Source organism: Ziziphus jujuba, chromosome 5, assembly GCF_031755915.1.
Source record: "Ziziphus jujuba cultivar Dongzao chromosome 5, ASM3175591v1".
Lineage (NCBI taxonomy): Eukaryota > Viridiplantae > Streptophyta > Magnoliopsida > Rosales > Rhamnaceae > Ziziphus > Ziziphus jujuba.
This window is the reverse complement of record NC_083383.1, coordinates 3,249,538-3,393,716: the sequence shown is the minus strand read 5'-3', so window position 1 is coordinate 3,393,716 and position 144,179 is coordinate 3,249,538. Positions and strand designations below refer to the sequence as shown.

General features: G+C 35.0%; 14 protein-coding genes, 1 non-coding gene and 6 pseudogenes across 16 annotated transcripts in view; 16 read left to right on the top strand and 5 right to left on the bottom strand.

Moving 5' to 3' along the window:
- LOC125422901 (uncharacterized) overlaps nt 1-2,788 on the top strand; it is a 4,704-nt gene extending 1,916 nt beyond the window's left edge. Inside the window, exon 3 of the mRNA XM_048475396.2 lies at nt 1-2,788. This exon is cut by the window's left edge and continues 346 nt beyond it. Within this exon, the coding sequence (XP_048331353.2) occupies nt 331-2,037 (1,707 nt within the window). The 5' untranslated portion in view covers nt 1-330 and the 3' untranslated portion in view covers nt 2,038-2,788.
- On the top strand, nt 2,743-3,408 carry LOC107433668 (cytochrome P450 81Q32-like). Its single transcript, XM_048475230.2, has one exon. The coding sequence runs from the start codon at nt 2,743-2,745 to the stop codon at nt 3,406-3,408; it is 666 nt and encodes a 221-aa protein (XP_048331187.2).
- Nucleotides 3,409-12,328: 8,920 nt separating this feature from the next.
- On the top strand, nt 12,329-13,401 carry LOC107420541 (MFP1 attachment factor 1). Its single transcript, XM_016029529.4, has one exon. It carries the CDS (start codon nt 12,494-12,496, stop codon nt 12,989-12,991), a length of 498 nt encoding a protein of 165 aa, XP_015885015.1. The 5' UTR covers nt 12,329-12,493; the 3' UTR covers nt 12,992-13,401.
- Nucleotides 13,402-17,234: 3,833 nt separating this feature from the next.
- On the bottom strand, nt 17,235-18,105 carry LOC132803728 (uncharacterized). The gene has a single exon (XM_060817167.1). It carries the CDS (start codon nt 17,767-17,769, stop codon nt 17,479-17,481), a length of 291 nt encoding a protein of 96 aa, XP_060673150.1. The 5' UTR covers nt 17,770-18,105; the 3' UTR covers nt 17,235-17,478.
- Nucleotides 18,106-23,223: 5,118 nt separating this feature from the next.
- TRNAI-AAU (transfer RNA isoleucine (anticodon AAU)) lies at nt 23,224-23,297 on the bottom strand. Its single transcript has one exon. It is a non-coding gene; the product is annotated as a tRNA-Ile (tRNA).
- A 2,073-nt stretch (nt 23,298-25,370) lies between these two features.
- LOC107420540 (F-box protein GID2) lies at nt 25,371-26,532 on the top strand. Its single transcript, XM_016029528.4, has one exon. The coding sequence runs from the start codon at nt 25,706-25,708 to the stop codon at nt 26,258-26,260; it is 555 nt and encodes a 184-aa protein (XP_015885014.1). The 5' UTR covers nt 25,371-25,705; the 3' UTR covers nt 26,261-26,532.
- A 4,202-nt stretch (nt 26,533-30,734) lies between these two features.
- On the top strand, nt 30,735-34,735 carry LOC107420537 (protein MRG1). Of its 2 annotated transcripts, XM_025074674.3 has the most exons (11): nt 30,735-30,883; nt 30,962-31,165; nt 31,318-31,371; nt 31,563-31,576; nt 31,857-31,993; nt 32,684-32,724; nt 32,899-33,003; nt 33,118-33,197; nt 33,289-33,458; nt 33,808-33,892; nt 34,433-34,735. In XM_025074674.3, exons 2-11 carry the CDS (start codon nt 30,980-30,982, stop codon nt 34,512-34,514), a joined length of 954 nt encoding a protein of 317 aa, XP_024930442.3. In that variant the 5' UTR covers nt 30,735-30,883; nt 30,962-30,979; the 3' UTR covers nt 34,515-34,735. The 2 variants fall into 2 exon arrangements, with proteins under 2 accessions (XP_024930442.3, XP_048330926.2); XM_048474969.2 differs by lacking the exon at nt 30,735-30,883 and having other exon boundaries at nt 30,890-31,165.
- A 462-nt stretch (nt 34,736-35,197) lies between these two features.
- Nucleotides 35,198-38,222, top strand: LOC112491990 (putative receptor protein kinase ZmPK1). Its single transcript, XM_025074672.3, has one exon. It carries the CDS (start codon nt 35,523-35,525, stop codon nt 37,938-37,940), a length of 2,418 nt encoding a protein of 805 aa, XP_024930440.3. The 5' UTR covers nt 35,198-35,522; the 3' UTR covers nt 37,941-38,222.
- A 1,241-nt stretch (nt 38,223-39,463) lies between these two features.
- On the top strand, nt 39,464-42,300 carry LOC107420512 (putative receptor protein kinase ZmPK1). Its single transcript, XM_048476283.2, has one exon. It carries the CDS (start codon nt 39,628-39,630, stop codon nt 42,019-42,021), a length of 2,394 nt encoding a protein of 797 aa, XP_048332240.1. The 5' UTR covers nt 39,464-39,627; the 3' UTR covers nt 42,022-42,300.
- Nucleotides 42,301-44,670: 2,370 nt separating this feature from the next.
- LOC132803716 (putative receptor protein kinase ZmPK1) lies at nt 44,671-47,269 on the top strand. The gene has a single exon (XM_060817094.1). The coding sequence runs from the start codon at nt 44,693-44,695 to the stop codon at nt 47,096-47,098; it is 2,406 nt and encodes an 801-aa protein (XP_060673077.1). The 5' UTR covers nt 44,671-44,692; the 3' UTR covers nt 47,099-47,269.
- Nucleotides 47,270-52,032: 4,763 nt separating this feature from the next.
- LOC132799339 (putative receptor protein kinase ZmPK1) lies at nt 52,033-55,063 on the top strand (annotated as a pseudogene).
- Nucleotides 55,064-76,784: 21,721 nt separating this feature from the next.
- On the top strand, nt 76,785-79,103 carry LOC132803676 (putative receptor protein kinase ZmPK1; annotated as a pseudogene).
- Nucleotides 79,104-84,124: 5,021 nt separating this feature from the next.
- Nucleotides 84,125-85,139, top strand: LOC132803860 (putative receptor protein kinase ZmPK1; annotated as a pseudogene).
- A 5,410-nt stretch (nt 85,140-90,549) lies between these two features.
- Nucleotides 90,550-94,831, top strand: LOC132803675 (putative receptor protein kinase ZmPK1; annotated as a pseudogene).
- Nucleotides 94,832-99,887: 5,056 nt separating this feature from the next.
- On the bottom strand, nt 99,888-102,721 carry LOC125422870 (putative receptor protein kinase ZmPK1; annotated as a pseudogene).
- Nucleotides 102,722-107,867: 5,146 nt separating this feature from the next.
- On the bottom strand, nt 107,868-110,643 carry LOC132803674 (putative receptor protein kinase ZmPK1). The gene is made up of 2 exons (XM_060817031.1): nt 110,638-110,643; nt 107,868-110,439 (listed from the first exon to the last, which is right to left on the bottom strand). Exons 1-2 carry the CDS (start codon nt 110,641-110,643, stop codon nt 108,046-108,048), a joined length of 2,400 nt encoding a protein of 799 aa, XP_060673014.1. The 3' UTR covers nt 107,868-108,045.
- A 5,990-nt stretch (nt 110,644-116,633) lies between these two features.
- On the top strand, nt 116,634-119,846 carry LOC125422873 (putative receptor protein kinase ZmPK1). Its single transcript, XM_060817041.1, is given in 3 exon segments — nt 116,634-117,632; nt 117,635-119,611; nt 119,614-119,846. Coding segments are annotated over 3 exon segments (2,397 nt in total). The 5' UTR covers nt 116,634-117,277; the 3' UTR covers nt 119,679-119,846.
- A 4,043-nt stretch (nt 119,847-123,889) lies between these two features.
- Nucleotides 123,890-124,373, top strand: LOC125422869 (receptor-like serine/threonine-protein kinase ALE2). Its single transcript, XM_048475217.2, has 2 exons — nt 123,890-124,000; nt 124,191-124,373. The coding sequence occupies exons 1-2, from the start codon at nt 123,890-123,892 to the stop codon at nt 124,371-124,373; spliced, it is 294 nt and encodes a 97-aa protein (XP_048331174.2).
- Nucleotides 124,374-129,482: 5,109 nt separating this feature from the next.
- On the top strand, nt 129,483-132,350 carry LOC107419953 (putative receptor protein kinase ZmPK1). The gene is given in 2 exon segments (XM_060817446.1): nt 129,483-130,584; nt 130,586-132,350. Coding segments are annotated over 2 exon segments (2,397 nt in total). The 5' UTR covers nt 129,483-129,718; the 3' UTR covers nt 132,117-132,350.
- Nucleotides 132,351-132,490: 140 nt separating this feature from the next.
- Nucleotides 132,491-133,869, top strand: LOC107419987 (putative receptor protein kinase ZmPK1; annotated as a pseudogene).
- A 5,355-nt stretch (nt 133,870-139,224) lies between these two features.
- LOC107419973 (putative receptor protein kinase ZmPK1) lies at nt 139,225-142,039 on the bottom strand. Its single transcript, XM_016028818.4, has one exon. The coding sequence runs from the start codon at nt 142,008-142,010 to the stop codon at nt 139,575-139,577; it is 2,436 nt and encodes an 811-aa protein (XP_015884304.3). The 5' UTR covers nt 142,011-142,039; the 3' UTR covers nt 139,225-139,574.
- Between the last annotated feature and the right edge of the window lie 2,140 nt (nt 142,040-144,179).

The following is a 144,179-nucleotide window of genomic DNA, read 5'->3' as shown; positions in this document are numbered from 1 at the left end:
GAGGACATTGCCATCAACCAAGCCGTGAGAGGATTACTCAACGGACTAGACGATGCCTTAAGGAGGGAGCTCCGTGCGACACACGACCAATGCATGGGGGAGGTAGCAGACCTTCGTGCCATGTTGGAGAGAGAATTGGATGCCATCCGCACCCAAATGGAGGATATGCGGGGTGATTGGGCTCTTTGCAAGAGGGCGGTGGCGTCGGGGACAACCACCATCCGCGAGGGGCCATGAATCGATGTACCAAAGCCCAAGTCCTACTCCGGGGCAAGGAATGCGAGGGAGCTCGAGAATTTCCTTTGGGGCTTGGAGCAATACTTTGAAGCAATGGGCATTACGGATGATGCTTCAAAGATAAGGACTGCCACTCTCTACCTTAGCGACACGGCAATGTTATGGTGGAGAAGGAGGCATAGCGACATCGAGAGAGGTACGTGCACTTTTCATACTTTTGATGATTTTAAAAAGGATCTCAAAAGGCAATTCTATCCGGAGAATGCCGAAGATGAGGCAAGGAGTCGCCTTCGACGACTCAAGCAAGTAGGCCATATCCGAGAATACATCAAGGAGTTCACCAACTTGGTGTTGGAGATCTCGGACCTATCGGATAAAGACTCCCTTTTCTACTTCATGGATGGTCTACAACCTTGGGCCAAGACGGAGTTGAAGAGGCGTGGAGTACAAGATTTGGCTAGTGCCATTGCGTATGCCGAAGGCTTCATCGACTACTCCAACCAAAGAGACTCTCTAAAGCCAAAGGAATGGAAAGACAACCATGGAAAAGGTGGGGGAGAACCTAGTAGGTCCAAAGAGGATGAAAGGGAAGAAAGTGCACATAAGCCAAAGAGCTCAAAATGGAAGCCGCCTAGAGAAGGTAAGGATGCTTCCAAACCTAAAAACTCTTGTTTCTTATGTGATGGACCACATTGGGTTAGGGATTGTCCGAAGAGGAAGGGTTTGAATGCCATGACTACCCAATACGAGGAGAAGCAAGAGGAAGGAGCTAGTATAGGTTCCTTACAACTGTTGAATGCTATCAAGGCTGCTCCGAAGGAGACAAAGAAGGGTGGCCTAATGTTCGTGGAGGCAAAACTCAATGGGGTGCCCACCAAGGCGTTGGTGGACACGGGTGCCTCACATAATTTCCTATCGGTGGAGGAGGCACAAAGGCTTGGGATCGAGGCAACCAAAGGAAGGGGCTCCGTAAAGGCGGTGAATTCCGATGCGAAGCCACTCCAAGGAGTTGCTAGAGGTGTGAACACCACCATCGGGGATTGGGAGGGCCAATTGAACCTAACGGTGGTGTCCATGGATGACTACAAGGTTGTCCTTGGTATGGACTTCTTCAACCAAGTAAAGGCTTTCCCACTCCCATTTGCAAACAAGTTATGCATCATGGATGGGGGAACGACGTGCATGGTGCCTACGGAACAAGCTAGCAAGCGGGAGGCTAAAGTCTTGTCGGCACTGCAGGTTGAGAAGGAGGAGCAACTCAACCTGGTTGCTACCCAAAAGCCTAGTGAGGATGCCCCAAGCCATATCAAGACATCTCCTAAGGTACAAGATGTGCCAAAGGAGTTGAACCAAGGGAGTTTGTGTGCAGTGGCCTCAAGTTGTGGAGACAACGAGAGGAAACATGTGGAGGCTAAGGGAGGGACCTTAGTCAAACCACTGTCTCAACCACACAAGGTGCATGAGGGGGTGATAGAACCCCATAGGAAGTCACTTCCCATTGTAGGGAAAGGGGGCAAGGAAGCCCCAAAGAAAGGTAAGCCAAGAAAGGCACCCATGGTAGTAGCGACTTCACCCGACAAAGATGTGGAAGCCACACCTGCGGATCGAGTCGTTCAACGTGAAGGCGTGCCTAACTACTTGGTGAAGGAGAAGGACCTGCTGAATGGTGAAGTAAGTGGGGAGCACGAGGATACACAACGGCAACTCAAAGATCACATTCGGCGGGCAAGGAAGAAGGCGCGACGAGGGCGTCGCGAGTTTAGGTGGGGGAGAGTGTCACGTCCCGCGAAAAAGGAGTAAAACCCTTGAGGTTTAACCGGAAGACTCCACACTCTCCATGAAGATCCATGAGAAGCCCGGAATATTCTAGAGGATTCAAGAGAAACCTAGACTAATGGAGATGAGAATCTCTCTAGAATACTCCATGTAAATATCTTGTACATAACCCTAGAATAATCTAGAACCCTAACTAGATAGGTGACATGTTTACATATCTAGAACTTTCCTACATGCCAAGCCCTCTATATAAAGGGGTTGGACTCTCATTTGTAATACATCCAAACATATCCAAGCACATCCAAGAATATCCAAGAATCCAAGTATTCTAGCAATACAAGTATTCTCCATATTCTCTCAAACTCTCCTACTTCCGCTCTCTCACTCTTAGCTTCCGCATTTTCATAGCTTGTGAGCAAGGCTTACTTAGCAAGGGAGGTGCTAAGTGCCGCACGGGAGTATTGGAAAAGTTAGGCCCGTGACAATAGTCTCTAGATGATTCTAGCAACGATCAATATGTTCATGTAGTGTCAGTGCCGTTTTACCAAAAAAACAAACAAGCGTCAGTGCCGTAAATTCCAACTACCCCTGTATATATTTTTTTTCCCCCACAAACCCTTCTTTTTTGATTGAATGCATGGGCAAGTTAGTTTTTCTCCGAAGGCAGGCGATACAAAAATAATGGGCTGCGAGTAAATTAATAGGAGGAAGATGCTATTATTTTCATGCATGTATTCATTTACTTATATATACGTGGTATCTACTACCTGCGAATTCGTAGGTGTTACTGTTGCTGGGACTGATACTTCATCAATGACCATGGAATCGGCAATGTCCCTACTGCTAAGTCATCCACATGCCATGGAGCGGGTTCAAGTTGAGATAGACACCAATATTGGACAAGGCCGACTATTGGAGGAACAAGACTTGCCAAATCTCAAGTATTTGCAAAATGTAATCAACGAGACACTCCGTTTGTATCCCCCGGTTCCACTTCTAGTCCCTCATGAAGCACCTGATGATTGTGTTGTTAGCGGCTTTGATGTGCCACGTGGAACAATGTTAGTGGTTAACGCGTGGGCAATTCACAGAGACCCCAATTTATGGGAGAATCCCACCAAGTTCATGCCGGAAAGGTTCGAAAATTGGAATGGTGATCAAGGAGTTGGGCTAATTCCATTCGGTGGTGGAAGGAGAGGATGTCCAGGGGCTGGTCTAGCCAACCAGCTGATTACATTGGCACTGGCTTCGTTGATTCAGTCATTTGAGTGGGAAACACCAAGTCAAAAGGAAGTCGACATGAGTGAAGGCTTGGGCCTCACCATGCCACGTGTCAAGCCTTTGGAGGCTTTGTGCACTCCACGTAGGAAATTACTAGGTGCATTTACTATTTAACCCTCAGTACAACATAAATATTCCTATCCATTAGTTTTGATATTAGAAGAAATTCGAAATTAATTAAGGTATCTCAGCTTGTAAAACTACTTACTAATAAATAAATAAAGTAGGAGATATATAAGAGATGAAAGATGAGACAGAGTTAATTATATCAAGGCTTTTCAAATACAAAATCTATTTTAATTATATCAAGGCTTTTCAAATACAAAATCTATCATATACCTTTATTTTTTCATTACTTTACTAAGTAGACCATGCGACAGGAGCATATACCATTGAATAAGGCCAAGTACAATTAGATACACCCGCTTTGTTAATATTTTTGTTTTATTTCACGTGGCAAATTAAAAACCATTTAAATTGTACAAAATTTACTCATCCATATAATTGAAGTGATAAGACGAAAAACAGAAGGAATCCATGTTCAGGGACTCTCAGCTACACAAAGACTCATGGACGTGACATACTTAACACTGTTATGCTTATTGTTCTTTCTTTTCCTCACAAAATTCATGATCAAATTTATAAAACATGAAAACCATAAAAACCTCCCACCGAGTCCTCCTGCCCTACTAATTATTGGTCATCTTCATCTCCTAAAGGAGCCCCTTCACCGCGCGCTACATGAGAAGGCTGAGAAATACGGTGCGGTATTGTTCCTCAAGTTAGGAGCTCGTAATGTACTGGTAGTGTCCTCACTACCCGCGGTTGAAGAATGCAATGACATAGTGTTTGCAAATCGGCCTCGCACACTGGCAGGGAAACATCTTAATTATAACCATAAAACAATGGGATTCTCCAACTACGGTAATCACTGGCGTAATCTCCAGTGCCTCACAACCTCAGAGCTCTTTACTACTAACCGCCTTGCCATGTTCTCAGGCGTTAGGCTTGAAGAGGTTCAACTCTTGGTGAAGCAACTATTTCTAGACTCATCAAGTGGAACATGGGCCAAGGTGAAGCTTAGGCAAAAGCTTGTGGAGCTTGTTTTCAATATCATGATGAAGATGATATCAGGAAAGCGTTACTACGGTAATGATGCAGTGGATCAAGAAGCCAAGGAGTTCCAGAATATTATGGGGGACGTGGAAGAGCTTCTAGGGAGCTAAAATCTGAATGATTTCTTGCCGGTGTTACGGTGGATAGATTTTCAAGGGGTCGAAAAGAGGATGATCAAATTGAAGAACAAAATGGATCGCTTTTTCCAGAGCCTCGTGGACGAGCATCGAACAATGGGAAAGGATTCATCAAGCAGAATAGATCAGAAGATGACTTTGATTGATGTCATGCTGTCGTCACAAAAGACTGATCCGATTTTCTTCAACGATGAAACAATCAAAGGTGTGATATTGGTAGGTTTTTTGTCGTCTTCACTGGTATGCTAACGCTATTATTTAGGCTTAGTGTCACGTCCCGTCCAGAAGAGGTGAAAACCTTGAGGTTTGGCTGAAAGATTCTATACTCTCCATGAAGATCCAAGAGAAGTCCGGAATATTCTAGAAGATTCAAAAGAAACCTAGACTAATGTACATGAGAATCTCTCTAGAATACTCCATGTAAATATCTTGTACATAACCCTAGAATAATCTAGAACCCTAACTAGATAGGTGACATGTGTACATATCTAGAACCTTGTAACTTTGTGATACGTGCCAAGCCCTCTATATAAAGGGTTGGACTCTCATTTGTAACACATCCAAGAATTCTAGCAATACAAGTATTCTCCACATTCTCTCAAACTCTCCTACTTCCTACTCTCTCACTCTTAGCTTCCGCATTGTGATAGCTTGTGAGCAAGGCTTACTTAGCAAGGGAGGTGCTAAATGCCGCACGGGAGTGTTGGAAAAATTAGGCCCGTGACAGTTGGTATCAGAGCCTAGTTGCTACTCAAGCATATCGTTGGTGTAACGTGGAAGTAGGCAAAATGACTAGCTCGGAGGTTACCATCAATGTGGAGGGAGCTACCGATGTGCGAGGTCGTGAAGAGCAACGCAACCCCAATGCGGGAAAGCAGAGGCATAAGTCCAAATCCAAGGATGTGATGACTGGCGTAGAGTTACGCTTGGAGGAGCATGCTGCTCGAGTACATGAACGGTTTGAGGCGCTGGAGAGTCGCCTAGATGGGCTAGAGTCGGAGGACATTGCCATCAACCAAGCCGTGAGAGGGTTACTCAATGGGCTGGACGATGCCTTAAGGAGGGAGCTCTGCTCGACACTCGACCAATGCATGGGGGAGGTAGCAGACCTTCGTGCCATGTTGGAGAGAGAATTGGATGCCATCCGCACCCATATGGAGGATATGCGGGGTGATTGGGCTCTTTGCAAGAGGACGGTGGCGTCGGGGACAATCACCATCCGCGAGGGGCCACAAATCGATGTACCAAAGCCCAAGTCCTACTCTGGAGTAAGGAATACGAGGGAGCTCGAGAATTTCCTTTGGGGCTTGGAGCAATACTTTGAAGCAATGGGCATTGTGGATGATGCTTCAAAGATTAGGACTGCCATTCTCTACCTTAGTGACACGACAATGTTATGGTGGAGAAGGAGGCATACCGACATTGAGCGAGGTACGTGCACTTTTCATACTTTTGATGACTTTAAAAAGGATCTAAAAAGGCAATTCTATCCGGAGAATGCTGAAGATGAGGCAAGGAGTCACCTTCGACGACTCAAGCAAGTGGGCCATATCCAGGAATACATAAAGGAGTTCACCAACTTGGTGTTGGAGATCCCAGACTTATCAGACAAAGACTCCATTTTCTACTTCATGGATGGTCTACAACCTTGGGCAAAGACGGAGTTGAAGAGGAGTGGGGTACGAGATCTAGCTAATGCCATCGCACATGCCAAAAGCTTTATCGACTACACCATCCAAAGGGACTCCTCGAAGCCAATGGAGAAGAAGACCAACCATGGAAAAAGTGGGGGAGAATCAAGCAAGCCCAAAGAACATAAAAGAGAGGAATGTGCACACAAACCTCAAAGCTCGAAATGGAAGCCATCTAGAGAAGGTAAGGATGCTTCCAAACCTAAGAACTCTTGTTTCTTGTGTGATGGTCCACATTGGGTTAGAGATTGCCCAAAGAGGAAGGCATTGAATGCCATGACCACTCAATATGAGGAGAGACAAGAGGAAGAGGCCAACATGGGCTCCTTGCAAGTATTGAATGCCATCAAGGCCGCTCCTAAGGATTCAAAGAAAGATGGCCTAATGTTTGTAGAAGCAAAGATCAATGGAGTGCTCACCAAAGTGTTGGTGGACACGGGGGCTACGCATAACTTCTTGTCGGTAGATGAGGCACAACGACTTGGAGTTAAGGCCTTGAAAGAGGGTGGATCAATGAAGGCGGTTAACTCGGCTGCAAAGCCCATCCATGGGGTTGCTAGAGGTGTACAAGCCACCATTGGAGAATGGGTAGGATAATTAAACTTATCAGTAGTTCCCATGGATGACTTCAAGGTCGTTCTAGGCATAGAGTTTCTAGACCAAGTGAAGGCCTTCCCCTTTCCATTTGCAAACTTTATGTGCATCATGGATGGAGGGATGACTTGCATGGTGCCTACGGAAATGGCTAGCAAGATATGGAGGCCAAAGCTTTGTCGGCCATGCAATTTAAGAAGGGCATTAAAAAGAATGAACAAAGCTATCTAGCTGTTGTTCAAAAGCTTGATGGCCATAAGGACGTCCTAATATCTTCCGAAGTGCAAACGGTGCTACAAGAGTTCAAGGATGTGATGCCCAATGAGCTGCCTAAGAAACTACCACCTAGGAGGGAGGTAGACCATAAGATCGAGCTGGAACAGGGGTCCAAGCCACCCGCCATGAGCCCCTATCGCATGGCACCACCAGAATTGGAAGAGCTTAGGAGGCAACTCAAGGACCTTGTCGATGCGGGTTACATTAGGCCTTCGAAAGCTCCATATGGTGCACCGGTGTTGTTCCAAAAGAAAAAGGATGGGTCGCTGCGGATGTGTATCGACTATCGAGCTTTGAACAAGATCACCATCAAGAACAAGTACCCCATCCCTCTCATTGTGGATCTCTTCGATCAACTTGGCCAGGCAAAGTACTTCACCAAACTTGACCTTCGCTCCGGGTACTATCATGTGCGCATAGCCGAAGGTGATGAGGCCAAGACCACATGCATCACAAGGTATAGTTCCTACGAATTTCTAGTGATGCCTTTTGGTTTGACAAATGCTCATGCAACATTTTGCACCTTGATGAATAAGCTATTCCACCCATATCTTGATCGCTTCGTAGTAGTATATTTGGATGATATTGTCATATATAGCAATACTATGGAAGAACACTTACAACACCTTAGACAAGTCTTCCAAGTGCTACGAGATAATGAGCTATATATCAAGCTGGAGAAGTGCTCCTTCGCACAAAAAGAAGTTATGTTCTTGGGGCACAAGATCAATGATGGGAAACTTATGATGGATGAAGCAAAGGTGCAAGCTATACAGGAGTGGGAACCACCAACCAAGGTGCATGAATTAAGATTTTTCTTGGGCATTGTCAACTACTACCGACGGTTTATCAAAGGATACTCAGCAAGGGCTACTCCGTTGACCAACATGTTGAAGAAAAACCAAGCTTAGGGTTGGACGGAGATGTGCCAACAAGCCTTCGAAGACCTAAAGAAAGTAATCACGGAGGAACCGGTGTTGTGCCTACCCGACCACTCTAGGCCATTCGAAGTGCATACGGATGCATCGGACTTTGCCATAGGTAGGGTGCTAATGCAAGATGGGCAACCAATTGCATTCGAAAGCAGAAAGCTCAATGACACAGAGCGGCGTTATATGGTGCAAGAAAAGGAGATGACGGCGGTCGTCCATTGCCTGCGCACGTGGAGGCATTACCTTTTAGGGAGCTCCTTCACCATTATAACGGATAACATTGCCACCAGTTACTTCCAAACCCAAAAGAAACTCACCCCCAAGCAAGCTCGATGGCAAGACTTCTTGGCGGAGTTCCATTACAGGATGGAGTACAAGCCGGGAAAGGGGAATGTGGTGGCGGACGCACTTAACAGGAAGGCCGAACTTGCATCCATAAGTTGGCCCGAGTGCACCTTGCTGGAACGCATCAAGGAAAGATTCCCACAAGACCCCGTAGCCAAGAACATCGTGGCCCTAGTCAACAAGGAAAATACTAGGCGGTTTTGGGTAAGAGATGACTTGCTTTAAACTACGGAGGACCGTATATATGTGCCCAAGAAGGATAATCTAAGAAGGGAATTGATCAAGGAGTGTCATGAAACCAAGTGGGCTGGCCACCCGGGCACTCGATGCACCCTAGCCTTAATAGGAGCCACATATTATTGGCCCCATATGAGGGATGATGTGGAGGTCTATGTGAGGATGTGTCTTGTGTGCCAACAAGATAAGGTAGAGCAAAAGCAACAATGAGGGTTACTAGATCCGTTGCCCATTCCGAACGGACCTTGTGAGAGTGTTTCGATGGATTTCATCACTTACTTACCTAAGTCGGAGGGCTATGGTAGCATTATCGTCGTAGTAGATCGGTTTAGCAAGTATGCTACCTTTATCCCTGCACCTACGGATTGCACGGCAGAGGAGACGGCCCAACTATTTCTAAGGCACGTGGTGAAGCTGTGGGGAGTACCTAGCAACTTAGTAAGTGATCGAGACCCTCGATTCATTGGAAGGTTTTGGACCGAGCTCTTCAAACTTCTTGGTTCGGATTTAAACTTCTCCACTAGCTTCCACCCACAAAGTGATGGGCAAACGGAGCACACTAATGCCTTATTGGAGCTCTACTTGAGGCACTATGTGAGTGCCAACTAAAGAGATTGGGCTAAGTTACTGGATGTAGCTCAATTCTCCTACAACCTACAACGGAGTGAATCAACTAATAGGAGTCCATTCGAGATCGTGATGGGGAGACAACCGATGACTCTTAATGCCCTAGCTCTAAGCTATGGAGGCAAAAGCCCTGCTGCCTACAGGTTTGCCAAGTCCTAGGAGGAACAAGCCGATTTGGCTAGAGCATACTTGGACAAGGCATCTAAAAAGATGAAGAAGTGGGCAGATACCAAGAGAAGGCATGTAGCATTCGAAGAAGGGGAATTGGCCATGGTGAAGCTACTGCCCCAACAATTCAAGGCCCTACGGAAGGTACATAAGGGGTTGGTTCGATGCTATGAAGGACCATTTCCTATTGTGAGGAAGGTGGGTAAGGTTTCCTATCAACTACAACTTCCTCCTAAGTTGAAGATTTAACCTGTTTTCCATGTGAGTGTCTTGAAGCCTTACCATCAAGACATGGAAGACCCTAGTCGGGGGGAATCAAAGAGGGCACCTACGGCGATTGTGACTTCGTTTGATAAGGACGTAAAGGCTATACTTGAGGATCGGATCATACGACGTAGAGGAGTGCCTAACTATACTGAGTACCTAGTGAAGTGGAAGAACCTACCGGATAGTGAAGCTAGTTGGGAGCGTGAAAAGGCTTTATGGCAATTTAGAGACCACATTCGGAGGTTCAAGGAAGAAGACGCGACGAGGGTGTCGCGAGATTAGGTGGGGAAGGGTGTCACGTCCCGTCCAGAAGAGGTGAAAACCTTGAGGTTTGGCTGGAAGGTTCTACACTCTCCATGAAGATCCAAGAGTAGTCCGGAATATTCTAGAAGATTCAAGAGAAACCTAGACTAATGTAGATGAGAATCTCTCTAGAATACTCCATGTAAATATCTTGTACATAACCCTAGAATAATCTAGAACCCTAACTAGATATGTGACATGTGTACATATCTAGAACCTTGTATCTTTGTGATACGTGCCAAGCCCTCTATATAAAGGGTTGGACTCTCATTTGTAACACATCCAAGAATTCTAGCAATACAAGTATTCTCCACATTCTCTCAAACTCTCCTATTTTCTACTCTCTCACTCTTAGCTTCCGCATTGTGATAGTTTGTGAGCAAGGCTTACTTAGCAAAGGAGGTGCTAAGTGCCGCACGGGAGTGTTGGAAAAGTTAGGCCCGTGACATTAGGGTCAACACAGATATGTATATTTATTTATGCAGACGGATCAGCTTAAGCATACACCTTTCCTCGCTATCTCCGCAATCTGTCTCACACATACTGCCATGAAGCAAATAATTTAATAATCATAGCTAGTCTTTTATATCCTTTTCATATCATATATTTATTGAGTGCACGTTTCATGGTCCCTTGAACTTGTTTCAATCATTAAAAATAAAATTTATATATTCCATACTTTGATTTTATAAACCAAAAATTTATTTATCTAGAACAAATTTTTGTTTTAAAAATTATCTGATATATAGTTTTCTTCAGCATGCATGAATAATACAGGCAATGCTACTTGCGGGGACTGATACAACGGCAACTACCATTTAGTGGGCAATGTCCGTACTGCTAAACCGTCCAGATGCTATGCGAAAGGTATGGGTCGAGATCAGCGCTAATGTTGGACGAGATCGCTTAATGGACGAACAAGATTTACCCAATTTGGTTTACTTACACAGCGTAATTAACGAAACATTCAGGCTATTTCCTACGGTTCCACTGCTAGTTCCGCACGAATCCTCGGATGATTGCAGAGTTTGCGGCTTTGATATTCCACGAAGCACGATGTTATTGGTCAATACGTGAACCTTTCATAGGGACCCAAAGCTGTGGGATGATGCATGGAGTTTTATACCTGAGAGATTTGAGGGCAGAGAGGTCGAAGGGCGTAAGCTGCTTCCGTTTGGTGCTGGAGGGCGGGCTTGTCCTGGGGCCGTTTTGGGCCGGCGTGTTATAGGGTTAGCATTGTGCTCCTTGATTCAGTCGTTTGCGTGGGACAGAATTGGTCCAGATCTTATTGACTTGAGCGAAGGAACAGGTCTAACCATGCCCAAAGCCTAGCCTCTGGAAGCCTTGTGCAAACCGCGCCAGATCATGATCCCCACCCTTTCCAAACTTTGAAGTTTGAACCCCTCCTATTTCTTAAAATATAAATTTTAGTCGGAAAAGAAAATGTAATGGGCGATTTTTTATTTTTTATTATTTAAATTCAACTGTTTCCAATCTTTACTCTGCATATTTAACTTCGTATATTATTATTTATTTTTTATTATGTGATTACTTTTTTTTTTTTTTTTTTAAGGCTTGAATTAGTTATTTCATTCTTCTTGGTCTCCTGTATTATTATTATGACTTTTTGGGAAGTGCATTGGAAGTTACAAGCATAAGATTTTTATTTATTTATAGATTATATAATTCATTGGCATTAATTACTCTTTTTTTTTTTTTTTTTTTGATAATAGAAATGGAGGGATTGCAACTCTAGTCATTCTATGAGGAAAAAGTGATTTTTTCCCTGGCTCATCCTCGAACTGGCATTACTTGGGAAGAGAAAAATAACTCAAATAACATTTTTTCTTTTTTTTTTTTGAAATACTCAAATAGCATTAAAACTGTAAAAAGATATGCATAAGATAGAGTCGGATTTTTCCAAGGCTAAAGAATTAGCTTTTTTTTTTTTTTTGGGTTTTTTAACCCTAAAGCATTACTTTATATAAATAGTCGTGAAGGAAAAACGTGAACAAAGAGCGCTAATTTCAATATCACCAAATTAAAAAAAAAAAGAGTGCTAATTTTATCTTAGCCAAAAAAAAAAAATTAATAAAAGAAAAAAAAATGTATAGGAAAATAAAAGATATATATATATATACATATATATATATATATATATGCGAAAAACACAGCCAATTTACCGACTAGGCAAGTAGCCAGTTAGCAATAACTTAACCACACCCGAAGCCAGGTGCAAGAGAAGAAATGAAAAAGAGAAAGGTGAACCGTCCCACAAAGTCACCCATCAGATCTAACTTCTAAGCTAACCCATTTTACTTTTTATTTTTTTCCCCCTATAAGTACGTTTTAAGTCACTCCCGCTACTCTCTCACTCACACAATCCACAAACACACACACATTTGTTGTATTTTTATCCTCCTTAAAAAATCCCAATCCCCAAAATCGAAATCGTACCCATTTCAATTAAATTCCCTCCGTCAACCTCTCCGTTCTTCATCTAACAATGTCGGACCAAGAGAAAATTACGACACCGCCTCCACCGGAGCAAAACTCCACGACGGAAGCCACACAAGAAGAACACAGCTCGGAGCCAAAGGAGGTCAACAACCCGGAGAAAACGAACCACATGAGCTTCAGCATATGGCCACCGGCGCAGCGCACCCGCGATGCGGTTGTGAACCGCCTGATCGAGACATTGTCCACCCCTTCCGTTCTCTCCAACCGCTACGGAACCATGCCCAAGGAAGAGGCCTCGGTTGCTGCTCGCCGCATTGAGGAGGATGCCTTTGCCACCGCCGGTAGCTCCGCTGCCGCCGACGACGATGGCATACAGATCCTGCAGGTCTATTCCAAGGAGATCAGCAAGCGCATGCTCGAGGCCGTCAAGGCCAGGAACTCCTCTGCTTCTGCTGTCGCTGATGTTGCCTCGCAGCCTGAGACGGCGAATGTTTCGTCCATCACCAGTGAGGATGTTACTCAACCTGATACTGAGTCTTATTGATTTTTATTTTTGGTCTTGCTGTTGATCTCGATCTTTCTAGCCTTTTAGCTTTTATATGATGGTATATTAGGGTTTCTGCTATGTTTAGGGCTTCTGTAAGGAGATCTGTCTATACTGCTTATGGATTTCAGATGATGGCCTAATTGACGAAAACCCCTCGTATCTGATATTCTAGGGTTTTTGTTTTTTATATTTTTCCTTTTTTGGATTAAAACAGATTGTTATCGTAATGCTTTTGTTCTGCTTTTCCATTTTCTTTTCTACTCATCTTCAATGGCAGATTTGAGGTAAATTATTTGGGTTTGTAATGAATGGTTCGTTGATGATCTGCCATGCTGAGGAGATAATTCTACCATTTGTGTTTCTTTTATATATAATAAAAATACTATAGCCACTGTTTTGTGCCATAACTTTTTTATGAATTTGGCTGTTCTCTTTGTTGCTTAGGTTTGCTTGTCCAAAATTATATGAGCAAGAACTGGGAAATGGGTTGTGAAATTTGGATAAAAATGGTTCAATATAGTTAGCTGTCGGAATACTTTGAGCAATGGATGTATTGGAATTTGTAAAGCCGATTAGATTAGAGGTATCTTATTCGGTGCTTTCATTGTAGTAGAATGTTACGAGGAAGAAATTTTTTGGGCATAATGGACGAGCTACTTGATATATTTTGTGAGAGAACTAGCTACTTCCATTACCAAATAGTTGAATACCAATGCTCAAAACTCTTAAACAAATACTTTTCCCAATGCAAATGCAATTTGCCGTAATGTAAGTGGATGATTAATTATTGCCATTGGTTGGTAGGTGTACTGGTAGGACTTGCTTATTCATATATGCTCTTAATAATATGATCAGCACCTGAGGAAATTGGATGTAAATGGTTAATGTACATTGGTATTTTGGTTACTCTTTTTCTATTGGTTTTGTTTCTGTGCTCTAATTTTTGCTTTGTGCTCATTCCTATGCTTTCCTACGATATTTTATTTTGGTTTTGCATTTTGTGGAGTGTAGACGCCACCTTGATTATCATTGCCAGTCCCGTTGAATTTCATTCGGATTCCAAATTTATGAATTTCATTCCCCTTTATCTGAGTTTCTGTTCTTAAACCATGTTTTCTCCATTAGCTGGATTGTTGGTCTTGGGATGGTCAGCAACGGTTGCTATCTGGAGCAGGTTTTTACTTTTATGTACTTAACATTGCTTATATTCTTTCACACTGCGCCTGCTCTGAGATGGAGTTACTTATATGCATGTCTATAGGCATCTATACTAAGCTATCTGCTGCTTATTTGTACTCCTTCGTCCAACTATTTAAATTTACATATCTGTTAGCTTTGATTGTTTGTGGATGTCTTCGGTGGCATAATATACTTATTTCTCTTGTTCTATCTTATCATGATCAATTCTTATATGTTATGAACTCCTTGTGGTTGTAATTTGAACCATTAATTTGTTTTCTTGCAACAAGTCTTTTTTTTCTTTTTTTCTTTTTTTTTTGGGTGAATAAACATATCTATATTTTGTAATCAGTGTGATGCTGTGTTTTTAGTAATGCAATGATTATCGTTAATTAAGTAATGCTGTGTTTTTAGTAATGCAATGATTGTGGTTGCTGCACATGGTGCCTGGAAGTGCTTTGTAGCTGGCAAATAGTCAGGCCGTTTTAAAGTAATTCTTCCCTATATTGCATTATATGTCTTCAGGGCTGTTTTTACTGACAAAACTGCGTTCAGCTTGTTAATTTATCAGTCTGGATATATCTAAAACATTAGGATGGAACTCAGAATATTTTTCAAGTGCTGTAATGACTGGTTTAGGTTGCTGTGGTCGTTTCTGATGATTGTCGACTCGCTTGTGGATAAAGCTGCGCCTATCTCTTATTGCCCCCAAAAACAAAAGGTCGCACGTTTTTATTTCGTTCTCTGGGAATACACGATGGTCTTTTATAACTTTTATTTTGTGTCACATCGTCTTAGTACAAGGCCCATATAGTAATAAAACTTGAAAGCCATCAACGAACTAATTGTTTTGATAGAAAGAATAAAATAATAAAAAAGAACAAATTGTCTTATTACCAAAAATAAAAATTTGCACGTTTTTATTTCGATCTCTAGGAATACACTATGGTCTTTTTATAACTTTTGTTTTGTGTTACATCTATGACTTATTGCAAGGGGCGTATTATAATAATAACACTTGAAAGCCACGTTTCAACAAACTAATTGTTTTAGGAAAAAAAAAGAAAAAAAAAAAGAACTAATTGTCTTTTTGGGCGTTGCATTCTTACAAATAAAAATAAAACTAGTAAATATATGTAGTTTTTGACAAACATCTCCACTGCTGTTCTCAAACAGGAGAACGTAAACTCAATCCATAAACCCTTTTCAGGATGTGATCCCATCTCCTGAAACTCAATCGAAAACCTTGCTATTTGGTTTAAACATGTGATTATTCAAATTGGATCAGGACTGGTTTTGTCAAGTTAAAATGTAATTTGATGAAAAATATTTATCTATATTATATATATATATATATATATTCAAACTTTTGTTTCAATCCGAGCCATGAAAATTGTGATACTCTTTATCAACTTTCTTTGGTGGGTTCATGATTTTCTGTTTTCTGAGGAGGAATGTTTCGGTGTACGAGGCAGTGGAGTTACATTTGGTGGTTGTCGGTATAGTACGTGCCAGATAAGTGGCGTGACAACTACTTAAAAATTTTGGCCTTGGCCCTTTATGTTGCTATAGATACGGATTCTTGGATAGATATTTGGTGACAAAAGAAATAGTTTATGAACATTTTTGGATATGTTGCATCACTATTTGGTTGATAGTCTGCGTTTGCGGATTTATTAACGTAGCATAAGATAAGCATGGCAAATACTTTATTTCTCCTCCCGTTCAAAGCGCCACTATATAGTATATACTATATCTTATTGATGCCTTTTTAATTTGATTTTAAAATTTGAAGGGTGAATGCACAATAATAATTATAAATATACTTAACAACCGAAAGAATACCATCCATGGATGATTATACTAAGTTAATTTTTCTTTATTTTCTTAGATTTTCCACCCATCAGACTGGTTGAGGAGCTATTGGGTAGGACTTTTCAAGATGATGTTGGGTCTTAAGCGGCTGATACTTGGGGTTTGGACAACAATATTGCCTTTTATTCTTTGTTAGACCATACCTGTGCAAGAAATAATTCTTTACTAAATAATGTCTTTTATATTCTAAATATAGTAGGTGACTTTCAAACTTTGGAACCCTTGTCGTTATCTCCTAGGTATTGATGGTTAATTTTTTTTTTTTTTAATGTTTAAGTTATATATTTAATTAAACCAATTGCTTGATTCATTCGCACGCCTAAATGACACCGACTTGCAGGTTTTTGAGACATTCTAATTTCAAAAAAGGGAGAATTCAATTTTGGTGCCTCTCACCTAACAAATTTTGGCCTTTTGCTTGACTTACATATGCTTGTGTTGTGCCTGTAGTGTTTGACTATAATTTATCTCAATAGCTAGCGTGTTCATAGCTGATAGGAGAGGTTTCCTGTCGACACCTATTCATAGCATTAACAGATCACTAATCAGTAGGGATTAGTAGGTATTAGATACGTAGATATACTTGAAAAGCATTTGATAGTCTTTTGCCAATTTTCTTTCATTTATCATATAAGAAAATTAAAAAAAAAAAAAAAAAAAAACTTAATTACTGCAGCTTTGATTGGCATTTCTTCCTCAATTTCATAAATCAATTATAGTTGATTGGGAGTTGTAGATTTTAAGGTTAAAGATTAACAAGTAAGCTATATTTATCTTCCCATTTATCGAGTTTGCGAGGTTGTCTATTTGCATAGAGATTAAAGAAGTTGTGTACCCATGTAAAATGTAAAAATCAGAATAATTAAGCATATTTCGTTCACAAAGGTATAATTCATGGTGGAAAAGCAAACCACGAAAAGGAGGTCAACGTTAACAGGTAGGAAATGTCTGTTATTTCGTCTTTTCTGATCGATCTCCTCCCGCCTAAGAGTTCGCCGGGTAGATTGCTGACATCTGTAATTTCTCCGTGGCCTTTCTCTTTTTTCTCACACCAAACCAAACCAAATCCAGAGGAAGAGAAAAATTCCCTTTTGCTTTGATTCAATGACGGTCAAACTCTACTGCTTGCTATACGATTCAGAACATACACAATTGACGACGACTGAGGAAGGCACATGCATACATATTATTTCTAAATTTCTCTATTGAAAGAGCTAAAAATTGTATTTCTTTCTAATTGTGTCATTCTATATAAACTAATTAAGACGAACAAAACTACAGGTACATGTAACTTTGAGTGAAGGAGTAAAATATCCAGACAGACAGACCGAAAAGTAAATCCTAATTCAGTTACAACTTTTGTGCAGCAAAAAAACTGAAACAAGAACGAAATCAATAATGATGAGGTGGAGAGGATGGTTGTAAAAGTACTAGTGTCCGGGACCCCTTTTGCTAGGTCCAGAAGCCAATCGAAAAGCCAAACTCCTTGCCAAAGGTCGATCACTGCTTGAGTTGTTAGAAGAAACTGCAAAGGATGCCATTCCCACCACTTCACCATCACCAACCTGTTGGCATCCAGCATTGCCAGAATTCATCGTCGTCGAGCGAAGGGCTCTGCAATCAGCTTGACCAAACTGTGCTGTCACGATCAGTAACATTAAACCCAGCACAATCCACAGGGCCTTCATTGATGTTGTTGTGGAGTTCTTTTTCATTTCCATTTATCTCTCTATCCAAATATTTATCTGGTTTTTCTCTTTCAAGCAAGTAGCAAGGGGATACGAGTTGTATACATATATATACAAACACACAAGGATTTGGTTGATGAGGACGGTGGAGGATTTGGAGCGGGGCCTCTATAGGAATATTTTGACTCGGCCTTTTTGCCGATAACAGGATGGGGTTTTACTTTGAAATTGTTGTGGCGTTGGAATTTGACTTTATACATACTAAAGTTATACATATTATTATTATTATTATATATACTACATGAAGTCATGAAGGAAAAAGTGCAAGAAAAATAATATTTGGAATTGGAAGAGTAAAAAAAGCAAGAGTTAGCGCAGGGTGTTACGGATGTGGTGTGCCTTGCATGGTCACGTCTAATCCCCAAAGGTTTTCACACGGTTGTGGGAGCTAATGGGTGTGGATGCGGTGTGTTACATATCTGTAACGCGGAATACACCTTTTGTGTTTTTTTTTTTTCTTTGTTATATGCTATATTTGCGTTCTATACATAATAATAATAATAATCATAACAAAATGCTAGATTTGTGTTTTGGATTGGATGAAATAAAATGATGACAGCCAATTTGAAGGGGACAACAGATATCGGTATTCGGTGAAACATATTACCCGATTTTAATCAGAACCTTTTTTTTTTTTTTTTTTTTTTTTTGGGTTTGTTGAACTGTCTCCGTCCCAAATTGAAGACGGTGCTTTTAGTGGGGAAAAGTTGAAGAGGTAAAAAGGTTTCCTAAAGGCTTCATATATATATATATATATATATGTATACACACGCACAACCCTTCTATGCTAGGCAAAGTTGTTCACCAGTTCGTGAGCGTCTATGAAGGATAGGTGGGTAAATTCTTTCATCGTAGCATTCCTATGTATAGAGAGAGAATGGCATCCTATCAAATTTACTGCCTGATCAGCCTTTTTTGCTCTGTTTCTTTTTCACTTTCGTCTTTTCAAGTTCTTTCCTCTCTTTCTCTTAAAGTGGAAAAAGTAGAATAACAATATTATCGTGTATAACGGTGGCTTCTATTTCATCCAAAGCCAACTAAATTAATTAATCGATATAAGATAAAGTAATAAATGCAGCTGGGCCAAACGCTGCAGCAGAGAAATATACAGGCTTGTGTTTGAAAAGCAGGGTTGTCTCTTTTATTTTAAAAAATGTATCATGTTTACTGGGAAGCTCTTAACCGTACTCTCTGTAAGATTCTATTCAAAGAATGTATATTTTAAATTAGTTTAAAGGAAGAAGCTAATTTCAATGCCAGAGCACCAACGTGTTCAACAATTCAACCTTCCTTTTTCCAGGAACATGCTCTTTGCCGAATGTGGAAGATTATGGAATTTTCACACTGACACTCGTAATTCATAACAAAGAAAATCAAATCTGATAAGAAATGGTATCTACCTTTGAAAGTTGAAAACTTCCATATTTTTCAATTAAATTCCAAGCTATACCGGCTGCTACTTTTTGTATAAGCCACATTTATACCTTATATCACATGCATGCATACAATTATGATACTTGAAACATGCTTAACACAACTAGTAAAATAAGAAAACTGTCCAATGTATAGACGACATAAAATATGAATTTTGGAAATTACGTAATGAATGTTAGTAACATCTGCTTCAGGCACATCGTATTTAGTAACCTTATATGAATGGGAAATGAGGAATCAGAGGGAAGAAAGCAACTGAATGAAAAGGATTGTGAAAAGTAAATTGTTGTCCGGCAGAATAAATTTCAAGAAATAAAAACCATGTAGTAAACTATTTCCATTATTTTCTTCAGGGATTTATTACAATCAAAAAAAAAAAAAAAAAAAAGTTTTCGTTTTCATTTTTGATCAATCCATAATCCTTCTCAGATCCACCTCTTTGATCTATTTATAAATTATTTTCAAATCGTGCAATTATCTAGAATTATTGGTATTTGGTTGGTCCTTTGGAGAATGTCTGGCACAAAAACTGAAAATAAACAAATTTTTAGTGATAAAGGATATAAATTAACAAAAAAAAAAAAAAAAGGTACAGAAATTAATAGATGTATCCAATTTGCAATAAATACCAATATTAAATGTTGCAGTTATCATTACTGTGGTGATCCATCGAAAACCCCTTTCTTGGTGCTCCAACCACCCGTTCACAATCCGACCAACCTTTCGTATGGAAGAATATTTTAATTTGTAGTTTCTCTGTTTTCCATGTCCACCGTGGTTTGTCTTCTTCCCCAGATTATCAGATAACTGTGGTTTTGTTTTTTCTTTTTCCTCTGGAATGGACAACCACTCCGTTATAACTTTACTGAGAATGTAAAATTCATGTGTTTGTATACATGAGGACATTTTACTGATGGCCCAGGAAAGGCAAAAAAGATTAGTAAAACAGTATTTTTGAATTCTCAAATTATTGGCTAGAGGACTGTTTTTTCTTTTTATTCTTTTATGAAATGTAGAGGACTTTTATTTATTTATTTTTCAAGGGAAAAAGATTGTTAAAATTAATTCATAGCTTTTTTGTTTGGGTGAATTAAAATGGTAGCTTCTTTCCTTTCTCATAAAAGACGTCCCTAATATAATATTTTATCAAAATAGGGGTAGTTGACGTTTTCATATTCAATTAACTACATATATATGTTTTAATGCATAGGCTTCAACGATGATCACCAGCGTTTTCAAGTAAAACAGTTTTTTCATAGGGTATGTGAATATCAACAAATACAAACGGGATGGCTGGAAGGGCAAGCCATATATCCCTATAAACTATTTAAATAACTAGGTTCAAGTATTATTTGCAAATAAAAAAAACTTAAATATTGGTGAATCTTTTAAATCCATGTTTGGTTGTTGTCCGAATTAAAAAAAAAAAAAAAAAATTCTTGCTGTGTTAAGATGAACGATTTTTCACGAGCATAAACGACAAAAATGCATATCACATTGTTCTTTTAACAATGATCAAATTTATTGTTTATTCGATTTTCCTCTATATATTAATTAAGTCATTTCTATATATTAATTGAGATTGTTGACTAAGTATTAAATATATATGCATGTAATATACAACTAGGACCAACTATACATGTTTCAATTGTTTTCTCAAAATAACAACACAACAAACACAACAACAACAATTAATGATAATACCTGCTTTCCAAAAAAGAAAAGAAAGTATAAATTGGTAACCAGATATAAATATCATCTTCCACGCGTGTACCGAATAATCGCGTGAGTTGTTTTCTTGGTACCATGATGAATATTGTTGCAGGACATATAGCAATTGTTTCAACGGTAATCTTCTTCCTCCTTGTGAGCCATGAGGATGAGGGTTGAGGTGGTAGTTAAGAGCCTGGAGATCAATCAAAATAGTTTCTGATTTGTGCAGTATGTACATGCACTGTGGATCACGTTGTTGTATTTTAAGTTTTAACATCATTTATTTTATAATTAACTTCAAGTTCCAATTATCAATATGCATGATCTCGTGAGCTTTGTTGGATCTTCAAATATCACCATGTAAGGGTGCACGCCAAGGAGGACCATCCACCACCCGGCAAGAGCCGCCTAAGCCGGCAATTTGCCAGTTTGATAACCACATATTCCCATTGACATGAATCCTTCATCACGGGCTCGTACATATGACTACGGTATCTTCATGAACTCAAAATCTTTTATGGGAGAAAAAATGCCATCGCCAAAGTCAAATTTGAAAGATGTTATTGTTTCAAGGCGTAGCTTTAAATTTATTTTAATGACTCAAGCATCGTCTACAAGCCGTCAAGCTCAAACTCCTTAAATTTCTGCGTCTACGAAGATGGATACCGATGACCAAAAACAGAAAGACGAGAATTTAATATATATTACGGCTTCTCGTTTCTTTAAAAGGACAAACTATTTTGCGGCTAATTTTGGTCTAGGTGGTCAAAGAGTATGATAACTGAATATAGAAAAAAGATCTTGCTCCCAAAACTACTCCTAAAAGTCTTCATGCTTGCTATTCTTTATAAATTAGATAATTTTTCCTTACAATTAGAGGCATGTTTCTCACTAGTTGCCTCTCCTATGTTTGTGTGTATATATATATATATATATACGCATCTAAACTGGTCCATCTTTCCTGTATACTTGCATCCTTTCCAGAGGCATCCCGACCACACTAATATCAAGAACGAGAAAGAGCCCAAAGGGAAATAATTAAGATATGATGAAGCACCGTTGCATCATTGTCTTTGCCCAACATTCCATCTCCATTTTTATATTCTTCCTTATACTCACATGTGTTAACCAAGTAGAGGGCTCTAGGCATCTTACAAACAAGCTTTCCACCACTTCCATCGACAGGTTTAAGTTATACAAAGCTTACTCTGGTCCCAGCAAAAGGGGAATTGGTCATGCTATAGTGCATTATCATTTTCCTACCCCAGTTAAAGGGTTGAAGATAACTCAAGCTTATTCTGGTCCCAGTAGAAGGGGAGTTGGCCATATGGCCCATGCCCTAATGCATCTCAAGCAGAATCCTTCTCCCACACCGATCAAGAAGCTCAAGACGGCCAAAACATATCGTTCTTGTCCTTAGCAATAGTCTATTTGCCATTAATTATCATTCAAATCAAATCCCATCTAGTCTGAAGAGGTCTATTGCATTATTCTTTCTCAAGCTAAACCAATAAGTAGATTCATAACACTTTCGTACTATTTTAGTTTTTATTTTATTATTATTTTTTTTTTGGGCAAAGAAGCGTGTAATTTTGCATTCTTTTCTTTGCTAAGCTTTTTATTTTTTTGGACTTCAATTTTCGTTACAAAATTGGAGAGAATCTATTTATTAGTGTCGTATGTCTCATGGGAATTTGGTAGGTTGTAACTTATGTATCATGTGAAATTTTGTTCAATTGAAGAGTAATTTTTAAATTGATGGAGACCGCTTTCACTTGACAATTTGATACCTTTTACAGGCAAAGTGCAAGGCATGACAATTTAAGCTGCTATTTAATTTCTGGTATGAGCTGTAAATTTTTTAATATACTACTAAAACTTCGTATTTTATGCGAAGAGAATCAAGGAAGATATATTCCAGCTTGGTTGGTTTTTCCTATTTCATTAATTGGTTTGACCCCTTTTTTTTTTTTTTTTTTCATATTTCTAATGAGAGTAATCATGGTTTAGCTCATTTTATGCAAGAATTGCAAATTCTACAATCACACGTGCTACTTTTGCACTATTTGAGTTGGTCCATTTTTTCCCCAAAAAACAAAAAAACGAATTGGCCCATTTATATGGAACTGCAAAGTCGATAACAAAATTCGAAATTATATGATAATTCTTGATCAGACTACAATTAAGGAAAACGGAACCATAACTTTGAAAACCCAAAATGATAGGCCCAAGAATATCAAATTAGATGAACAGAGAGCCCATGACTAAAAAAGTTTTCTATGGCCCATGCAGGTCTCGAACCTGCGACCTTCGCGTTATTAGCACGACGCTCTAACCAACTGAGCTAATAGGCCAGTTGTGGGAGGCCAGCATGCTTAATAATAGAAATTAGTAATGGTTACAGCTGATATTTTCCAGGACCGTCCAGTTGTTTCACCATTTGACTTTCATGTCATCGTCGATGTTACTGTCAATCATATATCGTGCTTATGTGCTCATGTGACTAGCATAAGAAACTATATAGAAGATGGACTGCTTGAAGCAAACAGATTATAACACTCAATTTCTCTTTTTGCCCTTTTGATTTCATTTTTTGGGGCGCATAGTGGTACTTGAAAATTGGAGGGCAGTTGGACTTTTTGTCAATTGGAATCTCTTCTTTCCTTTACGAGTGTTCAACACCCTTTGGTAAATTACAGGGACATTAATTCCACCTCCTGATAAGTTTTTGCGAGATATTGATCATGGAATCCAATCTTGGACCGCTGTATAACTGGCTATGATGGAACATAGAATGGACTAAGGTCTCTACAGCTATTTGATATATTTATGACGTAAGTAGCCAATCAAGGATCATTTCTTAAGCAGCTAAAGGCTTGTCACTTTTGTACTTGGAAGAGTAACAGAATTTTGGTTGAAAATGGAAGCCCCTATTTAAATTACTTCTCTATCTTAATTCTCAAGCATTGAGTCGGTGGTACTGTGGTTGGTTGATTTGATCAAATATCTCCACCCACTCACTCTGATTGCGTTCAGGGATTTACCTAAAAAGTGTCAAGTTGAAGAATGAGGGATTCAATTTCAGCAGTCTACTCATCTATACTCTTCTGCGGTAATTCATGTGACCCAGGAAACCGAATAAAGATCCGGTTGGGCAAATGAAAGAGTAGCTAGTGCCAAAAATGTCTATTTCATCAGCGATCTTGCTTGGAATCTTTGAACCAAAACAAAATTTTGCACAATCTTTGATCCTCCTTTTTTTTAATTTATTTTTTTATTCAATTTTGGTTTTATTGGTTTTGTATTGCCTTTTCAACAAGACTTTGTTACTTATTACGACCAACCGCGATGGAGTAAAGCAAACCTAACCCTTTCAGCACTTGATCGATGTGTGCCAGTGATCCTTCACTTAAAAGACCCAGTCTTTCTGTGATCCAAACAATAATTGATGTGATAGTACTATGGTCTCAAATTGTAGGTTTCCACACAGATCATCATGCCGAATTCGACCGCTCTCAACATTAGCTTTTTTTATTATTTTACTAATTGATTATTGAGTACACTTATTTGAACGTTTGACCACGATAGTTTCCAAATAAATATTTTGTAATAAATTATGTCCAAAATATACATATCCAGCTTTTGGGATCCCAACTTTACACTTTCTAAAATTGGGGAGGATTATTGATTTGAAACTGAGGAAGTTACATAATATCACATTCAATTATTTGTCTGTTACACGCCATGTAGAATCCTTGTGAATTATGAAAATTTGTACAATCTATATATCAAATTAATTGTAGAAAACCAAAGGTCTAGGCATCCAACCACTTATCTTAAAATTGAAGAACGATCTTTCTGAAGTGCATTCCTGTGGATGTGCACTGGCATTTAATCCTAACAAAAAGGATTTTTTTCATTTTCTCAATGCGAGTGAAAATGGATTATATTTGCATAAACCATGTAGAAAGTATTGAGCAATAGAATTTTAAAATAATATTCCGTTGTTGCTTGGCCGGTGCGAGTCGCATAAGCCTGTTGGCCCTATATCATTTTAAAGGATATAGAGGAGAATATTTGATTTTTACCGCACATACGTCCAAATAAGTTTTTGGGAATCTCGAAAGAGGAAGCAAAAGTAGTAAACGACTCAGACTGTAAAACAGAAGAAAAACAGCACATGGGACAAGGAATTTGACTCTAGTGGAACTGGGGAAACGATACACACCCAAACTTAATTACAAAATGTCAGGACAAAAATCGATAAAGTGAAAAAAAAAAGAAAATAATAATAATATTAATATTAATAAATAAAAGAAAGAAAAGTAGGAGGACATAGTGGTAAAGTTGAGAAAGAACCAAAGGGCATTCATTTCTCAAATTGTCGTCTTCGAAAACTATCAAAAAGCCCCACACCCACTTAACCACTCCACCCCCTTATGCGCCCCTACCACCACCACCACCACCACCACCGCTCTCACCCCCATCTCTTCGCCCAAAGGCCTTTAGTTGCATTTACACACCCAACCCCCCTGTTTTATTTCTTCCTTCATTCCAGTTTTCTAAAATAATTGATTTCTAAATAAAATTTATTTTCTGTTGATTACCATCGTATCCTCTTTCAATCTTCCTGTCGCATAACTTAAAAAGCCACAAATCCAAGTGTCATAATCTGTATCCCAACCACTATTTATTTTTGTGGAGGGTGAAAGGAAAGAAGGAAAGGATCTATAATTCTCGGTTCAGAAATTGTTGTAAAACCATGAAGCGCGCGTGTCCGGGCGAGGATGATGATGGTGAGAAGATGAAGAAGATAAAGGTAGAAGAAGCAGAAGAAGAAGAAGAAGAAAAAAGTGGGATTATGAATCTGGATGATAATTTGCTGTTTGAGGTGTTCAAGCACGTGGACGCAAAGACGCTGGCGATGGCGGCGTGCGTAAGCAAACAGTGGCATAAAACAGCAGAGGACGAGCGTCTCTGGGAGCTGATCTGCACAAGGCACTGGGCTAACATCGGCTGCGGCAACCAACAGTTGAGATCTGTTGTCCTTGCGCTCGGTGGGTTTCGTCGTCTCCACTCTTCTTTTATTTGGCCTCTCTCGAAGCCTAAATCTTCGTCTTCCTCCTCCTCCTCGACTTCCTCGTCTTCCTCCTCCTCATCGTCGCCCTGGCATCGGTTGGCGCCGATGCTTGGTCCAAAGCCCCCGGTTGGTTCCAAGCCCCCGACTCGCTGGGGAAAAGACGAGGTTAACCTCTCGCTCTCGCTTCTCTCTATTCGCTTCTACGAGAAGATGGATCCCACTAACAGAGGCAGATGAGACGCTATTTTTCCTTGTACGTAACATATATATTTCCTAATTCCGTTTTGCCCTGTTGTTTTGTTTCTTTCTTTTTCGACTTCGATTTGGGACTTTCCGTTTTATTTTATTTTATTTTTGTTTTTCCACTCTTGCTCTGGATTTCTGCCGTTTTGGGAATCAGATCTGTATTCTTGTTGACTTTTAAGCTTATTATTGTACATAAATTGAAATTAACTTTCTGAACTATTGTATGTTGATGGTTACGAATTAAGAGTGCAAGTTCTGTTTCCCATCTCTCTCTCTCTCTCTCTTTTTTTTTTTTTTTTTTAACTGCTAATTTGTTATTGCGGGAAATTTCTAGTTTGGATGTTATGGAAATTAGGCAAACGAACATGAACAGGGTAATGGTTTTTGCCGGAAAAATGATGGGGTCAATCTGATTGGAGAAATTCTGGGGATGCTTTTCCGAACACACACAAACAGAGTCCGGTTGTAAATTGTAAAAGATTTTTAATGCAGTCCAAGCTTTAATGGCCTTTTGGCGTGGCCTAATTGCTAGACACACACACATGGCTTCTCTGTAGAATAGATCCACAGGTCCCTTGGAATACCAAATTGTCGTATATATTAGATGCACAAGTTGGGTATTGGGTTGGCGTTGCTGGAGTTCTATTCCACTGTGACAACTGTAATTTGGTTCTTCGATCTCTCGTATACGTGTGTCTGGTTGACTTGCAGGCTTCGATCAGATTGCCATTTTCCTACCTCAGAAAAAAATCTCAGCATATGCATTTTTCTTTAATTTGGATGTGGAGATAATAATTGATTTCTAACCACATTTGTGGATGGTCGACAAGCCAATTTCAAAGTGATTTTTATTATTATTTTTTTTTTTGGGTCCTGTTTGAAAACCATTTTCAAAGTGATAAGATGCCAAATGAGAAATCTATTCCCACCAACAAATTTGTATGTTTTTGTTTCCGATTTCAAGATAGGACCATCTTTGGGCTTTAAAAGTGAATGGGTTAACTTTCTATGGCCCTAATTTGGTTCCCTGTGCATTTCCAATTCAAAATTGATGACAGAAAAGTCAGAAATCCGCACCACCCTTTTAACCTTTGAATATAAGCAATGTTTGAATATGAATATAGAAGCGTATCCAAAGAATTGGAGTATTTTTTTCAGGCGGGAATGAGGGCCAAGAGACCAAACAAAAACAAAAACGCCGGGGGGCTAGTAAAATGTGGACTCTGTCTCATTCACCAGGACCAAAAAACTCAAGCCCTTCTACCATTATGCCTAGGACCAAATGAAACACAACGGTTATTCACTATTAAAATAATCTATAACAAAATAAAAAAAATCCATCACACAAGGGTAACGAGTTTCAATTGAACTGCCATGATATGATAATAGAGACACTGTGGTGAATGGAGAGTACATGGACATACACTTTCTGCCAAAAAAACCAAAGTGGCGTCAGCTGTGTGTCTTTGCCTGTCAAATGAACTTATGCCACATGAGTTTTAGAATAATAGGAGAGGCCTTGGATTTTGGGGCTTTTGGTATACATATTCGACAATCGACAGAGAACGGACGGGCATGAGAAGAGACATCATAGTGGAGCTACACAATTTTATTCGTCCACCTCCCTCTAATGCCGTCCTATGCTTGGCCCTTGGGTCATATTCTGTTTGTCACATGCTGTTTTTGTTTTCCTCGTTTACTTTCCATTTGGGTCATATGACCTGTAAGTGAATACCCTTCCAACTAATAAAACTTCCATTTAATAAAACCTAGAATTAGGATTTTACACTTGTGCTTAATGTAATAAAATGAAAATTTTACATAGGAGTCTAGTACTAAAAGGGCACAAAATATATATATCTCCTTTTTTTAAAATCCTATAGTAAGATTTAATTCACTCCAATAAGACTTATTTAAAAGCTTATTTAGCCTAGTAATAACCAAAATGCATGGAGCGTTCAACTTAATTTCTTCCCTACCTCAAAATAATAATAATAATAATAAGTAAATAAAATAATTTCTTCCGCAATACATGGTCGGCTTCCAAACATGAGATCAGACAGACGTAGAAAAATAAAATAATTAACAAAAAAAGAAAAGCATTAAAATATAGCAAAAATATGGATCCATTTTGGTTTGGGATTTGTCATATTATATATGCTTTTGTTGGCATCATCACCCATGAAATCGTGATTAGTTTTTTGAAATATATATAATTTTCAGCAGGATTAGGCACTTCCGCGAGCTGAAGCAGAATTCTAAAAGTTTAATGCTACTACCTTTTCATTCAAAGGTAAAATATTTGACATTCGATATCCATATTTGGAATTAAAAGTTAATATTTTTTAAAGTTTTTTATTGTGTAAATGGTTTCTAATCCTATTACCAAAAAATAAAAATAAAAAATGCTTTTTATTCCGTGCATTACGTCCTTTTTCCTCCTATAAAGAAGCGGAGGTGGCGGTTGGCGGCATCTCATAGATCCCTTTAACCCAAATTACTCACGTATTGGAATGGCTCTTCAGCAGCGCACAAACTCTTGTTGGGTTGGGTGGGGGTGGTTAAGAAGTCTGGTCCCTTTTGGAGGTGAACAATTATAAATAGTATCAGTTTAATTAACAAAGTCATATTCTTTATTTTTTAAATTAATTGGGTTTATTAGTGAGCCATAAGTGCAACGCTTTAACTTAAAAGAAAATAAAAAATTCTCAATTCTAATCTTAATTTAAAATCAGATATCGAGATTGATTTACACCCACTATTAATTTATTATAAGCTTACTAAGCAAAATAATAACACTAACCACAAATTAATGCATGGAACATTAAGCTCTCATCTCACCTAGACGAGGATCTTTCCTCGTCAAGACGCGAAGCTTCCGACCACATGAAATAGCAAAATAAAATAAGTAAGACAGAAATTAAACATAAAAAATGATCGAGCAAAGTTTTGTGTCAAATTTGGTTTAGGATTTGTGATGAATGAGGTCACTTTGACTTGAAATCTCGTTGATTCTGAACAAAAGTTGCCGGCTTCATCACCCATGACGTCTTGAGTGGCTTTTTGAACGATGTGTGATTTTCAGTAGTATTAGGAAGTTTCGAAGGCTATGGTAGAATTCTAAAAATTCTTCTTTAATAATACTACTTTTTACTCAGATATACAATCTGTGTGATTTCCACAACCATATTTGAACAATATTTGTTCACCAAAAAATAAAAATAAAAATATGTAGACGATAATTATATTATAAGCTTTATTTTGTGAATGCTTTTTCTTTGATTTCATGCATTACGTCCTCATGGTCATTCCTACTGTAAAGAAGCCACCCATCAAAACCTTTCAAACCCAACAACACATGTTTGGATGAGGATGTTGCACTCTTCCTTTTTTACCCCTGGTAAATTGCATGTCTTCTTTGGCCACCTTGCTGAACGCTCTTCTTCTATAAATACGGCACTCATATCTCTCATTTTTGCACATCGACGGACATCTCAGAAGCCAAAGCCTTTTACTGCATTTAAGATTATATCATTCCAAGCTCATTAAGATTATAATCAAAATGAGCAGAAATTTGAAGCCTCTGATCTGCATTTTCATTACCGTACTTGTCCTCCTAAGCTCTTTGATTTCCGTATCAGAAGCTCGTCCTCTGAATTTAAACGGAGGCACTGACATTTTCTTTGATGGGCTTTACATTGAAGGAATCAAAGCCGGATCATCAGGTCCAAGTCCAGGAGGCAAAGGTCACAGCTTCACCAATGCTCAAACTCTTGGAGGAATCAAAAACTCTGGTCCAAGCCCTGGCGGAGGTGGACACTGATATAAAATCATACAAGTCATGTATTCATAATTCATTTTTGCGGTTTGACAAATTTCTTTATTTATCATTATTAGTTTGATAAATAAGTGGAGCACTGCTACTACTGTCATTCTTGGTTCTCAAGAATTCAGATTGAGATAGTATTCGTTTTAGGTTTTGGGATATGTAAAATTGAGCAGAGATGCTATTTGTTTGTATTCATTAAATTCATTTTATGTTTGTTTCAATTATATTTGTCATGCAGAAGCAGCAGCAATTTCATTTATATATATATATATATATGTTTCGAATTTGAATATCTATAAATCTTTATGATACATCATTTTTTTTTGCCCAAAAAAATAATAATAATAAAATAAAGTTTCAAAGTAAACATTCAATTAAGTAACGGTAATAGCAATCCATTATTCCAGTATTAACCAGAGAAGAGAGAGACATAATTCTCGCCCAAAAAATAGAAATGGTACTCATGAGCTACCAAAATTTAATTAAAAAAAAAAAACCTTTAATTTAACCAATAAGGCCCCTTAGGAGCATTATTTTATTTTTTTATTTTTTTTTAAGTTCGGAACGAAAGCAATCTATTACCCAAATAAATAAAAAGGGGAAAGCAATCATCCAGTGGAAAAAAAGGAGGGTTAATTTTGTTGAGTTGTGCAATAAATGCCAAGAGACGATGTCGTTTTGATGGTTTATTTTTGTTTTTTAATTTTTGTTTTTTTTTTTTTTTAATGTTTCCATGGTGATCGCTGCCACCATTTTCAATCAAAGCGTTCCTTCTGACTTTCAGTGTAAGCTTATGCATTTGTTGCAACTATAAGATTGAGGTTAAAAAAAAAAAAAGAAATCGTAATTGTCAATTCAAACAGGGCGAAGTTTGTTGCATAATGGGAAGCTCGAAGAGTGGAGTTGGTAGTGATTCCTCCGCCACGGAGTCCGGAGGTGCCGATTGTGGTACCTCTGGTGAAACGGACTCCGACATCCACAATTCACTTCCTCCATCCGATTCAATCCCTTTTTCAAAAGGTGAAAAGGTCCTCGCCTTTCATAACCTTCAAATTTACGACGCCAAGGTACTTCCTATTTTACTTTCAACCAAGTAACAACCTAATTTGGGGTAATGGAGGGTTACATCCTCACCACACCACTGTCTAATTCTCGGTTGATTGGTCACGTTTATGGAAATTTCTTATTCTTATTTCTGCTACGTGTTTTTGCTTGCAAGGTGACGAGGATTGATAATCAGATGAATGAATTGAAGTTCTATGTCCACTACCTTGTAAGTACCTGCTAAGTTATTAGTAATTATTCTTCGCGGGTGTGCATTACCATTATACGTGCCTTCTCCATTTTCATGTTCTTTTTTGGGATATATATATATATATATTATTTTTCTTCGCTAGGATTCTTGAGAAATTGTTAATCCTTATTATACTATATTAATTGATTGCTTGATCTTTTACTCTGCAGGGCTGGAATAAAAGGTGAGTACATACTCCTGCTACAATGCTCTCAAAATTTACAAGTACGGTCTCATTCAAGTTGGTTGTGATTTTCTTGTCAACAGTGGTCAGTTGACTTCAATGCCTATGCTAATAAGATTTCATTGTTAGTTGAATATCTCTGTTTTCTAATGGTCTTAAAGAATGGTGATTAGGAGTTCTATTAGACAATAAAACGAATATATTTCAACATTCATGGCTGATATTTCTTGTTACAAACTCTTGAATTGTTTTTCCTTACCTTACTATGATTTTTGAACAGTTGGGATGAATGGGTAGGTGTAGAGCGTTTGATGAAACACACTGAAGAGAATGTGCAGAAACAACGGGCCCTGAACGCAAAACAAGAAAAGGACAAAAGAACAAAACTTGCACGATCTTCGCAGATTAAACCAAAATGTATAAATGCTGGCTCTATCCATGGTCTTTGCCAATAAAATTTGTAGTTTCTTCTTTCCATTTAAATGTGGGACAAGCACTCAAGTCCGTTTTATTTTTCTGTGTTTGGATTTGATATTGGATCTTTTTTCTTATTAATTGATAAACCGGAAAAGAGAAAAAAAAGAAAAAGAGAGTGTAAGATTGTCGAAGGATAAATTCGTAAAGTTGCCTAATGCCTACTTTTAGTTGAATTCAACTGCTGAGCTTATGGACATAGTTTAAACCTCTGGAGAGGGGGAAAGACTAAAGAGCAACTAAAATGCGGCAAACTTACTTCTCATGTACTATTGCAGGTTGGGGGTTGACTAGCTTAGAAAAAGATTTCATTTATGAATTTTCTTGGCCGTGCATCTTTGGCATTAAATTTGCTGCTAAAGGCAGGTTGGAAATCTTTAGTTCAAAATTTTCATAGAGAAAAGAAGTTTTATCATCTTTGATAAATTATTGCTTTTCATACATACTTGACCATATGCTTTGTTCATCCATAGCTTCCAAAACCTTCATTCTTTTGTATAATTGTGTATTCCAAGTTAGTTGGTTGAACTTTATTGTTGTTTGGTGTTCACGTTAAATTGATTGCATGTACTCCTTATAGCATGGAATTAGGTGACACTATATCTTTAAGCTTTTAAATGAAATTGTGTGCAGCGATGAGAGGCAAGAAGCGAAAGAATGATTCTGCTGTTAGGGTAAGCTTTGATTCAGTGGTCCGTAAAGCATTAAACAATCTCAACATGCTTGCTCTTTTTAGATATACTTCTAGTCAGTCCGTATAACCATCCTTTGTTTCGAGTCTTAGCATTCTGAGGTGTTATATCAATAATTTGTTGTGTTTTTACCAAGCCTTTGTTTGCTGATGTTAGGAGAAAAGCACCATATGTATGGAAAAGCTTGTAAGCCTTCAAATTCCACCTGAACTAAAGAAGCAGCTGGTTGATGATTGTGAATCTGTTACTCACATGGGCAAGGTTTCTATATTTCATATTACTTAACTACTTCATTCTTAACAGGGATTAAACGATGCCTTATATTATTTTTGTTGGTGGCTATAACAGCAATATGTTTTGTGCCCTTTGTTGCAGCTTGTTAAACTTCCATGTACCCCAAATGTGGATGACATAGTGAAGAAGTATCTAGATTACAGGCTAAAGAAGGATGGCTTGTAAGTTCTTGCCCTGCCTGTTATCCCCCGTTTCTCTTTATTAACTTGTATTTTTCTGTTCTTATGTTTGAACTTTATCTTTTGCATCTAGGAGAGCTAATCCAGTTGGAGAAATTCTTAAAGGATTATGTAGTTACTTTGACAAAGTGTTGCCAGTGATGCTACTCTACAAAAGTGAGCGTCAGCAATATAAGGAGGCAATTGCAGATGATGTGTCTCCTTCAACTGTATATGGTGCTGAACATCTACTACGCCTCTTTGGTATGGTTCTTCTGTCCATGGTTTACCTGGAGAAAAAAAGTACATTATTTTGGATGTGCAAGTGGATATTTTTGTATATTGATTTTGGTTGTTATGGTTTCATTCATGTTCTCTATTCTTAGTGCTTCAGAACTAATTCATGGTGCTTATGTTTGGATTACAGCTAGTGGTTATGTAAAAATGGATATGAATATCCAAGCTTCTAAAAGTCTCCTTTAGTTGCTTTATCGTAGCTTTTGTTATATAAAGCTTCATGTTATTGCCTGATTTGGGTAACTAGAAGTTCTCTTTCACGGATATCCAAAGTCTTTGGCGTTGCATTTCTAATTTAAGTTTAATGATCCTGCAGTTAAGTTGCCCGAGATACTGTTTTTTGCCAAAATTGAAGACAAGACAATTGCGGAGTTGCAGCAAAATTTGGTTGACTTTCTAAAGTATGAACTTTAAGCATCCTTCTGGACATGTTTTCAATTGTATATTTATTTTGTGTCGTGCTATTAGTGTATTATAGCTGGATATCTCATTATGGTGAAAGTTTGATTTCCACGGAATATAAGTAACTGGAATCAGGATTCCAATGACGCATACGACTGACATTTTTTGAACCTCTCATCCACAATGATCAACATTGCCGACAGACAATGAATTGTACAAATTTGACATCTTTTCTTGCTGTTGGTAATTATAGGACAAGTTTACTACATTAAATAAATGGTTTCAGGTAATTTTTTACGGTTATCATAGTAAAAATGTTTTATCCGAAAGAACTTGTGTCAGTTGCATATATTTTTACCTGTTGGAGTTTCTGTTTGTTTGGTGCATGGCTTTCTTCTCATGAGCCAATAGTGACTGGAAATTGAGCAAATAATTCTGTATATTCAAGATAATATGATTAAATACGATCTATTTTAACAATGAGTTTTGATCTTTGTCCTCTAGCAGTCTGACTAACATATATAAATTCAATTTTGCAGATTCCTACAGAAGAATCGAAGTGCATTTTTCCTCTCTACTTACCATGTACATGAAGATACTGAAATCAGCAGCAACGACTAACTCACTAATACATATATGTACTTGTAACAACTTTCTCATAGTAGCTTAAAACAGTATGTTTGCTGGTTTCCTTAGTCATGTTTGTTTATAGATGGAAAATTTCAGATGCTTTGTTTGAAGATAAACAGTATAAGAACTATGGCAAATATGGTGGAAGAAAACAAATATATTTTGTTTGGTAACAATGCCAAGAAAAAATATATAAGAACAATTTCAAGTTACTTGATATAGTAATTAATATCTAATACTCTTTATTTTGAGAATTATTAGCATTCTATTTACTTGGTAACAGAAAAATAATTGTGCGGCCAAGTTGCTGAAAAATTAAGCAGGTAAACGGCTGAGAAAGGAAATACTTTCCACACTTGGATGATGGTGGGTCCATGATCGAAAGGGGAAAAGCTGTCCTCGGCGTTCCTCTTGTTATTAGTTTAAACAGAAGATATGAGAGTGGCTTTTGCTTGCGCTGACTATCAAAGACAGCCGCCAAGTATTATATTTGGTTAATCATGCTATGCTTGCATTGCAGGGTGATTTTAAATGTTAAAAAAAAAAAAAAAAAGTTGCTAACGTAATCAAAGCATAAAATGCATTGAATTTTTCAAGCTGAAAATCATTTTGATATTAACATCTAAACGGTTAATTTGGAATATCATCTATTGTCAGCATTACTTCCACACTTTCTGTCTCCAAATTGCTGAATGATATTATATTTATGAATTTACTATAGCATGACTAAGTTATTTGTTTTGGTGATACTATAATCTGCATTTATTTATTCAAAAAATCTCAATTTAAAACTATTTTTCAACTGCTTAAAAATTTGAAGTCCACCCGAATTATTAAGTTGGGTCAGGCAGCCGAACCAGAAACAAAACTTTAATCTAGACCCACCCCCCTCTCCAAAAGAGGAAGAGAAAATAAAAAATAAAAATCATTGAGTCAGCACACCCAAATTAAAAGATCGATAAACTGGAAGCGAATCTTGCTCCTGATTCTTAGCCCGTAATGGCCTCTGTTATAACATCCATTGGCAACTTTTTAGTGTTGTGTCTTCTCTGCTTGTCAATTTGTCAACCATTTTCATCTTCAAAGCCTGATGTTTTGAGCGAAGGTTCATCACTATCTGTGGGCGAACCAGAAGACGTTTTATCTTCACCGGATGGAACTTTCTCTGCCGGCTTCTTCCCTGTGGGGGAAAATGCATATTGCTTTGCCGTATGGTTTAGCGAGCCATCCTACAAAAACAACAACAAGGCTGTCGTTTGGATGGCGAATCGGGACCAGCCCGTCAATGGAAGATACTCAAAACTCACCCTTCTCAAAACTGGTAATCTTATACTAACCGACGCAGGTCGGATCACGGTTTGGTCCACTGGCACCGACTCTCTATCATTAACCCGCTTGCAACTCAACGACTTCGGCAATCTTGTCTTGATCAATTCGGAAAATGTTGTTCTATGGCAAAGCTTTGATTCGCCTACAGACACCCTTCTCACCGACCAACCACTCACTAGATACACAAAGCTTGTCTCCTCCAGAAGCCAGATCAATTCCTCCTCTGGTTTCTACAAGCTTTTCTTTGACAACGACAACATTCTCCGTCTACTATATGAGAGTATAGAGATTTCAAGTGTCTATTGGCCTGACCCTTTGCTTGTAAGCTGGGACGCCGGAAGGTCCACCTACAACAATAGCAAAATTGCCATTCTTGATTCCCTGGGAAATTTTAGTTCCTCTGATGATTTTACATTCATGTCTGCGGATTATGGTACGAAGATGCAGAGAAGGTTGAAGATTGACTATGATGGTAATGTGCGATTGTATAGCAGGAAAAATAGAGGAGAGAGATGGGTTGTTTCATGGCAAGCCTTTTCGGACCCATGCATGATTCATGGTATTTGTGGAGCTAACAGCCTCTGTAACTATGTTCCCAGTATGGGTAGGAAATGCTCTTGCATTCCAGGATATAAGTTGAGAAATCAAACTGATTGGTCTTCTGGATGTGTGCCAGAATTCGATATCTCCTGCACCAAACATGAATCTACATTCCTTCAAATTTCCAGTGTTGGATTATACGGGTACGAGTACGGAATTTTCTCCAATTACACATTGGCCGAGTGCAAGAATTTATGCTTGCAATTGTGTAACTGCAAAGGGTTCCAATTCTCATATGTACCATCCAGTGGTAATTTTAAGTGTTACCCCAAGACTTTATTGCTTAATGGATACCGAGAGCAGAGCCTTTCCGGAGACTTATATTTGAGGCTGCCCCAGAGCTTCCTCCTTTCTAAGCCGAACTCCTTAGTGGAATTCAGTTTAAACTGCTCCGTCCAAGAAACTAAACAGCTTGATAGAACGTATACACAAAGTACTGTCAAGCAATCGGTGAAATTCATTCTCTGGTTTGCCTGTGGATTGGGTGGATTTGAAGTTATTTGTATTCTTTTGGTGTGGTGCTTATTGATCAGAACCCAACGAAACTCGGGTGCAGAGATGGGAGGCTACCTTCTTGCTGCAACTGGATTCAGAAGATTTAGTTTTGCAGAGCTACACAAGGCCACGAAGCGATTTAGCGAAGAGATTGGAAGAGGTGCAGGAGGAATTGTTTACAAAGGTGTATTATGTGATGCTCGGGTTGCAGCAATCAAGCGACTTAAAGAAGCTAACCAAGGAGAAGCTGAATTTCTAGCAGAAGTCAACACCATTGGGAGGTTAAACCATATGCACTTGATAGAGATGTGGGGATACTGCACAGAGGGAAAGCACAGACTTTTGGTGTATGAGTATTTGGAGAATGGATCTTTGAAAGAAAATTTATCCTCTAATATGCTTGATTGGGAGAAGAGGTTTGGAATTGCTCTGGGAACTGCAAAAGGCCTAGCTTACTTGCATGAAGAGTGCTTGGAATGGGTTTTGCACTGCGATGTGAAGCCTCAGAACATACTCCTAGACTCTAATCATCAGCCAAAGATAGCAGATTTCGGAATGTCTAAGCTACTTAAGAGAGGAGAGATTAACAATTCAAGTGTATCCAAGATTAGAGGTACCAGAGGTTACATGGCTCCGGAGTGGGTTTCCAACCGTCCAATCACATCAAAAGTGGACGTCTATAGCTATGGGATTGTTGTGTTGGAGATGTTGACAGGGAAAAACCCGACCACCAAATTCCGTGAGCTTAATGCCACAGGGGAAACAGAGCACGGGAAACTAGTTACGTGGGTGAGAGACAAGGTAAATGAAGCTCCAGAAATGGAAACACGGCTGGAAAAGGTTGTTGACGCATCTGCAAGAGGTGAATACAACGTGGAGAAGATGAAAATTCTACTGGAAGTAGCTTTAAAATGCGTAGAGGAGGATAAAGATGAAAGACCTGATATGAGTCAAGTAGTTAAGACTCTTCTACCCCATGAGAATGATCACTAAGGACAATATTTATGATGGTGCATGCCTCAACGATATTCGCAAATAATTAAGGAATTGGAGAGAGTTAAATTGGACTAAGTTGGAGTAAGAGCCTTTTTTTTTGTTTATGTTTTCTATTTTTCTTTCATAAAAAAATATAATAAATAAATGACTTGTTTTTGTAAGTTAAGAAACCGGTTTGGAGTGCTTTTACGTCTTGAAATTGATGAAGAATCCTACACATTGTAAAGCTAAAGCTTTTAGTAATTCAACAAAAAAAATTTATTACATATAAAGAATATATACTATATAAGTTGCAGATATTTTTACTTGTTGGAAATTCGGTTGGTTTGCTACATGGCTTATTCTCCCTAAGCCAAAGGTGAAGTGAAACATGTTTGTTTAGTGCAAATAATTAGGTATTATGTTAATAGATTTTTATATGTACATCGAGTTCTGCAGATTCCTAAGAAGAAACAAAGTCCATTTTTCCTCTACGTACCATATGTTACCGATCACTTAGCAACTATCGAGTGAATTCAAATCTATTTGCAACTTGCCATATATACTATTTAAAACGAAATATTTTTGCGGATTTCAAGAGAAGAAACAAAACCGGGTTCATTAACTGATGGAAAATGCCAAATGCCGTTCTTTCAAGAGAGACAGCAAAAATTATTGGCAAATGATAAAGATGAAAGATGAAAGTAATAACACCACCTTGATATATGAAAGCAAACATATTTGGAATAATTATTTTCTTAATGCGACAGAAGATGTATCTAGGTTGCACCGTACACTTATATGTCATTATTAATTTTTTTTTAAAAATAATTATTTGCATTCTGTTTTATTTATAATATTATTTTAAAAATTTTAGGCTCTCTGTATACATCGTACTGAAAAAAAACTAAACATTTCAGTAGTCAAGTTGTTGTGGAAGTCGTTGAGTAGTCACCCTCCGTTACATAGGACCGGTGTTCACCCAGAATTTTTGCAATGCTTTCCACACCTTTGGATGAAGGTGTGTCTTTTATCCAACGGTCGAAACTTGTCTTTGGCATTCGACTTCTAGTATCAAAATAAAAGTTAATAAGAATGGCCTTTGCGTCGGTAGACAATCAAAAACAGCTGCCATGTATCTATTTGTCGTTGATAATGCAATGCTTATTGACCAAAATAATAATAATAATAAAGATAATAATAATGCTATGTTTTCAAATTGCCTAATACTATTAATGAAATAAAATAAAGCCTAATCAAACGGTAGAATGCATTGAATTTTGCAAGCTGAATTAATGATTTGAATGGAAATGAATACGACCTTTATCCAAATTGATACTATTTAATATTAATGTTTAGACATTGCTGTATAGTTGAACTTAATTATCAAATAATATTATAATTTACACGGTTACCCGATAGCTGAAGAAACAATCTGCTTAGTAAATACCCGTTTGTGAATAAGAAAATTGGTTGACCTCGATCCAATCCATAAAAATCTCAATATAAAATTAATAATAATTTTAAAGCTGCTTGAATATTTTAATATATAGTAGAAACCTCCCTCAGAATTGAAGTCCAGTCATGGCCGCCGAACTCGAATTAAAAATTTAATGTAAACGATACAGTGACCACAATCAACTTAATTATATACATATCCAAGTTTAAATGTTGGTATTTTATTCCGGGAGCATAGCTTGCATGAATGGATTCTGCTATGGCATTCATATCCAATTTGTTAGTGTTGCATATTCTTTGTTTGTCAACTTCTTATCCATTTTCATCTTCTATGCCTGACACTTTGGGTGAAGGCTTGTCTCTCTCTATCGATAAACCAAGCGACGTTTTAACTTCACGAGAAGGAGTTTTCACCGCCGGCTTTTTCCCGGTCGGAGACAATGCATATTGCTTCGCCATATGGTTCAGCGAGCCATCCTACTACAACGACGACAATCGGGCCGTCGTTTGGATGGCAAATCGTGACAGCCCGGTCAATGGAAGACGCTCGAAGCTGACCCTCCTCAAAACAGGTAATCTTATATTGACCGACGCCGGTAAGGCAACCGTTTGGTCCACAGGCACCGCCTCTCTCTCATTGACCCGGTTGCAGCTCTACAACTCCGGCAATCTTGTTTTATTCAGTTCCGAAGGTGTCGTTTTATGGCAAAGCTTTGATTGGCCTGCAGATACCCTTCTTACGGAGCAACCACTCACCAGATCCGTAGAGCTTGTCTCGTCCAGAAGCCCGACCAACTTGTCCTCTGGTTTCTACAAGCTTTTCTTTGACAACAACAATGTTCTAACTCTGCTATATGACGGTATCGAGATTTCGAGTGTATACTGGCCATACCCATGGCTTATAAGTACGGATGCTGGAAGGTCCACTTACAATAACAGTAGAATTGCCATACTCGATTCCTTTGGGAATTTTACTTCTTCTGATGATTTTACATTTGTGTCGGCGGATTATGGTGTGAGAATGCAGAGAAGGTTGAAGATTGAGTACGATGGTAATTTGCGATTGTACAGTCGAAAAAATGCAGGAGAGCGTTGGGTTTTTTCATGGGAAGCATATCCAAGAACATGCAATATTCATGGCATTTGTGGAGCTAACAGCATCTGTAATTACGTTCCTGGTGGTAGGGAATGCTCTTGTATTCCAGGATATAAGCTGAGGAATCAAACTGATTGGTCCTACGGTTGTGAGCCACAATTCAAGCTTTCCTGCAACAAAAATGAGTCTAAATTCCTCCCACTCGACAGTGTTGAATATTATGGGTATGACTACGGCTTCTTCCCCAACTATACGATTTCCGAATGCGAGGATTTATGCTTGCAATTGTGTAACTGCATGGGGTTCCAATTCACATTTTACGAGGACAATGGTTATTCTAATTGTTACCCCAAGACTATGTTGCTCAATGGATACAGAGCAGCATCGTTTCCAGGAACATTGTATTTGAGGCTCCCCAAAACCTTCCTTCTTTCCGACAGTAACATCTCTAGTTTAAACTGCTTGGGTCAAGGAATTAAGCAACTGGACAGAATGTATACCAAAGGCCATACCAATGAATTCGTGCAATTCATGCTCTGGTTTGCTTGTGGATTGGGTGGATTTGAAGTTCTCTGTTTTCTTTTGGTGTGGTACTTACTACTTACAAGTCACCAAAACTCGGATGCAGATGTAGGACGCTACTTTCTTGCTGCAACTGGATTCAGAAGATATAGCTTTGCAGAGCTACACAAGGCCACAAAGGGATTTAGCGAAGAGATTGGAAAAGGTGCAGGAGGAATTGTTTATAGAGGTGTGTTGCCGGATGCTCGAGTTGCAGCAATCAAGAGACTAAACGAAGCTAATCCAGTGGAAGCTGAATTTCTAGCAGAAGTGAACACCATTGGTAGGCTTAATCACATGCACTTGATAGAGATGTGGGGATATTGCGCGGAGGGAAAACAGAGACTTTTGGTGTATGAGTATTTGGAGAATGGATCACTAAAACAAAATTTAGATAGCAATACGGTTGGTTGGGACAAGAGGATCGAGATTGCAGTGGGAACAGCAAAAGGCCTTGCTTACTTGCATGAAGAGTGCTTGGAGTGGATTTTACACTGCGATGTAAAGCCTCAAAACATTCTTCTAGACTCCAATTATCAGCCGAAGATAGCAGATTTCGGCATGTCTAAACTACTTAAAAGAGGGGAGCTTAACAATTCAAGCTTGTCCAGGATTAGAGGAACCAGAGGCTACATGGCTCCCGAGTGGATTTCCAACCTTCCCATAACATCAAAAGTGGACGTGTATAGCTATGGGCTTGTTGTGTTGGAGATGTTGACTGGGAAAAGCCCAACATGCTATGCCTTTGATGTTAATGGGCTTGGCGGTACAATTCTTTCGTGGGTGAGGCACAAGGTTAATGGAACCTCAGAAGTGGCACCGTTGCTACAAGAGATTATGGACCCATCTATGAAAGGTGAATTTGACATGAAAAAAATGAAAATTCTTTTGGAAGTAGCCTTGAAATGCGTAGAGGAAGATAAGGATAAAAGACCTACCATGAGCCATGTACTTGAGACGCTTCTACACCATGACAAACAATGATAACTCAGGATACCATTATAGCAGAACTTATAGATTTGGATTGGAGAGAGCAAAGAGTTACATGAACGGAGTTTGTAAAAAAATGGGCCGAGTATCTAAAGGAGCCTGGTGAGCAATTGGGCTAGGTTCGGGGAATATGAACACGATGAAAAAAAAGTTGGGGATACAAAAACTGTGTAAGAGTTGGGACTTTTTTAGTAAGGACTTGTGCTTGGTTTTATTTGTGCTTGTCTATGTTTTGTTTTGTTTTGTTTTTTTTTTTTTAATATAAAATAAATATGTGTGTGTGTATGTGTGAATATATAAATAAATAAAGTTTATTAGTTGTAAAGTTTACTGCTTTCACCAAAAATTTCGATTTGGCTTAACTCATGTCTCATGCGTGTTCCCTTTTACCCAGATAGGGTTCGTTCGGGTAAAACACTCATTTTGCGTCAAGATTCTACGGTGATTGGTATGTATTTCACCAGGGAAAAATTTCTAATACTCCCGGCGTATGGAGCACTCAGAACTCCTGCCATTTATTAACTGACACGTGTATTACTATCAAAGTAAGAAACGCCGTTTGCGGCCCTTTGTTTTTTTTTTTTTTTTTTTTTTCCTTAATCCTTTTTAACTCTTGGTCAAGGCAACACATTACAACAGTAATTGAAATTTCCCCAAACCATCAATTGAAATCGAGACCTGAAAGATTAATTATGAAGCAATCGAGTGTTTTCTTTGGGGTTTTTCTGCCCAATCCCTATGCCATTTGAGAGCGGTAAATCGCTCTACCCAGGGATTAATATCCCAATATTGTTATCTGGGTACTTTCTGATTGTCACCTCCTCGTCTTCCAGCACTCAAATTTCTCTGAACAATGAGAAACTTACCGATGGGCCGTCGATTAACAGAGGAAAAACAATAATAAAAAAAAATAAAAATTCAAGAACCAGATCTCACTTAATTCTTCAATCCTTCAATAATGGCAAAATGGAACCAAGTCACTATTTATCTAATGGATGGTTTTTTAGATTTCTGATTTTTTGTTCAAGAGGATAAAATCATTTGCAAAAGAATCCTTGGATATGGTCCTCCTTACGAGCTCAGCAATGTTGGTTTTGGATGACAACCCAGAAACCGAACAACGGAGGAAAAAATGACGAGGACGAAGGCTTTCTTTTAAAAAAAATTAAAATAATACACGTGTCAGTTAGCGAATGATAGGAGTTCTGAGTGCTCCATACTCCAGGAGTACTAGAAATATTTTCGTATACCAGATCGTGGGTCAAAGACTTTTTCTCAAGTAGTCAGGTCAATTAACGTGTTCCATACTGCTTGCTGCCGCCCTACTCTTAAGAATTCTAAGCACTTTCAATTGCAAACCAGACTCTATGCTTTAGTAATTAAATATTCACGCATAAAATTGATTATTCCTAGTTCAGCAAAAAAAAAAAAAAAAAAAAAATTGATTATTCCTATTGAAAGAGCCGGGCTAATGTAGCATTTAGTCCAAAGCATTTTTGTTGTTGTTGTTGTTTTTTATTTTGTAAAATGCCATTTTCCTTCCTTTTAAACATATTAATGGAGTCTCAATTTTGTATTTAATCTATTTTTTATTGCACTATCATGCGTAGGTCAAACAAAAAAGTTATTTTGCTCTTTTTCTTTTATTTTATTTTCTTGATTTTGGTCGTTGTTTTAATCCATAAACATAAGCTGTAACCAACCAAAAAAATTTACTCATTTTTTTTCTTTTATTATTTTTTTATTGGGTGATTGGATGGGAGACTGTTTTTTTTTTTTTTTTTCTTTTAACCCTGTTTTACGCATGTACTAGTAGTCACTGTATCGAAAGGAATTGGGTAGAATGATTCAATTTAAATCATTGTTCTAAATAATAATGGTTCACCTGACACCTTAGTTATAGTGATTTATTAAATTTAATCATTTATATACAAAAATTAAGTTCATGAAATCCCCTTCAGAAAACCCAAAAAAAAAATTAAAAAAAAATCGTCTCCTTATATAACAGCTCTATATTTTATCGATAGTATGAAATCATAAAATACACAATAAAAATAAAAGAAATACAAATTAACGAAAATTCTATTTAAACAAATATCTTAAGCTAATAAAGACTGTGTTATGGTTCAAAAAATAAATAAATAAAGACTGTGTTACTTAAATTTGGAGATGATTGTGAAGTAAATTATTTCTGTTTTCAAAATTTTATTGGCAACTGGGAACTAGAGATGAGGGAGACATATGCCAAATTGTGGAAGATAGGATCATAACGAGTATTTAGTTCTGACGTATTTGGCGCATGTATAACATTAATCCGTCCAAGAAATGTTCCAAGAATTGAAAGTTATGGAGCATAACAGCAAAATCATTCGACTTGAGGTCTCCACTTGGAGGAACCGAATTACAACCCCAGAAAATAAAAATAAAAAATAAAATAAAGAAAAGAAGAAGAAGAAGACTTCCAAAGTCTTCAGCTTCATGATGACAAGGACGCGTATTTATTAAAAACTTTATCATGACCCTTGAAATGGGAAACCAAGAAAATTAATATGATTCGTTCGGTAAAAAAATATACTTCTTAGAAAAAAAAAAATAATAATAATATAACATATGATTCGGGGCAATTATAAGATACATAAGATACAACATTCCAGACGAAGAATACATGGCTTGTTTGTTTATCTTCTTCTCTGTCCTCCTTCTGACAATTTGTTCCGCATTTTCCTCTTCGAACTCCGATACTCTACGAGAGGGCGCATTTCTCTCTGTAGAGAAACAAGACGACGTTCTAGTTTCCTCCAATGGTATTTTCTCTGCCGGATTTCACCCTGTGGGCCAAAACGCTTACTGTTTTGCCATATGGTTCAATCATCCTCTTTACAACTATCAAAACGTCACCAGCCGCACGGTGGTTTGGATGACCAATCGTGACGAACCAGTGTATGAAAAGGTCTCAAAACTCTCACTGCAGAAAGATGGCAATCTCGTATTAACCGACGCTGGTCGACTTGTTATCTGGGCTACAGACACTGCTTCATTGTCACCTGCCTTCTTGTACCTTCACGACAACGGCAATCTCATGCTAAATAATTCCAAGGGTGTTTTGTGGCAAAGCTTTGATTCCCCCACTGACACTCTTCTTCCACTACAGCTATTCACCAAATCCACAAAGCTCGTGTCATCTAGAAGCGAGAGTAATTTCTCTACAGGTTTCTATACCTTCTCTTTCAGTGATAACAACCTCCTTAATCTGATTTTTGATAATTCGGAGGTTTCCAGTGTCTATTGGCCTCCTCCTTGGCTTGTGAGCTGGGAAGCTGGAAGGTCCACATACAACAACAGCAGAGTTGCAATGCTTAATTCGTTGGGCAATTTTAGTTCATCTGATGATTTTACATTTTTAGCGACGGATTATGGGTCCATTTTACAGAGAAGATTAAGGATGGATTACGATGGTAATATCCGACTTTACAGCCGAACAAACGATGGAGCAGAATGGTATGTTTCATGGGAGGCCATTCCGGATCCATGCAAGATTAATGGCATTTGTGGGGTTAACGGCCTGTGTACCTATGATTACAGCTCTGGAAGAAAATGCTCCTGCCTTCCAGGTTACAAGATGAAAAATCGTACTGATTGGACTAAAGGCTGTGAACCAAAATTCAATCCCTCCTGCAACAGAAATGACTCTAAATTCATCAGGCTTTTCAGCGTCGAGTTCTACGGCTATGATTACGGCTTCTTTCCCAACTACACTCTTAGCCAATGCGAACAGTTATGCTCGAGTCTGTGTAACTGCAAAGGCTTCCAATATTCATTTTTCAATACCGGCATCATTAACTGCTATCCAAAGAAGTTGCTGCTGAATGGATACAGAACTCCGAGCTTCTTCGGAGACCTGTATTTAAGGCTGCCCAACTCCTACCACCTTCCTCAGGAGAAAACCCTTGAAGAATTCAGTTTGGAATGCTCCGACGTCACTGCACAAGAGCTGAACAGGACGTATTCAAAAAAGCACGAGAATCAGTCGGTGAAACTTTTGTTGTGGTTTGTTACAGGAGTCGGAGGATTCCAGCTCATTTGCTTTGTTTCCGTGTGCTCCTTCTTGTTTATTAGAAACCAGAGAGAGGCACGTGACCATATAGGAGGCTACCTTGTTGCGGCAACCGGGTTCAAAAGATATAGCTTCGATGAGCTTAAAAAGGCCACTCGAGGTTTCAAAGAGGAGATTGGAAGGGGTTCTGGAGGAATCGTTTACAAAGGTGTACCATCGGATGATCGTGTTGCAGCAGTGAAGCGGCTCAATCAGGAAGACAACCAAGGAGAAGCTGAATTTCTAGCAGAAGTCAACACCATAGGGAGGCTAAACCATATGCACTTGATGGAGATGTGGGGTTACTGCGCTGAGGGAAAGCACAGGCTTCTGGTGTACGAGTACTTGGAGCATGGGTCTTTGAAACACAATTTGTCTTCTAATGTGCTTGATTGGAAAAAGATGTTTGAAATAGCCGTTGGAACAGCTAAAGGCCTTGCTTATTTGCACGAGGAATGCTTGGAGTGGATTTTACATTGCGATGTGAAGCCTCAGAATATACTCTTGGACTCTAATTATAGTCCCAAGGTTGCAGATTTTGGTCTGTCCAAGCTACTTAAAAGAGGAGAGCTTAACAATTCAAGGTTCTCTAGGATTAGAGGAACAAGAGGGTATATGGCTCCTGAGTGGGTTTCAAACCAGCCCATCACATCCAAAGTGGATGTATACAGTTATGGGATTGTTGTATTGGAGATGTTGACTGGGAAAAGCCCAACGACTGATATTAAAGCGGTGGACGAAACAGGTAAGACAGAGAATAGGGGATTGGTGAGTTGGGTGCGGGAGAATATCAAGGGAAGTTCTTCTGATGAGATTGAACCGTCGCTGGAAAAGATCATGGATCCTTCCATGGGGGAAGAATGTGACATGATGAAGATGGCAAAGCTTTTAGTGGTAGCTATGAAATGCGTGGAGGAAGAGAAAGGTGGTAGGCCTACAATGAGTCAAGTCGTTGAGATGCTTCAAGATAATCATTAGCAGGATAGAGCATGCATTTTAGGTTCTCGATTTCATCAAATATATTAACGTCATATTTGATTTGGCATCTAAGGTTAATGGTTTTCTTTTTTTCATTCTGTTCTCCGTTAGTTAAATTTCAAGTTTTAGCCCAAAAAAAAAAAATAATAATAATAAAATCTTTGATGGCTACTACCTGTTTTATGTGTTGAATGAATGGCTACAGTCTCCTTTTTTTATCTTTTTTTTTTGGGTAAAATTTTTTTCTTTCTAAGAGGTCATTTTAAAAATGCGTGATTGGAAGAATTAAAATATTTGTTAAAACTATTAAAAATACAGACCAAATCTTCTTGGTTTCAAACAATTTCCCTTCCCCCTGTTGCAATTTTGACCCAAAAAAAAAAGAAGACAAAAGAAGGTAAAATACACTTTATTTCTCTCAACTTTACTATCTTTTTCATTTTACCACCTAATTTAAGAATTTTAACACATTGCCACCCAAACTTATGTTTTCCTAGCACTTCACTATAATGTCAAATAACTGTTAAAGAAACCTAACGAGATGGTTACATGTGCACCTCAAGTGATCAAAACCAGGGGCATTTGATGGATATAAAAATTAATCCCCATATTTCATGTTTGAGAAGCAAATAAAGTGCCAAAAGGAATGCTTTGGTGCCAAAGAAAAGCCCTTTCATTTTCCGTGCCCTGCACATGTTCTTGGTAATAAAGGATTTTCAAATTATTGCCGCTATTATTGTTCTTCTGCTAGGTGACGCTTCTGTTAAGAAGTAAATAACAGTGTGTGTGTATGTGTGTCTGTCTACGTCGTATATGCTGCAATTGAGCTGGTTTTAAACAATTTCGCTACTTTCACACCACATGAGTAGAACAATGTGAGGTCTTGAGTATTTGAAGTATAATTGAACAATCCTAAATCTAATTTTTGAAATTGCGCTGCATCGAAGGAGAGTCTTAAGAATTAGCAGCCTGGAAGGAGAATCTGATAAAAGGTGTGAAAACTGAGTTTGGGTTGACATGGGATGCTAATATTCTTGACTGTAATCATTTTCGTCATATTCAAATAAGTTTGGGAAATTTGGTTTCGCAAGAAGCCAACCACATTAATAAACCATGATCTAATAGAGCCCCAATAAGATTAGCTTTATTAATAAAATAATTATACATTATAAAACTTACCATTGTACAGATGAAATTGGATTTCAATAATACAAAATTTATTCCCAAACCATTCAAATACATTTAGCAAACTAAGCTAATTTAATCATTAAATTCTATATTTACATACCAGATGTTGGGCTTTTTTATGCTCACACCCATAAAGGACACCCACACATCTAAAGCTCTAGATGATCTTCTATTCTTTTTTTCAATATCGATGCTAACAACAAAATGTAGAGAAGAGAAGTTAAGGATTTGAAAATCCTCTGTTACCGAAAACATGAGCGGGGGAAGAAAAATGAAAGGGCTTTTCTTTGGCATTAAAGCATTCTTTTTGGCAGTTTATTCTTCTCAGACGTTGAATGTGAGGATCAATTTTTCTTTCCATCAAATGCCCCTGTTTTTGGCGGAAGAGTTGCAAATATGTTCATCCCGTAGACATTGTAGTGAAGTGCTAGGAAAACATTAGTTTAGGTGGCAGTGTGTTAAGATTTTTAGTTCAGATAGTAAAGGGAAAAGTGTGATAAAGCTCAGAAGAGTAAAGTGTATTTTATTAAAAATAATTGTAAGCATTCTCACTTAATATATGATTAAATATAAGATTTGGATCTTCTTCTTTCGGTTTTTTTTTTTTTTTTTCAGTTTTTATTTGTTGATTTTTCATCATAATCATACATTTTAAAACCATTTAATTCAATAATTAAAATGAATGACATTTAATATATCATATGATTTTTACATCGTCACTAAAGTCTCGTAATACATGAGCTTTCTAAGTCTTTTGTGTAATACATGAGTTTTCTTTTTCTTTTCTTATTAATTTTTTTTTATATTAAATGTTAATATCAAAAAAAAAGGAAGGACAAAAATCAAATAAACATTTAAAAAAATTAAAAATTTAAAAAGAAAATAACATGTAAGGCCTAAATGGAAGCTCAAGTGGTGGTGCTGCAAAATATATTTGCGTTTGGCGGCTGCGAGGCGTGAGGTCCAGAAATTAGAGTCCATTGAAGAGCTTAATCCGATTGAAGACTTACTTGATTCAATATAACCTGTTTTTTTTAATTATTATCAATTAGTCGATAATATTGAATTTAAGTAATTAAAAAAAATTAAAAATAAAATACAGAGAAAAGTTCTTCTTTGCTCCCCCATCAATTCTTGTTTTTCTTTCTTTTGATTTTTATAGATTTTTTTTTTTTTTTGTCTCAAATTAAACAAGTTGATACGCGGAAGCTTCAGAAACGAAAATACAGAGAGAGAAGAAAGAGAAGAGCAGAAGTATTTATGTTGGCATATATAAAGTAAGAAAATAATTTTTTTTCTTTGACTTTTTCTTAAAAGAGATTTTGAAAAAAAAAAAAATTCAAGTGTATTGCATAACAGGCTTTAATAATAATGTGAAAATTATATGTTATATAATAATATATTATTTATTTTGACCATTAAATTAAATACTTTTAAAATGAATGACCATAAGAAAAAGTCATAAACATAAATAAATATTGAAAAATTAACAGACAATGTAAATTCTAAAATATAAAATACAAAAGTATTAAATGGAATTTGCTATGGGTGGATCTACATGGTGACCAGGGGAAGAAAAATGTCCCCCTCAAATTTTTTTTTTTTAATATTCATGTATTTTATTTATTTTATAAAAAAATGTTTTGAATAACAAACAGCGCCCCTCTCAAAATATAAAATAGATAAATGTGCCCCTATTATTTTTTCTCTTTCAAAATTATGTATTATATTATTTTTATTTTTATTTGTACAACATTTTCCTTTTAAAAGTATAATTTATTCTTTTAAATAGCTAGTTTTATATTGAAGATACGTAAAATTATTTTCCGAAATTTCTCAAACTAAATTTTCTTCTTTGTCCGAAGTAAAGGCCAATTTTTTCCTAATCCGGTTATAGTTATGTCTCTAAAGTTTCTCAATCTAAATTTTTCTTCCTAATCTAGCTATTATTGTATGTGTCTATTTTGGTAAAAACTCTATTTTAGTTTTATTATCTAATTATTAATTCTAATTTTTCCCTTGCAAGTTTAGCTTCAAATTGTACCAAACAAATCATATTTTACAGTTTTGAATTTTAAGAAATCATTTTTGATGAAATTTTTTAACATATTATTATTATTATTTTGAAATAAAAATTTTTATATTATTAATTTAATATGATGAATTTATCGTAATTTAATATGTTATTATCAATATATATATACATAAATGAAGATTATATCTCAATAATATCCCTCTGAGTAAAATTTCTAAATCCGCCCTATCATATTGGCATCCCGTTTATAAGATATTAGATGAGTCCCATTCCTTGTTAATGATACGATTATAAATGAAAGTCTTAACTGGTAATCTTAAAATAAATAAATAAATAAATAAATAATGGTAATGACCTAGACGAGATGTGAAAGTCATGAAATATTCCTCAAACAAAATAAAAATAGTTATGAAAAATATTAATTTTAGACCGAACAAAGAGATTAAAAAAAATTAATTTTTAGTTTAAAATTTTTGTACCGACGTAAGGGGTGAGATCCAGATTTTTTCTATAGGTTTTCGTCACGTTTCACCCATAATTAAGAGCAAATGAACTTAGAACTGTACATTTTCATCTATATATAATCATAATAATAATAATAAGAATAGTAGTAGTAGTAGTAGCAATAACAACAACACCGTTGGCTATGTTTGCAAAAGACAAGTGGATTAAATTGACAATATGTATATTAATATATTTTGCTAAATTGATAAGAACCATTTGTGTTCTTTTTATGTTTATAGGTTTTGATCCGATAATAAAACTATTAAAAAACATTTTATAAGTTGATAAAAGGAATACAATTCTAGATTCAAATTTACATTTTGCTTTGGTAAAAAATTTCCCTCTAAATCGTAATATTGACCCAAAAAAAAAAAAAAAAGTTGAGTCAATGTTCTCTTCTTTTTATGTAAAAAAAAAATAAAAATGAAAGGACATCAATGTTAGAAGACGATCTTTATTTTATGCAGATTTCATCAGGTTTCACCTATAATTTAGAGCAAATAATAATTATATAACAATCTACCATCATTTTTTTTTTCCTATGAACTACAAGACACGTGGGCAAAATTAACAATCTCTGTTTTTTTTTTTTTTTTTTTTTTTAACTAAATGGATTAAATAATATATTTTCTCAAATTTATTGCTCAAAAATGAAAGGACTTCAAATTCGTAGTGTTCCACAACAGCTAGTCTTGTTATATTCTGGTCTAACTAATTTTTTTTTTTGATTAATTTTTTCAAACGATAAATATCTTTGTCGAACCTCTTTTTTATATAAATATCCCTGTCTAACTTAAAAATTAAAAATTAAAAATTAAAAAAAAGCTAAAATTAATAATGATATTCTCAAAAAAAGAAGAAGATAAATATAGTCATTCCCTCTTCTGTCACCGTAGAAAAGTGACAGTCTCTTCAGAAGGGCCATGACTGGTTGGTTGGTCCAATGGTTGCGTTAATACGGCATCCATGATCCATCCCCAGGGCCGGGAGAAAAACTTGGATGATACGGTTGTACCAGATCAGCTCTTCCATTCCAAGTCAACACGTGACACATATTGAAAATGACAATATAATTTCACATTTCCAATTTATTCCATTCACAACCAGGGCCGGGAGAACTTAAAACCTTCCGCATCATCTCACCATTCTAAGTCATCATCATTATTATTATTATTATTATTACATTTCATGAAAACGTAAAAACTTTTGCAAGCTGTTGTTTCTTCCTCAAAAATCTCTTTTCTTCCCCTTCCAGGAGGTCACTGCGCCGCCTTCCATTAATATTGATGTTAATACTATTTTTATTTTTTGAGAAACTCCATTAAAATAATAGTTAAATCAAAATTATCAACCGGTTTCCACTTTCCCATCCTATACTTTGTCTTTCTCTGCTCATGGTGGCTTCCATGGTTATTTTCTTTTACTTTCTGGTTTTGGCTTTAATTTCTTCTCCACTGTTATCTTCTTCAGCTTCTGATACGTTAAATGGAGGCCACTCTCTGTCCGTCGAGAAATCACACGACGACGTTTTAGTTTCTTCTAACGGCATTTTCTCTGCAGGTTTTCAAGCCGTTGGCGACAATGTGTACTGCTTCACCGTATGGTTTAAAAACCACCCAGGTGACCCCAATATATCCGAGGTGGTTTGGATGGCGAACCGTGGCGTACCCGTCAATGGAAAACGCTCAAAGCTGTCTCTGCTAAAATTTGGTAAACTTGTTTTAACTGACGCTAATAGGATTGTTGTTTGGGCCACGAACACTTTTTCATACTTGTCTGTTTCCTTACACCTCAACGACCTTGGTAACCTTGTCTTGACCAATTCAGAGCATGTTGTTCTATGGCGAAGCTTTGATTCACCCATAGACACCCTCCTTCCGCTTCAACCACTCACCAGGACCACTAAGCTTGTTTTGTCAAGAAGCCAGAGCAACGTCTCTTCTGGTTTCTATCCCTTTTATTTTGACAATAACAACCTCCTTAGCCTCCTTTTTGATAACCAGAACATTTCAAGTGTTTATTGGCCATCACCTTGGCTTGTGAGTTGGGAAGCCGGTAGATCAACGTACAACAGTAGCAGAGTTGCAATTCTAAATTCCTTGGGTAATTTTAGTTCTTCCGATGATTTAACGTTTTTGTCCACAGAATATGGTTCACTAATGCAGCGACGATTGAAGGTGGACTATGATGGTAACGTCCGACTATATAGTCGAAAAAAAGCAGGTGATGAATGGAGCGTTTCATGGCAAGCCTTTTCAGAACCATGCCAAATTCATGGCATTTGTGGGCCTAACGGTCTGTGTAGCTACGTTCCGGGTTCTGGTAAGCGGAAATGCTCTTACCTTACAGGTTATGAGATGGTAAATCATATTGATTGGTCATTTGGCTGTCAACCCACATTCTAGATATAGTGACCCGAATTCTTGTTGACCCGACCCGAAAGGCTCGCGGTGCGACCCATTTGGTGAAATTAATTTTGAAGAAAAATTTGGAACTCTGTAGTGGAAGCGGAGGTCTCGGGCAATATATATTTTTTTATGCTTTTGGGGTTTTTCGGCTATAATTGGGATTTTAGGGTATTGTGCAATTTTGCTCACCTTTGTACCAATTTTTCGATATTTGATTTGCTTCTCCCTGCCCGTGGTTTTCCCGTCAAGGGTTTCCACATAAATTATGTGTTTGTTCTTCACTTTCTTTTATTTCCGTTGCTAGTTATTTTTCTCCCAATTCCGTAACAAAATTCGAATCTTGCAGCAGAAGTGACTCTAAATTCCACAGAGTTTCTAGTACAGATTTCTATGGATATGATTATGGCTTTTCCCAAACAAAACTTACAATGAGTGCGTAGATTTATGCTTAAAGTTGTGCAACTGCAAAGGGTTTCAATACAAATTTTCTTTTGATAAAGGGTGTAAATGTTTTCCCAAGACGTTACTACTAAATGGTTTCCAAACCCCTAATATTTCTGGAGACATATACTTGAGGTTTCCCATAGACTACAACATTCCTGAGGAGAAACCCCATGTTGATTTTCTTTAAATTGCGCCAATCAATCAGATCCTAATAATGAAGTGTTGTTAGACTGGACGTATAACAGAAAGCCTGAGCATCAATGGGTCACTTTCACGTTGTGGATTGTCTCTGGATTGGGAGGATTAGAAATTGTTTGTTTTCTTATAGTATGGTGCGTATTGTTCAGAACCCAGCGAAATGAAGCCGAAGACATGCGAGGCTACCTTCTTGCCACAGTTGGATTCAAAAGATTTAGCTTTGCTGAGCTTAAGAAAGCGACCAAAGGTTTCAAAAGGGAGATCGGAAGAGGCGCCGGAGGAATTGTGTACAAAGGCGTGTTGTCTGATGCTAGAGTTGCAGCAATCAAAAGACTAGACGAAGTTAACCAAGGAGAGGCTGAATTTCTAGCAGAGGTCAACACCATTGGGAGGTTAAATCATATGCACTTGATAGAGATGTGGGGTTACTGCTCAGAGGGAAAACACAAACTTTTGGTGTACGAGTACATGGAACTTGGTTCTTTGAAACAGAATTTGTCTTCCGACGTGCTTGATTGGAAAAAGAGGTTCGAAATTGCTGCGGGAATTGCTAAAGGCCTTGCCTACTTGCATGAAGAGTGCTTGGAATGGATTTTACATTGCGATGTAAAGCCTCAAAACATACTCTTGGACTCTAATTATCAACCAAAAGTGGCCGATTTTGGTCTGTCTAAGCTACTTAGCAGGGGAGAGATTAGCAATCCAAGCGTCACGAGGGTCAGAGGAACCAGAGGTTTTTTGGCTCCGGAGTGGGTCTCAAACCAGCCAATCACATCCAAAGTGGACGTCTACAGCTATGGGATTGTTGTGTTGGAGATTCTGACCGGGAAAAGCCCAACAACCAGTGTTCAAGTTGTCAACAGCAGAGGAGAGACAGAGCATAGAAGATTAGTGAGTTGGGTGAGGGACATATTAAGGAAACTTCTGGCTTATGGCTTGAAAAGATCATAGATCCATCCATGAATGGTGAATATAACGTGAGAAAGATGGAAATGCTTGTGGAAATAGCTATTAAATGCGTTGAAGACGATAAAGATGCAAGGCCTACCATGAGTCAAGTAGTTGAGATGCTTCAAGATCATTAGCCACACAACAGATCCAAGGTTCTTTTCAAGTAATCAAAAGATGATTTCCGGAAAGCATATTTTGTTTTGGTCTTGTTCTTGTGATCATCCACACCAACCCCACCCCCCCCCCCCCCCCACCCCCCGCGGGGGCCGCCGCCGCGGTGGGCCCCAAAAAAAAAAAAACTCCTTTTTTCTTTTTTATATTTTATATTTTTTTGGTTCTTGGCTAAACGTGTTTGATACGTTGAATGAATGGCTACAGTTTCATCTCTCAACTTTATTATCTTTTTCATTTTACCACCTAAACTGAAAATTTCAACACATTGCCACCCAAACTTACGGTTTCCTAGCACTTCACTATAATGTCAAATCACTGTTAAAGGAAACCCAGCGAGATGGTTACATGTGCACCTCTTGTGATCGAAACCAGGGGCATTTGATGGAAAGAAAAATTGATCCCCATATTTCATGTTTGACAAGCAAATTAAGTGCCAAAAGGAATGCTTTGGTGCCAAAGAAAAGCCCTTTCATTACCGCTATTATTTTTCTTTTGCTGGGTGAGGTTTATGTTGTGAAGTAAATAAGAGTGTGTCTGTCTACGTCGATTGAACTGGTTTTGAACAATTTCTCTACTTTCACATGACATGAGTAGAACAATGTGAGGTCTTGAGTATTTGAAGTATAATTTGGTTTCCCATGAAGCCAACCGCATGAATAAACCATGATCTAATAAACCCCCAATAAGGTTAGCTTTATTAATATAATAATTATACATTACAAAACTTACCCATTGTGCAAACGAAATTAGATTGCAAGAATACAAAATTTATTCCCAAACCATTCAAATAAACTTAGCGAACTAAGCTAATTTAATCATTAAATTCTATATTTACGTACCAGATGTTGGGCTTAAAGGACACCCACACACCTAAAGCTCTAAATGATCTTCTCTTCTTCTTTTTTTCAATATCAATACTAACAACAAAATTTAGAGAAAAGAAAACTGTTTGACCATCTATTTTTAAAACAATTTTCTATTCTGTAAAACAGAAAATTGTTTTCAAAACAAAATATTACCTGTTTGACCATCAGTTTTCAAAAACAGTTCTAGAAAACAAATGAAAAAAAAAATTTGAAAAACAATAAAATGATATTTTCATCTGTTTTGAAAATAATAAAATACATATTATTTTAATTTGTTTTCTTTATCGTTTTTCTTTAGTATGCATTTTTCTATCTTATAGAGAGAAAATTGTAGAGAGAAAACATTACTTCAATTCTTTGGAATATCTTAGAGAAAAAAAGTTGTAGAAAGAGAAATATAGAATATTATGCCTTAATAAATGTATCAATCAAATTTTTTAATTCTCTTATTTTATCTTCCTCTTTTCAAAAATTGTTTTTTTTAATAGAACAACTTAAAAATGTAGCTATTCCTTTTTTTTTTTAATCCTTTATAAATTACATCAATTATTTTTTTATTGTTATTTTTTATTTTCCTTTCCTTCGTTATATTCCTACTAGTTTTTATTTTTTATTTTTTTTATCTTACTTCTTTTATCATTTTTTTTTGGAAAATATTTCTTTTATCAATTATTTATTTTTCTATTTTGTTCTTTTTCTTTATTTTCCGTTTTTTCCTTATCAAATACTCTCTCTCTCTCTCTCTCTCTTCTATTTTGTTCTTTTTTCTAATTTTCCATTTTTTCTTTATTCTATTATTTTTTTCTTATTTTCCTTCTTTTTCTTTTTTTAATTTTTTAATTTTTACTTTTTCTTTTTCATTGTTTTTCTGTTTTTCTATAAGTTATTCTTTTTTTTTTCCTTATCTCCATATTTTATTTCCCCTTATCTCCCATTGTATTTATTTTTTTTTTCCTTTTTATTGTTTATTTTTGTTTTTACTTTTCCTCTGCAACAATGTCAATAAGGTCTAAACATGTTGCTTGACTATATTGGTAACATATAAAAGTTAGTAGTTTTATTATTATACTAATATGAGATTTTATGGATGTTTATAGTTGGAAATATTATGTTAGACTTGTAGAATTTAATTTCATATAAACATCTTCAGATTTACATTAATTTCAATTTAATTCCTAAGTTTTTAAAAATGTCATTACCTCCTCTCAGGTTTCAAACCGTTTTCATTTTTATTTTCTATTATTTCATTCACACCCTTCAAAATAATTTCATCTACATCCCCTATAGTAGTCCCAGTTGTAATTTTCAAAATCTGAGAGGATAAATTAAAATTAATGCAAACCTGTGAGTTTAGATGAAATATTCCCAAAAAAATATATAGCTATAAATATTATATATAATGTTAATCAATTAATAATAATTAAAAAAAATTCAACAAAAAATAAATGGTATATTAAATTTTCATTAATATGTGAATGCATTAATATATATATATATATATAATATTTGAATATATTATATATTATATATAAGGTTCCTTGTACGGGAAAAAAAAATTTCATTTTACGTAAAAAAAAAATAAAAAAAAAACTTTTTTAAAAAAAAATTTAAAAATTGTTTAGCCAAACATGTTTTCTGTTTTTTAGTTTTGAAAACTGTTTTCAAATATTAATGGCCAAACGCTCGTTGTTTTTATTAAACAGCAGAAAACAGTTTTCTATTCTCTATTTTGAAAACAATGTTTCAAAAACAGAAAACAGAAAATATGACCAAATAGGCCCTAAGGGCCTTTTTTAAAATAGTTTTCTATTTTGTAAAATAGAAAATTATTTTCAAAACAAAAGCTTACATGTTTGGCCATCAGTTTTCAAAAACAGTTTTAGAAAAAAAATGGAAAAAAATAAAATTTAGAAAACAATAAAATGATATTTTCATATATTTTAGAAATAATAAAATATATATTATTTTCATTTATTTTCTTCATCATTTTTTTTAAGTTTTCGTTTCTTTATCTTATAGAGAGAAACTTGTAGAGAAAAATATTATTTCAATTTTTTAGAATATCTTAGAGAGAGAAAGATAGAATATTATGCCTTGATAAATATATCCAATTAAATTTTCCTATTCTCTTATTTTATCTTCTTCTTTTTTTAATTTTTTTTTCAATCCTTTGTAAGTTACATCAATTATTTTTTTTTATTTTTTATTTTCCTTTCTTTCGTTATATACCTACTAGTTTTTTATTTTATTTTTTATTTTTTTATTTTTTTATTTTACTTCTTTTATCATTTTTTTTTCTGGCAAAGATTTCTTATATCAATTATTTATTTTGCTATTTTGTTCTTTTTCCTTATTTTCAGTTTTTTCATTATCAAATATTCTCTCTCTCTCTCTCTCTCTCTCTCTCTCTCTTCTATTTTGTTGTTTTTCCTAATTTTCCATTTTTCTTTATTCTTTTTTTTTATTTTCCATTTCTATCAGATTTTTTTTAAAAATTTTTACTTTTTCTTTTTCATTGTTTTATGCTTTTCTATAAGTTTTTTTTTTCCCCTTATCTCCCACTGTATTTATTTTTTCTTTTTTATTGTTTAATTTTGTTTTTGTCTTTCCTCTGCAACAATATCAAGAAGGTCTAAACATGTGGCTTAACTATATTGGTAACATATAAAAGTTAATAGTTTTATTATTATGCTAATATAAGATTTTATGGATGTTTATAGTTGGAAATATTATGTTAGACTTGTAGAATTTAATATTTTAATAATACAAAATCCTAAGTCCTAATAGTTATTTTATTTATGTATACACATGAATTTATTTGCTCGAAACTCACATTAAAAAAATTGATAACATATATTGTATAATATCAATAAGGTTTAAAAATAATTAATGAAAAGATAATTGACTGATAATATGGAACACTGTTAATCATAGAAGGAGTGGAAAAAAAAAATTCATTTTATGTTAAAAAAAAAAAGTAGAAAAAAATATGAAAATTGTTTTCAAGTATTAATGGCATAACGCTCATTGTTCTCATTAAGCAGTCAAAAACAATTTTTTATTCTCTATTTTAAAAACAATATTTCGAAAACAGAAAACAAAAAACATGATCAAACATATCCGATTTGAAAATCCTCTGTTACCAAAAACATGAGCAGGGGAATAAAAATGAAAGGGCTTTTCTTTGGTATCAAAGCATTCTTTTTGGCACTTTATTCTTCTCAGACATGGAATGTAAGGATCAATTTTTCTTTTCATCAAATGCCCCTGCCTTTGGTACAAGAGTTGCACATTCGCCCATCCCCGTTAGATTTCCTTTAACAGCCGTTAACATTGTATTGAAGTGCTAGGAAAACATTAGTTTAGGTGGAAATGTGTTAAAATTTTTAATTAGATAGTAAAGTGAAAAATCTAGTAGAGATGAGAACAGTAAAGTGAATTTTATTAAAAAATTAAGTACTCTCGCTTATACTGTTTTATGATTAAAATATAGGAACTAGATCTTCTATTTATTTATTTTAGTTTTAGTTTTTATTTGTACGTAACTTTTCAACGTAGTTATATATTTTAAAACCATTAATCCAATAATTAAAATAATGATACATTAGTTAATGATTTTTACATACTCACTGAAGCTTCATGTCTAATACATGAGTTTTCTTTTTCTTTTCTTATTAATTTTTTTATGTTAGATGTTAATATAAAAAAGGAAAGAAGAACAAAAATCAAATAAACATTTAAAAAATTAAATTTTCAAAAAGAAAATAACATGTAAGGCCTAAATGGGAGCACTAGTGGTGGTGCTGCAAAATATATTTGCGTTTGGCAGCTGCAAGGCGTAATGTCACGGGCCTAACTTTTCCAACACTCCCGTGCGGCACTTAGCACCTCCCTTGCTAAGTAAGCCTTGCTCACAAGCTATCAAAATGTGGAAGCTAAGAGTAAGAGAGTAGGAAATATGAGAGTTTGAGAGAATGTGGAGAATACTTGTATTGCTAGAATTCTTGGATATGTTACAAATGAGAATCCAACCCCTTTATATAGAGGGCTTGGCACGTATCACAAAAATACAAGGTTCTAGATATGTACACATGTCACCCATCTAGTTAGGGTTCTAGATTATTCTAGGGTTATGTACAAGATATTTACATGGAGTATTCTAGAGAGATTCCTTTCTACATTAGTCTAGGTTTCTCTTGAATCTTCTAGAATATTCTGGATCTCTCTTGAATTTTCATGGAGAGTGTAGAGTCTTTCGGTTAAACCTCAAGGGTTTTACTCCTTTTGCACGGGACGTGACACTCTCCCCCACCTAAACTCGCGACGCCCTCGTCGCGCCTTCTTCCTTGCCCGCTGAATGTGATCTTTGAGTTGCCGTTGTGTATCTTCGTGCTCCCCACTTACTTCACCATCTGGCAGGTCCTTCTCCTTCACCAAGTATTTGATGTAGTTGGGCACGCCTCTACGTTGACCAACTCGATCCGCAGGTGTGGCTTCCACATTCTTGTCGGGTGAAGTTACTATCTCCATGGGTGCCCTTCTTGACTTACCTTCCTTTGGGGCTTCCTTGCCCCCTTTCCCTACAATGGGAAGTGACCTCCTATGGGGTCCTATCACCCCCTCATGCACCTTGTGTGGTTGAGGTAGTGGTTTGACTAGGTTCCCTTCCTTAGCCTCCACATGCTCTCTCTTGTTGTCTCCACAACTTGAGGCCAATACACACAAACTCCCTTGGTCCAACTCCTTTGGCACATCTTGTACCTTAGGAGATGTCTTGGCATGGCTTAGGGCATCCTTGCTAGGCCCTCGGGCAGTAACTAAGTTGATTTGCTCCTCCCTCTCAACTTGCAGTGCCGACAAAACCTTGGTCTCCCGCTTGCTAGCTTGTTCTGTAGGCACCATGCACGTCGTTCCCCCATCCATGATGCATAACTTGTTTGCAAATGGGAGTGGGAAAGCCTTTACTTGGTTGAAGAATTCCATGCCAAGGACAACCTTGTAGTCATCTATGGACACAATCGTTAGGTTCAACTGGCCATCCCAGTCTCCGATGGTGGTTTTCACACCTCTAGCAACTCCTTGGAGTGGCTTCGCGTCCGAATTCACCGCCTTTACGGAGCCCTTTTCTTTAGTTGCCTCGATCCCAAGCCTTTATGCCTCCTCCACCGATAGGAAATTATGTGAGGCACCCGTGTCCACCATCGCCTTGGTGGGCACTCCATTGAGTTTTGCCTCCACGAACATTAGGCCACCCTTCTTTGCCTCCTTAGGAGCAGCCTTGATAGCATTCAACAATTGTAAGGAACATATACTAGTTCCTTCCTCTCGCTTCTCCTCGTATTGGGTAGTCATGGCATTCAAAGCCTTCCTCTTCGGACAATCCCTAACCCAATGCGGTCCATCACATAAGAAACAAGAGTTTTTGGGTTTAGAAGCATCCTTATCTTCTTTAGATGCCTTCCACCTTGAGCTTTTTGGCTTGTGTGCACTTTCTTCCCTTTCATCCTCTTTGGACCTACCAGGTTCTCCCCCACCTTTTCCATGGTTGTCTTTCCATTCCTTTGGCTTTGGAGAGTCTCTTTGGTTGGAGTAGTCGATGAAGCCTTCAGCATACGCAATGGCACTAGCCAAATCTTGTACTCCACACCTCTTCAACTCCGTCTTGGCCCAAGGTTGTAGACCATCCATGAAGTAGAAAAGGGAGTCTTTATCCGATAGGTCTGGGATCTAGCACTAAGTTGGTGAACTCCTTGATGTATTCCAGGATATGGCCTACTTGCTTGAGTCATTAAAGACGACTCCTTGCCTCATCTTCGGCATTTTCCGGATAGAATTGCCTTTTGAGATCCTTTTTAAAGTCATCAAAAGTATGGAAAGTACACGTACCTCGCTCAATATCGCTATGCCTCCTTCTCCACCATAGCATTGCCGTGTCGCTAAGGTAGAGAGTGGCAGTCCTAATCTTTGAAGCATCGTCCACAATGTCCATTGCTTCAAAGTATTGCTGCAAACCCAAAGGAAATTCTCGAGCTCCCTCGCATTCCTTACCCCGGAGTAGGACTTGGGCTTTGGTACATCAATTCGTGGCCCCTCGCGGATGGTGGTTGTCCCCGACACCACCGCCCTCTTGCAAAGAGCCCAATCGGCCCGCATATCCTCCATTTGGGTGCGGATAGTATCCAATTCTCTCTCCAACATTGCACGAAGGTCTGCTACCTCCCCCATGCATTGGTCGCGTGTCGCGCGGAGCTCCCTCCTTAAGACATCGTCCAGCCCATTGAGTAACCCTCTCACGGCTTGGTTGATGGCAATGTCCTCCGACTCTAGCCCATCTAGGCGACCCTCCAGCGCCTAAAACCGTTCCTGTACTCGAGCAGCATGTTCCTCCAAGCGTAACTCTACGCCAGTCATCACATCCTTGGACTTGGACTTATGCCTCTGCTTCCCCGCATTGGGGTTGTGTTGCTTTTCACGATCTCGCACATCGGTAGTTCCCTCCACATTGATGGTAACCTCCAAGCTAGCAATCCTGCCTACTTCCACGTTACACCAACAGTATGCTTGAGCAGCAACCTGGCTCTGATACCAACTGTCACGGGCTTAACTTTTCCAACACTCCCGTGCGGCACTTAGCACCTCCCTTGCTAAGTAAGCCTTGCTCACAAGCTATCAAAATGTGGAAGCTAAGAGTAAGAGAGTAGGAAGTAAGAGAGTTTGAGAGAATGTGGAGAATACTTGTATTGCTAGAATTCTTGGATATGTTACAAATGAGAGTCCAACCCCTTTATATAGAGGGCTTGGCACGTATCACAAAAATACAAGATTCTAGATATGTACACATGTCACCTATCTAGTTAGGGTTCTAGATTATTCTAGGGTTATGTACAAGATATTTACATGGAGTATTCTAGAGAGATTTCTTTCTACATTAGTCTAGGTTTCTCTTGAATCTTCTAGAATATTCCAGACCTCTCTTGAATTTTCATGGAGAGTGTAGAGTCTTTCGGTTAAACCTCAAGGGTTTTACTCCTTTTGCACGGGACGTGACAGTAAGGTCCAGAAATTAGAGTCGAATTGAAGAACTTAATTCGATAGAAGACTTACTTGATTCAATATAACTTTTTTGTTATTATTATTAATTAGTCGATAATACTAAATATAAATTATTAAAAAATATAAATAAATAATACAGAGAAAGGTTCTTCTATGATGGATCCATTCAGTTCTTGTTCTTATTTCTTTTGATTTTTATAGATTTTTTTTCCTCAAATATTAAACAAGTTGATATGAGAAAGCTTTAAAAACGAAAAGAGCAGAAGCATCTATATAATATATAAAAAAAAAAAGTATGCGCCATGTGTCCGCATACTATTCTTTCGAATTCCCTCCAAAATCACCTTCCTCATTTTTTATTTATTTATTTATTAATTCTTTATTTATGATGCATATAATGTGAGGTATTTATTTTTTAAATTCGGAAATCAAAGACAAAAATTCGGAAAATTGCCACACATGAAATTGCCATACACAGAATTTATTCTTATTTTTATTTTATTTATTTACTTATGGTGCATAAAATGTGAGGTATTTATTTTTTAATTTAAGCATATGGCAGTTTTTTTTTTTTTTTTTTTTTTTATAGTTAGAGGAATTGTCATACATGAAATTGTATTGTTATATAATTCTCACCATACACGGAATTTTCATACATGGAATTGTATTATTACATAGTTTTTACTATATATGAAATTATATTATTATACAGTTTTTACCATACACGGAATTGCAATATTATATGTAACGAAATTGCATTATTATAGTAACTTTTTGAAATAAATTTAAAATAAAAAAAATATTTTATTTTATTATATTTACCAAATAAGTCAATAATATTTGACTATAAATAACCGGATGGAGGTGCCACCTTTTGGTTATTTAAAATTTTGGTATTCAATATTCTATTGAGTTTTTCTCTCTCATATTTTTACTTTAGCTATTAAAGTTTTTTTTTTGTTTAATTTCAATTTATTTTATTTTTTTTTTGATAGATCCTAATAAAAGTCATCTTAATCATAAGCATGTGCATGAACCATACTACGAATTTTTGATTGAAGATGATGATGTTGCTGTGGAAATTGATGTAAAAGAAGAAAACTTTTTCTAGTGAAGAATCCTCACTGATTATAGATTTACCTATATTTATCAATTTTTTCAAGAGGATGGGGAACAAAAAGATAAAAAGGAGAAGACGTAAGAGTATGATAGTTCTAAGAATAAGGTGGTACCGAAATTCTCGGACGTCACGACAACTTCATTGAACAAAAAGCAATTTAGGGAGATAAAGCGTTTGTCCTAAACATTCTGGTTATTTTATATGTTTCATTTTTCTTATTGGAATCTATTATGTTTATTGGGTTTAAAATAAAAAAATGGTTTTATTTTAGTTATTATAAATTTTGTTCTCTTCCATGTATCTATCAATTTATTCCATGGTCAAGATTTGTTCTCTTTTATATTTTTTTTAGAAAACTTATAAATATAGGTTATTTGGTAATAATTATACCTAATAAATACAAAAATAATAGATAAATATATATAAACAAATAAATATGGATTCTTTCTTCTGTAATAAATATACCTAATAAATTAATACAAAAGCTGTAGATTTGAATTTGTTAACAAAAAGGATAAATGTCAATTTTTCCTTATTAGGATGACATTTAAAAATCAAATTCAATTTTTTCCTTATTAATTTTTGAAAAATAATATTGAGCTTCCATATTATGCCGTACATAAAGGGAATAAATTTTCCATAATCGCATAATATTATAGGTTGTAACCTCTAAAATTTAATTTCTTATTAGGATGACGTTGAATAATCAAAATCAATTAGTGTGTTTCTCAATCCTGCTTCTAATTCAATCCAAATTAGAAGCTCTATAGAATTAGAAGATCTTGATTTTCTTCTCATTTAAGCTCTATCGAATTATTTGAAAATTCAACCGCATGTATCTATCAATCTATTCCATGCTCAAGATTTGGTCTCTTTTATATTTGTTTAAAAAACTTATAAATATAGGTTATTTGGTAATAATTATACCTAATGAATACAAAACAATAGATTTTAATGCTACTTTGATATACCTTTTTTTTTTTTTTAATGTTTATATATTGTCCATAATCAGCAATTCAAGTATTAGTCAAATTTTATCCTTCTATATTTGTCCATAATCGGCAACCATGGTACTTCTCTATATTGTCCTTTTTGTTAACAAATTCAAGTATTTAGTCAAATTTTTAATATTTACATATTGTCCATAACCGGCAATTCAATATATATTTATATATATATATATATTGTCAAGAACAGATAAATATAAATATACCTAATAAATCGATACAAAAGCTGTAAACTTGAATTTGTTAATAAAAAAGATAAATATCAATTTTTTCCTTATTAGGATGGCATTGAAGAATCAAATTTAATTTTTTCCTTATTGATTTTTGAAAAATAATATTGAACTTCCATATTATGCCGTACATAAAGGGAATAAATTTTCCATAATCGCAAAATATTATAGGTTGTAACCTTTAAAATTATTTAAATTTTAATTATTTTTTTTGAAGATAAATATCAATTTTTTCCTTATTAGGATGACATTGAAGAATCAAAATCAATTAGTGTTTTTCAACCTGCTTCTCACCTATGCCAAATACTATAATTTGTGCTAAAAAACAATTAAAATAGCATAATTGATGTACCAAATGCTGAACTTTCTAAAAAAGGCATTTTCATATGACTATTTAATTATGAAATATATATATATATATATATATTTTGTCAAGAACATATAGCAATTCCATGTTTGCATATTGTCCATAATCGGCATATTGTTAAGAACAGATAGCATAATGTTGGGTATATTACCAAAAATTGACTTATTAAATACTTAGATGGCATAATGTTGGGTATATTACTAAAAATTGACTTATTAAATACTTATTATGTATTACATCATGATTCCCGATAAGTTATTTAAACCATCAATTAATTAGGGAAGTTGACAAAGGAATTATATTCATTTGTCAGTATTTTTAAATGCTACATATGGAAAAAATTATTTGAACATCAATTATTTGAATTTGAATTTAAATTCCACGTATGGAAAAACTAAATACATAAGCATTGTTTAATTTGATTTTCATGAGTGAATGGTATTATATATAGATATCAAATTTTTAGTTATTAATAAACATTTATAATATACATTGAAAAAAATAAGATCCAAATATACTTATTATCAATAAAACTTTTAAAATAAATTTTTAAATATGGCCAGGCAGATTGATTTTATCAACAAGATTAATGCTAACAAGATGTAGTGGACTTTCAAAGTTCGAGTATTGAGACTTTGGGAAGTGCCAAGCTTTGATGCCAAAACAGAAATTCATAGTATTGAAATGCTAATGTATTGTTCCTTTTATTTTTATTTTTATTTTTTAATTTTCATTATATGTTAGTGGTATTATTATTATTATTAATATTATACAATATAAGAAAAAAAAATATATATATATATATATTATATATAACAATATAATAATATTATATATCAATTATTTTGTTTAAGGTTTAAACATTTTTCCCAATAATATAATAATGTTCTGGGTTGCCTAATCATCAGTTGAAATTGAAGGTCGGTGTCCCCATTATGCTATTAAGAAATGTTGATTATTCTTCGGGATTGTGCAATGGGACTAGATTGGTCATTACAAAGCTTGGCAATCATGTTCTTGAAGGCAAAGTTATTTCAAGGAGCAATATTAGGTTTAAAGTGTTTAGTCCAAGAATGAATTTAACTCCATCGGATCCAAAGTTACCTTTTAAGTTTCAAAAAAGATAATATCCTTTAGTTATGTTATATGCTATGACTATTAATAAGAGCCAAGATCAATCTCTTTCGCATGTTGGAATTTATTATAAAAAATCAGTTTTCAGTCATGGACAATTTTATGTTGCAGTCTCCAAAATTACAAATAGGAAAGGATTGAAGATATTAATTTGTGATGAGATGGAGAACCTACCAATGCAACCAGTAATGTGGTCTTCAAAGAAATTTTTCAAAATTTGGATTAATTATGTTAAATTTAGAGTTTTAGTTTAATATTGTTTTTATGATGCTTTATATTTAATTTAATTATAATTATTTTTTATAATCTATTATCAAAATAATATATCGCAATTATATATGTCATATATCGCATGTGTATGTATCTAGTTTATATTGGTATATAGAAAGTAAAAAAATATATTTTTTCTTCAACTTTTTCTTAAAATAAATTTTGAAAATAAAAATACAAGTATATTGCATATTAGACTTTAATGATCATTGAAAACATGCATTATATAAAAATATATTGTTTATTTTGGTTATTAAATTAAATGGTTTTAAAATGGCTTTGAAGTGAATGATTATAATGAAAAATCAAACATAAACAAAAGTATTGAAGAAAACAATAAAAGATCTGGCTTTTAAAATATAAAAGACAAAAGCATTAAATGGAACTTCCTATGGGCGGATCTACATGGTGATCAGGGGCAAAAGTGCCCCCCAGAATTTTTTTTTTTTTTAATATGTATGTATTTTATTTATTTTTATAAAAAAAGTGTTTTAGACGACGAGTAGTATCTCTCTCAAAATATTAAATAGATAAATGTGCCCTCTCAATTATTTCTCCTTTTTTTTTTTTTTTTTCGGGTGCTGACCCCTATGCCCTCCCCACCCCAGCGACTTCAAGATTATGTATTATACTCTTTTTATTTATACAATATTTTCTTTATAAAAGTATAATTTATTCCTTTAAATAGCTAGTTTTATATTGAAAATATGTAAAATTATTTTCCAAAATTTCTCAGACCAAATTCTCTACTTCGATCAAAGAAAAACTAAACTTTTTTTCCTAATCCAGTTATAATTATTTCTCTAAAGTTTTTCAATCTAAATTTTTCTTCCTAATCTAGCTATAAATGTCTGTATCTATTGGTAAAAACTCTATTTTAGTTTTATTATCGAATTATTAATTTTAATTTTTTCCTTCCAAGTTTAGCTTCAAATTGTACCAAACAAAACATATTTTAAAGTTTTGACTATTACCAAATCATTTTTTATAAAATTTGTAACATATTATTAATAATTTATTTTTTTGAAATAAAAACTTTTTATGTTATTAATTTAATATGATAAATTTACTCTACTTTAAAATATATACAAGTTATTACCAATATATGTAGATACATAAATGAAAAATATATCTCAACAATACCCCTCCTGAATAAAATTTCTGAATCGGTCAATTCCTATCATATTGGCGTCCAGTTCATAAGATATTAGATGAAACTCACTCATTATTATGACACGATTATGAAAGTCTTAGCTGGTTATCTTAAAAAAGAAATTAATATTAATGACATAGATGCGATATGGAAGTCATGAAATATTCTTCGAACAAAATAAAAATAGTTATGAAAAATATTAATTTTGAGACCAAACAAAAAAATAAAAAAATTAATTTTTAGTTTAAAATTTTTGTACCAAATTTTCATAATAATAATAATAACACTATGGGCTATGTTCTCAAAATACAAGTGGATTAAATGGACAACATGTAAATAAATACATTTTGCTAAATTGATGAGAACCATTTGTGTTCTCTCTATGGTTATAGTTTGAATCAGATGATAAAATTATTAAAAATACATTTTATAAGTTTAACATGTGATAAAAGAATACAATTTTATATTCAAATTTAAATCTTGCTCTGGACATCAATGATAGTAGGCGAGAGTATATAAGAAGTTTAGTTAATTCCTCTATTAGTATTAACGTTTTAGCTTGAAATCTTAAGTCCCAAATAAGTGATACGAGCGCCGGACGAACAAATTGCATCACGGTTCACCTATAATATAATTTAGAGCAAATAATAAATTATATAACAATCTACCTTCATCCTTTTTTTTTTTTTTTTTTTGATGACCGTACAAGACACGTGGGCAAATCTAACAATTATCTCTTTTTCTTTTTTTCTTTTACTAAATGGATTAAACAATATATTTCCCAAATTTATTGCGCAGAGATAAAAGGACTTCAATTTTGTAGTGTTCCGCAACAGCTGGTCTTGTTATATTCTTATTCACCAAAAATTAAAAAAAAAACAAAACAAAAAAATAGTCTAGTTATATTCTTGTCTAACTTTCTTTTATTTTTTTGTGGTTAAATTTTCCAATCAATAAATATCCTTCTTGAACCTCTTTTATAGATAAATATCCCTGTCTAACTTAAAAATAAAAAAAAATAAAAAAAGTTAAAATTAATAATGATATTCTCAAAAAGAAAATTGATAAATATCGTCGCATGCGCCCTCCCTCCTCGGTCACTGTAGGAAAGTGACAAAAGTCTCTTCAGAAGTGACATGAGTGGCTGGTTCCTCCCTTCCAAGAGGTCATTGCGCTGCCTTCCATTAATATTAATATTGTTGGAAATAATATACAAATATATATGTAAATACATATGAATATAATATAATAATATAAAATAAAATTATATATATATTCAAAAAAATTTAAAATTTGTATTTTTTTAATTGATCTGCTTTTTGAAAGTTTAACTAAGATCTGTGTGATATCATAGTATCTTTAAAACGTTTTACGTCCATCGGTATAGGAGTTTGATGATGAACATCTCACAGAATATAACGGTTGCAAAAACTTTCAGATCTAGCACCTCTGAAGCTTTTCTTTTTGAATTTTCAGCATATATTTACTTTACCACTATCACTGTTTTCTCTTTGTTTTTTACTTATTTTTCAAAATTCTATTTTTTCTCTATAAAACTTCAAAAAACTGAAAAGAAATTTTTTTTTTTTAAAGTACGTGCAAACTTCAAACTCTCACCAAAAGAGTTGTGTCTTCGAAAAACTCTCTCCTACTATTTTCAAAATATTAATTTATTTATTAATTAAAATAAATATTATTTTATCAAAACTCAACCAACCGAAAAAGGATCCAAAGCCCAAATCATTCACACATATGGGCCTGGGTCCAAACTCTAACAATCCTCCACATGAATGATTTGATTTCTAAAACAAACATGACTCTGGTAGTAAAGCTCTGCAGTTGGAACCTCCAAAGGATAAGTAGATGTTACTCTTTGAACCTTCTTTTGTGAGACTACATCTTCTTTACTGACTTATGGTAGATGCGATATATTTAAATCATTTCGTCTTTTGTGTAAATGACAATATAGTCCACATATGATTCCTTCCTGGTATAGTTCAGTTCTCACTGTTGTGTTCATTTTGGTCCTGAACACCTCCCTAGGTCTGCGAGAGTTTCTAAAGAATTGCGTCCTTAACAATTCTTCTTTGAAGTGGCCACTCTTCTCTCTCACATAGGTGATTCTTATTCCCAATGTAATCAGCATAATTATGCATAGATAACCATACACACTTATAAGAATCATTAAAAACATAATTTATGCTTAACCTCTTTCTATCACTATTTGTCATAGGAATGGACCGAGGATTAACCCTCTACAGTGATCCATACCAGTCTTTACAATTGCGTTGTCCCATTGAACCTAGATCTTGGGATCTCCAATCAATTATGTTGGGTTTCTATCGTATCGAATTTACTCACGGGCTTCAATCCCATTCCCCTCGACAACTTCTCAACAAGTTCTCTATTTAACCCTTTAGTTAGTGGATTCGTAATGTTATCTTTTGATTTTACATAGTCTATGAGATAACTCCAGTTAAGATTAACTGTCTTATGAAATTGTGTTTACGACAAATGTGTCTAGATTTTCCATTATACATAATATTCTGTGCTCTGCCAATCGCAGATTGACTATCACATTATAAACTTATTGCTGGCACAGGTTTAGGCCTTCTAGGAATATCCTCTAAAAATTGGCATAGCCGTTCTGCCTCTTCACCACATTTATGTAATGCAATAAACTCAGATTTCATCGTGGATCGAGCTATCATAGTTTGTTTTGAGGACTTCCATGTCACGGCTGCACCCGCTAATGTGAATATATAGCCACTAGTGGACTTTGACTTCTTAACATCTGATATCCAATTTGCATCACTGTATCCTTCTAATACAGCAGGATATCTTATATAGCGCAGACCGTATTCACGAGTATATCACAAGTATCTTAGTACTCTGACGATCCCTTTCTAATGATATTCATTTGGATTACTCGTGTATCTACTCAGTCTACTTACAGTGTAAGGTATCTACTTACAGGGTAAGGTAAATCTGGTCTGGTGCAACTCATCAAGTACATCAAACTTCCAATCACTCTAGCGTATTCCACTTGAGATACACTTTCCCCTTTATTTTTGGATAAGTGTAAACTCAAATCTATGGGTGTTCTGGCTATACTAGTATTATTATTACTAAATTTAACCAGTATTTTATCTACATAATGAGTTTGACTAAGAATGATTCCATTCGAAGTTCTCGTGATTTTCATACCTAAAATCATATAAGCAAGCCCCATATCTTTCATGTCAAATTTGGAATTTAACATGGCTTTTGTAGTTCGGACCATATTGTCGTCACTACCTACTATGAGTATGCATCTACATACAAATATAGAATGAGATATCCATTCTCTATATCTTTTGCATAGATACATTTGTCACATTCATTTATTTTAAATCTATCTTTTAGTATGGCATTATCAAATCTTTGATGCCATTACTTTGGAGCTTGTTTAAGTCCATAAAAGGACTTTACCAATCTACAGACTTTCTTTGCTTGTCCTGGAGGGGTGAAACCCTCAGGTTGCTCCATGTGGATCTCTTCATCTAGATCTCCATTCAGAAAGGTTGTTTTCACATCCATTTGATGCACTTCAAGATCCCGCAAAGCAACGATCGCCAGTACCATCCTTATGGAATTTATTCTCGTTACTGGAGAATAAGTGTCAAAATATCAAGGCCTTCTTTTTGCTTGTATCCCTTAATTACAATCCTTGCCTTGTATTTATCTATTGTTCCATCTGTTTTCATCTTTCTTTTAAAGATCCATGTAACCCAAAGGTTTACAACCTGGAGGAAGATCTACTAATTCCCAAGTATGATTCTGCAAGATGGAATCAATATCACTTTTTATAGCTTCTTTCCATAAATTCCCTGAAGGAGAATTTACATCTTCTTGGAAGTTTTGAGGTTCACTTTCTAGCATATAAGTAAGAAAATCCGGACCGTACAATTTTTCGGTTCTTACTCTTTTGCTACGTCTAATCTCATCCTCAGTCTCATCTTCATTCTTTTGCTCTCGATCACTATCATTATTATCATCATCACTGATAGCATTGTAAGTTCATTTAGACAAACTCGGTCCTTCTTTCACTTTATAAAGAAAAATATATTCGAAAAATGATGCATTTTTCGATTCCATTATTGTGTTCTTGTGAATATCAGAAATTTCTGACCTATGTATAAGAAACCAATACGCACTACTATTTTGTGCATATCGTATGAAAATGCAATCAACAGTTTTGGGACCTATCTTCACCTTCTTAGGTGTAGGTACCATTACTTTGGCTAGACACCCCCACACGGGTAAATATTTGCAGGAAGGTTGTCTTCCCTTCCACAACTCATAGGGTGTCTTTACCTTATCTTTCTGGGGCACTTTATTTAAAAGGTCGTTTGCCAACAAAATGACTTTCTCCCACAAGTTCTGAGGTACTCCAGAACTTATCAGCATTACATTCATCATTTCTTTTAAAGTTCTATTTTTCCGTTCAGCCGCATCATTTGATTGTGGGGAATATGGTGGAGTAACTTCATGTATTATGCCATGTTGAGCACAATACTCTCCAAATGGAGTCACATTCTCCTCACCACGATCACTTCTGATCACTTTAACTTTTTTGTTAAGTTGATTCTTAACTTCCGTTTTACAGAGAATAAATTTCTCTATAGCCTCATCCTTACTCTTTAGTAGGTATACATAGCAATATTTTGTGCTATCATCAATAAAGGTGATAAAATACTTATTATCACCTCTAGTCAGTATGAATTTTGAGTCACATACATCAGTATGTATTGAATCCAAAGGTTCATTATTTCTATCAATTGTTTGAAATGATGACCTCATTGATTTTGCTTCCACACAAGTTTTACACTTATGATTGCAATCAATTTCAGATGTGGGACTATGATATAAGTTAATTAACCTCCACAGAAAATTAAAATTAACATGTCCTAGTCTACTATGCCACAAAATGGAAGACTTAAGCAAGTAAACATAAGAAATACTAGCTTTATTCATTTATTTTGGCTTTACAGTCATTACATTGAGTTTAAATAAACCATTGATACATAGCCTTTTCCTACAAACATCCCAAATTTGGACAAAATAACCTTATCTGACTCAAACACTAAGCGAAAACCATGTTTGCTCAGCAACGATCCAGATACCAGATTTTTGCAAATGTCTGGAATATACCAGATTCTCCCAAGGTCATCTTCAGGATTACTTTGCCCTCATCTTAGATTTCTGAGGTAGCGGAGTTCCTCATGAACAACTTTTCTCCATTCTTCTTTGGTTTGAAGGAAGTGAACATACTCCTATCTGAACAAACATGGTGAGTCGCACCAGTATCTACCCACCACTCTTTAGGATTGGATCCCACCAAGTTCACCTTATATATCACAACACTAAGGTCAATCTTATCAACCTCTCGAGTGATGTCCTCCATCACCTGTGCCTGGTTCCTCTTTCTCTTTAGCAGCTTGTATTCCGTAGCTCTGTGACCCATCTTGTCATAGTTAAAGCACCTGCCTTGAAACTTGGCATTCTTGGAGATTCCTCTTTTAGGCCCTAGCTTGGAAGCTTTTCCAGTCTTCTTCTTGTTATTGGAGCTTTGACCATGCTCCACAACATTAGCCTTCAATCCGGCCTTCGAAGCTCTCTTATCAGACTTTTTGCTGTCATCATCAATGCGAAGCTTGCCAATAAGAGCTTCCATATCCATCTCCTTTCTTTTGTGCTTCAGATAATTCATGAATTCACTCCAACTTAGAGGTAGCTTCTTAATCATACATGCCACTTGTAAGGCTTCATTCATGATCATCCCTTTACTAAGCATTTCCTGAATTAGCACTTGCAACTCATGTACTTGGTTCATTAATGGCTTCGTTTCCACCATCATGTAGTCCAAGAATCGGCCTATAATAAACTTTCCAGACCCAACATTCTCAGTTTTGTACTTGTGGTCTAGTGTTTCCCACAGCTCCTTAGCTGACTTCGTGCCACAGTATACTTCGTATAGGGCATCAGAAAGGCCATTCAGGACATAATTCCCACATAGGTCATCAGAATTATTCCATGCGTCCACCTCCATGAGTGTCTCCCTATCACTCTCTTCATCACTGGGTGGCGCATCTTCAGTCAAGTACTTCGCAAGTCCCAGGGTGGTCAGGTAAAATAACATCTTTTGCTGCCACCTCTTGAAGTTTGCTCCATTAAACTTCTCAAGCTTTTCTGCATGACTTGCAGAATGAGGCATCTGAATTCCAGAAGTCTGAGTAAGCACAGTCCTATTGCCTCCACTTGCCATTTCTATACCATCACAAAACAGAAATCAATTAGTTGTTATTTTCTATCCCAACAAACTAATTATAAACAATTTTCAAAAGGAAAACACACAAAAATGTAATTTTTAGGGTTTCTAAATACACTATAAAAATTACTGTATACACCCAAAACTATTGTTCATGTGTCATTATTCACCGTCACTTACACGTGGCATTGTGCTGACGTAGCATGATGCCATGTGGCACCTTAGCTGATGTGGCATGCCGCCACATGGCCCAAAGGCTGACATGGCGCACGGCCACATCATCAATGGGCTGCAGTGGTACAAGTCCACATCATCGGGCCGCTGACGTGTTAACGCCACGTGGACATAGGGCTTCCCACCTTGTCCGACACATGTCACAGTCAGAGTTCGACACGTGTCACCTATATCAGGTCGACACATGGTGTATCCAGGAGGCGACATGTGGCGCTCCGCGAGACCAACACGTGTGACCTGTAACATGTCGACACGTGTCTACACTCATTGCGTAACACGTGGCTTAACTTCTGGTCGACACGTGGCCTCACAATTAGGGGTGGGCACGGATTGGGTTGGTTCGGTTTTGGACCGAAATACAACCCAATCCAACATATCGGTTTTTCTAATTTACAATCCAAACCAAACCATTGAAGTATTAAATCCATACCAAACCGAACTATTTATGATCGATTTGGTTTGGATTGGTTGATCGGTTTGAAACTTACTAATTTATAAATATATAATACAAATAAAAAATTTTCCAAATATAAAATATAAATAATAAATTATAATTATCCAAACATAAAATACAATTAGAATAATACAACATAGTCTACAATGGAAAATAAAAGAAGAAAATGTAGCAAATGATACACATCATGCACTTATTAAATAGCAAACATTAATGTCATCATCTCACTCCTATAAAATCAAATTAAAATTGTTAGAACAAATAATGTAAAATAATACATTCGTCAAAATTCATTCACTCAAAAATCAATGCATAATTCCTTTTTTTTTTTTTAACTTTAAAACTTTGGTAAATCATAAATCAATCAACGTTGACAGGTTTACTAATTTTAGTTGATTCTGTAAGCTCTACAAAGATCAAAACAATAAAATTAGCAATAAATTATATTTAAACATTTATATATATATATATATATATATAAGTAACAATTGTATACAATATATGTAGATATATATATGATGGGGATGTAAAAAAAATATATATATTATGGTGATGGTGATGGACTGGTGGTGGGCAGCAACAAAGGTAAATATTTAGTTTAGCGTTACAACTTACAATTTGATTTAGGATTTGGGATATGGGGATGTAAAAGAAAAATATATATATATATATATATATATTAAAAATCAATATATAAAAATGGAAAAAAAATTTAAAAACTAATATATAAAAATGAAAAAAATATTCTAAAATTAATATATAAAAATGAAAAAAATAAAAAATATATAATTTTTTAGTTATATAATATATTATTTGGATTGGATTGGATTTATATTTCCAATCCATAACCAATCCAATCCATACAATTTATAATATTTTGAACCCAATCCAATCCAATTGATGTAAAAATCCAATCCAAACCGTTAAAAATGGATTGGATTGGGCGGATTGAACGGGTTGGATTGGATTTTGCCCACCCCTACTCGCAATTGTGCGACACGTGGCTTAGCCATGGGACGCCACTCTCCTTGCCACTGTGCACCATTTGTCAATATTTCGTCTCGACACATGGTGATTTCTCGTCGTGACACGTGGCGAGCCTAATTGCAATCGGGCCGTTTCAACTTGGGCCTGGGTCTGAATCGGGCCTGAGTATTGGCTTGAATAGTAGCCTGTTCTAACCGCGGGCTAGGCTGTGAAACTGGGCCAGGCCCAACAGAATTTAAAATTCTGGCCCACTGATCCAGATTCTTACCCAAACCTGTTTTTCCGACTCCTTAACCTGAATTTCGACCCGTCTTCAACCTCTAGCCGAGTTTTCTCGATTCGTTTTACTGGTAAACGAGTTTTTCTGATCCGGTTCAATTTTCCGATCAAAATCTACAGTTCTGGCGATCAAAAAATTCCAAAAAATTCACCAAAAAGTTTAGAAATTCATGAGCAAATCAATTTTGGAAACAATTTTTATTTTAAAACAAAATTTAATAATTTCCCAAAAATTTTTAAACCTCACGGTTTTTTTTTTTTCTTCCTCTTCAAAGACCAAAGCACACAGACATAAAATAACATATACAAGAAATAGAAACATGGCATGTATCTATTTGGGTAAATCAATTTTGATTAAAAATATAAATATATATATTATATACATGCCCAAACATAAACAGTACACGGGTATGAACCCCTTTTTTTCTGTATTTTTTTTTTCCTTCAACGAGAAATGCACAGTAAACATAAAAATAAAATTTCCACATATATATACATATATAAAAATCAGTAAAATGTCTCAAGATTGTTGGAAATAATGTATGAATATATATGTAAATACATGTGGATACAACATAATAATGTAGAATAAAATTACATAGATATTCAGAGAATTTAGAATCTGTATTTCCTTAATTGATCTGCTTTCTGGAAGTCTAACCTAGACCTGTGTGATACCACAGTGTCCTTAAAATGTTTTACGTTCATCGGTGCAGGAGTTTTGTGACGAACGTCTCTTAGGATACAACGGTTATAAAAGCTTTCAAATCTAGCACCTCCGAAAAAAAAAATTTTCGAACTTTCAGCGTTCCTTCACTTTACCACTGCCATTGTTTTCTCTCTGTTTTTCACGTATTTCTCAAAATTCTATTTTTTCTCTGTAAAACTTCAAAAAACTGAAAAGAATATTTTTTTAAAGTACGTGCAAGCTTCAAACTCTTACCAAAAGAGTTGTGTCCCCGTAAAACTCTCCCCACTATTTTCAAAATATTATTTTATTTATTAATTAAAATAAATATTATTTTATCAAAACTCAACCAACCGAAAAAGAACCCAAAGCCCAAATCATTCACACATATGGGCCTGGGCTCAAACTTTAACAAATATTAGTACTATTTTTATTTTTTAAGAAGCTCCATTAAAATAATATTTAAATCTTTATTATCGACTGGTTTCCACTTTCCCATTCTATGTACTCTGTCCTTCTTTGCTCATGGTTGCTTCCATGTTTATTTTCTTTTCTTTTCTGGTTTTGGCTTTAATTTCTTCTCCACTATTATCTTCTTTGGCTTCTGAGTTGTTAAATGGAGGCCACTCTTTTTCCGTCGAGAAATAAGATGTCAATGTTTTAGTTTCTTCTAACGGCATTTTCTCTGTAGGTTTTCAAGCCGTCAGCGACAATGCATACTACTTCGCTGTATGGTTTATCAACCACCCAGGTGACCCTAATATTTCCGAGGTGGTTTGGATGGCGAACCGTGACGTACCGGTCGATGGAAAACGCTCAAAGCTATCTCTGCTAAAATCTGGTAAACTTGTTTTAATTGACGCTAATAGGATTGCTGTTTGGGCCACGGACACTTTTTCATACTTGTCTGTTTCCTTACACCTTAACAACCTTGGTAACCTTGTCTTGACCAATTCAGAGCATGTTGTTCTGTGGCAAAGCTTTAATTCACCCACAGACACTCGCCTTTCGCTTCAACCACTCACCAGAACCATAAGCTTGTTTCGTCAAGAAGCCAGAGCAACTTCTCTTCTGGTTTCTATACCTTTTATTTTGACAATAACAACCTCCTTAGCCTCCTTTTTGATAACCAGAACATTTCAAGTGTTTATTGGCCATCACCTTGGCTTGTGAGTTGGGAAGCCGGTAGATCAACGTACAACAGTAGCAGAGTTGCAATTCTAAATTCCTTGGGTAATTTTAGTTCTTCGATTTAACGTTTTTGTCCACAGAATATGGTTCACTAATGCAGAGAAGATTGAAGGTGGGCTATGATGGTAATGTCCGATTGTATAGTTGAAAAAAAGCAGCTGATGAATGGAGCGTTTCATTGCAAGCCTTTTCAGAACCATGCCAAATTCATGGCATTTGTGGGCCTAACGGTCTGTGTAGCTATTTTCCCAGTTCTGGTAAGGGGAAATGCTCTTGCCTTCCAGGTTATGAGATAGTAAATCATACTGATTGGTCATTTGGCTGTCAATCCACATTCAAATACGAATCTTGCAGCAGAAGTGACTCTGAATTCCACAGAGTTTCTAGTACAGATTTCTATGGATATGATTATGGCTTCTTCCCAAACAAAACTTACAATGAGTGCGTAGATTTATGCTTAAAGTTGTGCAACTGCAAAGGGTTTCAATACAAATTTTCTTTTGATAAAGGGTATAAATGTTTTCCCAAGACGTTACTACTTAATGGTTTCCAAACCCCTAATATTTCTGGAGACATATACTTGAGGTTTCCCATAGACTACAACATTCCTGAGGTGAAACCCTATGTTGATTTTCCTTTAAATTGCGCCAATCAATCAGATCCTAATAATGAAGTGTTGTTGGACTGGACTTATAACAGAAAGCGTGAGGATCAATGGGCGACTTTCATGTTGCGGATTGTCTTTGGATTGGGAGGATAATAAATTGTTGTTTTCTTGTAGTATGGTGCGTATTGTTTATGTTAGTGTAATGTCACTTTTGTTGCTGTCATAAGTTGCTTTGTAATGATTAGTTACTGTGCTTTCAATTTTTGATAAAAACACTGTTGTATTAGGTAGCCAAAGTATGGCTTGTCTTTTGACAATATGATTACCGCAGTAGTAGGTGAAAATTAGGTGGTTTACTGTTTCTGAAAACTTGTGATTATATATTATGTCCATAATGAACGAGGGTGCAGTGACCACACCAGTTTAAGCTTGTTTCTTTTTCATTTTTGCTGTGTTTTTTGTTCCAAAAATCCATCGAATGGTATCAGAGATCTAATGATCTTAGAGGGGCTGTGAGTGAAATAGCAAAAATACAATAAACCTTCCTTCTACCTTTCCTTCCTTTCTAAATGGCTTCAACTCATTTTTCTGCTCCATCACCTTTTATATTTTCTGGAGAAAATTATGCCATGTGGTCTATAAAAATGAAAGCTTACCTTTAAGCTTTTAACTTGTGGGAAGTAGTAGAGATCGAAAGAAATCCTCCCCCTTTGACAAGAATCCCACTATCGCTCAAATAAAGCAACATAGTGAAGAGGTTGCTAAAAAGTTTAAGGCTTTATCTGCCTTACATGTTGGTGTTTCAGAAGTGATGTTCACAAGAATTATGGCTTGCACTACGGCTAAAGAGGTCTGGGACAAGCTAAAAGAAGAGTTCTAGGGAAGTGCAAGAACAAGACAAATGCAGGTTTTGAACTTAAGGAGGGAGTTCGAAACTTTAAGAATGAAGGATTCTGAGTTGGTAAAAGACTTTATTGACATACTTATGAAGGTAGTAAACCATATCAGAATTCTTGGAGAGGAGCTAGGAGATAGAAGAGTGGTGGAGAAAGTGCTGATCAGCTTACCAGAAAAGTTCGAAGCAAAGATATCATCCTTGGAGGAGTCAAGAAACCTGAATCATATTTCTTTGTCAGAGTTTCTTAATGCTTTACAAGCAACTGAACAAAAAAGATCTATAAGACAAGAAGAAACCTCATAAAGTGCTTTTTTAGCATTACAAAAAGGTAAGACTCCAGTAAACAACAATTAAAGGAAGCAGCAAGGTGGAAGAAGTAATGTCAAAGGAAAACATGGTGCTGGTACAAGCAGAGAAGGTGAAAGAAAGAAGTTTACGAAGTGCTTTTATTACAAAAAGGACAACCATCCTGAAAAATATTGTTGGTTTAGGCCAAATGTTCAATGTAGAGTTTGCAAACAACTGTGATATATTGAAAAAGTTTACAAAAACAAAGGAGGACCAGTGCAACAAGCACACCAAGTACAAGTTGCTGATGAAGCACGACAAAGTGAGGAAAAGCTGTTTGTTGCTACATGTTATGTAAAAAACGGCAGCAAAGAAGCTTGTTTGGTGGATAGTGGCTGTACTCAGCATATGACTCATGATGCTGATCTTTTTAAGACCTTGGATAGAAGCTTTGTTTCCAAAGTGAAAATAGAAAATGAAGATTTTATTCAAGTTCAAGGCAAAGAAGAAGTGGCTGTAGAAACTTCAACAGGTGCTAAACTCATTTCAAATGTGTTATATGTACCTGAAATTAATCAAAGCTTGTTAAGTGTGGGACAAATGCTTGAAAATGGATATTCTTTGAATTTTCAAAATAAGTCTTGCATAATATATGATCAACATGGAAGTGAAATTCTAAATGTTAGAATGAAAGATAAAAGCTTTGTGGTAGAGTGGAACAAGAAGGGAATAATATTTTTTTATGCCAAAACTAGTGATGAATCTAAGTTATGGCATAAAAGACTAGGTCATTTTAACTATGACTCCTTGAATCTAATGCATGAAAAGAAATTGGTGGAAAATATGCCTGCTGTTAGCAAAAACCTGGAAGTGTGTAAAGTGTGTCAGCTTGGTAAGCAACAAAGGCTGCCATTTCCTTCGAAAGGCGCTTGGAGAGCCTCTGAAAAGCTTCAGTTAATTCATAGTGATGTATGTGGACCTATGAGTGAGAATTCTATCAACGGTAGTAGATATTTTCTCACTTTCATAGACGATTTCTCCAGAATGTGTTGGGTGTATTTTCTGAAACAAAAATCTGAAGTTGCTGAGATTTTCACCAGCTTTAAAGCCATGGTAGAAAATCAAGCTAAATGTAGCATCAAGGTGATACGATCTGATAATGGGACTGAATATATAGCTCAAAAGTTTGAGTTGAAATGCAAAGAAGATGGAATTCAACATCAGCTGACCTCTCCCTATACTCCTCAGCAAAATGGGGTTAGTGAGAGGAAGAACAGGACTATTATGGAGATGTGTAGATGCTTGTTGTTTGAGAAGCAATTACCAAAGAAGTTTTGGGCTGAAACAGTGAACACCTCAGTGTATTTGCTAAATAGATTACCAACTAAAGCATTGGAGTTTAAAACTCCATATGAGGTGTGGTATGGGGTCAAGCCTATTGTGGAGCATTTGAAGATATTTGGGAGCATTTGTTATACATATGTTACCAAAATTAAAAGAGACAAGTTGGATCAAAAAGCTGATATGGGAATTTTTATTGGTTATAGCAGCAACATAAAAGGGTACAGAGTATATCATTTGAAAACTAACAAGCTAATTGTTAGTAGGAATGTTAAAGTTGATGAAGCTGCTATTTGGAATTGGAAAAAGAGTGAAGTTCAAGTCTCAGAAAATAATTTTATCCAAGAACATGACGAGATTCAGGATGAGAATGATTCAAATGATGAAGATGCTGTTGGAATCCGAGGTACAAGATCCTTGACTGATGTATATAAGAAAAGCATCCGAGGTACAAGACCTCTGACTGATACATCCGAGAAAAGCATCCGAGGTACAAGACCTCTGACTGATGCATCCGAGATAAGCATCCGAGGTACAAGACCCTTCACTGATGTATCCAAGAAAAGTTTCCGAGATACAAGAGACCTATCCGATGTCCGAGATACAAGACCTCTGTCCGATGTTTGAGATACAAGACTCCTGTCCGATGTCCGAGATACAAGACTCCTGCCCAATGTCTGAGCTGCAAGACCCCTGTCCGATGTCCGAGATACAATATTCACGTCCGATGTCCGAGCTATAAGACCTCTGTCCGATGTTCGAGGTACAAGACCCTTGACTTATGAATATGAAAGATGCAACCTAGCATTGTGTGATCCAATTACTTTCAACGACGCAAATCAGTTTGAGACATGGAGAGAGGCCATGAAAACCAAAATCAATATGATAAGCAAAAACAAAACTTGGGAATTGGTGAACAAACCCCAAGGCAAAAAGGTCATTGGAGTGAAATGGATCTTTAGGACCAAGGTCAATGCTAATGGTACAATAAATAAGCATAAAACAAGATTGGTAGTTAAAGGTTATGTGCAGCAACCTGGTATTGATTATGGAGATACGTTTGCATCAGTTATGAGACATGAACCAATCAGATTTCTACTAGCACTTGCCGCTCAAAAGGGCTGGAAAGTTTACCATTTAGATGTGAAATCTGCATTTCTAAATGGTTACCTGGAGGAAGAAGTATATGTTGAACAACTTGAAGGCTTTGTTGTTCAAGGAAAGGAAGACAAAGTTTATAAATTGCATAAGGCTCTTTATGGCTTGAAACAAGCTCCCAGAGCTTGGTATAGCAGAATTGACTCACACCTTGTTGGAAAAGGATTTAAAAGGAGTGAGAATGAGCCTACTTTGTACGTGAAGTCAGGTTCAAATGATGAAAAATTGATTGTTTCTCTATATGTTGATGACTTGTTTGTTACAAGAGGAGATTCACAAAGTGTGTTAGAGTTTAAATCTGAAATGCAAAAGGTGTTTGAAATGTCAGATTTAGGAGCGATGAACTACTTTCTTGGCATGGAGATATATCAATTTAGTCATGGCATTTTCTTATCCCAAAAGAAGTATACTGTGGAACTACTCAAAAAGTTTGACATGGAGAAATGTAATCCAGCTGACACTTCAATGGTTTACAATCAAAAATTTGAACTTGAAGATGGTGCTGCCAAGATTAAAGTTTCAACCTTTAGAAGCCTTATTAGAAGTTTGCTATATTTATGTGCTTCTAGACCTGACATTATGTTTTCTGTAAGTTTGCTTTCCAGATTTATGCATGCTCCTTCACATATGCATTATTCTACTGCTAAAAGAGTGCTAAGGTACATTAGAGGCACCATAGACTATGGTGTTTGGTTTTTGAAGCAAGAAGAAGGCAAGTTGATGGGCTATGTTGATAGTGATTGGGCTGGAAGCATGGAGGATTTAAAAAGTACTTCAGGGTACTTATTTTCTCTTGGTTCAGGTCCTTTTTCATGGAACTCATAAAAACAGGGTTCAGTTGCTCAATCCACAGCTGAAGCTGAATATATTGCTGCTGCAGCTGCTTCAAATCAAGCTTTATGGATAAGGAAGTTGCTTGTTGATTTAAATGAGAGGCAAGAAGAAGCTACCACAATATACTGTGATAACAAGTCTGCAATTTCCATTGCTGAAAATCCAGGTCAACATAGAAGAACAAAGCATATTCCAGTCAAATATCATGCTGTGAGAGAAGCTAAAAGAAATGGTGAAGTGAAGCTGGTTCATTGCAGTTCTGAGGTCCAGCTTGCTGATATTTTGACGAAAGCTTTGCCAAGCAACAGGTTTGAAACATTAAAAAATGATCTTAGTGTTTCCAGCAAAAGTGCCAAGGAGGAGTGTTAGTGTAATGTCACTTTTGTTGCTGTCATAAGTTGCTTTGTAATGATTAGTTACTGTGCTTTCAGTTTTTGATAAAAATACTGTTGTATTAGGTAGCCAAAGTATGGCTTGTCTTTTGGCAATATGATTATCGCAGTAGTAGGTGAAAAATTAGGTGGTTTACTGTTTCTGAAAACTTGTGGTTATATATTATGTCCATAATGAATGAGGGTGTAATGACCACACAAGTTTAAGCTTCTTTCTCTTTCGTTTTTGCTGTGTTTTTTGTTCCAAAAATCTGACAGTTTAGAACCCAGCAAAATGAAGCCGAAGATATGCGAGGCTACCTTCTTGCCACAGCTAGATTCAAAAGATTTAGCTTTGCTGAGCTTAAGAAAGCGACCAAAGGTTTCAAAAGGGAGATCGGAAGAGGAGTCGGAGGAATTGTGTATAAAGGCATGTTGTCTGATGCTAGAGTTGCAGCAATCAAAAGACTAGACGAAGTTAACCAAGGAGAGGCTGAATTTCTAGCAGAGGTCAACACCATTGGGAGGTTAAATCATATGCACTTGATAAAGATGTGGGGTTACTGTTCAGAGGGAAAACACAAACTTTTGGTGTACGAGTACATGGAGCTTGGTTCTTTGAAACATAATTTGTCTTCCGATGTGCTTGATTGGAAAAAGAGGTTCGAAATTGCTGCAGGAACTACTAAAGGCCTTGCCTACTTGCATGAAGAATGCTTGGAATGGATTTTACATTGCAATGTAAAGCCTCAAAACATACTTTTGGACTCTAATTATTAGCCAAAAGTGGCCGATTTTGGTCTATCTAAGCTACTTAGCAGGGGAGAGATCAGCAATCCAAGCATCTCGAGGGTTAAAGGAACTAGAGGTTATTTGGCTCTGGAGTGGGTCTCAAACCAGCCAATCACTTCCAAAGTGGACGTCTATAGCTATGGGATTGTTGTGTTGGAGATGCTGACTGGAAAAGCCCAATAGCCAGTGTTCAAGGTGGACGTCTATAGCTATGGGATTGTTGTGTTGGAGATGCTGACTGGAAAAGCCCAATAGCCAGTGTTCAAGTTGTCAACAGCAGAGGAGAGACAAAGCATAGAAGATTAGTGAGTTGGGTGAGGGACAATATTAAGGAAACTTCTAGCTTGTGGCTTGAAAAGATCATAGATCCATCCATGAATGGTGAATATAGCGGAGAAAGATGGAAATGCTTGTGGAAGTAGCTCTTAAATGCATTGAGGATGATAAAGATGCAAGGCCTACCATGAGTCAAGTAGTTGAGATGCTTGAAGATCATTAGCCACGCCACATATCCAAGGTTCTCTTCAATTAATCAAAAGATAATTTGGCGGAAAGCATATTTTGTTTTAGTCTTGTGATCATTAGTGTAAGATCGCCTTGATGGTTTACTTGCTTAAAATAAAGATGAAGAAAAATGGCCACTTGTTTACCTTTTTAATATGTTGATGATGTATATGGTATCTTGTATTTATTATTATATTCTTAATTTGGCTGAAAAATTGTGCATTCTGTTATCCGTTAGTTAAGTTTTAAGTTTTGGCCCCAAAAAAAAAACTTTTTTTTTATTTTTTTTATTTTTGATCTTTTTGTTTCTTGGCTAAATGTGTTTGATACGTTGAATGAATGGCTACAGTTCCCTTTTTTTTTTTTTTTCCTGTAAAAAGTTTTTCTTTTAAAAAGTAAATTTAAAAATGCGTGATTGGAAGCATTAAAATATTTATTAAAACTATTAAGAATACAGACCAAATCTTCTTGGTTTCAAACAAATTCCCTCACCCCAATTGTAATGTTGAACAAAAAAACTAAAAAAACTAAAAAAAGAGGTAATTTTTTTTTTTTTGGGTGAAAGGGAAGTTATATTAACAAAAAAAGAGGCATGAATACAGCAAGAAAGTCCAAATCAGGAAGAAGCAGGCAAGCTGCTGTCCTGAAGAACAACCTCAGCAAAGGAATCTGAAAATAACATAAGAGAAGGGCCACCTAAGTGGCAATTCAAAAAACTCCACCTAGACACTAAATGAACTAATTTGTTGATGTTCCGTGGAACCCAAGAAAAGGAGATGTAGTGAAAGGCCGACCGAAGATCTAAGATTTTGTTGATAATCCCAGAGGTCGACCAGTCACTTGAAGCGTTGGGTGGGGGTGACATATGCACTTTATTTCTCTCAACTTTATTATCTTTTTCATTTTACCACCTATTTTATTTTACCACCTAAACTAAAAATTTCAACACATTGCCACCCAAACTTACGGTTTCCTAGCACTTCACTAGAATGTCAAATGACTGTTAAAGGAACCCTAGCGAGATGGTTACATGCGCACCTCTTGTGATCAAAACCAGGGGCATTTGATGGGAAGAAAAATTGATCCCCATATTTCATGTTTGAGAAGCAAGTAAAGTGCCAAAAGGAATGCTTTGCTGCCAAAGAAAAGACCTTTCATTGCCGCTATTATTTTTCTTTTGCTGGGTGAGGTTTCTGTTAAGAAGCAAAGAACAGTGTGTTCGTATGTGTGTCTGTCTACGTCGTATATGCTGCAATTGAACTGGTTTTGAACAATTTCGCTACTTTCACATGCATGAGTAGAACATTGTGAGGTCTTGAGTATTTGAAGTATAATTAAACAATCCTAAATCTATTTTTGAAATTGCGCGGCAAGTGTGGTGGTTCATATTTATAAATCAGAAGCAGAGTCTTAAAAATTAGCAGCATCGAAGGAGAATCTGATAAAGGTTGTGAAAACTGAGTTTGGGTTGACATGGGATGCTAATAATGTTGATTGTGATGATTTTCGTCATATTCAAATAAGTTTGGGAAATTTGGTTTCCCATGAAGCCAACCACATGAATAAACCATGACCCAATAAACCCTCAATAAGGTTAGCTTTATTAATAAAATAATTATACATTACAAAACTTACCCATTGTAGAAAAGAAATTAGATTTCAAGAATACAAAATTTATTCCCAAACCATTCAAATAAACTTAGCGAACTAAGCAAATTTAATCATTAAATTCTATATTTGCATACCAGATGTTGGGCTTTTTTATGCTTACACACCGATAAAGGACACCCACACACCTAAAGCTCTAAATGATCTTCTCTTCTTTTTTTCAATATCGATGCTAAGAACAAAATGTAGAGAAGAGAAACTAAGGATTTGAAAATCCTCTGTTACCGAAAACATTAGCAGGGGAAGAAAAATGAAAGGGCTTTTCTTTGGTATCAAAGCATTCTTTTTGGCACTTTATTCTTCTCGGACATGGAATGTGAGGATCAATTTTTCTTTCCATGAAATGCCCCTGCTGTTGGTACAAGAGTTGCACATTCGCCCATCCCCGTTAGATTTCCTTTAACAGTCGTTAACATTGTATTGAAGTGCTCGGAAAACATTAGATGGTGAAGTGAATAATGTAGCAGAGTTGAGAACAGTAAAGTGAATTTTATTTTATTTTTAAAAAAAATAACAAAAAAAAAATCAAAATTAAGTACTCTCGCTTAATTAAACTGTTATATGATTAAAATATAGGAATTGGATCTTCTGTTTTCTATTTTTTTTTTTTTTAGATTTTATTTGTACTTAACTTTTCAACCTAGTTATATATTTTAAAACCATTAATCCAATAATTAAAATAATGATATATCATTTAATGATTTTTACATACTCACTAAAGCTTCATGTCTAATACATGAGTTTTCTTTTTCTTTTCTTATTAATTTGTTTTTTATATAAATATCTGTATATTAGATGTTAATGTCAAAAAAGGAAAGAAGGACAAAAATCAAATAAACATTTAAAAAAAATTAAATTTTCAAAAAGAAAATAACATGTAAGGCCTAAATGAGAGCACTAGTGGTGGTGCTGCAAAATATATTTGCGTTTGGTGGCTGCAAGGCGTAAGGTCCAGAAATTAGAGTCCATTGAAGAACTTAGTCCGATCGAAGAGTAACTTTTTTATTGTTATTATTAATTAGTCGATAATTCTAAATATAAATAATTAAAAAAATAAAAAAATAATACAGAAAAGTTTTTTCTATGATCCCCCTTAAGTTCTTGTTCTTATTTCTTTTGATTTTTATAGATTTTTTTTTTCTCAAATATTAAACAAGTTGATCTGAGGAAGCTTCAGAAACGAAGAGAGGGGAGAAGAAGAGAAGAGCAGAAGTATTTATATTGGTATATATAAAGTAAGAAAATAAATTTTTTCTTCGACTTTTTCTTAAAAGAGATTTTGAAAATAAAAATACAAGTATATTGCATATTAGACTTTAATGATCATTGAAAATCATGTATTATATATCAGGGGTAAAAGTGCCCCCCTCAATTTTTTTTTTTTTTTCAATATGTATGTATTTTATTTATTTTTATAAAAGAAAATGTTTTAGACAACGAATAGCACCTCTCTCAAAATATAAAATAGATAAATGTGCCCCTCTTAATTTTTCTCTTTCAAGATTATGTATTATACTCTTTTTATTTATACAATATTTTCTTTTTAAAAGTATAAGTGATTCCTTTAAATAGCTAGTTTTATATTGAAAATATTCAAAATTATTTTCCAAAATTTCTCGGACCAAATTTTCTACTTTGATCAGAGAAAAAAACCTAAACTTTTCTTCCTAATCCAGTTATAATTATGTCTCTAAAGTTTTTCAATCTAAATTTTTCTTCCTAATCTAGCTATAAATGTATGTATCTATTTTGGTAAAAACTCTATTTTTTGTTTTATTATCGAAGTATTAATTTCAATTTTTCCCTTCCAAGTTTAGTGTCAAATTGTACCAAACAAATCACATTTTAAAGTTTTGAATTTTAACAAATCATTTTTTATAAAAATTTAACATGTTATTAATAATTTATTTTTTTGAAATAAAAACTTGTATATTATTAATTTAATATGATAAATTTAATCTAGTTTAAAATATATATAAGTTATTACCAATATATATAGACACATGAATGAAAAATATATCTCAATAATATCAGTACTGAATAAAATTTCTAAATCGGCCAATTCCTATCATAGTGGCGTCCAGTTTATAAGATATTAAATCAGTCCCACTCTTTATTACTGACACGATTATGAAAGTCTTAGCCGATAATCTTATAAAAATATTTATTTATTTATTTATTTATTTATTTATTTATTTATTTATTTATTTATTTATTTATTTATTTATTTATTTATTTATTTATTTATTTATTTATTTATTTATTTATTTATTTATTTATTTATTTATTTATTTATTTATTTATTTATTTATTTATTTATTTATTTATTTATTTATTTATTTATTTATTTATTTATTTATTTATTTATTTATTTATTTATTTATTTATTTATTTATTTATTTATTTATTTATTTATTTATTTATTTATTTATTTATTTATTTATTTATTTATTTATTTATTTATTTATTTATTTATTTATTTATTTATTTATTTATTTATTTATTTATTTATTTATTTATTTATTTATTTATTTATTTATTTATTTATTTATTTATTTATTTATTTATTTATTTATTTATTTATTTATTTATTTATTTATTTATTTATTTATTTATTTATTTATTTATTTATTTATTTATTTATTTATTTATTTATTTATTTATTTATTTATTTATTTATTTATTTATTTATTTATTTATTTATTTATTTATTTATTTATTTATTTATTTATTTATTTATTTATTTATTTATTTATTTATTTATTTATTTATTTATTTATTTATTTATTTATTTATTTATTTATTTATTTATTTATTTATTTATTTATTTATTTATTTATTTATTTATTTATTTATTTATTTATTTATTTATTTATTTATTTATTTATTTATTTATTTATTTATTTATTTATTTATTTATTTATTTATTTATTTATTTATTTATTTATTTATTTATTTATTTATTTATTTATTTATTTATTTATTTATTTATTTATTTATTTATTTATTTATTTATTTATTTATTTATTTATTTATTTATTTATTTATTTATTTATTTATTTATTTATTTATTTATTTATTTATTTATTTATTTATTTATTTATTTATTTATTTATTTATTTATTTATTTATTTATTTATTTATTTATGACTTTATGACTTTTATGACTTTTATGACTTTTATGACTTTTATGACTTTTATGACTTTTATGACTTTTATGACTTGCAGTGGAGCTCCAGTGGCAGAGATCCATAACCTTGGCCTGTGAGTGCCAGGTTCGCGTCTATGGGGTGGGTTGGGGTGCCTGGGGGCAACAGCCACACTAGCAAAAAATATATATATATATATATATATATATTAATGACATAGACTCGATGTGAAAGTCATGAAATAATCTTCAAACAGAATAAAAATAGTTATGAAAAATATTAATTTTTAGACCAAACAAAAAAATAAAAAAATTAATTTTTAGTTTAAGAATTTTGTACCAAATTTTCGTCTCTATAATAGTAATAATAATAATAACAACAACAACAACACTATGGGCTATGTTCTCAAAATGCAAGCGGATTAAATTGACAACATGTGAAATAATATATTTTGCTAAATTGATGAGAACCATTTGTGTTTTCTTATGTTTATAATTTTAATCCGATAATAGAACTATTAAAAATGCATTTTATAAGTCCAATATGTGATAAAAAGAATAAAATTTTATATTCAAATCTTATAGTCAACGTGCGATTTTCTCACCCAGGAAATACGTTCCCACCACTGATTGGCTCCCTGTTTTTTCAGAATTATAGGGAGTCTATAAAATTTGTTGCATGCGTTCAACATTTAATCACAAATTCCATGGCTGTGTGTCTTTTGTTTTTGCTTCATTTTCTCACCCAGGAAATACGTTCCCACCACTGATTGGCTCCCTGTTTTTTCAGAATTATAGGGAGTCTATAAAATTTGTTGCATGAGTTCAACATTTAATCACAAATTCCATGGCTGTGTGTCTCTTGTTTTTGCTTCTTGTTTTTAGATTTTTCCCATTTACATCATCAACCATTTCTAGCTTGAGCAAAGGCAAATCTTTGTCCGTGGAAAATGCCAACCACGTTTTGAGCTCACCAAACGGCATATTTGCAGCCGGGTTTTACCCAGTTGGGCAAAATGCTTATTGCTTTGCGGTATGGTTCAACATGAAATCCTACGACGGTAGTCTAACCGTAGTTTGGATAGCAAATCGAGATCAACCTGTTAATGGAAAGCGTTCAAAGCTTTCGCTGTTGAAAAGCGGTAATCTAATCTTAACCGACGCTGGTCAACTCCCTGTTTGGGCCACCTCCACATCTTCAAATTCTTCGCTGCATTTGCAACTGCACAACTCCGGCAACCTGGTTCTTCATAATTTTGAAGGCCGAAGCCTACCTCTCTGGCAAAGTTTCGATTCGCCTACACATACTCTGCTTCCTGGGCAACCACTCAGCAGATACATAAAGCTTGTCTCCTCTAGAAGCAAAACTAACGTTTCTTCCGGTTATTACAAGCTCTTTTTTGATGATGACAACGTACTTCGCCTTCTTTTTGATGGTCCTCAGACATCCAGTTTTTACTGGCCGGACCCTTGGATGCTAGCTGAAGATGCCGGAAGGTCGAGGTATAACGACACAAGAATTGCAGTTTTCGATGAAGGATCAATATTGACTTAGAAGATTCTAGAATTAACTAGTATATTTGATATACTTGATTGGAAGTTGAGCATTGGAATTTGTGAAAAAAATATCTAAACTTGGGGATGAGAGCAAGGACATAGTGGAGAAGTCTAGAAGCTTTGAGAACGCCAAAGCAACCGACTTTGTCAAGTATAAAAGGAAGCTTTGGCTTCCTTGCTTGGTGAGCTACACAAGTGAGCTCCAAGGAGGCTCTCGGTTGGTGTGAATGAAAGAGCTACTCAATTGAGTAGAGTAAGCTCTTAGAAAGAGAGAGCTTTCATGTGTCAATAAATGTTAAGAGTTGTGTTTATGTGTTGAGTCTTAATTATTGTGTGGGTCCTACTGCATGTGTATGAGTATTTTATATTATATCAATGTATTTGCTTGTATAAATTATTAGTATAGTAGAATTAATTTATTTTCTCCCCCAACAATTTGGTATCAGAGCGGGGTAAGATTCAATAGGATAATAGTTTAATGGGTTTGGTAAGTTTTGGTGTCTTGCTTGGTATAAAAGAGTGGTATGTAAGAGTTTGTTAGGGATCAAGGCATGAGCAATGGTGACCACAATATTGGAGGAAACGGTCAAAGACCGTATGGTGAACGGTTAGAGACCACAAGTGCCAGAGGATGGTCAAGGACCATAAAGTTGTGAGGCAATCAGGGATCGCGGTGATGCATGGAGGCAGTCTAGGACTGCAGTGGCAAGAGGTGGTCAAGAATCGTTGTTGGTGGAGCTTCGTATGATCGTGCACAATCTGGGATTGTGGAGCTTGCTGTTTGGGACCAAGCTTGTTTGGTGCGTGAGCGGACCACCAAACCACGATGAATGACCTTCAAAAGATAGAAGGTATGTGGAAGCTCAATAGCATAGATTACAATATATGTGGTCGTTGCAGGGATAGAATTTCTGGGAGATCGTTGGAGGCGACAAGATTATGTCGCTGGTGAATGTCGCTGCTTTGATGAAGTGGAAGATCAAAGCTAGTAAGGCATGTTGGTAATTAAGACTACCATGGAGGAGATAATTTCGAAGCCTACTGGAGATGCCAAGACACCAAAGGAAGAATGTGATAATTTTTCAGCACTCAAGAAGAAAAGAAAGAATGGGAAGTCAATATTGAGGGGGAGAATTGAAGGATCAATATTGACTTAGAAGATTCTAGAATTAACTAGTATATTTGATATACTTGATTGGAAGTTGAGCATTGGAATTTGTGAAAAAAATATCTAAACTTGGGGATGAGAGCAAGGACATAGTGGAGAAGTCTAGAAGCTTTGAGAACGCCAAAGCAACCGACTTTGTCAAGTATAAAAGGAAGCTTTGGCTTCCTTGCTTGGTGAGCTACACAAGTGAGCTCCAAGGAGGCTCTCGGTTGGTGTGAATGAAAGAGCTACTCAATTGAGTAGAGTAAGCTCTTAGAAAGAGAGAGCTTTCATGTGTCAATAAATGTTAAGAGTTGTGTTTATGTGTTGAGTCTTAATTATGTGTGTGGGTCCTGCTGCATGTGTATGAGTATTTTATATTATATCAATGTATTTGCTTGTATAAATTATTAGTATAGTAGAATTAATTTATTTTCTCCCCCAACATTCGACTCGAGAGGTTATTTTAGGTCATCTGATCGTGTCGAGTTTACATCTTTTGATTTTGGTATAGGATCCAAAAGAAGGTTAACCCTTGATTTTGATGGTAATCTGAGATTATACAGTTTTGATGGACGCAAAAAGATTTGGTCAGTATCTTGGCAAGCCATGTCAAAACCATGTTGGATTCACAATGCGTGTGGACCTAACGGCATATGCTCCTATGATCCTGCTTCTGGTCGAAAATGTTCTTGTCCTCCTTGGTTTAAGTAAAAAATTCATACTGATTGGAGCTCCGGATGCGAAGCTGAATTCAGTCTCAAATACAACAATGGTAACGTTGTGTTCCTCGGACTTCCTCATACTGATTTTTACGGCTACAATCTCCATATTCTTCGTAATTTTACCTTTGAGAACTGTACGAAGAAATGTTTGGAGTTAAAACACTGCATAGGGTTTCAGTACAAGTTTATGGAAGACGAAGTCACTTATAATTGTTACCCCAAGCGGCAATTCCGCAATGGACATAGATCGCCAAATTTTGTAGGAACCATATATGTGAAACTCCCAAAGTCAGCTGGAGCCTCCTCCTACAACAACTCTTTCAACGAATTCAAGTTAGACTGCTCATCATCCATAATTACAGAGCAACTCGACAGAGATTATCAAGAAAAACAAACTACCGTTGCATCTAAGGATTTGCTTTGGATTGCTTGTGCAATTGGATTGATCGAGGCTATCAGTATCATGGTGGTGAGTTATTTCTTGCTTCAAAGGCGGCGGCTCTCTGTTGCTACCACACAGGGCTACCTTTATGATGTAACTGGGTTCAAAAGATTCACCTATGCGGAGCTGAAAAAGGCCACGCGGGGTTTCACCAAAGAGATAGGAAGAGGAGGAGCTGGGATTGCTTATAGAGGTGTTTTATGCGACCAGCGAGTCGCAGCAATCAAGCGTCTCTACGAATCTAACCAAGGAGAGGCTGAGTTTCTGGCAGAAGTAAACACTATCAGCAGGCTTAACCACATGAACCTGATTAAGTTGTGGGGGTATTGTGCAGAAGGAAAACATAGACTTTTGGTGTACGAGTACATGGAGCGAAGGTCATTAGCTGAAAACCTCCAGTTTAATGATGCACTTGACTGGGACAAGAGGTTCAAAATCGCCATGGGCACTGCCAAAGGTTTGGCTTATTTGCATGAAGAATGCTTGGAATGGGTTCTGCACTGCGACGTGAAGCCTCACAACATACTCTTAGATTCAGATTACCAACCAAAGGTTTCAGATTTTGGTTTGTCCAAGCTTCTAAGTAGAGGTGATAATCGGCATAATATTTCAAGCTCCTCAAGGATTAGAGGAACCAGAGGTTATATGGCTCCAGAGTGGGTATTCAATTTACCCATCACCTCCAAAGTTGGTGTTTATAGCTATGGTGTCGTGCTGTTGGAGATGGTTATAGGAAGAAACCCAGCAATTAGTCTCCATGCCGTTAGCAGTGAAGGAGAAGCAGAGCTGCCAGAGCAGGGAAGGTTAGTGACATGGGTCAGAGAAAGGATGAAGGGTAGTTTAGGAATTAGCGAAATCGTGGACTCCAGTATTTCTATTCGTCTTCGGTCATACGTGTCATTTGTCAAGGAGTCCACGATTTCGCTAATTCCTAAACTACCCTTAATATCTTATAAACTGGACGCCACTATGATAGGAATTGACCGATTTAGAAATTTTATTCAGTAGTGGTATTATTGAGATATATTTTTCATTCATGTGTCTACATATATTGGTAATAACTTATATATTTGTTAAAATTCAAAACTTTAAAATATGATTTGTTTGGTACAATTTGACACTAAACTTGGAAGGGAAAAATTGAAATTAATACTTCGATAATAAAACAAAAAATAGAGTTTTTACCAAAATAGATACATACATTTATAGCTAGATTAGGAAGAAAAATTTAGATTGAAAAACTTTAGAGACATAATTATAACTGGATTAGGAAGAAAAGTTTAGTTTTTTTTTTCTCTGATCAAAGTAGAAAATTTATCCAAGAAATTTTGGAAAATAATTTTGAATATTTTCAATATAAAACTCGCTATTTAAAGGAATCAATTATACTTTTAAAAAGAAAATATTTTATAAATAAAAAGAGTATAATACATAATCATGAAAGAGAAAAATTGAGAGGGGCACATTTATCTATTTTATATTTTGAGAGAGGTGCTATTCGTTGTCTAAAACATTTTCTTTTATAAAAATAAATAAAATACATACATATTGAAAAAAAAAAAATTGAGGGGGGCACTTTTACCCGTAATATATAATACATGATTTTCAATGATCATTAAAGTCTAATATGCAATATACTTGTATTTTTATTTTCAAAATCTCTTTTAAGAAAAAGTCGAAAAAAAAATTTATTTCGAAGAAAAAATTTATTTTCTTACTTTATATGTACCAATATAAATACTTTTGCTCTTCTCTTCTTCTCCCCTCTCTTCGTTTCTGAAGCTTCCTCAGATCAACTTGTTTAATATTTGAGAAAAAAAAAATCTATAAAAATCAAAAGAAATAAGAACAAGAACTGAAGGGGGATCATAGAAAAAACTTTTCTGTATTATTTTTTTATTTTTTTAATTATTTATATTTAGTATTATCGACTAATTAATAATAACAATAAAAAAGTTACTCTTCGATTGGACTAAGTTCTTCAATGGACTCTAATTTCTGGACCTTACGCCTTGCAGCCACCAAACGCAAATATTGTTGAGGGAAAATAATAACTTATACCGTATGAAATGACCTTTATAAGACTTTACATATATATATATATATATAAAAGATTCATACATTCAATGGGATCCACATATATAATAACCTATAAAACACTTTAACATCTATACACCTGACACTACTAACTTGGACAAGATAGCTCTTTCTCTAGGAGCCTACTCTACTCACTTTAATAGGTACACCACTTACACACACACATTAGACTCTACCAAAACTTTGCTCTCAGCACACCAACCGAGAGCCTCCTTGGAGCTCCCTTGCTAGCTCACCAAGCAGGGAAGCCAAAGCTTCCTTTTATACTTATAAAGTCGGTTGCTTTGGCCTACTCAAAGCTTCTAGACTTCTCCACTATGTCCTTGCTCTCATCCTCAATTTTAGATATATTTTTTTTTCACAAATTCCAATGCTCTACTTCCAACCAAGTATATCAAATATACTAGTTAATTCTAAAAACTTCTAGGTCAATATTGATCCTTCAATTCTCCTCCTCAATATTGACTTCCCATTCTTTCTTTTCTTCTTGAGTGCTGAAAAATTATCACATTCTTCCTTTGGTGTCTTGGCATCTCCAGTAGGCTTTGAAATTGTCTCCTCGATGGTAGTCTTAATTACCATCATGCCTTACTAGCTTTGATCTCCCACTTCATCAAAGCAGCGACATAATCTTGTCACCTCCAACGATCTCCCAGAAATTCTATCCCTGTAACGACCACATATATTGTAATCTATGCTATTGAGCTTCCACATACCTTCTATCTTTTGAAGGTCATTCATCGTGGTTTGGTGGTCCGCTCACGCACCAAACAAGCTTGGTCCCAAACAGCAAGCTCCACAATCCCAGATTGTGCACGATCATACGAAGCTCCACCAACAACGATTCTTGACCACCTCTTGCCACCGCAGTCCTAGACTACCTCCATGCATCACCGCGATCCCTGATTGCCTCACAACTTCATGGCCCTTGACCATCCTCTGGCACTTGTGGTCTCTAACCGTTCACCATACGGTCCTTGACCATTTCCTCCAATATTCTGGTCGCCAATGCTCATGCCTTGATCCCTAACAAACTCTTACATACCACTCTTTTATACCAAGCAAGACACCAAAACTTACTAAACCCATTATTATCCCATTGAATCTTACCCCGCTCTGATACCAAATGACCTTTATAAGACTTTTACATATATATATATATATATATAAAAGATTCATACATTCAATGGGATCCACATATATAATAATCTATAAAACACTTTAACACCTATACACCTGACACTACTAACTTGGACAAGATAGCTCTTTCTCTAGGAGCCTACTCTACTCACTTTAATAGGTACACCACTTACACACACACATTAGACTCTACCAAAACTTTGCTCTCAGCACACCAACCGAGAGCCTCCTTGGAGCTCCCTTGCTAGCTCACCAAGCAGGGAAGCCAAAGCTTCCTTTTATATTTATAAAGTCGGTTGCTTTGGCCTACTCAAAGCTTCTAGACTTCTCCACTATGTCCTTGCTCTCATCCTCAATTTTAGATATTTTTTTTTTTCACAAATTCCAATGCTCTACTTCCAACCAAGTATATCAAATATACTAGTTAATTCTAGAAACTTCTAGGTCAATATTGATCCTTCAAATATATTTTGCAGCACCACCACTAGTGCTCCCATTTAGGCCTTACATGTTATTTTATTTTTGAAAATTTAATTTTTTTTAAATGTTTATTTGATTTTTGTCCTTCTTTCCTTTTTTGACATTAACATCTAATATACAGATATTTATATAAAAAACAAATTAATAAGAAAAGAAAAAGAAAACTCATGTATTAGACATGAAGCTTTAGTGAGTATGTAAAAATCATTAAATGATATATCATTATTTTAATTATTGGATTAATGGTTTTAAAATATATAACTAGGTTGAAAAGTTGAGTACAAATAAAATCTAACAAAAAATAAAAATAGAAAACAGAAGATCCAATTCCTATATTTTAATCATATAACAGTTTAATTAAGCGAGAGTACTTAATTTTGATTTTTTTTTTTTGTTATTTAAAAAAAAAAATTTCACTTTACTGTTCTCAACTCTGCTACATTATTCACTTCACCATCTAATGTTTTCCGAGCACTTCAATACAATGTTAACGACTGTTAAAGGAAATCTAACGGGGATGGGCGAATGTGCAACTCTTGTACCAACAGCAGGGGCATTTGATGGAAAGAAAAATTGATCCTCACATTCCATGTCTGAGAAGAATAAAGTGCCAAAAAGAATGCTTTGATACCAAAGAAAAGCCCTTTCATTTTTTTTCCCCTGCTAATGTTTTCGGTAACAGAGGATTTTCAAATCCTTAGTTTCTCTTCTCTACATTTTGTTGTTAGCATCGATATTGAAAAAAATAAGAGAAGATCATTTAGAGCTTTAGGTGTGTGGGTGTCCTTTATCGGTATGTAAGCATAAGAAAGCCCAACATCTGGTATGTAAATATAGAATTTAATGATTAAATTTGCTTAGTTCGCTAAGTTTATTTGAATGGTTTGGGAATAAATTTTGTATTCTTGAAATCTAATTTCTTTTCTACAATGGGTAAGTTTTGTAATGTATAATTATTTTATTAATAAAGCTAACCTTATTGAGGGTTTATTGGATCATGGTTTATTCATGTGGTTGGCTTCATGGGAAACCAAATTTCCCAAACTTATTTGAATATGACGAAAATCATCACAATCAACATTATTAGCATCCCATGTCAACCCAAACGCAGTTTTCACAACCTTTATCAGATTCTCCTTCGATGCTGCTAATTCTTAAGACTCTGCTTCTGATTTATAAATACGAACCACCACACTTGCCGCGCAATTTCAAAAATAGATTTAGGATTGTTTAATTATACTTCAAATACTCAAGACCTCACAATGTTCTACTCATGCATGTGAAAGTAGCGAAATTGTTCAAAACCAGTTCCATTGCAGCATATACGACGTAGACAGACACACATACGAACTCACTGTTCTTTGCTTCTTAACAGAAACCTCACCCAGCAAAAGAAAAATAATAGCGGCGATGAAAGGTCTTTTCTTTGGCAGCAAAGCATTCCTTTTGGCACTTTATTTGCTTCTCAAACATGAAATATGGGGATCAATTTTTCTTTCCATCAAATGCCCCTGGTTTTGATCACAAGAGGTGCGCATGTAACCATCTCGCTAGGGTTCCTTTAACAGTCATTTGACATTGTAGTGAAGTGCTAGGAAACCGTAAGTTTGGGTGGCAATGTGTTGAAATTTTTAGTTTAGGTGGTAAAATAAAATAGGTGGTAAAATGAAAAAGATAATAAATTTGAGAGAAATAAAGTGCATATGTCAACCCCACCCAACGCTTCAAGTCACTGGTCGACCTCTGGGATTATCAACAAAATCTTAGATCTTCGGTCTGCCTTTCACTCCATCCCCTTTTCTTGGGTTCCACGGAACATCAACAAATTAGCTCATTTAGTGTCTAGGTGGAGTTTTTTGAATTGCCACTTAGGTGGCCCTTCTCTTATGTTATTTTCAGATTCCTTTGCTGAGGTTGTTCTTCAGGACAGCAGCTTGCCTGCTTCTTCCTGATTTGGACTTTCTTGCTGTATTCATGCCTCTTTTTTTGTTAATATAACTTCCCTTTCAGCCCAAAAAAAAAAAATTACCTCTTTTTTTTGTTTTTTTGTTTTTTTGTTCAACATTACAATTGGGGTGGGGGAATTTGTTTGAAACCAAGAAGATTTGGTCTGTACTCTTAATAGTTTTAATAAATATTTTAATGCTTCCAATCACGCATTTTTAAATTTACTTTTTAAAAGAAAAACTTTCTACAGGAAAAAAAAGGTAACTGTAGCCATTCATTCAACGTATCAAACACGTTTAGCCAAGAAACAAAAAGATCAAAAATCAAAAAAATAAAAAAAGAGTTTTTTTTTTTTTTTTGTTTTTTTGGGCCAAAACTTAAAACTTAACTAACGGATAACAGAATGAACAATTTTTCAGCCAAATTAAGAATATAATAATAAATACAAGATACCATATACATCATCAACATATTAAAAAGGTAAACAAGTGGCCATTTTTCTTCGTCTTTATTTTAAGCAAGTAGACCATCAAGGCGATCTTACACTAATGATCACAAGACTAAAACAAAATATGCTTCCCGCAAATTATCTTTTGATTACTTGAAAAGGACATTGGATCTGTGGTGTGGCTAATGATCTTCAAGCATCTCAACTACTTGACTCATGGTAGGCCTTGCATCTTTATCATCCTTAACGCATTTAAGGGCTACTTCCACAAGCATTTCCATCTTTCTCAAGTTATATTCACCATTCATGGATGGATCTATGATCTTTTCAAGCCACAAGCCAGAAGTTTCCTTAATATTGTCCCTCACCCAACTCACTAATCTTCTATGCTCTGTCTCTCCTCTGCTGTTGACAACTTGAACACTGGCTATTGGGCTTCTCCCAGTCAGCATCTCCAACACAACAATCCCATAGCTGTAGACGTCCACTTTGGAAGTGATTGGCTGGTTTGAGACCCACTCCGGAGCCAAATAACCTCTAGTTTCTCTGACCCTCGAGATGCTTGGATTGCTGATCTCTCCCCTGCTAAGTAGCTTAGACAGACCAAAATCGGCCACTTTTGGTTGATAATTAGAGTCCAAGAGTATGTTTTGAGGCTTTACATCGCAATGTAAAATCCATTCCAAGCACTCTTCATGCAAGTAGGCAAGGCCTTTGGCAGTTCCCCCAGCAATTTCGAACCTCTTTTTCCAATCAAGCACATCGGAAGACAAATTCTGTTTCAAAGAACCAAGCTCCATGTACTCGTACACCAGAAGTTTGTGTTTTCCCTCTGAACAGTAACCCCACATCTCTATCAAGTGCATATGATTTAACCTCCCAATGGTGTTGACCTCTGCAAGAAATTCAGCCTCTCCTTGGTTAACTTCGTCTAGTCTTTTGATTGCTGCAACTCTAGCATCAGACAACACGCCTTTGTACACAATTCCTCCGGCGCCTCTTCCGATCTCCCTTTTGAAACCTTAATTTGGTCGCTTTCTTGAGCTCAGCAAAGCTAAATCTTTTGAATCCAGCTGTGGCAAGAAGGTAGCCTCGCATGTCTTCGGCTTCATTTCGCTGGGTTCTGAACAATACGCACCATACTATAAGAAAACAAACAATTTCTAATCCTCCCAATCCAGAGACAATCCACAACATGAAAGTGACCCATTGATCCTCACGCTTTCTGTTATACTTCCAGTCCAACAACACTTCATTATTAGGATCTGATTGATTGGCGCAATTTAAAGAAAAATCAACATGGGGTTCTCCTCAGGAATGTTGTAGTCTATGGGAAACCTCAAGTATATGTCTCCAGAAATATTAGGGGTTTGGAAACCATTTAGTAGTAACGTCTTGGGAAAACATTTATACCCTTCATCAAAAGAAAATTTGTATTGAAACCCTTTGCAGTTGCACAACTTTAAGCATAAATCTACACACTCATTGTAAGTTTTCTTTGGGAAGAAGCCATAATCATATCCATAGAAATCTGTACTAGAAACTCTGTGGAATTTAGAGTCACTTCTGCTGCAAGATTCGAATTTGAATGTGGGTTGACAGCCAAATGACCAATCAGTATGATTTACTATCTCATAACCTGGAAGGCAAGAGCATTTCCGCTTACCAGAACCGGGAACGTAGCTACACAGACCGTTAGGCCCACAAATGCCATGAATTTGGCATGGTTCTGAAAAGGCTTGCCATGAAACGCTCCATTCATCACCTGCTTTTTTCCGACTATACAATCGGACATTACCATCATAGTCCACCTTCAATCTTCTCTGCATTAGTGAACCATATTCTGTGGACAAAAACGTTAAATCATCGGAAGAACTAAAATTACCCAAGGAATTTAGAATTGCAACTCTGCTACTGTTGTACGTTGATCTACCGGCTTCCCAACTCACAAGCCAAGGTGATGGCCAATAAACATTAGAAATGTTCTGGTTATCAAAAAGGAGGCTAAGGAGGTTGTTATTGTCAAAATAAAAGGTATAGAAACCAGAAGAGACATTGTTCTGGCTTCTTGACGAAACAAGCTTAGTGGTCCTGGTGAGTGGTTGAAGCGGAAGGAGGGTGTCTGTGGGTGAATCAATGCTTCGCCATAGAACAACATGCTCTGAATTGGTCAAGACAAGGTTACCAAGGTCGTTGAGGTGTAAGGAAACAGACAAGTATGAAAAAGTGTCCGTGGCCCAAACAACAATCCTATTAGCGTCAGTTAAAACAAGTTTACCAGATTTTAGCAGAGACAGCTTTGAGCGTTTTCCATTGACCGGTACGTCACGGTTCGCCATCCAAACCACCTCGGATATATTGGGGTCACCTGGGTGGTTTTTAAACCATACGGCGATGCAGTACACATTGTCGCCAACGGCTTGAAAACCTGCACAGAAAATGCCGTTAGAAGAAACTAAAACGTCGTCGTGTGATTTCTCGACGGACAGAGAGTGGCCTCCATTTAACGTATCAGAAGCTGAAGAAGATAATAGTGGAGAAGAAATTAAAGCCAAAACCAGAAAAGAAAAGAAAATAACCATGGAAGCCACCATGAGCAGAGAAAGACAAAAGTATAGGATGGGAAAGTGGAAACCGGTTGATAATTTTGATTTAACTATTATTTTAATGAAGTTTCTCAAAAAATAAAAATAGTATTAACATCAATATTAATGGAAGGCGGCGCAGTGACCTCCTGGAAGGGGAAGAAAAGAGATTTTTGAGGAAGAAACAACAGCTTGCAAAAGTTTTTACGTTTTCATGAAATGTAATAATAATAATAATGATGATGACTTAGAATGATGAGATGATGCGGAAGGTTTTAAGTTCTCCCGGCCCTGGGTGTGAATAGAATAAATTGGAAATGTGAAATGATATTGTCATTTTCAATATGTGTCACATGTTGACTTGGAATGGAATCTGGTACAACAGTATCACCCAAGTTTTTCTCCCGGCCCTGGGGATGGATCATGGATGCCGTATTAACGCAACCATTGGACCAACCAACCAGTCATGGCCCATCTGAAGAGACTCTTGTCACTTTTCTACGGTGACAGAAGAGGGAATGACTATATTTATCTTTTTTTTTTTTTTTTTTGTGAATATCATTATTAATTTTAGCTTTTTTTTAAATTTTTAATTTTTAATTTTTAAGTTAGACAGGGATATTTATATAAAAAAGAGGTTCGACAAAGATATTTATTGTTTGAAAAAATTAATCAAAAAAAAAAAATTAGTTAGACAAGAATAAAACAAGACTAGCTGTTGTGGAACACTACGAATTTGAAGTCCTTTCATTTTTGAGCAATAAATTTGAGAAAATATATTATTTAATCCATTTAGTTAAAAAAAAAAAAAAAAACAGAGATTGTTAATTTTGCCCACGTGTCTTGTAGATCATAGAAAAAAAAATGATGGTAGATTGTTATATAATTATTATTTGCTCTAAATTATAGGTGAAACGTGATGAAATCTGCATAAAATAAAGATCGCCTTCTAACATTGATGTCCTTTCATTTTTTTTTTTTTTTTTTTACATAAAAAGAAGAGAACATTGACTCAAGTTTTTTTTTTTTTGGGTCAATATTACGATTTAGAGGGAAATTTTTTACCAAAGCAAGATGTAAATTTGAATCTAGAATTGTATTCCTTTTATCAACTTATAAAATGTTTTTTAATAGTTTTATTATCGGATCAAAACCTATAAACATAAAAAGAACACAAATGGTTCTTATCAATTTAGCAAAATATATTAATATACATATTGTCAATTTAATCCACTTGTCTTTTGCAAACATAGCCAACGGTGTTGTTGTTATTACTACTACTACTACTATTATTATTATTATATAGATGAAAATGTACAGTTATAAGTTCATTTGCTCTTAATTATGGGTGAAACGTGACGAAAACCTATAGAAAAAATCTGGATCTCACCCCTTACGTTGGTACAAAATTAAACTAAAAATTAATTTTTTTTAATCTTTTTGTTCGGTCTAAAAATTAATATTTTTCATAACTATTTTTATTTTGTTTGAAGAATATTTCATGACTTTCACATCTCGTCTAGGTCATTACTATTATTTATTTATTTATTTTTTTAAGATTACCAGTTAAGACTTTCACTTATAATCGTATCATTAACAAGGAATGGGACTCATCTAATATCTTATAAACGGGATGCCAATATGATAGGGCGGAGTTAGAAATTTTACTCAGAGGGATATTATTGAGATATAATCTTCATTTATGTATCTATATATATATATATATTGATAATAACTTATATATATATATATATATAAATTACGATAAATTCATCATATTAAATTAATAATATAAAAAAATTTATTTCAAAATAATAATAATAATAATATGTTAAAAAATTTCATCAAAAATGATTTCTTAAAATTCAAAACTTTAAAATATGATTTGTTTGGTACAATTTGAAGCTAAACTTGGAAGGGAAAAATTAGAATTAATAATTAGATAATAAAACTAAAATAGAGTTTTTACCAAAATAGACACATACAATAATAGCTAGATTAGGAAGAAAAATTTAGATTGAGAAACTTTAGAGACATAACTATAACCGGATTAGGAAAAAATTGGCTTTTACTTCGGACAAACAAGAAAATTTAGTTTGAGAAATTTCGGAAAATAATTTTACATATCTTCAATATAAAACTAGCTATTCAAAAGAATAAATTATACTTTTGAAAGGAAAATGTTGTATAAATAAAAATAAAAAAAATATAATACATAATTTTGAAAGAGAAAAAATAAGAGGGGCACATTTATCTATTTTATATTTTGAGAGGGGCGCTGTTTCTTATTTAAAACATTTTTTTATAAAATAAATAAAATACATGAATATTAAAAAAAAAAATTGAGGGGGACATTTTTCTCCCCCTGGTAACCATGTAGATCCACCCATAGCAAACTCCATTTAATACTTTTGTATTTTATATTTAGAATTTACATTGTCTGTTAATTTTTCAATATTTATTTATGTTTGACTTTTTATTATGGTCATTCATTTTAAAAGTATTTAATTTAATGGTCAAAATAAATAATATATTATTATATAACATATAATTTTCACATTATTATTAAAGCCTGTTATGCAATACACTTGAATTTTTTTTTTCCAAAATCTCTTTTAATTATTTTCTTACTTTATATATACCAACATAAATACTTCTGCTCTTCTCTTTCTTCTCTCTCTGTATTTTCGTTTCTGAAGCTTCCGCGTATCAACTTGTTTAATTTGAGGAAAAAAAAAATCTATAAAAATCAAAAGAAAGAAAAACAAGAATTGATGGGGGAGCAAAGTAGAACTTTTCTCTGTATTTTATTTTTAATTTTTTTAATTATTTAAATTCAATATTATCGACTAATTGATAATAATTAAAAAAAAAAAAACAGGTTATATTGAATCAAGTAAGTCTTCAATCTGATTAAGTTCTTCAATGGACTCTAATTTCTGGACCTCACGCCTCGCAGACGCCAAACGCAAATATATTTTGCAGCACCACCACTTGAGCTTCCATTTAGGCCTTACATGTTATTTTCTTTAAATTTTTAATTTTTTTAAATGTTTATTTGATTTTTGTCCTTCCTTTCTTTTTTTATATTAACTTCTAATATATAAAAAAAAATTAATAAGAAAAGAAAAAGAACTCATGTATTACACAAAAAACTTAGAAAGCTTATGTATTACACACGAGTCTTGAGTGACCATATAAAAATCATATGATATATTAAATGTCATTCATTTTAGTTATTGAATTAAATAGTTTTAAAATGTATGATTATGATGAAAAATCAACAAATAAAAACTGAAAAAAAAAAACAAAAAAAAAAAAAAAACAAAAGAAGAAGATCCAAATCTTATATTTAATCATATATTAAGTGAGAATGCTTACAATTTTTTTTAATAAAATACACTTTAGTCTTCTGAGCTTTATCACATTTTTCGCTTTACTATCTGAACTAAAAAATCTTAACACACTGCCACCTAAACTAATGTTTTCCTAGCACTTCACTACAATGTCTACGGGATGGGCATATTTGCAACTCTTGCGCCAAAAACAGGGGCATTTGATGAAAGAAAAACTGATCCTCACATTCAATGTCTGAGAAGAATAAACTGCCAAAAAGAATGCTTTAATGCCAAAGAAAAGCCCTTTCATTTTTCTTCCCCCGCTCATGTTTTCGGTAACAGAGGATTTTCAAATCCTTAACTTCTCTTCTCTACATTTTGTTGTTAGCATCGATATTGAAAAAAAGAATAGAAGATCATTTAGAGCTTTAGATGTGTGGGTGTCCTTTATGGGTGTGAGCATAAAATGTGAAGTCCAGCCGCACCAACCACAGCCACCATTTTTGACAGCCACCATTGTTGACACCATTGCTGCACCAATCAACAATTGTGGGCTAAGCTGTTGAAGATTGTGGCCTTGTAAGCCTATAAATAGGCTCTTTCCCGTTCTATGCAAAACAAGCCAAGAGAGCATCAATATTATCCCAAGTGAGGAATATTGAGAGAAAAATCCGAGAGAGAGTGTGTTTAAGTTCCAGAGAGAGCTTGAGAGAAGAGTGAGCAATTCCAGAGAGAATTGGAGAGTGTAGAGAGAGGTTCCACGTGAGAATCCTCCATGAGAGAAGTTTTTATTTTTGTATTCTATTTCTAAGCAATTAATAGAATTCTTTTTATTTTCTTCTCATATTTATTCTCTAAAGTGGTCAGAGAACCACAACATAAAAAACCCAACATCTGGTATGTAAATATAGAATTTAATGATTAAATTAGCTTAGTTTGCTAAATGTATTTGAATGGTTTGGGAATAAATTTTGTATTCTTGAAATTCAATTTCGTCTGTACAATGGGTAAGTTTTATAATGTATAATTATTTTATTAATAAAGCTAATCTTATTGGGGCTCTATTAGATCATGGTTTATTAATGTGGTTGGCTTCTTGCGAAACCAAATTTCCCAAACTTATTTGAATATGACGAAAATGATTACAGTCAAGATTATTAGCATCCCATGTCAACCCAAACTCAGTTTTCACACCTTTTATCAGATTCTCCTTCCAGGCTGCTAATTCTTAAGACTCTCCTTCGATGCAGCGCAATTTCAAAAATTAGATTTAGGATTGTTCAATTATACTTCAAATACTAAAGACCTCACATTGTTCTACTCATGTGGTGTGAAAGTAGCGAAATTGTTTAAAACCAGCTCAATTGCAGCATATACGACGTAGACAGACACACATACACACACACTGTTATTTACTTCTTAACAGAAGCGTCACCTAGCAGAAGAACAATAATAGCGGCAATAATTTGAAAATCCTTTATTACCAAGAACATGTGCAGGGCACGGAAAATGAAAGGGCTTTTCTTTGGCACCAAAGCATTCCTTTTGGCACTTTATTTGCTTCTCAAACATGAAATATGGGGATTAATTTTTATATCCATCAAATGCCCCTGGTTTTGATCACTTGAGGTGCACATGTAACCATCTCGTTAGGTTTCTTTAACAGTTATTTGACATTATAGTGAAGTGCTAGGAAAACATAAGTTTGGGTGGCAATGTGTTAAAATTCTTAAATTAGGTGGTAAAATGAAAAAGATAGTAAAGTTGAGAGAAATAAAGTGTATTTTACCTTCTTTTGTCTTCTTTTTTTTTTGGGTCAAAATTGCAACAGGGGGAAGGGAAATTGTTTGAAACCAAGAAGATTTGGTCTGTATTTTTAATAGTTTTAACAAATATTTTAATTCTTCCAATCACGCATTTTTAAAATGACCTTTTAGAAAGAAAAAAATTTTACCAAAAAAAAAAAGATAAAAAAAAGAGACTAGCCATTCATTCAACACATAAAACAGGTAGCAGCCATCAAAGATTTTATTATTATTATTATTTTTTTTTTTTGGGCTAAAACTTGAAATTTAACTAACGGAGAACAGAATGAAAAAAAGAAAACCATTAACCTTAGATGCCAAATCAAATATGACGTTAATATATTTGATGAAATCGAGAACCTAAAATGCATGCTGTATCCTGCTAATGATTATCTTGAAGCATCTCAACGACTTGACTCATTGTAGGCCTACCACCTTTCTCTTCCTCCACGCATTTCATAGCTACCACTAAAAGCTTTGCCATCTTCATCATGTCACATTCTTCCCCCATGGAAGGATCCATGATCTTTTCCAGCGACGGTTCAATCTCATCAGAAGAACTTCCCTTGATATTCTCCCGCACCCAACTCACCAATCCCCTATTCTCTGTCTTACCTGTTTCGTCCACCGCTTTAATATCAGTCGTTGGGCTTTTCCCAGTCAACATCTCCAATACAACAATCCCATAACAGTATACATCCACTTTGGATGTGATGGGCTCGTTTGAAACCCACTCAGGAGCCATATACCCTCTTGTTCCTCTAATCCTAGAGAACCTTGAATTGTTAAGCTCTCCTCTTTTAAGTAGCTTGGACAGACCAAAATCTGCAACCTTGGGACTATAATTAGAGTCCAAGAGTATATTCTGAGGCTTCACATCGCAATGTAAAATCCACTCCAAGCATTCCTCGTGCACATAAGCAAGGCCTTTAGCTGTTCCAACGGCTATTTCAAACATCTTTTTCCAATCAAGCACATTAGAAGACAAATTGTGTTTCAAAGACCCATGCTCCAAGTACTCGTACACCAGAAGCCTGTGCTTTCCCTCAGCGCAGTAACCCCACATCTCCATCAAGTGCATATGGTTTAGCCTCCCTATGGTGTTGACTTCTGCTAGAAATTCAGCTTCTCCTTGGTTGTCTTCCTGATTGAGCCGCTTCACTGCTGCAACACGATCATCCGATAGTACACCTTTGTAAACGATTCCTCCAGAACCCCTTCCAATCTCCTCTTTGAAACCTCGAGTGGCCTTTTTAAGCTCATCAAAGCTATATCTTTTGAACCCGGTTGCCGCAACAAGGTAGCCTCCTATATGGTCACGTGCCTCTCTCTGGTTTCTAATAAACAAGAAGGAGCACACGGAAACAAAGCAAATGAGCTGGAATCCTCCGACTCCTGTAACAAACCACAACAAAAGTTTCACCGACTGATTCTCGTGCTTTTTTGAATACGTCCTGTTCAGCTCTTGTGCAGTGACGACGGAGCATTCCAAACTGAATTCTTCAAGGGTTTTCTCCTGAGGAAGGTGGTAGGAGTTGGGCAGCCTTAAATACAGGTCTCCGAAGAAGCTCGGAGTTCTGTATCCATTCAGCAGCAACGTCTTTGGATAGCAGTTAATGATGCCGGTATTGAAAAATGAATATTGGAAGCCTTTGCAGTTACACAGACTCGAGCATAACTCTTCGCATTGGCTAAGAGTGTAGTTGGGAAAGAAGCCGTAATCGTAGCCGTAGAACTCGACGCTGAAAAGCCTGATGAATTTAGAGTCATTTCTGTTGCAGGAGGGATTGAATTTTGGTTCACAGCCTTTAGTCCAATCAGTACGATTTTTCATCTTGTAACCTGGAAGGCAAGAGCATTTTCTTCCAGAGCTGTAATCATAGGTACACAGGCCGTTAACCCCACAAATGCCATTAATCTTGCATGGATCCGGAATGGCCTCCCATGAAACATACCATTCTGCTCCATCGTTTGTTCGGCTGTAAAGTCGGATATTACCATCGTAATCCATCCTTAATCTTCTCTGTAAAATGGACCCATAATCCGTCGCTAAAAATGTAAAATCATCAGATGAACTAAAATTGCCCAACGAATTAAGCATTGCAACTCTGCTGTTGTTGTATGTGGACCTTCCAGCTTCCCAGCTCACAAGCCAAGGAGGAGGCCAATAGACACTGGAAACCTCCGAATTATCAAAAATCAGATTAAGGAGGTTGTTATCACTGAAAGAGAAGGTATAGAAACCTGTAGAGAAATTACTCTCGCTTCTAGATGACACGAGCTTTGTGGATTTGGTGAATAGCTGTAGTGGAAGAAGAGTGTCAGTGGGGGAATCAAAGCTTTGCCACAAAACACCCTTGGAATTATTTAGCATGAGATTGCCGTTGTCGTGAAGGTACAAGAAGGCAGGTGACAATGAAGCAGTGTCTGTAGCCCAGATAACAAGTCGACCAGCGTCGGTTAATACGAGATTGCCATCTTTCTGCAGTGAGAGTTTTGAGACCTTTTCATACACTGGTTCGTCACGATTGGTCATCCAAACCACCGTGCGGCTGGTGACGTTTTGATAGTTGTAAAGAGGATGATTGAACCATATGGCAAAACAGTAAGCGTTTTGGCCCACACGGTGAAATCCGGCAGAGAAAATACCATTGGAGGAAACTAGAACGTCGTCTTGTTTCTCTACAGATAGAAATGCGCCCTCCCGTAGAGCATTGGAGTTCGAAGAGGAAAATGCGGAACAAATTGTCAGAAGGAGGACAGAGAAGAAGATAAACTAACAAGCCATGTATTCTTCGTCTGGATTGTTGTATCTTTTGGCACTTTGACAAGGAGAAACAGAGTCTATATGCAGAATTAATATAAAGAAGGCGACTCCCTTAAATTTAAAAAAACACCAACTTATGCTTGACTCACGTCAACTGTGGGGACTGTGATTAAATAAATGGCCGTATTAATTTTATTGATTTTTAACTTCCATGGTTAATGTGGGGAGTCATTTTTCTTGTGGTGCATGACGTCATGCTCCATGACTTCTAAATCTTACCGTGCTTATTCTTCTACAGGTCAACTGTGCTTGTGAAAATAATTGCCCCGAATCATATGTTATATTATTTTATTTTATTTTTTCTAAGAAGTATATTTTTTTACCGAACCAATCATATTAATTTTCTTGGTTTCCCATTTCAAGGGTCATGATAAAGTTTTTAATAAATACGCGTCCTTGTCATCATGAAGCTGAAGACTTTGGAAGTCTTCTTCTTCTTCTTTTCTTTATTTTATTTTTTATTTTTATTTTCTGGGGTTGTAATTCGGTTCCTCCAAGCAAGGAAGAAAATGTCGACAGAATCGGCGAAATGTCGCCGACAATTTCGGTTGTCGCCAACCATCGGCACCGGTAGAGGGGGGGAAGAAATTTCCTTCAGCTGTGTCGGGTAATTTCGCTGTTATCGGAGATAGTCGGTCGGAATTTCGCGAAATAAGTGGAAATCCATGGATGTCGGTCGAGCTCTCAGGAAACCCGGTCGGCTACCTCTCTTTCCCATCTCCGGTGACGAGTTCACTCGTCTGCAAGCAGCTCCGGCGAGTACCCAGCAATCCCGGTCCTGGAAATTAAAGAAAAACCGGTGATACGCAGGCGTCGGCTACCAAATATATTTGTGGAACCATACCATGTAGACTGATAATTGTCACCACTGGTCACAAACATCATTTTTAATGTATTGTGGTAGAGTTCAGCAAAATCAGGGTAGCAAATTTTGGGACATGAAAAGCTCTACTGCTTGTTTGCTCTAATAGCGTTCTTTTCCCAACTCGTGCCCAACGACGACATTAATTCTTCGACCAAAAATAAATAAATAAATAAATAAAAAGCCGTGAACATTAACTCATCGTTCAGAACATTGATGTGGAGATGCTTTTCTGTTCGCCCTTAAATTTTGGTTACTTTTCTCACTTCAATTGTATTTTTCATAATTATCCTTCTTCAGTTGTATTGCTACTGGGTTATTATTTCTGTTACGTACGTGCATTTGGTGGAAAAACTTAAAATGGGTTTAATTTGTATAATAAAGCACATCCAGCATTGTTGTTACAGAACAAAAAGTTAATAAATCCAGCATCACAATTGACTTGGCAATATAAAAGTACTTTTCGTTTTCTTGTTAGCAGGTAAAAGTTGCCACATCAGTTGTGATGCACTATTAACGAAAAGTGATAATTATTACATACACATTAGACATTTACCTAAAACTTTTGTTTAGTGAATTTATGATATAACATTTTTTGAAAGAAGAATTCAGGCAAAGTCATACATTTTGAAAAGTCTCTAATCATATAAATTATTATTTTTTATATCTAAGTCTGAGGATTAAAATGGCGACAATTGCTCTCGTTGCGCCAGTTTGTATATTTGTGGTGGCAAAGCTCTAATATTTGATCTATTTATTTGGAGAAGGTGATAAAGCTGTAGAGCATGTATTACCATCTGCTATCTATTACCATTATCGGAGTTTGATTGTTTGTTTACTTTAAATTTTAGAAAATTGGGTTTTTTTTTTGGGGGGGGGGAAGGAACACACAAAAAAATTAACAAGCAAACGCTTCCAAAAATATGATGTTCATTTACTCTCATTGGAAAAAAACAAAACCATGATTATTACAAAAAATATATATTATCCATAAATAAAAACTCATATTTTTTAATATAAATTGCTAGCTGTAGCTAGCTTAAGACCAACAGTAACAGCAGCTTAATTATAGGCATCACAAGCAAGTCTAGTATTCTCTAAAACCCAATAACGTACAGCCGCCTCCGCCAAGGAACACCACGGACAGCAGTAGCCATTTGTAGATCAGTAAGACCAAGTGAAATTTCTTTAAGTTCTATAATCATTGTGAATAATTTAAATCCTAACAATAATCACATGATTTTTTTATTTTACGTAATAATTATAATTAATTACATTGCTAGGATGTAAATATACATATAAGGCCAAAGACCAAGAGCAGTGCGAGGGTCAAACGCTAAAACATGTTCGCCTGTTGATTTGTGATAGTTTGAGGTGACATTTTTAAAATAATTTGGACACCGGGTCCCTTTTCCATCATGAAAGGTCCATGCATTGCCGTAGGAATATGGGCAATATGGGCAACAGGTGAGGGGAGCACACTTCCCTGTCCGTCAATGCTCGTCAACCTGCATTTTCTCTAATACCTTCCTCGCCCGGTAAATACGTTCCCACCACTGATTGGTTCTGCGGTCCTTTTAGTAGTAATTACATTGCTACGATGTATATATACATATATGGCCAAAGACCAAGAGCAGTGCTAGGGTCAATGCTAAAACATGTTTGTGTGTTGATTTGTGATAGTTTGAGGTGACATTTTAAAAATAATTTGGACACCAGCTCCTTTTTCCATCCATGCATTGCAGTAGGAATATGGGCAATATGGGCAACAGGTGATGCGAGCACACTTCCCTGTCGGTCAATGCTCGTCAACCTGCATTTTCTCTAATACCTTCCTTGCCCGGTAAATGCGTTCCCACGTCCTTTTAGTAGTATCCAAGGAGTTTGTAAACTTTTAGTAGTATCCAAGGAGATGAATTCCCCATTGTGGGATCCATGGAGGAGAGAGAGAGAGAGAGAGAGAGAGAGAGAGAGAGAGAGAGAGAGAGAGAGAGAGAGAGAGAGAGAGAGAGAGAGAGAGAGAGAGAGAGAGAGAGAGAGAGAGAGAGAGAGAGAGAGAGAGAGAGAGAGAGAGAGAGAGAATCTATTAACTTCGATCTCTATTAATCTAGATCGCAAATCGTTTTATTATTCTGTTTAAAAATATATATTTATTATTTTTTAAAAAGATTATTTTGTTATTTTATTATTTTAAATTGTCAAATAAATTTGGGAAGATTATTTTGTTATTTTATTATTTTAAATTGTCAAATAAATTTGGGAACCATGTCATGTAGACTGGTGATAAATATCATTTTTAATGTTAAGTACTACTGTATATCACCAATGGTAAATATCATCATCCTATGTAATAATGGATCCAATGTTTATATGGCTGTCTATGTGACATTTTTATTTTATAAGTAAAAAAAAAATGATAATTAATGAGTAAAAATGTTTTTGCTTCCCGCTTAATTAGTTTTGGTCTCCCAAAAAAAAAAAAAAGAAGATTCCTCCTTAGCTTTCTATCTCTCCTTCTCTCTCTTTTCTTGTAAAATAGCAATATAGATTCGAAGGTTTTTTTTTATTTCTTTTTTCCTTTTAGATAAAACAGATTCGAAGAAAGGATTTGATATAATTAAAAGAAAAAAGATTCAAAGGGTTTGATTATTATGATTGTGATTGAAATATGACCCAGCACATAGCAGCACAGATGGGCAAATTCCAGAGATTAGGTAAGCAATCCTTTCTTTCAATTTAATTTACTTGCATTGCCGTATATCCTATTCTAAGTTTTTATTTTTGTTTTCTTTTTATTTTTTTTAAGGCTTAGAAGTGCATTCTGCTAATATGTTCCAGCTTTGAGATATTTAAAAAAAAAAAAAAAAAGCCATGGACAGGAAGATGAATTCCCCATTGTGGGATCCATGGAGGAGATGAGAGAGAGATCGATCAAGAAAACAAGATCTATTAACTTCAATCTCTATTAATCTAGATCTGGATCCCAAATCGTTTTATTGTTTTGTTTAAAAAAATATATATTTTATTATATTTTAAAAAAGAATATTTTATTATTTTATTATTTTAAATTGCTAAACAGATTTGTGAAACCATGCCATATAGACTGGTGTTGTCACCACTGGTGACAAACATTATTTTTAACGTATAAGTGCCACTATATATCATCAGTGGTAATGTTACTATCTTATATGATAATAGATCCAATGTTTACATGACTTTCTATGTGGTTTTTTTTATTTTATAAGTAAACAAAAAACAAAAAAAAAGGAAAAAATGGTAATTATTGAGTAAAAAATGCTTTTGCCTCCCACTTAATTAGTTTTGGTCTCCAAAAAAAAAAATTTTTTTTTGATTCCTCCCTAGCTTTCTATCTCTCCTTCTCTCTCTTTTCTTGTAAAATAGCAATATAGATTTGAAGTTTTTTTTTTTTTTTTTGATGAAACAGATTCAAAGGATGGATTTGATATAATTAAAAAAAAAAGATTCAAAGGGTTTGATTATTATGATTGTGATTGAAATATGACCCAGCACATAGCAGCATAGATGGGCAAATTCCAGAGATTAGGTAAGCAATCTTTTCTTTCAATTTATTGACTTGCATTGTCGTTTATCCTCTTCTAAGTTTTTATTTTTGTTTTCCTTTTATTTTTTTTAATACTTAGAAGTGCATTTTTCTAATATGTTCCAGCTTTGAGACATAAAAAAATAAAAAATAAAAAGCCACGCATAGGAAGATGAATACCCCATTGTGGGATCCATGGAAGAGATGAGAGAGAAAGAGAGAGAAATTGATCAAGAAAACAAGATCTGTTAACTTCAATCTCTATTAACCTATATCCCAAATCATTTTATTGTTCTATTTAAAAAAGAAAATATTTTATTATTATTTTAAAAAAAATATTTTATTATTTATTATTTTAAATTACCAAATATATTTGTGTAACCATACCATGTAGACTGATAATTGTCACCACAGGTCACAAACATCATTTTTAATGTATTGTGGTAGAGTTCAGCAAAATCAGGGTAACAAATTTTGGGACATGAAAAGCTCTACTGCTTGTTTGCTCTAATAGCGTTCTTTTCCCAACTCGTGCCCAACGACGACATTAATTCTTCGACCAAAAATAAATAAATAAATAAATAAAAAGCCGTGAACATTAACTCATCGTCAGAACATTGATGTGGAGATGCTTTTCTGTTCGCCCTTAAATTTTGGTTACTTTTCTCACTTCAATTGTATTTTTCATAATTATCCTTCTTCGGTTGTATTGCTACTGGGTTATTATTTCTGTTACGTACGTGCATTTGGTGAAAAACTTTAAATGGGTTTAATTTGTATAATAAAGCACATCCAGCATTGTTATTACAAAACAAAAAGGTAATAAATCCGGCATCACAATTGACTTGGCAATATAAAAGTACTTTTCGTTTTCTTGTTAGCAGGTAAAAGTTGCCACATCAGTTGTGATGCACTATTAACGAAAAGTGATACATTATTACATACACATTAGACATTTACCTAAAACTTTTGTTTAGTTAATTTATGATATTAACATTTTTTGAAAGAAGAATTCAGGCAAAGTCATACATTTTGAAAAGTCTCTAATCATATAAATTATTATTTTTTATATCTAAGTCTGAGGATTAAAATGGCGACAATTGCTCTCGTTTCGCCAGTTTGTATATTTGTGGTGGCAAAGCTCTAATATTTGATCTATTTATTTGAAGAAGGTGATAAAGCTGTAGAGCATGTATTACCATCTGCTATCTGTTACCATTATCGGAGTTTGATTGTTTGTTTACTTTAAATTTTAGAAAATTGGGGGGGGGGGGGGGGGGGGGGGGGGGGAGGGAACACACAAAAAAATTAACAAACAAACACTTCCAAAAATATGATGTTCATTTACTCTCATTGGAAAAAAACAAAACCATGATTATTACAAAAAATATATATTATCCATAAATAAAAACTCATATTTTTTAATATAAATTGCTAGCTGTAGCTAGCTTAAGACCAACAGTAACAGCAGCCTAATTATAGGCATTACAAGCAAGTCTAGTATTCTCTAAAACCCAATAACGTACAGCCGCCTCCGCCAAGGAACACCACGGACAGCAGTAGCCATTTGTAGATCAGTAAGACCAAGTGAAATTTCTTTAAGTTCTATAATCATTGTGAATAATTTAAATCCTAACAATAATCACATGATTTTTTTATTTTACGTAATAATTATAATTAATTACATTGCTAGGATGTAAATATACATATAAGGCCAAAGACCAAGAGCAGTGCGAGCGTCAATGCTAAAACATGTTCGCCTGTTGATTTGTGATAGTTTGAGGTGACATTTTTAAAATAATTTGGACACCGGATCCCTTTTCCATCATGAAAGATCCATGCATTGCCGTAGGAATATGGGCAATATGGGCAACAGGTGATGGGAGCACACTTCCCTGTCCGTCAATGCTAGTCAACCTGCATTTTCTCTAATACCTTCCTTGCCCGGTAAATACGTTCCCAGCACTGATTGGTTCTGCGGTCCTTTTAGTAGTAATTACATTGCTACGATGTATATATACATATATGGCCAAAGACCAAGAGCAGTGCTAGGGTCAATGCTAAAACATGTTTGTGTGCTGATTTGTGATAGTATGAGGTGACATTTTAAAAATAATTTGGACACCAGCTCCTTTTTCCATCATGAAAAATCCATGCATTGCAGTAGGAATATGGGCAATATGGGCAACAGGTGATGCGAGCACACTTCCCTGTCGGTCAATGCTCGTCAACCTGCATTTTCTCTAATACCTTCCTTGCCCGGTAAATACGTTCCACCACTGATTGGTTCTGCGGTCCTTTTAGTAGTATTCAAGGAGTTTGTAAAATTTGTTGCATGCGTTCAATATTTTATCAAAAATTCGATGGCTTTGGCTCTCTTCTTTCTTCTCCTCCTTTTTAGATCTATCCCATTTACATCATCAACCATTTCTAGCTTGAGCAAAGGCAGATCTTTGTCTGTGGAAAATGCTAACCACATTTTGATCTCACCAAATGGTGTATTTTCCGCTGGGTTTTGCCCCGTTGGGGAAAATGCTTATTGCTTCGCCATATGGTTCAACATGCCATCCTATGACGGTAGTCTCAGTGTAGTTTGGATGGCAAATCGAGACCAACCTGTCAATGGAAGGCGTTCAAAACTTTCCCTGTTGAAAAACGGTACCTTAATCTTGACTGACGCTTCTCAACTTCCTGTTTGGGCTACGTCCACAACCTCAAATCCTCTCTCCGTTTGCAACTGCAGAACTCTGGCAACCTCGTGCTTCACAACTTTGAAGGTCGTGGCGTACACATCTGGCAAAGTTTCGATTCACCGACAGATACTCTGCTTCCTGGGCAACCACTCACCAGATACGTGAAGCTTGTCTCCTCAAGGAGCAAAACCAACATTTCGTCTGGCTATTATAAGCTCTTTTTTGATGATGACAATGTACTTCGCCTTATTTTCGATGGCCCTGAGACATCAAGTATTTACTGGCCGGACCCTGAGCTATTAAGCAATGAGGCCGGAAGGTCAAGGTACAATGATACAAGAACTGCAGTTTTTGATTCGAGAGGTTATTTTAGATCAACAGATCGTGTGGAGTTTACATCAACTGATTTCGGACAAGGCCCCAAAAGAAGGTTAACCCTTGATTTTGATGGTAATCTTAGACTATATAGTTTTGATGAAAGAAAGAAGAGTTGGTCAATATCGTGGCAAGCTATGTCAAAACCTTGCAGGGTTCACAATGCGTGTGGACCTAACGCTATATGCACCTATCACCCTGCTTCTGGTCGAAAATGTTCCTGTCCGCCTGGGTATGAGATGAAAATTAGTAGCGATTGGAGTTTTGGATGCAAACCTGAATTCAATATCCAACACAAAAATGGTAATGTTATGTTCGTTAGACTTTCTCATTCTGATTTTTATGGCTACAATATCGAAATCATTCGCAACTCTACTTTTGAGGACTGCACGAAGAAATGTTTGGAGTTAAAAAACTGCAAAGGGTTTCAGTACATTTTTAATGAAGACGAATTCGTTTATAATTGTTACCCTAAGTGGCAATTACGCAACGGACACAGCTCGCCAGATCATGACGGAGCCATGTATGTGAAACTCCCCAAGCCAGGTGGACTCTTCTCCAACTCTTACAATAACTCTATTAATGAATTCAAGTTGGATTGCTCCGTCCCAATTACAAAGCTACTTGATAGACATTATCAACAAGACCAGACAAGCGTGGCATCTAAGAATTTTCTTTGGGTTGCTTGTGCAATTGGATGGATTGAGGCGTTCATCATCATTCTGGTGTGTTATTTCTTGCATCGAAGGCAGCGGGTTTCTGTCACCACACATGGCTACCTCTACACTGTAACAGGATTCAAAAGATTCACTTATGCTGAGTTGAAAAAAGCCACACAGGGCTTCACTGAAGTGATAGGAAGAGGAGGAGCTGGTGTTGTTTATAAAGGTGTTTTATTTGATCAGCGAGTAGCAGCAATCAAGCGTCTGAGTGAAGCCAACCAAGGAGAGGCTGAGTTTCTGGCGGAAGTAAACACCATCGGAATGATTAACCACAAAAATTTGATTGAGATGTGGGGGTATTGTGCAGAAGGAAAACAAAGACTTTTGGTGTACGAGTACATGGAGCAAGGGTCCTTGGCAGATAAGCTACAATCTAATAATGCACTTGACTGGGACAAGAGGTTCAAAATCGCGATTGGCACTGCTAAAGGTTTGGCTTATTTGCATGAAGAATGTTTGGAATGGGTTCTGCATTGGGTTCTGCATTGTGATATCAAGCCTCAAAACATACTCTTGGATTCAGATTACCAACCAAAGGTTTCAGATTTTGGTCTGTCCAAGCTTCTAAGTAGAGGTGATGATCATCAGCATAATATTTCAAGCTTCTCAAGGATTAGAGGAACCAGAGGCTATATGGCTCCCGAGTGGGTCTTCAATTTACCGATCACCTCCAAAGTTGATGTTTATAGCTATGGTGTCGTGTTGTTGGAGATGGCTACTGGAAGAAATCCAACTTTGGGTGTCCATACTCTTAGCAACAGAGGAGAAGCAGAGCATGGAACATGGGTCAGAGAAAGAATGAAGGGTAATTTAGTAATTAGTGAAATCGTGGAGTCCTTGACTGATGACACTTGTGACAGGAGCCGAATAGAAATACTAATAGAGGTGGCTCTTCAATGCGTGGAGGATGCAGAGATGCAAGACCTACCATGACTCAAGTAGTTGAGAAACTTGTGCGAGGAATAGATCAATAGCTATTAGATACAGCCACGTGTTTATCTTTGTTGTAGATTTTTTTTTTTTTCTTTTTTGGCTGCGTATTTATGTTTATGGTAGACTTTAAATTTTAATTTCTGAAAAGTTTGGTCTCTTTGAATAAATAAATAGGCATTGCATTCTATTTATAAATAAATAAATTTTAATTGCCGTAAAGTTTGGGAAAATTGCAGTAACAACTTTCGAGACGTGAATTTTAACTGCGTGTTTGCAAATACAAAAGTTTTCTATCCGTGCCTTGTTCCCAACTTCTGACATTAGTTCTTTTTTTCTTTTTCTTTTTTTATGAATAACGTTGATATTAATTCATAATTCAGAAGTGTGAGAATTAGTTTACTGGCCGTCCGTTTCATAGTTGTCCTTTTTATGTTTTAGTTCCAATTTGTCTTTCAATGAATTACAACAGATTGCTAAAATATATAATAAAGTAGTTATCTCCAAAGATAATAAATTTTGTTCAGCATGTCAATTAGGAAAGCACCATTGTTTATTTCTTTTTTTTTCAACAATTAAAAGTTAAGCTCCACTTGACTTGGTCTTTTCTGATATTTGGAGATCTACTCTAGTTTTATCTAAGGAACGTTATCAATATTATGCTTTATTCACAGTTCACATGAATTTACCCGATGAGATTAAAATCTGAATTAATAAATATTTTTATACAATTCAAAGCAATGGTACAAAAATAATTTAACAGATTGATAAAAAAAATTCAATTTGATTGGGGGTGAATATTGTCCACTTCAAAATATTTTGTCAAAATCAGCGGAAAAGTTTTCAACACCATGTCTTTACACACAACCAAAATAGAAAAATTGATTAAAAAAAAATACAAATATGTTATAGAAAATGCTTTCACACTTTTAACTCAAGGTAATTTACCTTTCAAATTCCGATGGCATGCCTGTGCAACTGTAGTTCTTTTAATTAATCGATTGCCAACAAAAACAATAAGGTTATATTTGGTATATAGAATAACTATTTCTTTAAAACTAAAAATAACTATTTATGCAAATAGAAAAATGATTGACAATTTTTATTTATATATTTGGTAAAAATATTGATTCAAAATCAAGATTTAGCTTTTATAAATATTTTCTTTTTTCAAAAGTGTTTAAATTTGGTAAAAATTAATTAAAAATTAAATTTTATATTTATTTATATATTTTTAATATGTGATAATCAATTTAAATTTAAATATGATAAAGATATTTTAAAATTTATTTAAATTAAAATATAAAAATAAGAATTCTGACGTTTTAAAAAAAGAATAACTATTATCTATTCTTATGGAATATGAATTGTTAAATTCAAAAATTTATCAAATATAGAGAAAAAAAAACTTATGGAATAAAAATTATATTCTATATTTATTCCATAAACCAACCATGCCATAAGTTTTAAATCATCATTACAAATGACTTTCAAAAATCTTTTAATTATAATTCTTTAAAATATTTTGATTGTGAGTGTTATCTTTATTTGAGACAATACAGAACAAGAAAATTTTCTTTTCATTGAGAAAAATATGTTTCTTATAGGATAGCAGCATACATAAAGGTTATGGATGTATGAATCCACTGGAAAAATTTATATGAGCTCAAATATTGTTTTCAATGAGGCACCATACCCTTTCACTTATAATTACTCACGTGTCCTGTTTAAGCAAAAAATAAAAAAATAAAAAAATTACTCACGTGTCCCCATCAATCAAATTTCCAATAATATTCCTATTTATTGTCTCTCACCCAACTTACAAGAATCACATTCCCACATGGAGTCTTTCACAAGGCGAGTCTCAAGTGTGCCCCAAAGAGATGCTAACTTATCCTTGTCCAGCTCATCACTAAACATGTCACCATTCAACAGTCCAAACATCACTACACCTTTATCGGGACCAAGCACTCCCATCAAGTAAAACTCAATTACCACTACCTTAATGCAAATCTGATAAAAGTTCCACTTCCAAAGAACTACAGATACCACAAGGTGGTGAGGCAGATAATGTCTCACATCTTTTGATCCAACCGTTCCTGGGATAAATATTCACGTAGATCATGCTTTACGTGAATCACAATCCACTCATCCAATGATCACGTGGTCAAAACGTGGCATCTTAGAGAAAAAACTTTTCTCATCCGAAGCAGATCCCTTTCTCTTAAATGAACCAGAAACCGTGACTCAAGCTCTCACCTCTCCACAATGGAAGAAAGCAATGGTTGAAGAATTCAAAGCATTGGAACATAACAAAACACACTAGTCCCAAGGCAACAAGGTATGAATGTAGTGGGCAATAAATGGGTTTTTAAAATGAAAAGGAAGGAAGATGGGTCTATCCAACGGTACAAGGCCAAACTAGTGGCCAAGGGATTCCATCAACGTGCAGGGATAGATTACACTGCAACCTTCAAGTCGATTATTAAACCGTCAACCATCCGAATTGTATTAGCACTTGCTGTCTCCAATGGGTGGCCAATTCGTCAAATTGACGTTAATAATGTGTTCTTGAATGATATGTTAAAAGAAGAAGTTTTTATGGTCCAACCAAAAGGGTATCACGACAAGGACAAGCTAAATCATGTATGCAGGTTGAATCGTTCCCTTAATGGCCTGAAACAGGCCCCGCGTCCATGGTATGATAAACTACGACACACTCTTACCACTTGGGGTCTTACACGATCAAGAATGAAGACCTCCCTATTCACTATCAAGACCATAGCTGGTTCTATTTTGGTCCTTCCTTATGTCGATGAAATAATTGTGACTGTAACCCCACGTTCTATTATCAATGCATTAGTCCTTCAACTTGATCGACATTTTTCTCTTAAAGACTTAGGACCTGTGTCATTTTTTTTTGGGTATTGAAGCTACACGCGACCAGCATGGACTCTTGCTCACTCAAATTAAATATATTAATGATCTTCTTCATCGGACAGCTATGAGTGAATCCAAAACCAGTCCCACACCGGCAAGCACAAGTGTGCAACTTGGCAGCAACATTGGCATTTCATTCAAGGACCCATTTTTATACAGAAATGCTATCGATATGTTACATTATCTCACTCTTACTCGGCTTGACATCTCCTTCATCCTTAATAACCTCAGTCAATTCACGCATCAACCTACGGATATTCATTGGACTGCTTGCAAACGGGTTCTTCGATATCTTCAAGGTACTAAACATAATGGGCTGCTTTTTAGACCTTCCCATCACAACACTCTTCATGGCTACACTGATGCCGATTGGGCATCCAGTGTTGATGATCGCAAGTTCACGGGGATATTGTATTTACCAGGGTGACAACCTAGTCTCATGGTCATTTAAGAAACAACAAGTTGTAACAAGATCTAGCAACGAGTTCAAACATAGAGCCTTGGCAAATGGAGCTGCAGAACTGGAATGGATACAATATTTACTACAAGAGCTACAAGTTCGGACTATTATTCTTTGGAAACATCATTAGTAAACGTGTATTAGAAATTTAACACTTTTCATTAGGTAATTATAATATTTATTAATACTTTTTTAATTAAGCCTTTACATAAAGTCTAGTATTGTTTTTCTTTCGAAACATCATTAGTATATATGTATTAGAAATTTAACACTTCATATAAATTTAACACTTTTCATTAGGTAATTATAATATTTGTTAATACTTTTTTAGCAACCCAATAAAGTGATATATATTTTGTTTTAGTAATTAATAGTGTTGCTGATTTGCACAGATTTAAACCAGAAAAATGAAGGTAAAGAAATATAGCATTTGTCAATTCAGCTGCGATCTCGATCGCACAAAATAATATATTTTTTGAGAATTCTATAGTAATAAATTATAATTTTTTATATCTAAGGATTTAAGTGGAGACCACCCAAAATATAATTATCCATCTCAAGCCTACGGTACCATCGCAATTTAATTCTCTCTAACTTAGCTATAGGAAAGTTCCAGTTAACATAATTTCACGAAAAAAGAAGCACTTCCAAAAATATCATTTTCAATTTCGCTGGTTGAAAAAACGAAAACCACCATCAAATTTAATCTATAAATTAATGAAGAAAATATAAATCAATTCTGATACAGTAAGAATGCATAAGAATTTTTGGCTATAGATAGCCTATATGGCAAACTATATTATCTAAATAATATCACACTATTTAAATATGTTTTAGGTTTTTAATACATCCAAAATGGATGTATATAGTTATGGGATTGTCGTGTTGGAGATGCTGATTGGGAAAGGCCCAACGACTGATATTCAAGCGGTGGACGAAACAGAAAAGACAGAGAATAGGGGATTGGTGAGTTGGGTAAGGGAGAATATGCCCCACATCCTCGCGCTTTTTGTGCTCACGGAGGTGGGGCTAAGCGTAGGTTCACTCACTCCACTTAATGAGATGGGATAATGATAACTGCCGTTCGGGCCCCATCCTTCCATGGGTCCCTCACTCATTAATAACTCTTTAAGTCTGAGTTCCCTCGGGGGGTAAGGGAAGTTCTGATGGGATTGAATCGTCGCTGGAAAAGATCATGGATCCTTCCATGGAGGGAGCATATGACATGATGACGATGGCAAAGCTTTTAGTGGCAGCTATGAAATGCGTGGAGGAAGAGAAAGGTGCTAGGCCGGCCCACAATAGTCAAGTCGTTGAGATGCTTCAAGATATTTATTAGCAGGATGAAGCATGCATTTTAGGTTTCCTACTTTGTCTGATATACTAACGTCGTATTTGATTTGGCATGTAAGGTAAATGGTTTTCTTTTTTTCATTCTGTTCTCCGTTAGTTAAATTTCAAGTTTTAGCCAAAAAAGAAAAAAAAAGAACAAAAAACCAAAAAAAAAAAAAAAAAAAAACTGTCATGGCTACTCTTTTTTTTTTTTTTTTTTTTTGGTTTTGTAAAAGGTTTTTCTTTCTAAGAATTAAATTTAAAAATGCGTGATTGGAAGCATTAAAAAATTTATTAAAACTATTAAGAATACAGCCAATTAATCTTGTTGGTTTCAAACGAATTCCCTCACCCCAATTGTAATGTTGACCCACAAAAAAAAAAAAAAAAAAGGGTAAGATACACTTTATTTCTCTTAACTTTACTAACTTCTTCATTTTACCACCTAAACAAAAAATTTTAACACATTGCCACCCAAACTTATGTTTTCCTAGCACTATTGTTCTTTTGCAGGGTGCGGTTTCTGTTAAGAAGTAAATAACAGTGTGTTGGTATGTGTGTCCGTCCACGTTGTATATGCTGCAATTGAACTGGTTTTGCCAATTTCGCTACTTTCCCATGACATGAGTAGAACAATATGAGGTCTTGAGTATTTGAAGTATGATTAAACAATCCTAAATCTATTTTTTGAAATTGCGCTGCAAGTGTGGTGGTTCGTATTTTGATTCGTATTTGTAAATCAGAAGCAAGAGTCTTAAGAATTAGGAGCATCGAAGGAGAATCTGATAAAGGGTCTGAAAACTGAGTTCGGGTTGACATGGGATGCTAATAATTTTGACTGTGATAATTTTCATCATATTCAATTAAGTTTAGGACATTTGGTTTCCCATAAAGCCAACCACATGAGTAAACCATGATCTAATAGACCCCGTTAAGATTAGCTTTATTAATAAAACATAAATTATAAAACTTACCCATTGCACAAACGAAATTAGATTTCAAGAATACAAAATTTATTCCCAAACCATTCACATACAGTTAGCAAACTAAGCTAATTTAATCATTAAATTCTAAATTTACATACCAGATGTTGGGCTTTCTTATCCTTACACACCGATAAAGGACGCCCTCACACCTAAAGCTCTAAATATTCTTGTTTTCAATATCGATGCTAACAACAAAATGTAGTGAAGAGAAATTAAAGATTTGAAAATCCTCTGTTACCGAAAACATGAGCTGGGGAAGAAAAATGAAAGGGCTTTTCTTTGGTATCGAAGCATTTTTTTTCCAGATTTTATTCGTGTTTGACTTTTTATTAGAGTCATATATTCTAAAATCATTTAATTCAATAATCATTTTGACTTTTTATTATGGTCATATATTTTAAAACCATTTAATTCAATAAACATAGTGAATGACATTTAATATATCATGTGTTTTTTACATGCCCACTAAAGCCTTATGTGTAATACATGATTTTTTTTTTTTTTTATATATCAATATCTATATAATAGATGTTAATATCAGAAAGGAAAGGAAAAAAGAAAAAAGAAAAAAAAACCAAATAAACATTTAAAAAAAATTAAAAATTTAAAAAGAAAATAACATCTAAGGCATAAATGGGAGCTCTTGTGGTGTGCTGCAAAATATACTTGCGTTTGGCGGCTGCGAGGCGTGAAGCCCAGAAATTAGAGTCCATTGTAGAACTTAATCCGATCGAAGACTTACTTGATTTAATATAACTTTTATTATTATTATTATTAATTAGTCGATAATATTAAATATAAATAATTAAAAAAATAAAAACATAATACAGTGAAAAGTTCTTCTTTGATCCCCCATCAGTTCTTGTTCTTCTTTCTTTTGATTTTGATAGAATTTTTTATTTCTCAAATATTAAACAAGTTGACATGAGGAAGCTTCAGAAACGAAAAGAGAAAAAAGAGAGAAGAAAGAGAAGAGCAGTATTTATATTGGTATATATAAAGTAATAAAATAAATTTTTCTTTGACCTTTTTTTAAGATATTTTGAAAAAAAAAAATATTCAAGTGTATTGCATACCAGCAAATCTTATACAATAATGTATTATTCATTTTGATCATTTGATTAAATAATTTTTAAATAAATAACTGTAATAAAAAGTCAAACATAAATAAGTATTAAAAAAACCAAAGAGAACTTAAAGTTCTGAAATATAGGATACTAAAGTAGTAAGAGGGTATATTTAATTTGGAATTTAAAAGATTTTAAAAATTTTAAAATATTTAGAGATATTCGATTTAGATTTTAAAAAAATACATACAAGTTTAATGATATTCAATTTAGATTTTGATGGATTTTATAAAAGTATATTAAAATTTAATTGATTCAATTATAACTTTGTAAAATTCTTTTAAAATCTTGTGATATTCAAAAAATCATTGATCTTAAAAGATTTTAAAAAATGATAGATTTTAATGGATTTGAAAGGATTTTAACAGTGAAATTGTGAAGAAAATTATTAATATAAAATTCAGTTTTAAATCTAAAATTTTTGTTGGATTCTTATAAAATTTTTATGGAGTCCGTAGAATTCTACACCAATTCATCAAATATTTTAAAGTCTATAACTCATTTTAAATCCATCAAACTCTAAATTACATACATCTTTGAATTTCCCATGGATGGATATCTATTGTGACCAGTGGGGGGAAAAAGTGTCCCCCTCAATTTTTTTTTCTTTTAATATGCATGTATTTTATTTATTTTTATAAAAAATATTTTAAATAACAAATTGTGCCCCTCTCAAAATATAAAATAGATAAATGTACCCTTTCAATTTTTCTCTTTCAAAATTATGTATTATATTCTTTTAATTTATACAGTATTTTTTTATTTATTTATACAGCATTTTCCTTTTAAAAGTATAATTTATTCTTTTAAATAGCTAGTTTCATATTGAAAATATATAAAATTATTTTTAAAAAAATTTCAAACTAAATTTTTTTCTTTGACAGAGGAAAAAACTAATTTTTTTCCTCATGCAGTTATAATTATGTCTATTTAAATTTTTCTTCCTAATCTAGCTGTAATTGTATGTATCTATTTTGGTAAAAACTCTGTTTTAGTTTTATTATCTAATTATTAATTTTAGTTTTTCCCTCCAAATTTAGCTTCAAATTGTACCAAAAAAATCATATTTTAATGTTTTGAATTTTAAGAGATCATTTTTTATGAAAATTTTAACATATTATTATTAATTTATTTTTTTTGAAATAAAAAACCTTTATAATATTAATTTAATATGATGAATTTATCCTAATTTACAATATATATATATATATATATATATATAAGTTATTATCAATGTACATATAGATACATAAATGAAGATTATATCTCAATAATATGTCTCCTGAACAAAATTTCTAAATCTGCCAATTCCTATCATATTGGCATCCCGTTTATAAGATATTGATGAGTCCCACTCTTTGTTAATGACACGATGATAAGCGAAAGTCTTAACTGGTAATCTTAAAAAAAAAAAAATTAGTAGTAGTGACCTAGACGCAATGTGAAAGTCATGAAATATTCTTCAAACAAAATAAAAATAGTTATGAAAAATATTAATTTTTAGACCAAACAAAAAGATAAAAAAAGAAAAAAAAGAAAAGTAATTTTTAGTTTAAATTTTTGTACCAACGTAGGGGATGAGATCTAGATTTTTTCTATAGGTTTTCATCACGTTTCATCCATAATTAAGAGCAAATGAACTTATAACAGTACAATTTCGTCTATATATTATAATAATAATAATAATAATAATAACAATATGGGCTATGCTGGCAAAAGACAAGTGGATTAAATTGACAATATGTACATAAATATATTTTGCTAAATTGATAAGAACCATTTGTGCTTTTTTAATGTTTAGAGGTTTTGATGTGATGACAAAACTATTAAAAATGCATCCAATCTAATCTATGAGCTGGTTCGAATCTCACCAGCCAAAATAATAATAATAATAATAATAATAATAATAATAATATTAAAAATGCATTTTATAAGTTCAATATTAAATGATAAAAAGAATATAATTTTAGATTCAAATTTAAATCTTGCTCTGGCAGAAAATTACCCTCTAAATCGTAATATTGACCCAAAAAAAAAGAAAAAAAAAAGAGCTGAGGCAATGTTCTCTTCTTTTTATGTGAAAAAATGAAAAGGCATCAATGTTAGAAAAGTATATAAGAAGTTTAATAAAGCCCTCTGTTAATGTTAACCTTTTAGCTTTGAAATCTTAAATCCCAAATAAGTTATACGCGAGCCCACGTATAAAGGCTGGTTAAGAGCGTTAAAACGGCTAGGTGAGATCTTTATTTTCTGCAGATTTTATAACGTTTCACCTATAATTTAGAGTAAATAATAATTATATAACAATCCACCTTTTGTTGTTGTTTTTTTTTTTTTTTTTTGCTATGATCGTACAAGACACGTGGGCAAAATTAACAATTATCTCTTTTTTTTTTTTTTTCTTTTTACTAAATGGATTAAACAATATATTTTCTCAAATTTATTGCGCAAAAATAAAAGGACTTCAATTTTGTAGTGTTCCGAATAGCTAGTCTTGTTATATTCTTATCCACGAAAAATTTATTAAACAAAAAAATAGTCTTGTAATATTCTTGTCTAACTATTTTTTTTTTTTTTGGTTTATTTTTCCAAACAATAAATATCCTCGTCGAACCTCTTTTGTATATAACTATCACCGTCTAACTTAAAAAACAAGAAGAGAAAATTAAAAATAAAAAAAAGGCTAAAATTTATAATGATATTCTCAAAATAAAAAAAAAAAAGATAAATATCATCACATGAGCCCTCTGCCCTCCCTCCTCCGTCACTGTAGAAAAGTGACAAAAGTTCCTTCAGAAGTGACATGAGTGGTTGGTTGGTGGTTGCGTTAATGATACATCCAGGTCCATCCCCCCGGATTGGGAGAAAAACTTGGTTGACATGGTGGTGTCAGATTAGCTGTACCATTCCAAATCAATATGTGACATCTATTCAAATATATTATACTTATTATTTTATTTTTTTTAGAATTTAAAATCTTCCACGACATTTTACCATTCTAATTCATTATTATTATAGTCTCTTTTTTTTTTTTCTCGAAAACGTAAAAACTTTTGCAGGCTGTTTTTTGGTCAAGGCCATTTTTCTTCCCCTTCCAAGATGTCACCGCGCTGCCTTCCATTAATATTAATATTAATACTATTTTTATTTTTTAAGAAGCTCCATTAAAATAATATTTAAATCAACATTATCGACTGGTTTCCACTTACCCATTCTATGTACTCTGTCTTTGTCTGCTCATGGTTGCTTTCATGTTTATCTTCTTTTCTTTTCTGGTTTTGGCTTTAATTTCTTCTCCACTATTATCTTCTTCAGCTTCTGATACGTTAAATGGAGGCCACTCTCTGTCCGTCGAGAAATCACACGCCGACGTTTTAGTTTCTCCTAACGGCACTTTCTCTGCCGGTTTTCAAGCCGTTGGCGACAATGTGTACTGCTTCGCCGTATGGTTTAAAAACCACCCAGCTGACCCCAATATATCCGAGGTGGTATGGATGGCGAACCGTGACGTTCCGGTCAATGGAAAACGCTCAAAGCTGTCTCTGCTAAAATCTGGTAAACTTGTTTTAACTGACGCTAATAGGATTGTTGTTTGGGCCACGGACACTTTTTCATACTTGTCTGTTTCCTTACACCTCAACGACCTTGGTAACCTTGTCTTGACCAATTCAGAGCATGTTGTTCTATGGCAAAGCTTTGATTCACCCACAGACACCCTCCTTCCGCTTCAACCACTCACCAGGACCACTAAGCTTGTTTCGTCAAGAAGCCAGAGCAACGTCTCTTCTGGTTTCTATACCTTTTATTTTGACAATAACAACCTCCTTAGCCTCCTTTTTGATAACCAGAACATTTCAAGTGTTTATTGGCCATCACCTTGGCTTGTGAGTTGGGAAGCCGGTAGATCAACGTACAACAGTAGCAGAGTTGCAATTCTAAATTCCTTCGGTAATTTTAGTTCTTCCGATGATTTAACGTTTTTGTCCACAGAATATGGTTCACTAATGCAGAGAAGATTGAAGGTGGACTATGATGGTAATGTCCGATTGTATAGTCGGAAAAAAGCAGGTGATGAATGGAGCGTTTCATGGCAAGCCTTTTCAGAACCATGCCATTTGTGGGCCTAACGGTCTGTGTAGCTACGTTCCCGGTTCTGGTAAGCGGAAATGCTCTTGCCTTCCAGGTTATGAGATAGTAAATCATACTGATTGGTCATTTGGCTGTCAACCCACATTCAAATTCGAATCTTGCAGCAGAAGTGACTCTAAATTTCACAGAGTTTCTAGTACAGATTTCTATGGATATGATTATGGCTTCTTCCCAAACAAAACTTACAATGAGTGCGTAGATTTATGCTTAAAGTTGTGCAACTGCAAAGGGTTTCAATACAAATTTTCTTTTGATAAAGGGTATAAATGTTTTCCCAAGACGTTACTACTAAATGGTTTCCAAACCCCTAATATTTCTGGAGACATATACTTGAGGTTTCCCATAGACTACAACATTCCTGAGGAGAAACCCCATGTTGATTTTTCTTTAAATTGCGCCAATCAATCAGATCCTAGTAATGAAGTGTTGTTGGACTGGACGTATAACAGAAAGCGTGAGGATCAATGGGTCACTTTCATGTTGTGGATTGTCTCTGGATTGGGAGGATTAGAAATTGTTTGTTTTCTTATAGTATGGTGCGTATTGTTCAGAACCCAGCGAAATGAAGCCGAAGACATGCGAGGCTACCTTCTTGCCACAGCTGGATTCAAAAGATTTAGCTTTGCTGAGCTTAAGAAAGCGACCAAAGGTTTCAAAAGGGAGATCGGAAGAGGCGCCGGAGGAATTGTGTACAAAGGCGTGTTGTCTGATGCTAGAGTTGCAGCAATCAAAAGACTAGACGAAGTTAACCAAGGAGAGGCTGAATTTCTAGCAGAGGTCAACACCATTGGGAGGTTAAATCATATGCACTTGATAGAGATGTGGGGTTACTGTTCAGAGGGAAAACACAAACTTTTGGTGTACGAGTACATGGAGCTTGGTTCTTTGAAACAGAATTTGTCTTCCGATGTGCTTGATTGGAAAAAGAGGTTCGAAATTGCTGCGGGAACTGCTAAAGGCCTTGCCTACTTGCATGAAGAGTGCTTGGAATGGATTTTACATTGCGATGTAAAGCCTCAAAACATACTCTTGGACGCTAATTATCAACCAAAAGTGGCCGATTTTGGTCTGTCTAAGCTACTTAGCAGGGGAGAGATCAGCAATCCAAGCGTCTCGAGGGTCAGAGGAACTAGAGGTTATTTGGCTCCGGAGTGGGTCTCAAACCAGCCAATCACTTCCAAAGTGGACGTCTACAGCTATGGGATTGTTGTGTTGGAGATGCTGACTGGGAAAAGCCCAATAGCCAGTGTTCAAGTTGTCAACAGCAGAGGAGAGACAGAGCATAGAAGATTAGTGAGTTGGGTGAGGGACAATATTAAGGAAACTTCTGGCTTGTGGCTTGAAAAGATCATAGATCCATCCATGAATGGTGAATATAACTTGAGAAAGATGGAAATGCTTGTGGAAGTAGCCCTTAAATGCGTTAAGGATGATAAAGATGCAAGGCCTACCATGAGTCAAGTAGTTGAGATGCTTGAAGATCATTAGCCACACCACAGATCCAAGGTCCTTTTCAAGTAATCAAAAGATAATTTGCGGGAAGCATATTTTGTTTTAGTCTTGTGATCATTAGTGTAAGATCACCTTGATGGTCTACTTGCTTAAAATAAAGACGAAGAAAAATGGCCACCTGTTTATTATTTTTAATATGTTGATGATGTATATGGTATCTTGTATTTATTATTATGTTCATAATTTGGCTGAAAAATTGTTCATTATATATCTCTTCCGTGTCCCTATAAGTACTGCAGCTTTTTTTTTTTTAATAATTTTTTGAGAAAAGAAGTACTGCAGCTTATAAGTGCTAAAAATTGCATTTTTAGTTCATCTGTTGTATGGTAAAAATTGTATTTTTAATTTGTGTTTGTTTATTATTTTTATCTTCCATTTATTTTGTTTATAAATCGTTTGTTTTTTTTTTTTTATAATATTTGTTTTTATAAATTGTCTAAATATTCCATTTTCACTCCTGGTTGACAAAATAACTTTTGTAAATTATAAGGCCAAGGACCAAGTGGAATTTAACTTCAGTAATTATTATTAATAATTTAATTGCTCGTAGCTGGGTTCGCAGAAGAGATTGGAAGAGGAGGAGCTGGGATTGTTTATAAAGTTGTTTTATCTCATCAGTAAGTAGCAGCAATCTAGCGTCTCCTCAAAGCTAATCAAGGAGAGGCTGAGTTTCTAGAAGAAGTAAACAGGATCAGTAGGCCACATGAGCCAAATTGAGATGTGGGGGTTTTGTGCAGAAGGAAAACATAGACCTTTGGTGTACGAGTACATGGAGAAAAGGTCCTTGGCAGAGAACCTCCAGCCTAATAATGCACTTGATTGTGACAGAAGTTTCAAGATCGCCATTGGCACTGCTAACGGATTGGCTTATTTGCATGAAGAATGCTTGGAATGGGTTCTGCACTGTGATGTCAAGCCTCAAAACATATTCTTAGATTCAGATTGCCAACGAAAGGTTTCAGATTTTGGTCTATCCAAGCTTCTAAGCAGAGGTGATGATCATCAGCATCATATTTCAAGCTTCTTGAGGATTAGAGGAACTAGAGGTTATATGACTCTAGATTGGGTATTCAATTTACCGATCACCTCCAAAGTTGATGTTTATAGCTGTGGTGTCGTGTTGTTGGAGATGGTTATAGGAAGAAATTCAACAATGAGTGTCCATCTGGTAGCAGCAGAGGAGACGCAGAACAAGGAAAGTTAGTGACATGGTTCAAAGAAAGAATGAATAGTAATTTAGGTATTAGCAAAGTCGTGGATTCTTTGACGGATGACTCGTGCGACAGGAGACGAATAGAAATACTAATAGAAGTGGCTCTTCAAAGTGTGGAGGATGATAGAGATAGCCCCACCATGGCCCAAGTCATGGAGAAACTTGTGCAAGGAATAGATCAATAGCTACAACCACGTAGTTGTTGCTATCTTATCTGGTTTTGTTTATGGTAGATTTTAATTTCTAAAAAGTTTAGGTTTTTTTTTTTTTTTAAAGAAAAATAAAGTAAATAGGCATTGCATTCTATTTAAAAATAAATAAATTTTAATTGTCATAAAGCTTGGGAAGATTACATTGACAATGACAGCTTTTGAGAGTTGAAAAGCTCTGCTGCTTGTTTGCAACAATACAACAGTTGTCTATTCGTGCCCCTGCCCAACGTTCATATTAATTCATGGTGAAAAACATTGCTTTTTCACCTCAGCCATTGTAATTACTTTTCTCTCTTCAATTGTATTTTCCAAATTATTCAACGAAAAAAAAAATGTATTTTCCATATTTATTTCTGTTGCATGATCCGTATAAGAACAAAGCACATCCAGCATCGCAATTGACGCGGCAATAAAAAAATAAAAACAAAAAAAAAATCGTTTTTTTATTAGCGAAGTAAAAGCTGCCACATTAGTTGTGATATTACATTTTTAATTATTTAAAAAAAAAGAAAATGGTAGCTTTAATTTTTTTCAAGAGAGAAAAAGCTATTACATTTCATCTTAACAAGAACAAAATAAAAAACAAATGAGTTAAGGTCAGGACGTGTGATAACGTGGAACTCACGTGAGATAGTCGGTATCCTCCCTTGGGTCCTTTGATGATGTGGATCTCGTATAATCCGCCCGTAAAAAAAAAAAATATATCTAGTATTTGAGCAGGTATTTAAGCAAATATCTTATCATGAACAGATTATTTAGCTTTATTAATTAAATTTACGTATCAAATAATATAATATTATTTAATTTATTTAGTTTTTAATTTAATTATATATTTAAAAATTTATTTTTATAATTAAATTATATAAATATATTAAATAATAATATTTCAATAATTATTTTATAAATAAATTTAATAAATATTTTAGCGTACAAATGTTACCTTAAACTTTCTATTAAACAAAAGAACAAAAAATTGCGAAAATTCACAACTGATGTGGCAGCACTTCGAGACTTCCTCTTTAAATTAATTTGTTATATATATATATATATATACATACATACATACATACAGTGGTTACGATTTTTTAAAAAATCATCATTAATATTATAAAAAATTATCATTAATACTGGAGTTCACATACGAACCATCCTTACCATAAAATTTCCATATATATATATATATATATATATATGTGGTACGGTCTTGACTGTCAACGTGCATTTACTTTGATAGCTTCCTGCCTTCCTCTCCAGGAAATAAGTTTCCACCACAGATTATTCACAAGTCCGGAAAAAGACCTTAGCATAACGAACACAGGTAGCATAAGGTTGAAGAATGCCCTATCCATGTCGCTTTCAACTTCGGCCTCTGTCGTTCTGGTGTTCTGGTGTTTTTTACCGCTGTAAGTTTTGTTTGAATTTGATTGGTTAATAAATTTTAACTGAACTGTGCGCTTTGAGTACCTCTATTATTGTTTGTATCGAACCGTGGCTATTCCGTGCATTTAGGCTGTTTTGTTGTTTGAGTCGGCTGATGTGGCATTTCCGCTGGTGAAAGTGTTCATTTCACGATGCTTTAGTTAATTAAGCCTATTACGTCATAATTTACTTGTAAAAGGCTGTATAAAAGCGTTGGTCGTCTTCAAGCTCGAGTTTTACCTCTATTTCTGCAATTTTTGTGTGTCGTAAGCTCTATGAGCTTGTAAACTTTATATGAAAAGTGACAGGTATATGTTCAGCGAACTTTATCACGGTGTTTCCATGGCCTATTTTCTTATATTTCCTTTGTAAAATTGGTACTATTGAGACAAACAGCAAGAGTGATTTTTTCTCTTTTGGATATGTACTGCATACGGATGGAGGAAATGTTAAAAATTGGTATTAATTATATTAATAAGGTTATGGGTATCAAAAATATATCGAATAGTTTACCAAATAATATGATAAAGATAATGTGTTATTTTTTTATTAGTTAATAAATATGTGTATATATATATATATATATAATCTATATAGAAATTGATGAACTCTTTTAAAAGATAAATGCAACAAATATTTAAATCAATAAAATAATATCATATCATTTAGCAAATTATTTGATAGAATTTTTTATGCCTCTACCATTATTGTAACCCTATATTCACTTTTTCTAATGGAATCTCATAGTATCTCCTATTTAGTAATTCAAGATTCTTTGAATTTTTATTCAATTATAGAAAAATAATTTTGGTTGGGTTAAAAATAGAAAAGGTAATATTTTAAAATCAAATTTAGTTTTCAATATTTAGATATTTAAATGATGCGAGATGTTGATGATTAAGATCTACCATAAATCAGAAAAAAAAAAAATCATCAAAAGATTGAGTGATATCTAGAATTTAGCATAAACAAATTTGATGACCAACAATTATTGTAAAAAAAACTTTTAAACCTTTTTTTTTTTTTTTTTTCTCATTTGCCTTTGTATCTTTTAGATTTTGATTGTCTGTACTCAACAAAGAATTCAGGTCTTCGATTTAGATTTCCTGCTAAGACATCGATGTTGGATGGTCATGGTTCACATGGTGTACATTACATATACACTATCTCATTGCTTATAAATAGGCAAGGAATTTCCAAAAAAAGAAAAGAAAATTGTTTAAGCAAGGGACCTAGTGACAAAGGTTTTTCATTATTTTTATATTGCAGTAGATAAGTTTGAGAAAATATGAGTAACATCTCTTAAGTGAGAATAGCTCTCAACTCAATTTCCACATCGCTTGGCTCGTGCATAGATTTACAGACAAAAGTTTCTGCCGCTTTTTCTATTCCTACCATGTTTGCAACGCCGTCATTGGTTATCAATTAGCGGATTCAAGATCCCAAAAGGCATTCCAAAGCAGTCTGAAGGAAATTTGTCAAGGAAAGTAAGAGGAAGATGTTTAATTTAACTTCTTGTTGACTAATCAAACTTAATCTAATTGCTCTCTCTTCTTAATGCTATACATGTTATTCATATGCTTCATTAAAGGCAATTAAGACGAATCAGTACCTCGAAGGATTTTGAATTTACGAAAGTTAACTTGTTAACCTAGATAACAAGTTGCATTCACTGGAAGTGGGGAGCAAGTATCCTAGAAGGTTTTGGAAAGCTATTTACCTACAAGGTTACAAGTCACTCCAAAAACCTATATAAACCCCCAGAATCGTGGCTAACATACCATGCATTCTTGGAGAATTTTAACTAGTTGTAGTTTCGAGAGAAATTTTGGAGAGTTGTGAAGGTAGAGAGGCGGCGTTGACTTGGAAGAATAGGAGTTGATCTTCCTTGGAGTGTGCCTACTTCTTCATCTTGCTCTTGGAGGCTTCATCGATCTAGCAAATTAGTTTGGAGTTGATTTGTAGTGGAAACAAAGACAGAATTCGGCTAGTGTGCTGGCATTAATTTTGGTTTGGTTTGCAATCCGACTAGTTAAGATGAACAACCAGGTATTGAACGGGTTTCTAAGTTTCTATTCTTCTCCTGTCATAAGAACATTAACATATGATATGCCTTTCCCGTTTTGGCCTCCGCTATATACGCGTATTATGTTTACTTTTCTCTCTTCAATTTTATTTTTTATTTCAATTTATTTTATATAACACATTCATCATCGATGTAAATGACTTTGTTAAATAATTAGTAACTATAAAAGTTTAAACTATTAAAAACTAAATTCATATATACAAATTTTTTGTTATTAGATTTAGATTGTTTATTTTGATTCGTAAATTTTCAAATTAGAGATCATCCAAATGAATATGAGAGAAGGTAGATTACCATTAATGTTTTTTTTGTAAGGGCATTGGTCACAGAAGAGTTTTCATTAAACTGAAAGAAGCATACGCATCGTCAACTAAAGTATTCTTTACACCAATCTGATAAACTCCTAACCCTGAAAGTAAAAAATAATAACAATAAAAAATATATCCTATCAACGAGACGAGACACATCACAGGTATTTAAAGCATTATTGCATCTTCACCCAATCCGCAGCCTTATAATCAGAAGGTTAAATTATTATCCTAATTCCTTTTACATATCCAAGGTTTATAAGATAAGGAGCTATTACAATTGTTATTATGGTGGGAAAAGATAATAAGAATCAAGAACTATACAATTCTTTGAAGCCAAAAAAATAAAAAATAAAAAATAAAAAAATGTATATATATATATATACACAATTCTATAAATACTTAATTATCTTAAACATGTGATGGTATGTAAACCAAATCCGGAACATCATTAGTAGATATGTATTAGAAATGTATTACTTTTCATTAGTTAATTTATATGTTTGTTAATACTTTTTTAAAAGAACAATTGAGGCAAAGTAATATATTTTGAAAATTCTATAATAATAAATTATTATTTTTTATATCTAAGGATTTAAATGGAGACCCCCCATATATGATTATCCATCTCAAACCAGTTGCTAACATTGCAATTTAATTCTCTCTAACCTAGCTAGAGAAAAATTTGGGTAACATACTTTCAATTTTTAAAATTTGCCAAAAAAGAAACACTACCAAAAATATGATTTTCAGTTTCCCTCTGTATGGTATTCCACCTCTTACTGTTTTTGGTCCATAGATTTCTTAATGATAGTTGGTTATATTCACCCATTTTTGCAATAATTCATCAATAAATTAACGAAGAAAAAAATGCACACACACACACACACACATATATACATATATATATATATATACACACTCGCAATTTTAAATATAATTGCAAACACCAGTAGATTTAGAAGAAAAATTGGAACCAGGTTATATGAAAGATTGTGTTTTCCCATGCCACATGGCCGCATCCGCTTCCTTTAGATTAACCCAACAGCTGATTAAGTCGTCATGTGGGCCAAACGCCTTCTATCACTCCTGTGTCCCAGCAGTTTTGATGGGCTTCATTTGGGCTGTAATGTAATTTTTGGACCAACAGTTTAGATTTGAGATCAGTCTTTAACATTTGGACCATATCTCCAACTATAGAAAAGGGTTAAGAATGTAATAACTCTATAATAACAAGTCATACACACCAACTCATCGCCCATAAATTATAGGCAAAGGATCTCCAGGAATCAGGATGGCGTGAAGCCCTATGCAGTCAGGAATTTACATATAGAGGCATCGAATTCTATGTATTACGGTAGTGAGATAGTGAGAGAGAAAACGATAAAAATTTCCAGTAAAACCTCTCACCTCGACCTCTCCTGAGACTGAGTGTGTCTCCTTGAGTTTTTCACTTGTCAAGAAATAAGTTCGAATTGATATAACACGAAAACTATCAGTCCAATAGTGCTATAAATTAGACTTTCTTCTATGTTCAAATTGTTCAAATTGATATAACACGAAACCTATTAGTCCAATAGTGCAATAAATTAGACTTTCTCCAAAGAACATAGGAAAAAGTTCAATTTCTATATTGTGTCCAAAGTCGTGGCTTATTAATTAGATCAGCACCATAAAGATGGAAGTCGTGTAACAATATCAATTCATGGGATAAAACTGAAATTAATGAGTTTTAGTATTCATTGATTTGACATATATTAATTAATTATATTTAATATTATTTTTTAAATTAGTGAATCTCTTATACTAGCAAGAGCATTTTTTTTCATTATAAGACTAATTATGATGAAATCGAAGCAAAACCATTTTTATTCTTATTGAAACAATCCAGAAAAGCCCAAAAACAAAATAAAACCATTATTGAATTCAGTGGCAGCCAACCAAACGAAAAACAGCGTCCAAATGCAACCAGACATTGAAAACAACTAGGAAGGCACGTTTGAAATATATTCAACCAAAAAAACAAAAAAAAAAAAAAAAAAAGGCACACTTGAAATATTTATTGATTTATTTTTAGAGAAGCATGTGTGCGAAGTTGCAGGGAAAGAAAAGGAGTGGAGGACTGGAGGGAATTCAACCAGTGCACGAGGAAGAACAGAAAAAATAAAGCAAATTTAGCAGTCGTGATGATATCGCCTAGTATATCACGGAATATTCATCCTCCTGGCAATGCCTCTGAAGCATCTCTACAATTTGTCCCATGGTTGGTCTAGCTTCTTTATCTTCTTCCACACATTGCAAAGCCACTTTAACTAAAAGTTTCAACTCCGCCATCTCAAACATCTCACCCATCTTAGGGTCTGCAATTTCTTTAACCCAGTATTCGCTCCTCTTCCCTGGTCCATTCATCTTCTCCTTCACCCATGTCACCAATCTTCCATGCTGATCTGCCATCCCTCTACTCTCAGATGCTTGTATTCCAGTCGGTTTCTTCCCTGTCACAGTTTCCAACACTACAATTCCATAGCTATACACATCCACTTTTGAGGTAATTGGAAGATTATAGACCCATTCAGGTGCCATATAACCTCTAGTCCCTCTAATCCTCGAGAAGCTTGAATTTTGTTCAACACTTATATTATGCAATTTGGACAGCCCAAAATCAGCAACCTTGGGGCAGCAATTGGAGTCCAATAATATGTTCTGAGGCTTGACATCACAGTGTAGGACCCACTCCAAGCACTCCTCGTGCAAATAAGCCAGGCCTTTTGCTGTGCCCATTGCTATTCCAAACCTCTTTTGCCAATCAAGCGTGCTGGAATTTGCTAGCTTGTTTGCCAAAGATCCATTTTCCATGTACTCGTAGACTAAAAGCCTGTGCTTCCCTTGTGCGCAATATCCCCACATCTCTATCAAGTTCCTGTGGTTTAGCCTCCCAATGGTGTTCACCTCTGTTAGGAACTCGGCTTCTCCTTCGTTAGCTTCGTTCAGCAACTTAACTGCCGCGACACGGTTGTCAGATAGTCTGCCTTTGTATACAATACCTCCTGAACCCCTTCCGATTTCTTCGCGGAATCCCTTCGTCGCCTTTTTCAATTCCGCATAAGAAAATTCTTGAAACCTGGTTGCTGCAATCATGTGCCTCTGTGTAGATTTATCAATGCCTTTTGACCGATTCCAATACAAGGAGCACAGAACCAAGGAGATACAAGTAAACTCCACTGCTCCCACTACACTTGCAAAATAGAGCAAAAATTTCAGGAACCTATTTTTATGGCCTTTTTCATAAGTTCTATCCAGCATCACAGAATCAAATTGGTGATCAGGGCAAATATGATCTGGATTTGATTCCTTCACGAGCGTCTGACTGGGATGATTAATGATGGATTTGGGTAGTCTTAAATACACATCTCCATCGAAATTGGGTGAGTGGCGTCCATTAAGCATAACTGACTTAAGGTAACAGTTATAAAATGAATTATCCCAGTCGAATTTGTATTGGATAGCTTTGCACTGAGAGGTCCTGAAGCACTCCTCTTGGCATTGTTCCAAGGTGATATTTTCGAAGTAGTATCTGTCATAGCCATAGAATTCTGAATTGGCTACATAAACCAAACCAGTCTCCTTATTGCTATCGTTGAATGAGTTATCAAATTTTGGTTTGCATCCATACGACCAGTCGGGATAGTTTGCCATCTCGAATCCTTGCAAGCATGAGCATTTCCTACCCGAAGCATGGTCAACGGTGCAGAAACTATTGGGCCCGCAAATGCCATGAGTCTTGCATGGTTCGGATATTGCTTGCCATGTAACAACCCAACTCTTATTCTTCTCGTTGAAGCTATACAGCCGAAGATTGCCATCCGGATCAAGTTTTAATCGTCTGTGAATTACCACACCACAATCTAAGGCTGAGAACGACATGTCATCAGAGGACCAGAAGTAACCGGTGGAATTAAGAAAGGCGGTTTTTCTGTTGTTGTAGGTGGTTCTACCTGTTTGAAAAGGCCGAAGCCATGGATCGGGCCAATAGACGCTGGATACCGCTGGATCCGGACTTTGGTAAAGCAAACGGAGGATATTATCTGTATCAAAGTAGAATGTATAATAACCGGAAGAATAATTGGTGTGGCTTTTTGATGAGACAAGGCTGGAATCCCTTGTTAGTTTTTGTCCCGGAAGAAGTGTATCGGTTGGCGAATTAAAGCTTTCCCAGAGCCTATCACCCGTCGCATTATGAAGTACAAGGTTACCATTGTTATGGAGTTGTAGATGAACAGATGAAGATGAAGTCGTTTCTGTGCTCCAAAGGGTGATTAAACCTACGTCAAGGAGGGCCAGATTGCCATCTTTCAAAAGCGAGAGCTTCGAACTTATTCCGTTGACCGGCTGGTCTCTATTTGCCATCCAAACTATCGTTCCTGGGGATTTCATAAGCCTTATGGCAAAGCAAAAAGCATTGTCTCCCACAGATGAAAACCCTGCCGAGAAAACTCCATTCGGTGACACAAGAACGTCATGGTCTGGTTTCTCAACCGATAAGGATGAGCCTTGTCTAAGGGTATCAAACGTAGTGTGTAAAGGAAAACAAGTTTGAGACAGTAAAGATAGAACAAGGAATAAAATATACATAGGAATTGGTAATTATGAAGGATTTTGCTGCTGTGGAGTTCGACTATTTCTCTTCAGCTATGGCCTGTTTTTAAATGCAGCTTAAAGATGTGAAAAATCGTTGACCAAAGAAAAAAGTGGTAACAATCAAAGCCAAGTCAATGTAGACTTGCAGTCAATCCCGAGAACACCGAACTTCAAAATTTGGCTAGCAGTTTCACACTTGGGATTTATGGGGAAGCCACTTGTTTTGTGTCCCAACACAAAGTGACATCGCACTAAAACTTTGACTACTGTATGGTTGTTAGAGAGTCGTAATTTCCTATGAAGAAAGAATATACATCATACACTATTCAATTCCAAGAGCTGTGAGATGAAACGGTCTATCGTATGCTTTGTTGGACTTCGAAATTTTAGGTTGCAAAACCACTTTTTATTTTTAAATTTTTTTTTTCCCTTATATGCTAAGCAAACCCTATTGAATGTTGTCACATGAATGTAAAATTACATTAATCAATTAATAGTTCCAAGAAAACGCGCATTGTAATTCTAGTAGTCGTAATTTAATTTTATTAGACGTGGTTTTTGAATTATTCAAGCCGTCTTGCATTAAAACAAAAATGCTAGGACAAGAAAAACACGGTTCCTTTGTCTGGCTTATGAATCGCTTGAAGTGCCATTACAGCAATTAATTTAGTATCCTTTTTTTTCTATCAAATGGGGACAACTGCCCAATATTTAATTTAATCTTGGACCTGTATACTTCCACCTTCCACATATGAAAAGAATAACATATATATATATATATATATTTATACACAAAGCCTATTCATATCAACAAGACATTAATTGTTGAAACCGTGAGATAAAATAGTCTCGTGTTTTGTTTTTTTCTTTTGGAAACTTGGAAAAACTAAACTACTACATTGTAACGTTTGTTTTTATATTTAAAATGGGTGTGAATGATTTGATTAAATTGGGCCTTAATGAGCATTGAGGGCCTGCATTAATGTCTTTCCGTTTTGGGTTTTTGAAAGGAGGAGTCTTTTGAGAAGATAAGTGTTTTTCTTTTTTTCTTTTTTCTTTTTCTTTTTTCTGGGTAATCTTCTCTCGCTCACGCTAGTTTTGAAAAATTCTTGTTGAGCATTATGAGTATGGTAAAGTTCAGGTATATTGAAAAGTTCATAGAAAAAATTTTTGATGGTGCTATGTTAAAAAGCTTTTAATCCATTGTATCATGGTGAACAACCGATATAAACATCTATATTAATGGGATGAAAATCGTTTTAAAAAAGACCGTAATATCACACAGGTTTTAGAAAAATTTATCAAAAGCATATCATTATATCAAAGGCATATAAATTCTTAATTTATTTTGTTCTTTTTCTTTATATTTTTATTTACAATTATTCATCCACATATATTTACATATATACATATATACATACATTCATATATATATATATATATTCTTTCATATAATTTAACAAACATATCCAATTCAATTACGAGGCATGGATTAACAAAGAAGATGAGAATGTTATTTATTTTGTTATTATTATTATTATTATTGGTAACTTATGAAGGTAGCCTTACAAAGAAAAGAGTAATTATTAGGTGTTTTTCGAATGGAAAGTACGGTGATAATATGGCCCAGTCTTTTGACTTCCATACCTCACAGTTAATTTTTCAAGTTTGCTTACGATCGTGGGAAACCCACATATTTTAAGTTGAGGAAATCCAACAACTTCTAAATTAGCGAAAATTACATGAAAATTCATTAAGAGAAAAAATAAAAAGTTATTTGAGAGCTAAGTTTGTAGAGTTCGGGGTAAATATAAGCAATCTCACTTGTAGTAATTTTCCCTTACTATGGAAGTGGCCATGCAGAGGGATCCAACAACATAGACTCATCTTACTACTTGATTTTAAATTTTTTGTTTTTATTTGTCGATGACCAATTTATATAATAAATTTTAAATGAAGTATTTAATATTATTATTTTTTATATTAAAATTTGAAAAAAAATTAATAATAACTATTTAAATCATCATCTAGCATATATTTATTAATAATTATAATGACAACTAATATTTTCCTTTGTTATATATCACAAGTGATATGATCACCGTGAGAATTCATGTTAAAATAGTAGGATGTATTTATTTATATTTTGATTTTTTATACTAA

Bases quoted from the DNA above. Each gene is read 5' to 3' on its own strand.
- LOC107433668 (XM_048475230.2), top strand. From the start codon at position 2,743: ATGTATTCATTTACTTATATATACGTGGTATCTACTACCTGCGAATTC.
- LOC107420541 (XM_016029529.4), top strand. From the start codon at position 12,494: ATGTCGGACCAAGAGAAAATTACGACACCGCCTCCACCGGAGCAAAAC.
- LOC132803728 (XM_060817167.1), bottom strand. From the start codon at position 17,769: ATGGAAATGAAAAAGAACTCCACAACAACATCAATGAAGGCCCTGTGG.
- LOC107420540 (XM_016029528.4), top strand. From the start codon at position 25,706: ATGAAGCGCGCGTGTCCGGGCGAGGATGATGATGGTGAGAAGATGAAG.
- LOC107420537 (XM_025074674.3), top strand. From the start codon at position 30,980: ATGGGAAGCTCGAAGAGTGGAGTTGGTAGTGATTCCTCCGCCACGGAG. The intron at 33,004-33,117 runs GTTTCTATATTT...CCTTTGTTGCAG, and splicing joins CTGTTACTCACATGGGCAAG to CTTGTTAAACTTCCATGTAC. The intron at 33,459-33,807 runs GTATGGTTCTTC...ATGATCCTGCAG, and splicing joins ACATCTACTACGCCTCTTTG to TTAAGTTGCCCGAGATACTG.
- LOC112491990 (XM_025074672.3), top strand. From the start codon at position 35,523: ATGGCCTCTGTTATAACATCCATTGGCAACTTTTTAGTGTTGTGTCTT.
- LOC107420512 (XM_048476283.2), top strand. From the start codon at position 39,628: ATGGATTCTGCTATGGCATTCATATCCAATTTGTTAGTGTTGCATATT.
- LOC132803716 (XM_060817094.1), top strand. From the start codon at position 44,693: ATGGCTTGTTTGTTTATCTTCTTCTCTGTCCTCCTTCTGACAATTTGT.
- LOC125422869 (XM_048475217.2), top strand. From the start codon at position 123,890: ATGGATGTATATAGTTATGGGATTGTCGTGTTGGAGATGCTGATTGGG. The intron at 124,001-124,190 runs GTGAGTTGGGTA...TCGGGGGGTAAG, and splicing joins AGACAGAGAATAGGGGATTG to GGAAGTTCTGATGGGATTGA.
- LOC107419973 (XM_016028818.4), bottom strand. From the start codon at position 142,010: ATGTATATTTTATTCCTTGTTCTATCTTTACTGTCTCAAACTTGTTTT.